We start from the raw sequence: 140372 nt of genomic DNA, 5'->3' as shown, positions 1-140372 counted from the left end.
AATTAGCCAAATCAGCTGCCGTACCGCCGCGCATAGTTTGCCCCATGGATGCTTTTAAGCGTGCCTCGTTGCCATCCGCTTGTCGGCGTGATGACGCCTTCCCAACGACCTTGCTGGTGGCAACCGCGTGCGTGCGTGCGTGCGTGCGTGTCTTAGCTTTTAGCATCGGGCGGGCAACTTAAGCAGCCCACTTGTCTTGCGGAGATGCAATTTGACCTTCAGCTCTCCTCATTAGGATCTCTTTGCTCAACATTAGGGCACTAAGTGCCTTTAATTGCCGCTCGTTTCTCAGCGGCGACTTTGCGGCTAAACGCTGACGAGAAGTCGCACTTGTTAGCTGGGCTGCTGCCTTCGCTCGTGCACCTTCGGAGCCCCGAAACGGATTGCCGCGCTGATTGAAGCGCCTTTCTCAGCCGTCGCGGTGGGAGTTGATTTTTCTTCACGATGCTGCCGGCGTCAACTCTGATTGGGCCCAAATTGTTTGGAAGCTCAATCAAATGAGATGATCGTGAGTGACGCATTCCAGCGGGTGACCTCATCTTGTTTTTGGACCGTTGTCCCTCCCTCATCGACAAATAGATGGATGGATGGATGGATAGATTTGGGTAGATGGATGGGTGGATGGATGGATGGACTTGCCTTCAGGAAATTCGGAGCTGCGACCACCAGGCCATCCTGTATTTTTCCCTTTCGTATCTTGAAATTAATGTTCTATTTTGCTGCGGAGGCGTTTTGCAAGTTGCTAAACAAAGAGAGGTCGCGCTGTCTGTCATCCACGGACGTGGAAAATGAAATCGTCAAGTGCGAAAAAGTCTTCCAATTAAAAACATTCAAGTGGGACACGCCCCTGATGACATTGTGATGATCTTTGGCAAACTCTGGGAGAGGTTTTCCCAGAAGACCGACAGCCCTCATGCAAAATATGTTTTGCGGCTTTGTGGCTTGACGAACGCTGCAACTTTTTCACTGGGGGGTCACGGCAGATTGTTGCCGAATGCGTTTGCATCCAAGCGAGCGCGGCCGCTGTTGTTTTGGCAGCCCGCGTCGCTTCCCTTTCCCCGCTGCAACATTCATTTCACGATTGGCGATGCGCGAGCTTCTTGGAGCAAATCCAGAAATCCCGCCGTGCAACTTGGACTCCGACTCGCTGTCTTGCTCTCGTGACCTCTTGCAGCAAAAATCCATTGAGAGGCGTCCGCGGTCGCCGTTTCCAAGAACGTGGCCCACAACTGGAATGTCAAATATGCTCGGCAAACAAAGACGCTCGAGAAAACCATTTGGCCAAGATTGCTCCATCTCTTCTTTCTATTTAGAAATGTAATTATTATTTATTTTATTATTTATTTATTATTATTGTAGTATGTACGCTTGTCTGTGACTGAAGTGTCCTTGAGAGCTTTGAAAGGTGCTTAAAATAAAATGTATTATTATTGCTATTATTATTATTATTATTGCTATTAATATTACTATCGTTTCGCTGGCTAGGTAGTATCTGTTAGCGATTGTACTGTAAAGTGACCTTGAGAGTTACTGTATCTATCAGCTAGCTAGCTAGCTAGCTAGGGACCTAGCTTACTATCGATTTGAGTTACTTCCAGGTTGAGTGAACACTGGCGCGTGTGACTGCCGCTACTCACCCACAGAAAAGCTTCTCCTGTGACTGTAAAGTGACCTTGAGAGTTTTGAAAGGCGCTTAGAAATGAAAATTCTTCTTCTTCTTCTTCTTCTTATTATTATTATTGCGGTCACGCTCAAATGTTTATGGTAATACAGAAGAAGACTGTACTGGATGGCGTTGTGACATCCAGCGGCCCTCGGCCACGACACCTGCCAGAGACTCCCCACTCGGCGCACTCGGCGCACTCGCCTCCCCTTTTCCTCCCCCGTTCGTCCCCCCTTTCCGGCAGCCAGTAATTAATTGGCAGATTTTAAGCGCGAGGCAAAACGGCGGCGTGGTGGGAGCGTTCCACATGCCGCCAGCTTGCTCTCTGGATTCCGGGGATGAGGCTAATTAGCCCCCGGAAGAGGAGCCCGACAGATGGAGAAGAAGGGATGGCGACACCCCTCGCTCATGGAGACTGTGGGTGTTGGTTGGGGTCGGAGGGCGGGGGGGGGGACGCCACTCTTTTCTCCACAAGTTTAAAGGACAACCTGTCAGGGTTTGCAAGGCGGTGGTGATGGTTGTGGATCCCAAATGAGCAGTGGGTCGGATTTGACAAATTGGATTAAAATAAAGTCAGCAGGAACCACATCAAAGTCACCCCAACTGAAAAGTACAAAGTATCAAAGAAAACCACGAGTAAAAAAAATTTGGGTCAACTTACACCTTCCCTATGCGTGTTACCGCAATTGCCAATTCACCATCACGTTATTTATAATAATAATAATCATCCATTTCATTTCTAAGCGCCTTTCAAAACCCTCAAGGTCACTTTACAGTCGCACGACAAGCTTTTCTGTGAGTGAGTCACGGCAGCCACACGCGCCAGCGTTCACTCAACCTGGAAGTAAGATAAATCTGAATAAAACCAAGTCAATAAGTTGATGGACAAATAATTAAATAAATAGTAAATACATAAAAATTAATGAAAATAAATGAACAAACATAAAAACAAATGAATAAATGGATACAATAAAGGAAAAATAAATGAAAATAAACAAATCATTAAATGAATGGAGAAATAAATACAAATACATAAACTAATGGACAAATTAATAAATAAACAAATAAATAAATAAATAGTAAATAAATACATAAACATAATGAATCAAGACAATGCAATGCAGAGATGAAAATAGAGTTGTATGTATTATGTCATTTTCCTATCCTAATTTGGCCATCAACACGGTGTCTTCAGATGAAGAAAGTACCCAAAATGCATTGTGTGTCGCTTTGTCGGCCAGGGGCGTTCCCTCCGTGACGTCGCTCCCGTTCTTCCACATGGGATTTATTTGGCTAATTTGTTGCCCGAACAAACGCAGCGTGACTGTTTATGCGCACCAACCTGCTGGGGAAAAAAAGCAGCGAGCAACTCGGGCGTCCCTGCGCCGGCGTCCGCCACTTGATGAAAAAGAGCGTCGAGGCGTCGCAGGTCAAGCAGCGCAGAAGCGAGAGGAACTCCACTGGGGTCCAATCTGGTCCTGAGGCGGCTGACGGATGGATGCCGGGCGGCCCTCGCCAAACATTCCATTTGATGCTCGGCTCAATTGTCAAGCCAGCAGGGGGCCTCGCTTTTCAGGAGTCCACTCCCTCTTGGTCTTTTCTTTTTTTCTTTTCTTTTCTGACAAACACTTTGTTGCATTTGTTGCATTTTCAGATTTCCAAGGATAAGCCCAACAATGACAACACACCCCGCAGGTATTTGATGACATTAGATTAGATGCGCCTTTATTTGTTTCGCTGTGGAAAAATTTCACAGCGGCAAAAACAAAATACAGGAGCTGCTGTAAAGGCAGCCACTCTCGCGGCAGCCATCTTAAAGTCAAAACAACAAATGTGACACGACACAAAACTTCAGTCTGCAGCACCACCCGAGTCGCTCTCGAGGACTTGCACACTGCAAGAATGGAAACAAGGGCGCAGAAAATCCTACTGGACCCTCCGCACCCCGCCCACCACTTTTTCCTGCAGAAAATCTCACTGGACCCTCCGCACCCCGCCCACCACTTTTTCCTGCAGAAAATCCTACCGGACCCTCCGCACCCCGCCCACCACTTTTTCCTGCAGAAAATCCTACTGGACCCTCCGCACCCCGCCCACCACTTTTTCCTGCAGAAAATCCTACCGGACCCTCCGCACTCTGCCCACCGCTTCTTCCAGGAGAAAATCCTACTGATGAATAGTCAGCTAATAGATAGCTATCTAGATAGCCAGCTAACAGCTATTTAATAGCTAGCTAGCTAATAGCCAGCTAATAGATAGATAGCTAGCAGACGCGCAACACACTCATGAACATGAATCACCATATACAAAATGCAGTCGACACTCCTTCCTAAAATACGACCCCCTTCCAATAATCAGTCTGTCAAAAACCTTTTTTTTCCCCAGTGTACTGGTGTAAAATGTGATTTTGCGCGATCCTTTCTTATCACGGCTTGACAAGACTAATGTCACGCGGCTCCCGGCACGCGTCCACTTTTATGACGACTGACGCAGGCCCAAATGTCGCCTCTCCGAAGGGAGCTTCCTTCCATGCGGCGGCAAGCTGGAGCGCCGCCGCGTGCTACGCGTCTTAGCCCGCCATCCGACCGAGCGCAACATGCGGCCCTCCGGTCGTGAGTAGTCTTGACGGGTGAAGGCGGTTGCGTGGGCAAAGGGGGGGACGACGACATAATAACCATCTTTGACAGTTGTACGCTTGACGAGAAGAGACAGCGCTAGCCTGGAAGCTTCGTTCGACCCTGCTAATTTGCACTTAACCCTTCTGACATGTTCTTCCCGTTGTATTTGGCAACGTTTAAAGCAGGGCTGGGGAAGCCATATGTGGCTCGCCGATAAAACGAAATACAGTGATACCTTGGCTTACGAACTTAATTGGTTCCCAGACAGTGTGTAGCCCAAAAAATAATTTCCCATAGGAAACCATTAAAATGACAATAATCCGTTCCCAGGTCCCCATAAAACATCATTTTCTACTTTCTAATTTTCTAAGCCATAAAACTACCCAAAATATGCATTAGTTTATCTATAATACATGTGCGATGGTATTATAATTAAAGAAATTATAATACGAATGGTTTACATACGCGGAGTAACTGCTAGCTAGCCTGCGCACTGCTCATTAGCTTGCACGCTTGCTTTCTGCTGCCTCTCGCAGTAGTATATTGATGCTAACGTTAGCATGGAGCTTGTCAAAGTGCTTCATGCATGGGATTGTTTCATTGCAAATTAGCTGTTTTAGCTTGTTTACCCGTTTCGACACCCAAGTCAAGATCATCCGATTAAAAGCTGAAACAGGAAATGAACAGTGAAAAAAAGCCAGAATACATATTTAGTTTGATCTGGTCATTTTGGTCTGAAAAAGCAGGAAATGCGCCGATCGGCGGAAACTTCTCATCCCTGTGCCCATTCCCGTCGTTCCGTTGTCAGCCAGGCGAGGAAGCTTGAAAGAGAAATAATGAGGTCCAAATTAGCCGGTAAGCAATCATTTAATTGTCGCCGTCACGTTGAATAAGGATTCATTGGCCGGCAAAATATTGCAGCATGAATTATTGAAGAAGTCATTTCCCCCGCCAAATGAATCTGAGGCTCAAGGGCGGCGACGGAACCTGCGAGAAGCGGCAACATATTTCACCGGCGTTCCTCAGCCCGACGTGTGATGGACTCCACGCCGCCCCCGGAGACCCGCCGTGATGTCAAACTCGATGACGACAACGAGAAAGGGGCTTTTTATTGAGCGGTCGCAAGCGCGCGCCAGGCGGATGGGCGCCGTCGCTACTAGTGGTGGGAAATGCGGCTCTTTTCAGAGAGCCGCTTCTTTTGCCTTGGCTCACCTAAAAGATCCGACTGATGGTTTATCAGTAGGTTTGGTTTTTTTGCTTCAATTAATTAACGAACAAAAATTGTGTAAAATGATGTGAAAAACGAATTACTCACGTAAAAAATACACTCTATCGAATATTTGTATTGATGAGTCAGTGGATGCTAACTTTGACTTTCCCTGTGGTGACTCTGGTCTTGTCACGATCTGGTTGGCGACCAACGGGGGGCGCTGTCGTCCCCGCCTACACCTGCACAGGTGCTGGTCGTCCCGATCAGATTGGCGACCAGCGGGTAGCGACGTCAGCCCTGCCTGCAGCCTCGCAGGTGTTGGTCGTTTAATCATTGACATTTAAAAGAACACCCGGCACGACCATCCGGGGCCGGTTCATTGTTTGTTTGCTGCTTGTTTGCTGCATGCATCGTGTACGTGTTTGTTTAACCTTGGCGGACTTTTACACTTGGTTTTCTTTTGCTACTTTGTATTTTTTCCATTCAGATCATTTTGATGTTTTACATTTTGTTCCTGCTGACCTTTATTTTAATACAATTTGTCAAACAACCTCCTGCTCCCTCCTGCCTGCTTCTGGGGATCCGCACCCGCCATCACCACCTCGCAAACCGTGACAGGTCTGAGGATCAGCTGTTACTAATTTGCTTTTCATATTAATAATGCTAGCATACTAACTAGTAAAAAATATCATAACAGCTTCATGTGATAACGGTATATTTTGTATAGTTTTAAGGCTGATTTAGTAGAAAATGAGGTTTTATGGTGCCCTGGAAACAGATTATTCCCATTTGTAATGGTTTCCTATGGGAAATTAATGTTTGGAAGACACACTTGCACACTTTCTGGGAACCAATGAAGTTTGCCAACTGAGGTATGACTGTATTAGCTAGCTTTCTACCTCTCTAACTGTCTTTGTTCACTTCAGAGATCCGGCTCTAAGAACCGGCTCGTTCACAAACGATACATCACCCGGAAATGACGTGATTTGATTGACGGTTATAATGTACGGATGGCGCGAGCGTTAGCATCGCAAGGCATTGAGCGGTCGCCTTTGTGCCCCGTTACGCAATTTCAAGGCGTTGGCCCCACGTGGCGAAAAACGGGGAGGGCCGGCTTGCCTTTCGGGGTGAAGAAGCGGCCACGTGGTTTCCCAAGTATGCTCAAGCGTCGACTTTCAAATCAAATAGTCGGCAAAGTGCGCCTGGAGACGGCCCCTTCTTTTTTATTCCCACTTTTAATTGGATGAGCGGCGGCCACAGAGGTTAGAGGCGCCCGCCCGGCAAGCGCTTCTCATTTGGCAATTCTTTCTAATCATTCCCAAGGCCCAGCGCCCCGCCATCAAAGGGCATATTTGATGCCAAAAGCAAGAGTGGGTGCGGGAGGGGCGCTTAGCCACCACAGCGCGGGAGAACGAGGCCAGATTTGAAAGCGCCACCTTTGGAGTTGACGCCGGGGCGGTCGAAGGGACCGACAGGACTGAAGTACGGTGATACCTCATCTTACAAACTTAATTGGTTCCCGGATCGAGTGTGTATGGCGAAAAGTGTGTATCCCAAACATTCATTTCCCATAAGAAACCATTAAAATGAAAATTCCACAGGCTGATAAATTCTTTATATGGAGCTTGGTCTCCCTCTTGTGGCTCTTTTTGGCGCAAGACGACGTTTTCAGCCCAAACAAGCATCGCAAAATGCATTGACGTGATGGAAGGACTGCTACAATGTGTCCTTTTTTCGCTCATTCGGTAATTAAAGAAATAAAGTGTACTGAATAATAGTGGTTGGAAAGGCTGTAAAAGCGCTACATCAATAAATATGGATTGTATTGTATTGTCATGGTGATGGTGGTGGGAGGCGGGGTCATTTGCTCATTAGCATGAAACGCTATTCTGACTTAGCCGACGAGTTTCTTTGAACGGGCTTTTATGATCTGAATGGCTGGTATGGGGGGGGGGGGCTGATGGAGTCGGGATTGCCGATTGGTTGATTGAGCGCTTCTTTCAGCAAGTGAGTCCAAAGCTTCGGCTGCTGTCAAAACAACTTGCCTTGTTTGGCCTCAAACAGTCGTTGGCGTCGGAAAAACCAAAGCAAGCAAATAAAAGCTTGACATTTCTGGCAAGAACAAATCAAGGCCTGCGCTAAAATCAATTGGCTGCAAGTTGGGCTTTGATTGCAGCTTCTGTCGACTCGTATTTGTTGGCAAATGCTGGCAAAAAGCACGCGTTTGTTCCAACGGCCCCACGTGGAAGCTCAGCTGCCGTGTTGCGCCCTTTGGACCAACTCTTGATGTCAACGGTTGGCGAACGGCAGGCCAGAAAAATCCGTCTTCCGTTTCGTTTTGTTGCGTTTGGAAAATTGGACGGCAAATGGGAACGGCGTCTCCGGCCTTGCCGCGGGATTTCCGCTCAGCGGCGGGAAAAGCAGAACAATCGTCGGCAAGCTGTCATATCCTGGCCTAGCGTAACGCGTGACGGTGACTCGCTTTATTCAAGTCGAGTCAAGCGTAGTTGTTGAAAGCGAGCACCTCTGCCTGTCGACAAAGCGCCGCACGCCAAGCTAAAAACAATCCACACATCAACAAACAAACAAACAAATCAAACGAGCGCCAAAACGGTCCGACAGAGCTGACGCCGAGTCCAAAGGCAAAGAATAAAAGCTAACACGCTCTTTATTTATGTGTTTGTTTATTTAGCTAATAGCTATCTATTCGCTAGCTATTAGCTATTTAATGCGGTATTAGAAAATGTGTGATGAATTATGATTGAAAAATGTTGCGACATCCCTAAATGTTTTCATGGATCAGCTTCAGTCTACTTTTATATTTAGAAAAACTCATCCAATTGAGAAAGCGGATTCAACCGAATACACAGACCTGTGTGAAAAAATACGCTATATTTTGTGTAGTTTTAAGGTGGCCGCTTTCATCAGCATGAAACACTTGATGAGGAACGTATCTTTCTTCTTCCGCCATCTTGAGGAATGATTCCTTGTACGCTTTTGCAGCTTTATGGTCAGAAGTGGCTACCTCACCATGACGAATGACACTATGAATCCCTGTACGACGCTTCAAGTTCTCGAAGCATCCGTGGCTAGCCTTGAAATCATCACCTTCCTTCCATTTCCTTTCATCACTTTGCTGCTGTGAAATGTAAATTTCTTCACTGTGAGACTAATAAAGGCAAATCCAATCCAATCAATGGATGACGAGCTTGCCACTTGACAATATATGAGTAAAGTTGCTGTGCTTTCTCTGTGTCTGCGATCATTTTACCTAGTTCCTCATCAATTGTGTTCTGTTTAGCTGGATTGATAGCTTTTTGCATCAAGTGTACAGACGGCTTGTGCGGGTTATTTGTGGAGCCGGATTGATGGGATATTTTAACCTTGCAGTCTACACTCTGCCTTTGAACTATCAAACGAGTCCAAATTTCCCTTTGTTTTCTATCCTTTTCGTGGCTTCCCCTCTGGGACACCCCTCAAGGCAAATAATCTCCCCACTCGCGCCAGCATAAAGTCGGAGGAAGAGATTGGTCGCCTTTGGCCATGTTCTTTGGAAACGCTGTTCCGCCTCCCGTCCCAGAAAGAAGCTGGAGGTGTCCCGAACGGTCCGATGCACCCCCCCCCCCCTCATTTGTCTACGTACATGCGCTAAGTGGGCTCCATGAGAAGAGTAAGTAGGGCAGATTCCTATTTAGCAGCCGCCGCCTTTGACTTTGGACAAAAGAAAAATGGCAAGGTCGCTCCAACGATCGGACATCTGCGGGCGGCACGGCTCAGTGCTAGCGCGCTGGTTTCTGAGCCCGGAGGTTGGCGGTCCCAGGCTCGGCCCCCGCGACCGCGTCCTTGAGCAAGAGACAAGAGTAGACGGCGCGCAGCGCTTATAAAAGCGCCATTCAGGTGACGGCCCATTCGTCATTTATTTCCCTCCGCTTCCATTCGTTACGAGACGCTTATTATGGGCTGGCCGCAATTGGTGCCACGGCGCTCGGGGTGACCGGCGGTCGGGCTCATTCCAAGACGACAGAATAGCCGGCGCGGCGCCGACAACAACGGCGAGACCTTTGCGCTTGGGCGGTGAACGGCTCGGCGTAATGATGTCGCGCCACGGAGACGTGACTCTTTGCCAACTTGCGCCATTGAAAAAGAACAATTGCGCCATGGCTTACGGCCAATGGTGGGCGTCGTGAGCACATCTACCGTCCGCTCATTAAATATAGCTAGCTAGCTATCTATTAGCTGTCTAGTTATCGATTAGCTAGCTTTCTATATCATTTTGAGTTATTGCGGGATGAGTGAACGCTGGCGCGTGTGGCTGCCACTGCTCACCCACAGAAAAACTTCCTGTGACTGTAAAGTGACCTTGAGTTTTGAAAGGCGCTTAGAAATGAAATGGGTTATTATTATTATTATTATTATTATTATTATTATTATCATCATTTGCTAGATATTTGCTATCTATTATCTGGGTAGCTATCTCGCTAGCTAGCTATTCACTATCTAGCTGGCTGGCGTTCTAGCTGGGTATCTTTTGGCCATCGATTGGCGAGCTAGCTAGCTAGCTTTCTATTGATTTGAGTGACTTCCGGGTTGAGTGAACCCGCTGGCGCGTGTGGCTGCCGCTGCTCACCCACAGAAAAACGGATCCTGTGACTGTAAAGTGACCTTGAGAGTTTTGAAAGGCGCTTAGAAATGAAATGGATTATTATTATTAGTAGTAGTAGTAGTAGTATTAGTAATAGTGATGTGTTGTTCTCAAATGAACCGGCTCTTATAGTCGTCTCTTGGAAGTGAATGACTGGTACCGATTCTTAATAAGGAGTCATATCAATAAAACATGATATATTTTACATTAGAAATTCGTTGTAATTTACATATTTTTTGGTGGTAAATTAATTGTGCCGGAATTGCCATGACGAAGGGGTGTGCGGGCCGAGACTCGGTTTCCATGGGTGCTTTCCGCGGACGCAACAAATTGCCGAAGCGGAAGCGTTTGAGCATTAAATGAGATTTTGCAAAGGCGTTGTTACACGACACCACGGCGGAGCTGCGGCGACACGGTCGGCCGCGCCGATGAGCGCTACCGAGGCGCCTCTCTCCGCCTCGGACGGGAAGGCGCCGTCAAAGGTAATTAAAAGCGCCAGCCCCCGTCTGCCATTTACATGTTAATAAATGGCGGCCGTCCACGGAAGCAAAAACAATCTGCGCAACAACAAACGAGCAAACAATCCATGAATAACATTGACGGTGAAAAGCGGCCAAAACAGTCACGCTGAAAAAGCGCTTGTTGAGTCGAAAACCCAAGAATGAAGAGGAATCCCAAGATCTCTTGTGCTGAGGTGTGCTGAGGAAGCGGCCGGGCAGGTCCCCGACGGGAAAATTGTCTCGGTTTGATGGTGGCGGATCCCCAAAAAGCAGGCAGGAGGGAGCAGCAGGGTGCAATTGACAAATTGGATTCAATAAAGTCAGCAGGAACAAAATCTGACAGTTCGAGATGAAAAAGGAGAGGATCCAAGCATCCATTTCAGCAGTGGATCGGGGAAGTGTGGCCATGCTGGCAAAATTCTGGGGATCAAGAAGGTCTTCCAAGCCCTTTTGCCAGCGGCAGGAGAAGTAGAGCCAATAAAAATGGTCCGACTTGATGAACAGTGTTTTTTAATTTCCCTTTCGCGATAGCCATCGTCAATTTAGGCGAACAAATTGAGTCCCGCGGGGCTGCCCGGATAATTGTTATTGTGTCGTTATTCATAATTATGGACGACTGCATTCGGGCTGAAATCGGCTGTAAACATCGGACCGCTTTGCGCTTGCCGCTTTTTTGTGTCTGACGATGCTTTCATTCATCCATGGCGAGCTCGCGAGACAAAGAGACGTCGGTAGTAGGCAGGTAGGTGGGTTAGTTAACCCATTGACTGATCGACCGATTGACCGAGTGGCTGATTGATTGATTGAGTGATCGCTTACTCGCTTGCTCGATAGATAGATAGATTAGATTAATAAAGGCAAATCCAATACGCGTGTGTATACTTACAGTTATACGTTGAAGTGTATATGTGCATGTGAAAAATGTTCGGTGTGCCACCTACTTAAGTCAAATGAGAGGACAAAAACACAAATTTTGAAGGCAAATGCGTCGGCAACCTGAAAGGGAAAAGAAAACAACCTGAGGCGCGCTTGCGTTTTGGCACGCCGTCATTCCATCCGTCACGCACTTCTCTGGCGCTCTGTGGCTGAGCGGAGTCGGTCGCTGCATGTTCAAAAGAAGCCTTTTCATGGGTACCCAGAGCCACGGAGAGCCAGTCGACTTAAGCTAGCTGGCGGGCACAATGGCAGAGCGCGCCCGTCTTCCTTCCTTCCTTCCTTCCTTCCTTCCTTCCTTCCTTCCTTCCTTCCTTCCTTCCTTCCTTCCTTCATTCCACACGTGGCCGCATTTGTCCCGTTGTTTATTTCCAACATTATCTGGAGCGACGGCGCCACTTTTGGACGTCAAACCGCGTGTCATTGTTGGTCCCTTGAGGGCCTGCGCACATCACTTGCCGCAGTGCGCGGGGGTTTACAGAAACACAGAGCTGCAAAAAAAATAGATAGGCAGACGACAGAGAGAGAGAGAAAACGGTTAGAAAACACAGTGAAATTAGGAATCGATTCAACTTGATCAATAGTTCAAAGGCAGAGTGTAGAGTGCAAGGTTAAAATATCCCATCAAGCAGGCTCCAAAAATAACCCGCTCAAGCCATCTGTACACTTGATGCAAAAGCTATCAACCCAGCTAAACAGAACTCAGTCAAATTATCGTCAAGAAAGCAGGGCAACTTCACTCGGATATCGTCAAGAGGCAACCGGGAAGTTCGTCATCCATTGATGATTTCAAGGCTAGCCACGGATGCTTCGAGAACTTGAAGCGTCGTACAGGGATTCATAGTGTCATTCATCATGGTGAGGCAGCCACTTCTGGAGGAATCTTTCCTGAGGATGTCCACTCCATTCCATCCAGACATTAACAACCATCACAAAGGTAAGTAAAACGACTTTATCAGACAGTACAGTTTCCATAGCACACTTATTATACATAAAATAAGGTATATTTTGTGTAGTTTTAAGGCTTATTTAGTAGAAAATCATGTTTTATGGGGACCTGGGAACGAATTATTCTCATTTCAATGGTTTCCTATGAGAAATTAATGTTTGGGATACACACATTTTGCCTTGCACACCCTGTCTGAGAACCAATTGAGTTTGTAAGCCAAGGTGTCACTGTACATCTTATTGGTGGGGCGCACACGAAACAAAACGAAAGAAAGCCATTGACTTTTGCCGCCTGCCCATCGCTGATGTCAACGCCGCCGTGGTGGATGCACTCGGCTTTACAACAGCAATTTGTTTCGGGGTCACTTGGGGACATGTTCAATTCGACACCCGCGTCCGACGATGAAAAGGATGAAGCGAGGGCAAGAGTCACCCGGCAAGCAATCTCGCCGCTGAAGACGTTTGCGCGCCGCCTGGCCCTGCGTAACGTCCGAGTGAATTAACAGCGGCGTTTTTGTTTGTCCAGGCGGCATTTTCGAGCAAACGGACGGCGCCGTCTCCCTCGTCAGCGCCGAGGAGCTGGCCTTCAAATTTGCCGTCAACAACATCAACCGAAACCGGACCCTGCTGCCCAACACCACGCTGACCTATGACATTCAGAGGATAAACATCTACGACAGCTTCGAGGCCTCCAGGAAAGGTGAGGCCACGGGCGCTAAAGGTCTAAACGGTAGCGACCGCGAGGCCAAACAAGAAAAATAAAATGGCAACCCCAATGGGTCAAATTGGAGCCGAGTAAAACCAAACCGGTGGGGTCCCGAGCCAAACCTCTCTCTGTCGGTCTCCGTCTGCGGGGCAGCCTGCGACCAGCTGTCCCTGGGCGTGGTGGCCATCTTCGGCCCGTCGCACAGTTCGTCGTCCAACGCCGTGCAGTCCATCTGCAACGCGCTGGAGGTGCCGCACGTGCAGGTGCGCTGGAAGCACCACCCCGCCGACAACAGGGACACCTTCTACGCCAACTTGTACCCGGACTACTCGTCGCTGAGCTACGCCATCCTGGACCTGGTGCAGTTCCTCAAGTGGAAAACCGCCACCGTGGTCTACGACGACAGCACAGGTAGGCGGGCGAAACGTCACCGTCGTACGTCGGCGCGATGGCCGCTGAGCGTCCCGGCTGAGGTCCGGGCGATGTCATCGCCGTGTCTCTTTCAGGGCTCATCAGACTGCAGGAGCTGATCATGGCGCCGTCCAGGTACAACATCCGGCTGAAGATCCGCCAGCTCCCGGTGGACACGCAGGACGCTCGGCCGCTCCTGAAAGAGATGAAGAGGAGCCGCGAGTTCCGCCTCATCTTCGACTGCAGCCACCACATGGCCGCGCAGATCCTCAAGCAGGTCGGCCTCACCGCCTCGCCCGCTTCAAGCGCCGAGGCGCCATCGCCGCTAGTATTTTCACTCACAAAGGGCGCGCTAAAACACGATGACGTAGCCACTAAAGTCAAAGCGGTATGATAAACAGGTGATGAGTCGGGAGCGGTCGGCATGCGCGGCGAAAGAAAAGGCGGCAACTGGAAGCGATGGAAGGGGGAGGGCCAACAACCTACGACTGAGAGAAGCCCCCCAAAAAGTCAAAGGCAGAATCCAAAATGGGGCTGAGACGAGGCGGCACCAGGAATTGGCAGATACAGTGATACCTCACTCACCTCGCTTACGAACGCCTCAAGGACACTTTACAGTCACTGGATTTTTTTCAATCAGGCTCCACAAATAACCCACACAAGCCATCTGTACAAGTGATGCAAAAAGCAATCAGCCCAGCTAAACATAAAACAATTGATGAGGAACTAGGTAAAATTATCTCTGAACGTTACTCGGATATCGTCAAGAGTCAACCTGGAAGTTCGTCATCCATTGATGATTTCAAGGCTAGCCACGGATGTTTTGAGAACTTTTAGCGTCGTACAGGGATTCATAGTGTCATTCGGCATGGTGGGGCAGCCACTTCTGACCATAAAGCTGCCGAAGCTTACAAGGAATCATTCCTCAAGATGGCCATTCCATTCCATTCCATTCCATCAAACCATCAACGACCATCACAAAGGTAAATAAAATGACTTTATTATATAGTACCGTTTATTTATTTAATTACAATATCACAGCACATTTATTATACTTAAAATAAGGTATATTGTGAGTAGTTTTAAGGCTTAGAAAATTATGTTTTATGGGGACCTGGGAACGGATTATTCTCATTTTAATGGTTTCCTATGGGAAATTAATGTTTGGGATACACACTTTTTGCCTTACGCACACACTTTCTGGGAACCAATTGAGTTTGTAAGCCAAGGTATCACTGTATATCCAAGGAACATATCCAGTAAACTGAGACAAAGCAATTCCAACTTGACATCAAAGGAGATCTGGCAAACCGGGCCAAGACCCAAAAAGCGGTTCCACTTTCCTCATGACCTTTTAGGGGGAGAATTGGAGCTTTTTTTTCCCCACTGAAAACGCCCCTTCCGAGAATCCAGTCAACCACGCCAAGCGCAACCTGCAACCGACTCGGCTTGCGGGATTTGGAAACACCAAGACGGAGCCCAGCCGAACGGCAAGCTAACATCGCGCCGTGTTGTCGAGAGGCTTTCTGCTTGGCAACACGAGCGGCTTTTCGAGGGAGTCAAAAACGGGTTGCCATTCCCGCAAAAACCTGCCAGCACGCAGGCAGGCAGGCAGGCAGGCAGGCACGGCGCTTCCGTCGGGACGGAGGAAGACATTGGCCTTGATGTTGACATTCCTTTAAAGCGTGTCACCTTGACGTTAGCTGACAGCGCCGCCGCGCCCCCACGAGACTACGGCGCCTCTCCGCGTCAAAACAAGTGGCAACGACGGGGGATGAACAGACAAACTGAAAGAAAATCCACAACAAGACCAAAAGGCGACCATTTGCTTGAGTGACTCGCTCCGTTGGGTCAAGGAAACTGGGTTGGGGTTGGGTTTAGGTTTAGGTTTAGGGTTAGGGTTGGGGTTGGGTTAGGGTTAGGATTAGGGTTAGGGTTAGGGTTAGGGGTTAGGGTTTAGGGTTTAGGGTTTTGGGTTTAGGGTTTTGGGTTTGGGTTTGGGTTTGGGGTTTAGGGTTAGGGTTAGGGTTAGGGTTTAGGGGTTAGAGTTAGGGTTAAGGGGTTAGGGTTAGGGTTAGGGTTAGGGGTTATGCGTTATGGGTTTAGGGTTAGGGAAACTCTAGAAAGAGCGGCCTGCTCTCCTTTTTGTCCTCAGTTGCGAAGATGGCAAGCGCAAATTGGCCCGGACGGCCTCTGAGTCAGATCTTCAGGACGTGCACGCCAAATTCACTTCTTCAGCCGACATCCCGTCAAGCTTATTGTTGATTTGTTGAGCAACTGCTTGTTGTTTTGTGTGTTTTGTGTGTTTGTGCAGGCCCAGACCATGGGGATGATGACCGAGTACTACCACTACATCTTCACCACTCTGGTAATGCCGCCCGCACCCTCCGCAACGTTCCTGATCAATGGCGCCGCCTAGTTTGTGCAATATTCCAAACTGCCGCTTGGCATCGGCGCGCAGTCTTGACTCCATTTTGTGGATTTTTGAGTCTGGCGCCTTACCTCCATTTTGTGGATTTTTGAGCGAGTTCTTTTCACCATGGTCCAAAGGCGCCACAACGGGAGGCACTTTACCTTCCGCCGCCACCTCCCCCGACAACAAGCGCCAGCTGCAAGCAATGGCTGCCTTGCCGACGCCGTTGCTTCCCCCCCTCTCACACAAACACACTCAGAGATCCAGTTTGCCTGTCTCTGCGGACCGGGCCCGTCGGCGGCGATAATGCGTTGTGACATGGAGGCCCGGCCCTGACGTGTGTCATCTTTGGTGCTCCGAAGCGTGGCCTGAATCATTGTTTTGACACGCTTCGTGTCTTTGGAGCGTATGCGCTACTTTCGTTGGTGGTGGTACTGCAACAGCAGCCCTGTACAGAAGAGCATTAGGGCCAGGTTGAAATATAGAATTTTTTTTTTAGAGATGGGGTATTATTCGGAAAAAAAAGTTGTACATTTGCCAGTTTCAAACTCGCATATTAGCTAGATTTAAAGTCACAAATTTGCTAGATTCAAACTTGCAAATTGGCTAGATTTAAAGTCACAAATTCGCTAGATTCAAAGTCACAAATTAGCTTGATTCAAACCAAAAAAATTGCTAGATTTAAAGTTTGAATCTAGCAAATGTGTGACTTGAAATTTGCTAGGACGCTGGATGCCGTCAATCGAATCGATATCGGCGCAGTTTCTGGGCAGGGGTGTGCAAATTGTGTCATTTGGATCAAGGTGGAAATTTCATTGCATGACGAGCGGCGGGCTAACGGGAAGGCCTTGGACAAAAATACATCAATGGACACGCCAGCTGCCGTTAAATCATTTCTCCACTTGTCGCCGTCTTTTGACGAGCGCAAATCAAAGAACGTGACGATTGTTCGGCGTGACACTCCGAAATGCTCGCTAAAGTAGGTGGGGTCGCTTTCCGAGCTTTTCAAGCTAAGAATACAAAGCGAGTGCGACGGGAACGTTGGCAGACGTTTCTTGCGACACCCTCCTTTAGATTTGAGCCTTTTGAGGGTGTCACCAAAGAATCTTGTTGCGATTAGCAGTTGGTTTGGGCCACGTCGCACAAAATCCAAACCGTCTTCCAAGTGGGGCGGGATCCAACTTCAAAGAAACGCCATCCGTCATAAATCCCATTTGATGAAAACGCTATCCAAGGGCTACGGGAGAGCATTAGGGCCAGGTTGAAATATGGGTTTTTTTAGAGATGGGGTAATATTCCGAGAAAAAAAGTTGCACATTTGCGAAATTTAAAGTCAAAAATTTGCTAGCTTTAAAGTCACAAATTTGCTATATTTAAAGTCGCAAATTTGCTCGATTCAAACTTGCAAATTTGTTAGATTTAAAGTCATAAATTTGCAAGATTCAAACGTGCAAATTTTCTGGATTTAAGCTCATAAATTTGCTACATTCAAACTCGCAAATGTGCTAGATTTAAAATCACAAATTTGCTTAATTCAAACTAAAAAAAATGCTAGATTTAAAGTTTGAATCTAGCTAATTTGCGACTTTAAATCTAGCAAATTTGCGAGTTTGAATCCAGCCAGCAATGGCGCCGATATCGCTTAGATTGACCAGACAAAAACCAGAATGAGACAATGAAACTCTGACCCCAACCCCCACGCGTCTCCCGAAGGACCTGATGGCCATTGATTTGGAGCCGTACCGCTTTTGCGGCGTCAACATGACCGGCTTCCGCATCCTCAACGTGGACAACCCGCTGGTCTCCTCCATTGTGGACAAGTGGTCCACAGAAAGGCAGAAACCCCCCAAACCGGACTCGGGCCTTCTGGAGGGCATCATGACGGTAAGTCTCATCGCATCATCTCCGCGTTCGGGCTCAAAACGAGCGCAATCTGCGCTAAGGTGACCTCGGCAAGGAGCAAGTAATTGCTACGGCGCCGGCCTCCTTACAAGCGACCCGTCATTGGTGGAAAAACGACTTGTTCTGGACTCCCGCCTTGACCGGGGCGCAGAAAGTGAGTCGCGCAAAGATGACCCCCGCCACCAACTCTGCCATTTCAGACGGACGCCGCTCTGACCTACGACGCCGTCCACATCGTGTCCGTCTCCTACCAGCATGCGCCGCAGATGACCGTCAACTCGCTGCAGTGCCACCGCCACAAGCCCTGGCGTTTCGGAGCTCGCTTCATGAGTTTCATCAAAGAGGTAACGATGCACCGCCGTGGCAAAAAAAGGGGGGCAGGGAGGCAGAGCGGTGTGGAGTCTGTGTTTACCCAGCAAATCAATCACAGGCCCAAACAAAGCGTCTTGATGGACACAGCAAAGCTGCGTTGTCGTCTGCGGTGTAAAATTCCCCTCAAACCTTATTTTATCTTGGGAACGTCGCGACCTTTTCAAAGGACAATTTGTCATACTTGCCATACTTGCCTTCGGTGTATCAACCACCGGGCTGCCTTGTCGCCAGAGGCCGGCCCGGATGCTAATATTCAGACCTCCAGATAAGTTGTCGGTTGTTTGATAGCTAGCCACCCCCTTCCCCTCCATCACCTACCCGATAGCGAAGGTCATTTCCGTTGACTAAGACGGCGGCTTTGACCCTGGACTTTTCATCCCGAGTGAAACCCCCCCAGATCTGGCACCGCACCGCCGAACGCTTTTGCCGACCGGCGAGGAAGCACATCCTGAACGCGACTTGCGTCCACGCCTGGTTCGGATCCGATTGGAAACGGAGAAAATTGGGAGTGGGAAATTGCCGGCAATCCGTCTGGGGTTATCTCGTCCTTCAGACTTGGTGTCGTCACACGGACCTACCAGACGCAAGAGCGCTTCGGGCTTCGCCGGAGGTCAGGCGCCCGCTGGATCGCTCAGCCGCGCCTGAGCTCTGATGTAACGCTGAGAAATATGGCCAGACGTCTGACGCAGGGGGAGTCGGGATCCTCCGAGGCTCCCGTTAGCATCTCTTAGAGAGGATCAGCACCTTCCACGACTTTTCGATTTTCAGTTCTTTCTCTAACGCACTGGCTCTTAGCCTGGGTTCGATCGTACCCTTGGGGTTTGGTGAGTCGATCTCAGGGTTTGGCAGAGCCTCCGCCGACACACTTAATTAATTAATTAATTAATTACAGAAACGGAGCATTTCGTCCGGCCCCAGAGGTCGTTTCATCCGTTGTTAGCAATCGGAAGAGCTCCGGACGAATCGGAGAAATACCACAGGAAATCGTGGGGGCAGTAGAGAGAAGAAGCGTACCAAACGGGAAAAATGAATCCAGAGAGAAGAAGAGAGGCCAGGTAGACTGCTGCTGCTTCTCCCATTCACAACCAATGAAGAGGCTAGCCAGTAGCTAGCAGTAATCAACGCGTGACTGTCGTTGTAGTATGTCGTTTTTATATTACTAATACTATACTCATACTAATTATGTCGGGCAAAAGAAGAAAGTGGTCGGATGAATATGTACAAGATGGATTTTCATGTATCACGAAACGTGATGAGAGTGAGCGTCCTATTGGCATGATTTGCAAGGCCAAGTTGAGCAAGTGCCGTCTAGCACCAGCAAAACCAAAGGAACACACGTCTTCAAGCTGCATGAAGACGGACGGAGAATGCAGGAACACAACACTTGCTGAATTCAAGGTGAAGAGAGCTGGATTCCATGAAAGGGCCACTCGGCCTACTCTTGTATTTGGACCTGTTAGCAAAGTTTATGCATTGTGTTGGTATTGTTCTTTGTTCACGCACGGCTGGCTCATTTTGTGTAGCAGTAAGAAACGGTTCTATGTCTTCAATTTGAAAATTGTTATTTTTCAATCAAGAGGGGTTCGGTCAATGCATCTATGAAACTGCTGGGGTTCGGCACCTCCAACAAGTTTTAGAACCACAGCTCTAGTGACTGAAAGTAAAAATGGCCGCCAGGCTTATTTTGTTGAGGTTTCTCGCAAGTCCTCAGAAAGCCTGCCGGTCTTACTTGATGGACTTTCAAAACCTGTCAGGAGGCGTTTGGGAGCCACAGGATTGTCTTTCCAGTGTGTTGCACAAAACCCAGCAAGGAATCGACAGCCTGGCGAGGCGCGATGGAGTCTCATGTTTTTTTTATTTTTCTGTGTCTTTTCTCATCACACCATCCGCTGAAGCGCCTTCGCTTGATCAATCTGCCGAGACAGCTCGCACATTGCAACTATCACAGCGGGCGAGGCGCTCGTTGCCAGTCGCTCACACAGGCTTGGGAAATACACTGGGATGTGTTATTACCTTCCAAAATATCACCATTGTTAATACCGACAACCGCTAAAAGGGCTTAGCTTTGCAAATGTATTCGGAAGGGTTTCTTTCAGCTAGGATGAAAGGAAAGGTCTGTCAAACTGCGGTGGGAGCAGCCATGATGTTTAGACTGGAGACAGTGCCACTGAAGAAAAGAAAAGACAGCAAGCAGAGCTGGAGGTGGCACAGGTGAAGATGTTGAGGTGACCAGGTTGGATAAGATCAGTGACCAGGAGTGACCAGGTTGGATAAGATCAGTGACCAGGAGTGACCAGGTTGGATAGGATCAGGAATGAGTATACCAGAGGCCGCTCCACTTGTTGGAATGGGGGCCTTTCTCCCGTGTGTGCGATACCCCACGTCAATGCAACGGTTGACATCTCAAAGGTTTGGCGTCCCTTCCAGATCAAATAGCAGCCGTTATTTATATTCGTGCTCGCGTCCGAGGTCTGCGCACTTGTGTCGTCACGGGCAAATGATTGAAACGTCCTTCGGTCTGCCAAACGTCACCTCCAGAGGACCCGACGGCATTGTCTTTTTACCGTCTCCTATCGGGAAGCGGCCGTCGGGGTCTCCGGTGACGATCAAGACCAAAGCCAATGAAATATTATTGCATTGTTGTCCTCATGCCGGTTAAGGACAACACGGCGCCGCTCGCTTGTAAAAACATCCACGCCGGTTTGATTTACACGCAGCCCGAAGACAAAGCGGCAGACGGGGCTTGAAGGTCGAAGAGGCCGAGGGAGGCCTTCAACGCTTGGAGGAAATCACTTCGGATTCAAGCTTGAACAATCTACGGAAGGGCATTAGGGCCACGTTGAAATAGTTTTCATTTTTAGATTGGGGTATGATTGTGAGAAAGAAAGTCACAAATTTGCTCCATTCAAACTGGAAAATTTGCTAGATTTCAAGTCACACATTTGATAGATTCAAACTTGCAAATTTGCCAGATTTCAAGTCACAAATCTGCTCGATTCAAACTTGCAAATTTGCTAGATATGAAGTCACAAATTTGCTAGATTTCAAGTCATTAATTTGAGAGTTTTAAAGTCACAAATTTGCTAGATTCAAACTTGCAAATGTCGCGAAAGCACAAGTTGACATCTGCAAGACTCAAACTGAGTCACAAAATTGCAAGCAAGGCGAAAACGTGGAAGAATATATGGAATCTTGGAAGCTCTTTCTTCAATACAAAGCTGATTATGATGGGCAGCGTGTGTGCCGCCTGGAGGGAAGACCGTCCTCTGCCACCCGCTGAGAACGCACATTCTGGTGGGTAGTTTGGTAATTGATTGATTGATTTTGTTTCTTCCAGTCCCAATGGGACGGACTGACCGGGAGACTCTCGTTTAACAAGACAACTGGATTGCGGACAGACTTTGACCTGGACATCATCAGCCTGAAGGAGGAGGGACTAGAAAAGGTAATCAGAGCCACCACACTCAAATCTTTCTGCTGTCGCTTGTTTTTCCCTACCATAAAAAAAAATGATCCTGTGACTGTAGAGTGACCTTGAGAGCTTTGAAAGGCGCTTAGAAATGACATGTTTTTCTTATTATAATTATTACAGTAAAGTTTTGTTATATGGATAGTACTGCTTATTACGATACTATTTCTATGAACGCAAGGAGAAAATTTCCATGCCGCAGGATCGGATATATCGATAGTCCCGTTATATCGATATTTTTTCCCACTCCCGAAAAAATCGATATAACGAGTTTGCACGTGGTGGAGATCGGCTGCGGCACTTTTCTCCCCCAACTTTATGCTGCGCCCTCAACTGGGGCTTCCGCAGTCAGAGACCATTTGCTTTTCCCCCAGAAAATGTCACAGGAGTCCATTTTCCTCCTCTGTGCGCAACAAATAACAGCAAACAGACGAGTGTAATTCAGCTTCCTAAAAAGGAAGCAAATTGGCAATTCCTTGAAATGCGAATGGATCATAAAGCAAATTGGATCCCGGAACACGTTTGCTCCTTAATTGGCGTCTTTCCTAATGATGATTTCAGGTGATACCCAAAAGGCACTTTGCTTCGAATGGGCTCAATAAGCAAGAAATACAGTGATACCTCAGCTTACGACCGCTTTAGCTAACCAACTTTTCGCCTTACGAACGGTAAATTCACAAGAATATCATCTTGGCAGACGAACTACTTTTCGGGAAAGAGACGGCGCACCACAATGAGTTTTCGCTTAAAGCCGCACGTGATTGGTCAATGGAGGGAGGGGACACACACAGCAGTGAGCGGGGGGGGGGTTACAGAAACAGAAACACACACACGAAAGGGAGACGACAGAGCTTGAAACAAAAAACAAAAGTGAAAAAAAAAACAGAAAGCAAAAGTGAAATGGTGAAAAAAAACGGATAGAAAACTGTAAAATTTGGACTCGTTTCAACTTTATTGAGGCGAGTTCAAAGGCAGAGTGTCAAGGCATTTCGCAATACGAACACATTTCAAATATCTTTTCTATTTCCTTTCGCATGGTTTTGTTTTCTTGCACTTCCTGTTATGTCACTGTCTGCCCGCCTTGACATGACGTCACATCCTGTCAGTCTTTATAAAAGCTCTCCCAACAAGCCCCATCTCTCTCTTTCCTCTTGACTCTTTCCCCCTGGCCGCCCCGAGGGGTGGCCAGGCACAATTTGGACCGTCCCTAAATTAAAGAATCTTTTTGTTTTTACTTTTGATTCCTGCTTCATTCATAATGACTTTAACACAGAGTGTAGACTGCAAGGATAAAATACCCCATCAATCAGGCTCCACAAATAACCCGCACAAGCCATCTGTACAATTTGAAGAGAACCAGCTATTCATGAAGTTTCTAGTGTGTCTACCTGCGTCTGTTGCTCTTGCAATATCGCAGAACTCCTTGAGACACTCTATGTAAAAAGCTATCCATTCCATCAAGCCATCAAAGACCATCACAAAGGTCAATAAAATGACTTTATTATATAGTACCATGTATTTCTTTCATTACAATACAATAGCACATTGATTATACATAAAACAAGGTATATAGTTTATATAGTTTTAAGGCTTATTTAGTAGATAATGATGTTTTATGGGGACCTGGTAACAGATTATTCTCATTTTAATGGTTTCCTATGGGAAATTAATTTTTGGAATACATTTTTCGCTTTACAAACTCTGTCTGGGAACCAATTAAGTTCGTAAGCCAAGGTATCACTGGACGTCGGGTGGTTGGGGGATTACGTGAGCAGGAGTGAGCGCTTCCTTCCTTCCTTACCCGCCGCCACCCGCAATGATGCTGCGGTGGCGGCCATTGCTCACAAACGCTGTAAAGCAAAGACGTGGGACTCTGGCAGAGAAATGGAAATGCTTTCTAATTGTGCCCAAACCCAATGTGGTCATTTTCCCCGATTAGACGGCGTTCCCGAGCTTCCCTTGCCGAAAATCCGCTCCTGAATGACAATGACGAGGCGGCGGCGCCGCTAAGAACCCGATCGTCATTCCAAACGGGGGCTAATATTCAATTACAAGGGATTAGCAGCGAAAAGTCCACAGCCTAACAGGCTAGCGTTGATTCCGGCGCACGCCCAAGATGGAAGGGGAATCTGAAAACGCGCCCTCGGAGATGCTAATGCGCCGTCAAATTGCGATGACGCCATTTTTTTTTTCCGCCTCCCCTGCCGCCGTCCTCCGACACGAGATGAAAAGCTGCAGCTATTATATCATCTGGAGCCTTTCGGGACTCCTTGAGCAAGTCATAATGGGACTTATGCCCATTTGATAGATTCAGAATGCGTAAAAAGCCCATCGAGGACTGAGAGGCTGTTAGAGTCCAGAGGGTCCTTGGAAGACCTCCACTGGATTAGCAACCTTTTACACTAACACGCACTAGCGTGCATTATTTATGCACTTGATGCATTTGTGTGCATGCGTGGGTTCAATGTACAGTGATACCTTGGCTTACCAGAAAGGGGGTGTAAAGCAAAAGGTGTGCCTTCCAAACATTAATTTACCATAGGAAACCATTAAAATGAGAATAATCTGTTCCCAAGTCCCCATAAAACATCATTTTCTACTAAACGAGCCTTAAAACTACACAAAATGGACCTTATGTTTATGCATAATAAATGTGCTATTGTATTGTAATGAAAGAAATACACTGTACTGTGTAATAAAGTCATATTATTGACCTTTGTGATGGTCGTTGATGGCTTGATGGAATGGTGTGAGCGGTTTCATCAGCATGAAACACTTGATGAGGAACTTAGCCTTCTTCTTTCACCATCTTGAGCAATGATCCCTTGTAGCCTTCGGCAGCTTTATGGTCACAACTGGCTGTCTCACCATGACGAATGACACTATGAATCCCTGTACGACGCTTAAAGTTGTCGAACCATCCAGCAGCAATGGCGGACTTAGCATACTGGCACTGGGCCGCTAAGTCACACAAACGCATCCCTGGTAAACCAAAAATTTCGTATGCCAAGGTTGAATTTTCATAAATTTAGCGTTTGTAAAGCAAAAATTTTGTAAGCCAAGTGGTTGGTAAAGCGAGGTATCGCTGGATTTCATCTCTGGCAGGTCGGCAAGTGGAGTGCGTCCGAAGGTCTCAACATCTCAGAAGTGCCCAAGCGAAAAGGGCTCAACGTCACCGATTCGCTGGCCAACCGCTCGCTTCTCATCACCACCATCTTGGTAAGTCGCACTTGGGGCAAAAATGTGCTCTTCTTCATCGGCCGACAAAGCCTTTTTCAAGCTCGCATCGCGCCGGATAGCTTAGCATTTACGCGTCCAAAGCATGCGCGTGTCCGATTTCCCCTTGACCCCGTTGACCTCTTGCCTTTTTCAAGCCGATGAGTCGTCAAGACGAACCGAGATCAAGTGAACGGCAGCCCAGGTAGAAACATGAGTAAAGCCACGGCTAGCTCGGTTAGCTTCGCTAGCCGCCATCATCGGTGAATCTTTCTCACTGCATAATAACAACAACAATTAGATTCATTCAACTCTTCTGAATTCAGTCACCATCTATTTCTATCTATTTGAGTTACTTCTGCGTTGAGTGAAGGCTGGCACATGTTGCTATCTGTTAGCTATCAAGCTAGCTAGCTATTAGTTATCTATTAGCTCGCTATCTATCTATTTGAGTTGCTTCTGGCTTGAGTGAACGCTGGCACGTGTGGCTGCCGCTGCTCACCCACAGAGAAACTGATCCTGTGACTGTAAAGTGACCTTGAGAGTTTTGAAAGGCGCTTAGAAATGAAATGTATTATTATTATTATCATCATTTGCTAGCTGTTTGCTATCTATTCACTATCTAGCTGGCTGGCGATCTAGCTAGCTATCTGTTTGCCATTGATTTGCTAGCTAGCTAGCTTCCTATCTATTTGAGTTACTTCCAGCTTGAGTGAACGCTGGCGCGTGTGGCTGTCGCTGCTCACCCACAGAAAAACTGATCGTGTGACTGTACGCATTTCAACGAACATGAGGAACAACAACAATAAGCAGCACTTGAATGAAAAAAGTGGCAAATTATCCAAAGTACATCAAATCGGAACATGTCACAGTTGGTTGTGGAGGAAGATGATGCGCCCCCCGCCCCCCATTAACCCCCTCCGAACCCCGTTTAGCGCGCCCACCTTCCCCAAATGTGCAATTCCAAGTCGTCATTAGTTCAAGGTGATAAAACAATCCATTTTCAATTTGGGAAGGCAAATGTTCAACTTTAATATCAATGTCCTCATCTTGGCATCATAACATGGCCGTCGAGCGGCGACGCTGATGCGCGAACGACGGCTTGCTAGCCATAATGTGCACCACGAGACGCAGCCGCCGTTGCCTTTTCTCCCCCTCTGCCAGTAGTTGTTTGCAGGCCATTGGCCGTAATGCCTCCGCAGGGTCCTCCAGCCCACCCCTTCTCGCCGCTACCGCCACCAGCGCTTCGACGGCTTCCCTCACCACGCGCAAACTTGCTAGCGTCCGCTCGGTTAGCAAGTTGACGGCGAATTGTCTCTATTCAACATTTTAAATTGATTTCGACTTGCAACCATTTTGACTTACGACCGTTGGGTTGGAACGGAACCCGGTTGTAAGTTGGAGGTTGGCTGTCGTGGTTGTTTTTTATGGACCAACGCCCTCCCGCCCCCCGTGGCGTCCGAATCAGATCGCTTGCAAATCATTTAGCACCGAGTCTCTATTCAACATTCTCAATTGATTTCGACTTCCGACCGTTTGGTTGGAACGGAACCCGTTGTCGTGGTCGTTTTTTCTGTGTCATTTGCCCCCCCCCCCCTCGCCGCAGGAGGAGCCGTACGTGATGCTGAAAAAGTCGGACAAGGCTCTAGCGGGCAACGAGCGCTTCGAAGGCTTCTGCGTGGACTTGCTGAAGGAGCTGGCGGCCGTGCTGGGCTTCGCCTACGAGATCCGCCCGGTGGCCGACGGCAAGTACGGCTCCCAGGACGACAAGGGCCAGTGGAACGGGATGATCCGGGAGCTCGTCGAGCACGTGAGCGCCGCCGCTCGCCGCCGCACGCCGCCGCACGCCGCTCAACTTTCATATTCCAAAGACGCCGGTATTGCTGACAACTAGCGATGTGTTGTTTGCGAAAGAGCCGCTCCCTAACAAGGAGCCGGAATTGGGAGCCCACTTTTTTTCTCCTCTATTGCCCGCCCCCGGTCTTCCGTTAAAGCAGCACGTGATTGGTCGATATCCGTGGTAGAGGAGGGAGGGGACACCCGCAGTAGTGAGCGGGGGGAGGGGTTAAGGTGAGCACACAACACGGGAAAGGCAGATGACAGAGCTTGAAACAAAAACAAAAACAAACGTGAAATGGTGAGAAAATGGATAGAAAACACAGTGAAATTTGGACCCGTTTCAACTTTATTCATAGTTCAAAGGCCAGAGTGTAGACTGCAAGGTTAAAATATCCCATCAATCAGGCTCCACAAATAACCCGCACAAGCCATCTGTACAATTTGAAGAGAAAAGACAAGCAAGGAAACCGGCTATTCATGACGTTTCGAGTGTGTCAACCTTTTTTGTCCTCTATTCCCCGTCCCCAGTCTTCGGCTAAAGCCACACGTGATTGGTCGATATCCGCGATAGAGGAGGGTGGGGAGAATTACAGACACACGCAGCAGTGAGGAGAAGGGGGAGGGAAGGGTAGACAGATGGACAAATGTTGTCACATTATGCTGTTATGATTATTCAATGATGATATTTTTACTAGTTGTTATGAAAGCATTATGAATATGAAAAGCAAATGAGTGACAGCTGATCATCAGACCAGAGTCACCACAGGGAAAGTCAAAGTTAGCATCCGCTAGCTCTGTGCACATAGAAATCAAGCCATATCAAGACAAATATTGGATATAGTGTATTTTTTACACGAGTAATTCATTTTTCACATAAGTTTACATGATTTTTTGGTAGTTAATTCATTTAAGCAACAAAAAAAAACAAGCAAACTGAGGAGCCATTTGGGAGCCATAAGAGCCAAATCTTTTTCGCGAGCCGAGCCAAAAGAAGCGGCTCTCTGAAAAGAGTCGCAATTGCCATCACGACCGAAAAGTGCTCATCGCTTCAATGGCATTTTGAGCGGCGCAAGGTATGAGGGGGAGTGGGGGGGGAGTTGGATGGGGGACGGGGGGGAGTGGAGTGGAGTGGAGCGGAGTCAATGGCCCCAAAGGTTGGAACCAAAGGTGGGCAAGCGCCGCGGCACTTTTTCTCCATTTGGGCTCTTTGGTTTGTATTTGGCGCCGTCTCGCGGGGCCATGCGGAGAACAATCGCCTTGAAGGGGAGCAAACGCAGGATCGAAGAGGACACACAAACACAAACACAAGATTGCCAGGGAATCGAGCCGCACAACCTCATCATTTGCACTTTTTTTTAACTGGCGGACCACGTGCAAGAATGGCTCCACTCCAGAAGTCACTCAAATAGATAGGAAGATCGCTAGCTAGCTCATAGAGAGCCAATAGATAGCTAACTTCCCAATTAAATAAATATTGATTCTGATTCTGATATTTTTTTCATAAAAATGTCCGTACACATGATGCTCGAAGGAGGATCATCCGACGTGGACGTCCAAATGCAAATTGTGGTCGCTGCGGTGATGAATTGAAGCAAAGCCCGAAAGAAAAGAGGCATAAAGCGTGTTTAGCTAGCCGCTGCTTCCAAATGTTCAACCGTTTGACTTTGGAGGTGGAAAAAGTGTCTGAAAAGCAAACGGCGGGGAGCTTTGTTCACGTTTGACTCAGAAGGTCACGCCGTTGCCGCCGGCACCCCGCGCGCCGCCCTTTTGATCCTCATCGGGGGCGGCGGCGTGTTGGAGCGGCTTAGCGGCTAAGAGCTACCCATCCCCGTTGCCGCTGCGATGGGGTCAAAAGGTCATTTTGACCCCAGCCAAAGTGGGAATGGCCGACGCTGAGCGGGGCCGTAATGCCGCTTTTCAAGCTCCTCCGGTGCCGGCGTGTCGCCATGACGATGGCCATTCCCGCAAACGGGATCCAAACGCGCATACACACACACAAACACCCTTTAAGGTCAGCCGCTTTTCAAGTTGTTTCATATTCACATAAAAGGCCTGGAGGTACAGCAAATTGGAGGCCCAGATTGACTTTGAGGGGCGGGGCTTAACACTTCAAGGGGGGAAATGAGAAAGGATGAAAACAACCTTCATCCGAAAATCTCCCCATTTATGCTTTCTGAAACTAAAATGTATGAGCTGGCTACTTAGCTCGCTATCTATCTATCTAGTTATCTAGCTAGCGATCTGGCTAGCTATTTCGCTATGTAGCTATCTAGCTAGCTATCTGGCCAGCTATCAGGCTAGCTATCTAGGTATCTGGCTAGCGATCTGGCTAGCTATCTGGCCAGCTAGCTGCAAGATGAAATAATAATAATAATAATACGTCTGTGTAAGATCTCAGTCGTACAGGAGTGGTCCATCCATCGATGAGAAGGTTTCTTCAGCCGTCATCTGTACAAAAGTGAAGGTTTCGGACGTTTCGCCTCCTATCCAAGAGGCTTCGTCTCTTGGAAATGAATGTGTGGAAGTGAATGTTTGGAAGACACACTTTTGGCCTTACACACACGCACACAAACAGTCTGGGAAGCGATGAAGTTTGTAAGCCGAGGTATCACTGTCCATATTTGACTGGCTAATGCGGCGAGTGTGCGTTTTTTGCAGAGGGCCGACCTGGCGGTGGCCCCGCTGACCATCACGTACATGCGGGAGAAGGCGGTGGACTTCAGCAAGCCCTTCCTGAGCGTGGGCATCAGCATCCTCTACCGCAAGCCCAACGTCACCAACAACGGCTTCTTCTCCTTCCTGAGCCCCATGACGCCCGACATTTGGATCTACATCCTGCTGGCCTACTTGGCCGTCAGCTGCGTCCTCTTTGTCATTGCCAGGCAAGTACAGAATCCCCCTCCTCCGTCCGTCCTTTTGGCTATCTGTCCGGCTAGCTGGCTAGCTGTTTGCTATCTATTAGCTGGCCAGTTGGCTGGATATCTATTAGCTATGTATTAGCTATCTGGCTGGCTGGCTATCTGTTAGCTATCTATCCAGCAAGCTATCTGGCTGGCTGGCTATCTGTTAGCTATCTATCCAGCAAGCTATCTGGCTGTCTATTAGCTATCTAATAGCTAGCTAGCTAGTTAGCTGTCTATCTATTAGCTATCTACTGGCTAGCTATCTGGCTGTATATTAGCTATCAAATAGCGAGCTGGCTATCTAGTTAGATGGTTATCTGTTGGCTATCTATTGGCTAGGTGGCTAGTTAGCTGGCTATCTATTAGCTATCTGTTGGCTGGTTAGCTGGCTGTTGGCGTCAAACGGCGTCCAACGGGGGAAATGTTGAACGCAGCCGCTCCAGAGGTCTTCCCGCTCAGACTTCCCGGCGCAACTATTTGGCGGCGCGTGTGCACGAGTACAAATCGGCCGCGAGTGTCTGTGAAGAACGAAAACAAACCCACCCTGCCGCTTTCCCGACTTCAGGTTCAGCCCCTACGAATGGTACGACGCCCACCCCTGCAACCCGGGATCCGACGTGGTGGAGAACAACTTCACCTTGCTCAACAGCTTCTGGTTCGGAGTGGGCTCATTGATGCAACAAGGTACCGCATCTCGCACGCCTTCGCCTTCGCCCTCTCTTCGCTTTCTCTTCCGCATGCCGCCTCTTCTTTACGTGACATGTCGGGGGATTTTGTTTTTCCCTTTCTTCCCGCCGTGGATTTTTCTGTGAGATGTTCACCCGTCAGGAACGAGCGGTGCGCCGCGAAGTCTTAGACGACAGAGCGGCTTGCTCGTCACCCACCTGCTGGTTCCCCCCCCCCCCTCGTAAAAGAGAAAAACAGACGGCAGGGGGCACCTTGTCAGGCGTTGTCGGCGTTTGTTTGGCGCCGTCAAAGCCGCCGCCGACCCTGAGAAAGCGTCTTCCGAGCGGTTGCTGTCAGGCGCGCCGCCGCCTGCCGCTGTGATGAGTCGCAGAGGCTTCGTTCGTTTGGCGACGTCGCGCCGTCTTTGGGAATAGCCGCACGCTCGCTAACTTATGCTAAAATGTCCGACTGTTGCGGTGAACCTGGATGGAGGTGCGCTTGGTTAAAGTCTGCAACACGATCTTCTTCTCCGGCAACAAAGTACCACCTCGATTCACTGCGAGTTACGCTTGGTTAAAGTCTGCAATCGCACCTTAACCAAGCGCACCAAATAGCGTCGCAATTGGCCGCAAGGTGCGCTCGGTTAAGGTCTTCAATACGAGCTTCTACTCTGATGAGAAAGTAGCGCCATAATCAGCCCAGTGACAGCGGCGGAGACGGAAGGCAGCCATTTCTTGGACGCCTTTAAAATGCTAATGACAGTGTTTAAGTGGAGGGAGAAAATGAGCAGCTTGTCCGTGGGAGTGACGCGCCGCAGGCGGCACAAAGACGACACCGGACGACGAGGCGCAAAAGCAACAAAGCGCTCCAAATGGGGCCGACGCTCCGCAATAAACATATGTGTGATCATTTCCCGCTACCTTGACTGCGCGTCGGAAATGCTTATTCCGCCCCCTCCTTGAGCTCAATGCCGCAAACGTGAGGAATGTCGATTTACGGCCTTCGGAGAAAATGAGCTGACGACGGCGGCAAAAAGGCCGCTTACCACCGTGTAGCCGCGGAAAAATGGCCCCGTTCTCAGTTGTAAACGAGAGAGACTTTTGCCTTTTTTGTTTCAAGCTCTGTCGTCTCCCTTTCGTGTGTGCGTGTTTGTTTCTGTAACCCCTCCCCCCGCTCACTGCTGGTTGTGCCCCTCCCTCCTCTACCACGGATCTTGACCAATCATTTGCGGCTTTAACCGAAGACCCCCAGTCTTTCCACAAGAGGCAGGGGGGGACACACGGAGCAGTGAGAGGGGAGGAGTTACAGAAACAGAAACACACACAAAAGGGAGACGACAGAGCTTGAAACAAAAAACTAAAGTGAATAAAAACAAACAAAAAAGAGAAATGGTGAGAAAATGGATAGAAAACGCAGTGAAATTTGGACTCCTTTCAACTTTATTGATAGTTCAAAGGCAGAGTGTAGACTGCAAGGTTAAAATATCCCATCAATCAGGCTCCAAAAATAACCCGCTCGAGCCATCTGTCCAATTTAAAGAACGTACAAGCAAGGGAAGCAGCTATGAATGAAGTTTCTCATGTGTCTGCCTGTATCACCACTTCCAAGATGGACAACCCAGAATTCCTTGATGCAAAAAGCTATCCATTCCATCATGTTTTATGGGGACCTGGGAGCAGATTACTCTCATTTTAATGGTTTCCTATGGGGAATTAATGTTTAGAATACACACTTTTCGCCTTACACACTCTTTCTGGGAACCGATTAATATGGTAAGACAAGGTATCAGTGTAAATGTGTTTGTTAGCTTCGACCTTTCCAAAAGCGAGCAGTCATTCATTGCAGAGCCGACACGTCGAGGCTTCCGTTGTCATGGCGCCTCGCAATTTTTGGGGAGCAAATTGCCAAACTTCAATGTGGACTTGCTCAGCGAGGAACACCTTGTCAGACTGCTTGCTGAGATTTGCAGCCTTTCCCTTTTCCGTCAGGGAGGACAAATGAGAAAAAACTGTCTGAAAAAAGAAGGCGGGGGAAGAGGATAGATAGATAGATAAAATGGATGAGTTTTACTGTGTGTGAGCAGCGGCGGCCACATGCGCCAGCGTTCACTCAACCCGGAAGTAACTCAAATACATAGAAAGCTAACTAATATATTAGCTAATATCTAGCCTGCTACATCGCTAGCCAGATACATAGCTAATAGCTAGCTAGCTAATAGCTATCTATTAGATAATAATAATAGCAAATAGATAGCTAGGTAGCTAGATAGCCAGATAGCCAGGTTGAGCAGCGGCAGACACACGCGGAAGTAACTCTAATAGATAGCTAATAGCTAGCGAATAGGTTTTGTAGCCCGCTAACCGTTTTTTTTTTTTTTTTGTGTGTCTCATTCGCAAATATGTCTTAAATATGTGAACCCTGCGATTGACTTCTCGGCCAGAGGCTGAAAGATACAGTGAGACCTGTACAGTGGCTTACAAACTTAATTGGTTCCCAGAAAGTGTGTGTGAGGCAAATAGTGTGTATTCCAAGCATTCATTTCCCATCGGAAACCATTAAAATGAGAATAATCTGTTCCCAAGTCCCCGTAAAAGATAATTTTCTACTAAGTAAACCTTAAAACTACACAAAATATCCCTTCTTTTACGTACAATAAATGTGCATATGGGCGGCAAACCCCAGCGCGACCCCCGCGGAGCCATCAGGCTTCACCGGCGGCCCACTGACTGATGCTCCAGTTACTTGATATCGCATCTCTGACAACCTTTAAAATACCCTTGTGCATCGTGTTACTTTCCCGAGAAGATTTACGACAGCAATTCTGAAAAGTAACAAGCCGGCGTGGGAGGCAAGCGGGGGGGGGGGGTAGGGATGGGGTGAAGGGGGTGGGCCGGCGCCGCGCCCGGCGCTGCGCTCGCTAACCTCTTTCGTCAAATGTGATTGCATTCGTCCTTCGTGGCTTGACGGAGCCTCCGCGTGGTTACAAACGAGGGAGGCCCGCGCCATCGCTTAATTGGCTGTCACCGCGGGGAGGGGTGAGCGCTAGCGCACCGCAAGAAGCGCCGGATTAAACTCCACGGTGTAAAAAGACGCTGTCAGTGGCGGCCGGGATGAGAAAGGCGGGTGGCGACTCCGGAGTCAACGCTAAAAGTGAAAGGACAAGCGACACCTCCGGACAAGTTGCGTCCAGAAATTGTCAAGTCACTTCTACTGAGCGTATTTGACAAAGATTCCACCGCATAGCCATCCAGCTACCTTTCACCTTTTAAGACTCGCGCTGAATATTCATGAAGTCTTGTTTTCGAGTTGACGTCGATGCCGGAAGTGACGTCACGGAGGGAACGCCCCTGACCGACAAAGCGACACATAATGCATTTTGGGTACTTTTTTTTCATCTGAAAACACCATATTGATGGCGAAATTAGAAGGAAAATAAGATCAATAACGCCATGGGGAATCGTTGTGTGTCCCAGCCAATTGCGCTAACACGCAAAAAGAAGGTGTAAGTTGACACAAATTCCCAGCGGAGAAATCAGTCCATTTCATGTACTGGACGAAAGGCAGCTTGTGCGCCCTCTTGTGCATTTTCTGGGCGCTACATCGGAGTCCAGATCTTCACCGGTTTCACCGCTTGCAGACGGCTCAAATTGATACGGAAGGACTTCTTTAATCGATGGCAAACATTTATGCTTTCCTCTTCACAACTATTTGAATCCTATTCATAAGTGGATGAGTAACAAGAAAGCATCTTCTCCCAATCTGAAGCCATTGTTTTGATTCTGGAGCGAGGCAGTTTGTGAAGGAGTGACGTCACCAACTGGGGGCGGGACTTTCTCAATCTCTCCAGTTGTGAGCTCATTTGCGGCCGTTTTGGGCCACTTGAAGTCCTTTTTAATGGTTTGACTCAAAATATCAGCCTGCGTGTTTTAGGTGTCTTAGATGCTATCAAACGTTTTTCTGATGTCAGTTAGGAAAGACAAAAATGGTGTGGGTTGTCCTTTAAGGGGCAATGCGATTTTCGGAGACGAAAAGGCTCGATGGGCATCTGGCTTGCGCGCAGGCTCCGAGCTGATGCCCAAGGCCCTGTCGACCAGGATCATCGGTGGTATCTGGTGGTTCTTCACGCTCATCGTCATATCGTCCTACACGGCCAACCTGGCGGCGATCCTCACCGTGGAGAGGATGGACTCGCCGGTGGACTCGGCCGACGACATCGCCAAGCAGACCAAAATCGAGTACGGCGTGGTCCGCGACGGCGCCACCATGACTTTCTTCAAGGTACGACGTGATCGATTTTCTCGCTATCAAGCTGGCTATCTAGATAGCTATCTAGCTGGCTACCTTGCTACATATCTATTTGATATGATCTATTTGCTAATTAGTCATCTAGCTGGCTACCTAACTAGCTATCTATTAGCTATATAGCTGGCTAGTTATTAGCTAGCTAGCTATTAGCTATTATCTATCTAACTGGCTATTAGCCAGCTAGCTAACTTTCTATCTATTTGAGTTATTCCAGATTGAGTGAACGTTGGCGCATGTGGCTGCCGCTGCTCACCCACAGAAGAACTGATCCTGTGACTGCAAAGTGACCTCGAGAGTTTTGAAAGGCGCTTTAAAATGAAATGTATTATTATTAAAAAGTCATTAAAGTTTGCGCTTCGGCTGCCGCTTGGCATGGCTCGCCGTTCGTTATCATGAAAGGGTCACGCTTGCGCCCAAATATCCACATTGTGGTCTTGGGCAAACAGGAGGTGTGGTTTTAACCACCATCTCTCCCCCATTTGAATCGGCTCTCAGTCGTTAAGGCGGCAATTATCCCGGATTGGACACGACCCCAACGTGACCCTGCTACAAAACGGCGTGAAATACGGCAGCCCGGCCGAGACTAATGGAGAGGCCGTTTATACGAGCTGGAGTCGCACTCACGGGGAAAAGCGCGGCGCTGTGGTCTTCTTCTTCTTACAAAGCCAACTGAATGGCGTTCAGCGGTGGCTTCGGCCAACACTTGAAAATAGGCGCAATGTCCGAAATAACCTCTGCAACTTTTACGTCCGGTGTACAACTTACAAAAATGTCTCCGCCTGGGTGGCCGACAACTTTTTCAAGAAAAAAAAGAACCTTTTTTTTTTTCAAATCAAAAGTTTGCTTTATTCAATAAAGCCAACGTTTGAACAAAGATTTTGAAGTCGGAATAATGTATTCCGATTTCAAAAGCGCCTTTCAAAACTCTAGGTCACTTTACAGTCGCAGGATCTGTTTTTCTGTGGGTGAGCAGCGGCAGCCACATGCGCTAGCGTTCACTTAACCCTGAAGTAACTCAAGTCGGTAGAAAGCTAGCTAACTAACTAGCTAGTCGAGAGCTAATAGATAGCAAGCTAGATAACCAGCTAAATAGCTAAGTAGATAGCTAGCAATATTCTTATTTGGCTAAGTATGTAAAACACACAAGGAAATTGTTTATGGTAGTCCATGCTAAGCTAATATAGTCAAGAACAAGCAACTACGATAAACGGGGCGATGGCAAATAAGTATCGAAAATCGACAATGATAGCTGTGAGACAATGGGAGAAAACACGATGACAGTAGTGCAGTTAATGCCGATATTCCTTGAACGGCATAGAGCAAAATAATAATCAAGAATATCGTCCAACGAAAGAATTCAAATCAAGCGTTTAACATCCAAAATAAGTCGAACACTGATTTTTATGACCGGTATCTTCTGCTATTTTTTGAGCCCTGTCCGGCTACTTTTGCACCATTCGTTATTTTTAATATTTAAAACCATAAAAAAGTTAAACACAAGCTACATTATCACATGAAAAAAATCATTTGTTGTTCAAGATTGATTTAAAAAGCAGGAAACAAAACATTTGCTCTGACCACGTCCGAGATAGTGATAGTGAATCCCCGGTTGCGCAGGCGAAGACGGTAGAAACGCCTTCGCCGAGGTCTGGAAGCGCCGTACTAGCGTTTACTGTTTCTTGACCGCACCAGAAGTCCAAAGTTTCCACATTTGAGAAGATGTGGGCCTTCATGAGCAGCAAGCCCAGCACGTCGCTGGTCAAGTCCATCGAGGACGGCATCCAGCGGGTACTCAAGTCCGACTACGCCCTCATTATGGAGTCCACCACCATCGACTACGTCACCAGGCGCAACTGCAACCTGACGCGAGTGGGAGGCCTCATCGACAGCAAAGGCTACGGAATCGGCACGCCCCTCGGTAAGAAATTGTCCCGCTCCGGTAAATGCCTCAACATTTTGTTCTGCAAACGCTTTGTTATGAGCGCCGGAAGAGTTCAGGATGATAGTACGGCGTGTAGCGTGTACCCAGAGTTCGGTGAGTGTGGCAGCGGGAAGGGGCAGGAGGGCAGGGCCGTGAGGGAGTTGAGATGACTGCAATGTGGCCGTGGCAGTTTGGCCTTTTTAATAACGGCTTACCCGTAAATTTGCCCGGAGTCCAGTCCACGTAGCTGGAGTCCAAGTCACGTCCGAGTCACAAAGATCCGAGTCCAGATGAGATCAAGAGTAAACCTGAAGAAAAATACGGTTTTCAGGGCAATTACGAGGGAAATTTGTCAATGCTTAACACTCCTCTTCGATAACCCGAGGTCGACGAACCGGGTCTGCCGATAACGACCCAAAACCGTGTTGCGATATTAGCGGCAGACCGCAAAACTGCGCGGATCTCTAAGCTAACGAATGAACATTGACGCTTCGCTGCGGTGGGCGGGCTTTGCCATTGCGCCTTCCGTCGCTGTCTGGTCTACCGTCCTTTCTTTGAAAGGAGGATGCCCCTTTGCAGGAGTAAAAACGAGGACTTGGACTCGGCATAAACTCATGTAACCAGTTCAACAGAGGAGTCCGGAACGGGCCAGAGTCAAATGCCAAGGACTTGGAGTCTGGAGTCACTCAGACCAGAAAAAAAAAAGCGTGGCCAGTTGTCGGAAAGTCTCTCTGAAGACTTTTCATTGGAAAATGGTGTTTGGTGCTTGCAGGCTCGCCGTACAGGGACAAGATCTCGGTGGCCATCCTCAACATCGTGGAGGACGGTCGCCTCCACATGCTGAAGGAAAAGTGGTGGAGGGGCGACAGCTGCTCGCAAGACGAGCGCGGCGAGACGGGCCCCATGGGAATTCAGAAGCTGGGCGGCATATTCATCGTGCTGGCGTGCGGCCTGGTGCTGTCCGTCACGGTGGCTGTCGCCGAGTTTGTCTACAAACTGAGGAAGACGGCGCAACGCCAGCAGGTATGCTTCCACCGCCGGCCACCGCTGACTACCGCCATCCACCGTCATCCACCACCGACCACCGTTGTCCACCGCCGCCTCCTCTGCAAAAAGGAGGCGGCGGCGGCCGAGTGCTCATCACGGCAATCGCTAAAAACGTATCGGCGTGCCCGCGGCTGATCTGATTCGTCCTCTGCCATCGTCTATACTTGGCCCAGATGCAAATTGGAGCAAAGAGATCAAGTGATGACTGGATGACCCCTTTTTCACGCATTTCTCGAGTCGTCCCAGGCGTGGCTTCTCGCCAATTTTGGGCACGTCCATTGGCCATCGCGTTTTCTGTGGCGGTCATTGGGGACGCTGGGGGGCACGCACGGGCAAGATGGCTCACCCAGGCCAGCTGGCGCCGCACAAATTGCCAACGTGACGTTTGAATGCATTTCGCGGACGGCGTCGGAACAAATTCAAGCTAAGGCCTTTACCCGCTCGTCCCGCCCCCTGTCCCTCCCCCCCCCCTCGCGCTCCTCCTCCCTTTTTGCCCAGAGGTCGTTGTGCGGCGCCGTGGCGGACGAGATCAGACTGTCATTCACCTGCGAGAGGCGGGCCAAACACCAGGCGCAGCCCCCGGCCAAGACAGAGGCGGCGACCAACGTGCGCTCCTACAACGACCGCCGTCTCCCCGGAAAGGACAACCCGAGCCGCGGCGCTGGGACCAGCCCCGTTTTCCCCTGAGCCTCCGTCCCACGCGGGGCGAGACCCTCCCGAGCGACGCGGAGAACGCAGACGACGGCGTCGACGGGATCTTGCGTTACGCCTTGAACCACGCCGACACGGGGACGCTGACCAAACACGGAGCCCTCAAAATACCGGCGTCGGCCACGCAGGTATGACGGCGCCCACAAAATTGAACACAACAGACGCCATGCCCAAGAAATCGTCTTTTAATTTCGCTTCCTGGAAAGGTCGCCGGTGGCAAATCAGCCCAAAGGCTGGACTGACAGATAACCAAGGCAATAATACCAGACGTAGGATCACCTACGCTTGTTGTAAGGTGACCTTGGACAGACTCCGGTGGGGACGCCCGCAGTTGCCAACCCGCGGCTTTTCATCACCGGACCACATTCCATGCGACGAAATCAACGGGACTTCCGTCCGTGTTCTGGGCCTCACGCGAGGACGACTTTGGACTGTTTATCTGTCCAAAACAACAAAACAAGCATTTCTTGCCAAAGATATGACCTATCAACGGACGACCGGCGCAAAATCTTGGGCTCTGTGCCAAACGATTCTGCATCTGCAGCTCATGACGAGAACAGAGCAAACTGCGCCGCCGCCTTAAACGCTTGGATTTAGGTTGCAGGTCCAAGTGACCAATTTCAATTTGGTGCCCTGATGACTTCTTAGTTTCCATCGATGCGCTTTTTGTCACGACGGTGGTCTCGACTGGTTACCGAGACTGACCAAGCACCCCCGGACAATTTTGCGTCATCTGCGGTACAGGTCAGATTCTAGTTTCCATATCATGGAGGTTCACCGACCGGCAAGGAGGAAAAATGGCGTCACTGGACCGGTGTGGTGTCAATCCAGTTTCTGATTTGATTTTTCAGCGGTGACACAGAGGCCAAGTCCAGAACCAACTCAGACTAGGGTCTCATTGATCAAACAGCAGAGCATCACGACCACACACCCGTCTGGCAGCTACGATTGTCAGTTCGGCGAACTCGCACGATTGGCCGTGGACAGCAGTCAAGGCGGATCAGGACTTGGTGGGTCCGAATGGACCAATAGACTGGTGGTTGGGCCCGTGAACGCCAGCGAACCTCCGTGAGGTTCCACGTCGACCTTAGAGAGCAAATTTATCTTCACAATGTGTGTATAAGCTTAGCGGTGGGTGGTAGAGTTAGAGAATCCTCGTCTCATGGTTTGTCCAAGTCCTCCTGCAAAGTAGAGCCCGTGTAGATACGTCCAGCAGGAGGACTAGCGTATTTTGCCACTCACCGGTATCGTGATCAAGACAGTGCCGTCCGTCCATGCCACCGTATTTATTTCGCACTTCAAACCCAGTTTCGGATGTAGGAGTGAAAAGAAAAAGGATTCGACTCACTCGGCTTCTTGCGAGGTACAACCAGTGTCTGAAATGACGTCTGCCCGGATGCCCGGGGCGTGCAACTTTTACGTCGTGCGTACAACTTACAAAACGTCTCCGCCTGGGTGGCTGACAACTTTTTTCAAATCAAATCTTTGCTTTATTCAAACGTTTGAATGAAGATTTTGAATCTGAAGAAATTATTCCTATTACGAAATCTTCATTTGGTTTGAAAATTTCAGAATTTCAGTTCGTTTGTCAATTTGCATACTCGGCACGGCAGCCAATCAGAAGCCTGCTTCCTGCTTCCGGGCTTTCCCGAGCGTTATAGGGTCGTGCAGTTTTCCAAAGTAGATGCACAGAACATCAGCCCCAGAAGAAAGATTCCAAAGAAGCTAACAAAATTTATGACGCTACAAAACGTAAATGTACATTATCCTGTGACTGAAAAGTGTCCTTGAGAGTTTTGAAAGGCGCTTAGAAATTAATGTATCATTATTATTATTAAAAGCATCGTGGAAAGAAGAGTTCACGTGGCTTGTAGCAGACGACGCAACGCAAACATTGCATTGTGCAACATGCCGAACAATGTATAGACAAACGATCATCGGCGAGGGATATTTACGATAAATTAAGTAAGGGAGCATTTGTGCTAGGTACATCCTTAATAAAAAAATCCTTAATACTTTGCAAAAATGGGTTTTTATTGTGTTTCAATTGTGTAAAATGGGGCAGGCAACTTTATGGCCGGGAAGGAAACTTCAGAGTTGTCTGCTCTGGTCTCCGCTAACTTTTTCTCATGACTTTCAGACACTGGGTACAACCATGGGCATTTTTGGTTTTTTAGGCACAGGCCGCTTGGGATTTTTGGCAGATGGCATTCCCGCTCACCGTCCAAATGAGTGTCCCAAAAATGTTGAATCGTGATTTGACGCTCCATTCATGCTTACATTGAACTCTTGTACAAACCCTTGTCGTTGAATATTTGTGACGAGCGAAGTGGGCAAAGATCGAGCGTTTTTTTTTATTTTTATGGTGGGGTGGAAACATCGCCATCTTCGGCCGGATTTCAAAGAGCGAAGATGGGCTCCACGGGCCGACCCGTCGATCGGTCACCATCGTCGCAGGGGATCCTTCACGACTGCATTTCCCTGTGAAGGTGGAGCCCATCGCCTCCGACGAGACCAGATACTTTCCAGGGTTGACGTCCACCAAGGAACGTTTGGTTGGCATCTGTTCCTTGGTGGAGGCCATTCGAGCGTTGGGCGGACTTCCATTGGGGTTGGTCGGGTGGTAGGAGTTTTTTGTCGCAATGTCTGCTTTATTTTGGGTCATCTTTGAGTCGTGATGCGTCTCACAGTCGTCAGAACCAAAAGAAGAAAAAAAGGTTTTGGTGCCAAGCAGGGTTTGTCTTTGTGAAATTGCTCTAAATCTACTTTTTGTAAGGTTTTGTACCAATAAAAATGATGAACACTAAGGGATTTACTAGTTCATGTTTGAAAGAGTGTTTAGAAGAAGCAAACCAACCCCAACCCTAACCCTAACCAAAACCCCAACCTTAACCATAACCCCAAACCTAACCCCAACACTAACCCCTAACCCTAACCCCTCACCCTGGCCCTAACTCTAACCTAATCCTCAACCTCTCCTAAATTAACCCGAACCCGAACTTGAATATTTCTCCCAACCCTAACCGTAAACTTAACCCTAACCCCAGACCTAAACCTTAAGCCCAACCATAACCCAAACCCCTAAGCCTAAACCAAACCCTAACCCCCTAACCACCTCACACCCTCACGCCCTAACCCTAACCATAACTCTAAAACTTATCCCAACCCTCACCGTAAACCTAACGGCTAAACCCTAACATCCAACCCTAGCCCTAAACCCTAACCCAAAACACGGACATGGCGTCCAAATCAAGAAGCGAGTGAAGTCTTTTCTTTTCAACACACTGTGAATGATCCAATTGTACACTTGGTTGTTACTCCAACTTTGACATTAAAAAGAAGAATCGGAATCTTCCCGGCTGACTGGATGCTGTTGTTAGCACTGGATTCTTTTCTTCTGCTTTGTTGGTGCGATTCTTTTGGCACTTTGAAGGGGCTTTGCAAATACAGTGATACCTCAGCTTACGAACGCCTTGGCTAACGAACTTTTTGGCTCACGAATGTTAAATTCACGAGAATTTAATCTTGGCATACGAACCATTTTTCGAGATACACACGGAGCGCCACAATGTGTTGTTTGCGAACGAGCCCGTTCTCCTAACAAGGAAATAGCAGCCGACTTTTTTTGTCCTCTATTCCCCGCCCCCAGCCTTCGGTTAAAGCCGCACGTGATTGGTTAAGAACGCAGCAGTGAGGCGGATGTGGGTTACAGAAACACAGAGCTGCAAATAAAAAGGCAGACGACAGAGAGAGAGTGTGTCGTACAGGGATTCATAGTGACATTCGTCATGGCAGCCAGTTCTGACCATAAAAAACCTAAAAGCTATCTGCCCAGCTAAACAGAACACAATTGATGAGAAACTAGGTCAAATTACGTTTTAATTATTATTTAATTACAAAAATACCCTCCCCCCCCCAAAAAAAAACAACAACCCTGAAGCAGCGCATGGGTGAGCCGCTTTGCAACAAAGCATCTTTGTGTGATGTAAACTGGCGTCCGCCGCGTCCTCCGAAGGGAACGCCGCCTGGTGTTTTGGTGCTCGGCTCATGTTTACGTACGCGCCATCCGACCGCGGCGCACGCTCGACCTTTCCAAACACGGCGCGCGACGTGACACGCCGGCGTCTTGACTCGAAAGCATGCCAGGAAGCCAAATCCGCATCTCACGGGAGCGCCGCTGGTTCCAAACTTTAGAACGCAAGGGCGAGCGGCCCCTTCTGCTTCTCGTCATTGGCCATCGCCGGGAAATCAGTTCCCACGCCGTTTTCCGACTTGGGCCTCCGGTGCAAAGGTCCGCAGCCCCGGCGGTTTTCTGACTTTTCACCTCTTGGAGCGGAACCTCCTGTTGACCCGGGTCCATTTGGCTCCGGTCGAAGGAGCGGCGGCCCGTCTTTTCCAATCGATCGGAAGTGCGCCAACGAAATGCGTTTCCTGGCTGGTGGCGGAGCCTCTTGGCGCAACTTTCCGGGGCGTCCGAGAATCCAAAAAGCTGACGTGGCGTTTTTGTCCAAAGCGCTTTTAGGATGGCGTTTTCCATCCCGCTTCAGTGAGTGACTCACCCGAACCATTTCACGCCGCCCTCACTTTGTCTTGTCCGAATCAGTCGATGGGGGAGGGGGGGTCTCCGGTTCCCTGCTAGCTTCGCCCGAGTTTAGAGAAGCGGTCCACAGGCCGGATGAGGGCACCCCGACAAACCGCCACCATTCAGCGTAGGAGAAAGTTGTTGAAAAGGCAGCAGGGGGGCCGTGGGCTGCGTTCCAATGAGGTCATCAATAACCGCCGAGCGAGGAAAGAGAGCTCATCTGTTGAGCCGCGGTCCAGCCATAATGCTGCTAACCGCGGCGATGGTTGCGGCGGCGACGGTGGCGGCTGCCTCGCCCAAACATTGACCGCTTTTCGAGTGGAAACAAACATGACCTGACAGCTGCTCAGAAGGATTCTTTTCTTCCTTCTTCAAGAAGTCAACGGACATTTAGGACGGCGGGAAAAAAAAATCATTGGCACCGCCCTCGCCACTCTCGAGGACTTACACAGTGCAAGAATCCAAACAAGGGCGCGGAAAATCCTACCGGACCCTCTGCACCCTGGCCACCACCTTTTCCAGCAGAAAATCCTGCTGGTCCCTCCGCACCCTATCCACCACTGTTTCCAGCAGAAAATCATACTCGACCCTCCGCACCCTGCCCACCACTTTTTTTCCTCATCATTTGCTATCTATTAGCTATCTGGCTGGCTGGTGATCTAGCGAGGTATCTGTTGGCCATCGATTGGCTAGCTAAGTAGCTAGCTTTTCTATCTATTTGAGTTACTTCCGGCATGAGTGAACGCTAGTGCGTGTGGATGCCGCTGCTCACCCACGGAAAAACGGATCCTGTGACTGTGAAGTGACCTTGAGAGTTTTGAAAGGCGCTTTGAAATGAAATGAAATCAAATGGCGACTTTCCCCGAAACGCCGAGGGGGCAGGTGTCAACGTGATGAAACCCGCAGATAAGCCGCTTTTTTTCCCCTTTGTAGCGCGGCCAAGATGGCCGACGCCCAGCAAGCCGTGCTGAAAGAAAACAAAGAAACTGCAGCTCTGCTTGCCTCTCATCACGGATTGCAAAAATGTGGCTGACAAACTATTGATGATGCAACAAAGACGGTGGGGGGGATGTTTTTTTTTTTTTTTTTTTTGGGGGGGGGGGGCTTTTTTTCTTTCTGCCACAAAAAAAGTCAATGAGTTCTCCAAGCTAACGTGTGGCGACAAGAAATTTTCCACGCAGACACGAAGCGGTGGGCAAATCAATAGTGCCATATTGCCTGATTTAACGGTGGGTGCGTCATCAATAGCGCCAATATCATCATGGCACGCGTGCCACGAATGCCAGGGTGTCAAACTCGGGTCCTTGGGGGCCGCCGTCTTGCATGTTGCAACGCGCCCGATTCAAATGATCGGCGCCATTGAAGCCGTTGATTCCAATCGGGCGTGTCGAGACTTGGAAAAGGTGCGTTTCTGCCCAGCCTCGCGGCCTTCTCGCGCAGGAGAGGCAGACGCTGCTGCGGGTGAGAGCGACATAAAGTTTCTCCCCGTAAACACCCGCGTGGGAGCGCGGTACGGTTCTGCCTCCCAATTCCACCCCTCCCGGTTCCGCCTCTTCCTCTGAATCGATGTTCTGCGGCCTAATCAGAACACTGAATCTGACACGCTCGCTGACCTGCCGGAGCGGGATGCGGCAAATGAGCCTCATTAGCCGTGGGGGAGGGGCCAGCCGCCTCCGACCCCGGCGGCGTGCCGCTCGCCTTGGATGCGTGGGGATGTCGTGGTGGCAAGGCTGCAAAAGCCCCATCGGGCCTCCCGCCTTGACGGGAATGTGTGGAGTGCGGGATCGCTCCGGGGGTGAGTCGCAGCTGGGAAAGGGGGGGTGCCTCCGGCCGCTAAAGATGGCCGACAGCCCCGTCTCGTACCTGCGTCAGTCTGGTCCAGCCCCAGTTAGCGTCAAATTGTCCGATGTCAAATTGACACGAGCGACACAGCCACAATCGTTCATTCGTTCCATCGTTCCTTCGTTTGTTTGGTCGTTCGATCCTTCGTTCGGTCGGTCGGTTGTTCGTCCGTTCGTTCGTTTGATCGTTTGTTCGTTCATTCGTTTTTTCGGTCGTTCGTTCGGTCGTTCGTTAGATCGGTTGTCTGTCGTTCGGTCATTCGTTTGTTCAGTAAGCTGTTCGTCCGTTCGGTCATTTGGTCGGTCGTTTGTTCGTTCGGTCGTTCTTTTGTTCGTTCAGTCATTCGGTCGTTCGGTTATTTGGTTGGTCGTTCGTTCGATCGGTCGTTCGTTTATTTGGTCGGTCGTTCGTTCGATCGGTCGTTCGTTCGGTCGGTCGTTTGTTTCGTCATTCGTTCGCTTGTTTGTTCGTTCGTTCATTCAGAATCAGAATCATCTTTATTGCCAAGTATGTAGGACACACAAGGAATTTGTCCCCAGTAGAACCCGCTGCACTCGTATCATCGGTCGGTCGTTCATGCGTTCAATCCGTTGGTTGTTTTTTTCATTGGTTCGTTCATTAATTCATTAATTCATTCATCCATCCATTCCAAATTCCACAAAAAGATTGCTGCGAATGTTCTTAGAACGGGGACGCCGTGGTGTCAGAAAGTCCAATGCTGATGCAGCGTTGCTGTGCATAAATACGAGCAGCAGGTTGCGAGGTGCCGTCAAAAGCTACATCTGGAACGTACGGACGGACGTCGGGACGGAGGGACGGAAGCTGCTGTCGTTTACAGTCATCACCCAAAAAAAAGGCACAAGAAAAAAGCAAAGAGAAGCAGCAGATGGCGCTTCATGGTGGAGTCCCCCCCCCCCCCCCCCTCCGGCTGGCTAGGATTGAAGACGCCATATGTTGGCGTCCCCCCATTTTCCCTTTTTAAAGTCCGCATTTCAATGGGCGCTTGCAGTTGCCTCCTGGTTTTTGCCTTTCGGACGAGAAAATGCCATTTTAAATGTGTGGCTTTTGAGATGGGATTTGAAGGTGGGAAGAGAATCCATGTTAGCAATGTTGGGAGGAAGTGACTTCCAGAGTTTGGGGGCCGAGCAGCTGAAAGCTCTGTCCCCCATCGTGCTAAGACGGGCACACAGAGATGGAGGGAGGAAGAGGATCTGAGGGTGGAGACGGAAACCAGATTGGAACGGTTCGTAGAGATCATTCTGGGAGAGGTGAGAGTGTAGCTGGGACGAACGATGAGAAGGTTTCTTCAGCCGTCATCTGTACAAAAGTGAAGGTTTCGGACGTTTCGCCTCCTATCCAAGAGGCTTCGTCAGCGAACTAAAGTCTGACTGGTCGTATCGGCCCCATTTATATATCCCTAATGTCCAGACATGGTGGCGCCGGACACAGCTATGATAGGTCCCTACTCTCAGGTTGGGGGGGGCAGGGGACCCCTCCCTGTGGCCCCACTGATTGTTCCTACATTCCTGACTAACGACTGGCCTATTACCCCCACTCCCCCCGGTATCACCTCATCAGCATAACGACCCTCATCAGCATTGCGAAAGTTGCCTAACCTGTTTTGCCTAAGCAGGCTATCGTATGAACGATCCAAATTGAACCTCACCCCACCAGACCGCTTTAATGAAGGATTTTGTTGTTTTATAGTGTGTATGTGTTATTCACTTTTGTACAGATGACGGCTGAAGAAACCTTCTCATCGATGGACCACTCCTGTACGACTGAGAGCTTACACAGACGTATAGCTGGGACGAAACAACTTTTTCGAGGATTTTGGAAATAAAAGGAAGGTAAGAAATGGGGCCAAGGTTTTTCAAGTCATTGGGATCAGATCCAGGCTTTTGCGAAACTCCCTCGTATCGACGTCTATCTGCGTCTCGGTTCCGCTTCCGTGTTTGACCGCTGGGTCTCGTCGTCCTTTTGTTGGATTCGCCTCGGCGTGTCGGAACGGTGCTGCCACCGCCAGTCTTGGGCAATGGCGTTGGCGGGGCTAATGAAGTGGAAAATAAGAAGTGGGCGACGGCTTTCGACCAAGGGCCCGCGGACTAAAAGGTTAATGGCTGCCATTTGCGGGTGGCGTTTCTTCATTATTCAAATGCCAAACGGGCCGACTTTAATCGGCACTTTTGCTGCTCCGCCACCTTTCGGAACATGATTGGTCACATTCTTCGTGTTGTTTTTAACGGCGGCGCTCTTGTCGCGAGTGGCGACTTTGATCCGCGAGGCCAACGCCGAGCAGCGGAGTTGATTTGGAATTCTGGAGCCTCCATTTTGGAAGCCATTCGGTCAAGATTTAGTTTGGCGTGGCGTACTCACCTCACTCCATCTTCGTGTTTGACCTTGAAATCACCTTCCGCGCTCGTTGACAATGAAAATAAAAGCTGCGTGCTAACGTGGGATCCAAAACAACTACAATTTTGCCTGTAGCCGTGGTGCTGTGAGGTTTAATTTGGATCGTGCTTACAACAGACTTCTTGGATCATTACCACATACATTTAGTTATGCTGATGAGGCGATACCAGAGCAAATGGGGCAATCAGGCCAGTCGTAGACCGCATAATTAGTCAGGACAATAGAGGTAATCCGTGTAGCCTCAGGGAATGGTCCTCTGCTGCCCCCAACCTGAGAGCAGGGACCTATCATTGCAGAGGTCCGCCTCTGGACAGTAGGGATATATATCGGCCGAAAACTACCAGCAAAATTTTAGTTGGCTGGATAAGAAGCGCAACGTCCGACACCTTCAAATTTGTACCGATGACGGCTGAAGAAACCTTCTCGTCGATGGACCACTCCTGTACCACTGAGAGCTTCCGCACTCCCGTCGACTCGCCGCCCGATCTGGACCGGGTAAGGCATCGACTGATGGACTCCGTCCTTTGCAAACGCGGCAGTAAAATGGCGGGCGAGGCGCTGGGAAGGAGCAACGTCGTCAAGGCGGGCGGGGGCCCATTATGCGCTCGGCGCGGCGCTGATAAGATTCCGGCAAAATGGCAGCTGTTGGAAGTCACGCAATTCATTTGGTGTTCCTGCGGAGACGCGGCGAGATGCGGCGAGAAACGGCGCCCTCCCGCCGCCAGCCCGAATGAAGCATGTCTTCCATTAGCGCCCTAAAGAAAGAAAGTAATGGCCCCGCAAAGACTCTCCATTTCCAATATAACAATAATTCCGATGATTCATTAGGCAGGAGGCGAAAATGATAGTGTACTCTGATTAGAAGGCTCCTCCGGGGAAACGTTGATGATAATTTATTCGCAACGCTCTCGTTGACTAAGAAACTTGTCGGGCTAGCGTGCGGAATAAATGAACTCCCCGCCTCGCCCGTCCTGCGCTGTTGTCGGCGGTGTCGACGCGTGTTGTCGCAAAATAATCACGCCATCCCTCATTTTTATTCCTTCATTATCTATTCCATCGCGTCTGCGCTCAAAGACATCGCCAGTCGTCGGTTCGGCTATGGACGCTGAAGGATTATTTCTGATTATAATTTCTTTAGTTAACCCTCTGCCGTGGTACACTGACACCTTGGCTTACAAACTTAATTGGCAAAAAAAGTGTGTATCCCAAACATTAATTTCCCATAGGAAACCATTAAAATGAGAATAATTCGTTCCCAGGTCCCCATAGAACATCATTTTCTTCTAAATAAGCTGTAAAACCACACAAAATATACCTAATGTTATGTATGATAAATGTGCTATTGGATTGTAATGAAAGAAATAATAAAGTCATTTTATTTACCTTCTTGTTTCACCATCTTGAGGAATGATCCCATGTAGGTGCTTTCTCTGCGATAATTTTACCAAGTTCCTCATCAATTGTGTTCTGTTTAGCTGGGTTGATCGCTTTTTGCATCAAGTGTACAGATGGCTTATGCAGGTTATTTGTGGAGCCTTATTGATGGGATATTTTAACCTTGCAATCTACACTTTGAACTATCAAAGTTGAAAACAAGTCCAAATTTCACTGTTTTCTATCCATTTTCTCACTCTGTCGTCTGCCTGTCTCTTTAATGTTTAACCCCCCCCCCCCTCCACTGCTGGGTTCTTGTCCAATCACGCGGCTTTAACCGAAGACTGGGGGCAGGGAATAGAGGACAAAAACAAGTCGACTGCCATTTTGTTGTCAGGAGACCAGGCTCGTTTGCGAACGACACATCACTCGTTGTGGCGCTCCGTGTGTATCCTGAAAAATAGATTGTATGCCAAGGTTAAATTTTCATACATTTAATATTCGTAAAGAGAAAAGTTCGTAAGCCAAGGGGTTCGTAAGCCGCGGTATCACTGTATTTTGCTTTCCTCAAAGATATGTCATGATGTGCATCTTCAATAATGCCACGATGTTCGTCTTCTGCCATGTTTACTTGAGCCTGTATAACCTTCTGATACGCAGAGTGAACTAAGTTTACTCTTAGCCATCAATTAACCTTGATCGACTAGCCTAGATAGCTAACTGGAGACTTTGTGGAGACAGATGGAAAAAAGCTAAGAATTCTTTTGGAAGAGTGCCGTCCATGATGTGGACACACTCATGATCATGCAGTAATTGTCTGTAAATCATGTGTTTTGGGAAGAGTCTGCAAATAAACCCTTCTTCTGATTCCAAGGTACCGTTCGTCGACTCCAGCCTTTATTTGGATTACCCAAACCTTCATCACCCGATATGAACGCGGAGGAAAGAAGGCCACTCTCCTCCAACAAATGGTGAGCCCGATGTGATATCGGACGGAGGTTTTTGTAAACAGACAGAACATCGGACGCGCAACACATTTGACAAGGTAAGAAGACAATTATCCTCCAAATTGATCTTCTGTCTGTTGGCTGAAATCAAGGTAAGATTTACGTCTTGAATTGAGCTTGTAAAAAGATAGATTTTGGCTGGATGAACAGTGAAATTCGTTCTGTCAAAGAATCATAGAAAATAATTCATACTGAAGAGTAAAAAGGATCGGGTGTTTTCACAAAAAGAGTCAAACACTTTTGAAGTAAAGATTCGAGTACGCTGGTCTACGATCGGAGCCAGGTACTTTTGGAATAAGGATCCAGTGCTTTTGCTCAATTAAGGATCGAGTACTTTAGGATTGATTGTTTTCTTTTGAGTACGTTTGATGAAATATTCCTTCCCGCCCGCCCGCGTGGCCGCCCTCATTCTCCTGTTGAGTAAAGCTTGGCTTGGTCATTGTGAAATTTCTCTTGCACTCCCGAGTCTCGATGAGGCTGCGATGCCAGCGTCGAAACGTCCAAACAGATTTGCCCTTATGAAACTATACAAAGTCACACGCTAACGTTAGCTCGGTGGCAGCTATGTTGGCCTAGACCAGGGGTCGGGAACCTTTTTGACTAAGAGAGCCATCAACGCAAAATATTTAGAAATGTTTTTCAGTGAGAGCGCCCACATACAACGTACGTCAACAACATACGTCAACTTGTCGGGTCCAGAGGCGAAGTTACTGCTAGCTAGCCTGCACACGGCTCATTAGCTTCCACACTTGCTATCTGAAATATATGTCTCGCAGAAGTATATTAACATGGGGCTTGTTAAAATATCACTGACATTCGACTGTTTCATCGATGCTATTGTTTCATTGCAAATTAGAATGGCGAATGCTCCGGTGCATTCAAGCTGAAGCGTACTCGTCATTTTTTTGTACTCATTTAAAGGGCCGTTAACCTGTTTCAACATGACGGCCAGGATCAACCAATCAACATTGCGCTTTCCGCCAACTGCAGACCCAACGGGAAATGAACGGCGAAAAAGCCAGAATATGTATTTAGTTTTATCGGCGAGCCAGACGCAATCATCAAAAGAGCCAGATATGGCTCGCGAGCCATAGGTTCCCGACCCCTGGCCTAGAGATTACCGCCGTATTGTATTAGCTGCTGTACATTGACGACTTTTTGCCCTGGATCGGCAGGAGGGGCAGGATTGCACCGGATGGTCTTTACCGCGGGAAATTGTTGTGATGAATGGGGGTGGGAGGGTCATATTCATCAAAGTTGCCGTCATGAGCAAACAAAGCTATGATGCGGGCGAACGCGGACTTGATGACCACGCATTAACTTCCTGCATCCCCGCGGGCCTCCGGGGAGATGAATGAACTGCCATACTGCTGCCAGGTGGACGGCACCAGAGGGCATCGCCCTACCACCACCAAAAAACAGAAATAAACCCCCCCGCTCACACAGACTTGCCAACGGACACACGATTTCTGCGCTAGCTCGAGGGCCGGGAACTCTGTCTTTGTCAAAAAGGTTCCCGACCCCTGCGCTAGTGACTGCTTCAACGCCGCCTCTAGCCCAAAGGCAGCTGGGAGAAGCGGACTTGATGATGGATGGATGAATTTGGATGGATGGACGGACGGATGGACGGATGGATGGCCGTAGGGTCCAGAAACACACAATGGACAATGAACAATGGATGAGCTGCAAAGTGTGTCCTGGTGTGTCGGTTGAAATCAAAGCGGCGGGCCCACTTATGACATGCGACGCTCCGCCCGGACAATTTTTACTCAATTAAACTTAATAGAGTTCAATTAAACTTAATAGAGTAAAAATTGGATGTTCGAAACCTTCCAAATTGTACAGATGACGGCTGAAGAAACCTTCTCACCGATGGACCACTCCTGTACGACTGAGAGCTTACACAGACGTATTTGAATCGTATTCATAAGTGGATGAGTAACAAAAAAGCATCTTCTCCGAATCTGAACTCTCTGAAGCCATTGTTTTGATTCTGCAGCAAGGCAGTTTGTGAAGGAGTCACAAACAAGGGGGCGGGACTTTCTGAATCTGCCCAGGTCCAAGATCATTTTGTGGCAGTTTTGGGACACTTGAAGTCATTTTGATTGCTGTTTTGCATTTGACTCAAAATATCAGCCTGCGTTTTTTTGGGCTATTTTCGATCACGTCACTTAGGAAACAAAAAAATGCTGTCGCTTGTCCTTTCAACTTACTATATGATTGTTTATCTTGAGCAATATTTAATCTGGCTAAATAAATGCATCTATTTCCTGAATGCAAACGTGTGGTGGGAGCGGCCATGTTGGAACCGTCACGTCTCGCTTCATTGGCAAATCGTGGGGGGGGGTCAAAAGTTTCTTTTGTCGGTGTAAAAGCTGCACATTTGTCATCTCCCATTCATTTCACAAAAATGGGGGGGGGTCTTGGAGGGCAATCAGCGGATTTGATTACCCCCCCCCCCCCCCCCCCCCCCCCCACCGGTTTTCCGGCTTCCTCTCACAAGAGCACCTTGATTCTTAATCAGCCTCCTTTTGGTAATTGAGAGTGGCGGCGTTGTTCCGCTCGGTTGGACTCCTGGCTCCGTCGTCATGGCAACCGGAAGGCGAAAGCTTCGGGATGGCGCCGGAATCGTTTGGGAAGCCCCCCCCCCCGACACCCGCGTCTCTTTTGCTTCGGTTTTGAGTCGTTTTTGCTCTTTAGCTCAACTGGAATTAGCTCAACTGCAACAAAACAAATTGAAATATGAGACAAAAGTCGTTACTTTTAAAGAATTTTGAACGGTTTTATCTCTGTAGTCATGTTTGGAAGACGAACCTTTCGCCTTACACACACTTTTGTGTAAGGCGTTGTGAATCGATTAAGTTCATAAATTGAAGTATCACTGTATTTTGTGTAGTTTTAAAGCTTATTTTGTAGAAAATGATGTTTTATGGTGACCTGGGAATGGATTATTCTCATTTTAATAGTGTCTTATGGAAAATAAATGTTTGGAATACACACTTTTCACCCTACACACACTTTCTGGAAACCAATTAAGTTCATAAGCCGAGGTATCTCTGAATTTGCCATCTTGATTCCAAAGAACAGAGAACAAGATGCCCCCCCCCCCCCTCCCAGCCTATTTTTTGGTTTAGCCCGGCATGGAGGTCAAACCATCGGCGGGGCGGTGAGATCGCCGATCCGCACGCGGAGACCGCAGAGTCCTCTGGCACCATAAAAGATGACCGCCATTTGGCGACGCGCTGTCGTAAATGACGCGCGGCCGATAAAAGCGCTCATTAGCGCAAAGAACATTGGGCGGTGAGTTCTTTTCGGGGCGGGTCGGCGCGGCGGAACGGAACGGAACGGAACGGAACGGAACGGCGGGCGGCGCAGGACCTGAACGGCAACGATTACGGGAGGCCCCGTAAATGTCCAAGCCAAGTCGGTCGGGTGACTTACTCACTCGCGAGGCTGCCGGACTCGTATCAACGCGTACCCCCCTCAGCCCAGAAGTCCTCATTTTGTCGCAAGCGACCAATGAGGAAGTCGCACAATATCACTAGCGTCGCGGCGCTTTTCATCGCCACGTTGAAGAAAAAAGAAAGAGTGTGGAAAAACGGGCACAAGGAGAGATAGGGTCAGAAAAGTAGTAGAAAATTATGTTTTACGGGAACCTGGGAATGGATTATTCTAATTTTAATGGTTTTCTATGGGAAATAGCTATTAGCTACCTAGCTTGCGATCTATTTGCTATCTATTAGCTATCTGGCTGGCTCGCTGGCTATATAGCTCGCTAGCTATTAGTTATAGAGCTATCTAGCTGGCTAGCTATTAGCTATCTAGCTGGCTAGCTATGAGCTATCTATTGGATAGCGATTAGCTAGCTAGCTCTCTATCCATTTGAGTATTATACTTTGTCAGTGTACGTTTGGGCCATGTTAATTGGGTCGTACGTGAAATACGGCGGCGGCGGGACTTGCGGCGCTGAGAGCCCGGTGCCCTCCCGAGAGAGCGTGCTGGATTGCGATAAGCCGCTCGGCCATCTTATCTGGAGCCGCCAGATTGAATCATTCGGGAGGAGGTCGAGGAGCAATAGCTCAGGTATGCGCTGAAACCTTCGTTTAGCGCAAGAGGAGGGAAGGGGGGGGGGGGGTACGTTGGGCAAGAAAAAAAAAACACGATAGGCAAAAGTGTGAAGCCGCCGAGTGAAAAGTTAGCATGGACCCGACTGAAGGCCTGAATTGGAGCCAGTCTCGAGCAGTGTCAAGCAGGCAACGTTTCAGAGTCGTTTGCCCTGGTGTCCGCTAACTTTTTGTCTGGAGTTTCAGACACAGGCTTTAGCCTGTAGCTGCTAGCTCACTGGCTTACCAGAAGGCTGGCTAATAAAAGGTGCCCCCCAACCTTGTACAGGTCGGGTTTTTAACCCCCCCCCCCCACTCTGACCTGCACAAACATATCTTTGGACGACAGACGAGGCAATTAAAGGTCCATCCTGGACGTCTGAAATCAGCAGGAGGCGCCAGGACACTTTACTCGAGCACGGAAGGAATCTTTTGTTTTCGTTTGCTCGTCCGCTCGGACCACCCGCGGTCAAATCGGATTCTGGTCGGGGGGGGGGGCATATTTCCTCGCCAAGATGCCCTGGCGGAGTTCGCCGCGCGCTTTTGTCAGCAAGTTGGCTGCCAATCTAAACGGGTTGTCATTTGCTAGCGTAGCTATTGATTTAGCGCAGTCGGGTTCCTGTCAGGGAGTAGGGGGGGGGGGGGGGGTAATCAAACGTGATCGAGAAAGAGGCCCCCGACCAAACCGGCAGGAAACTCCCCTGCACAAGACTGGCACCAACTGGAGTGAGATAACACGGCCATGAAAGGAAACCTTCTATGTAGCATTTGTGGGATTGTCTTTGAAAGCGGGACCAAACAGGTCCTATCATCAAAGTGTTGGTTGGGGCCTTGATGGAATGGAGTGGCCATCTTGACGAATGATTCCTTGTAAGCTTTGGCACCTTTACGGTGCCTCATCATGACGAATGACACTATGAATCCCTGTACGACGCTTCAAGTTCTCCAACCATCCGTGGCTCGCCTTGAAATCATCAATGGATGACGAACTCCAGGTTGCCTCTTGACGATATCCGAGTGAAGTTGGCGTGCTTTCTCTGCGATTATTTTTTCTCATCAATTGTGTTCCGTTTAGCAGGGTTGATAGTTTTTTGTCATCAAGTGTACAAATGGCTTGTTATTTGTGGAGCCCCATTGATGGGACATTTTAACCTTGCAGTCTACACTCTACATTTGAACTATCAATGAAGTTGAAAGGAGTCACTGTTTTCTATCCATTTTCTCACTGTCTCTCTGTCATCCGCCTATCTATTTTTATTTGCAGCTCTGTGTTTCTGTAGCCCCATCCGCCCTCCTGCTGCATTCTTGACCAATCACATGCGGCTTTAACCAAAGACTGGGGGGGGGGGGAGTAGGGGACAAAAAATATTCGTCTGCCATTTCCTTGTTAGCAGAACGGGCTCGTTCGGGAACGACACATCACTCGATGTTGCCCTCCGTGCGTATCCCGAAAAATAGTTTGTATGCCCCGCGTTGGTGGCGTTTTGATGTTCGGGCAGGCTTTCCCTTTCGTCTCTCTCTCTGTCGGTCATTGTTTCGTTGATTGTTTTGTGAATGTATCTCCAAGTGAATGTGGAGGCTCTGTACTGTCTGATAAATGCCATTCTGCGTCACCATCTGTCCATTTGGAAGAGAGTCGCTCCAAATTCCCAAAAGATGGACGATGGGCAATGTATGCTAACTCGCTTAGCAGTAACAGTAAATGTGACGCGTTCTTTACAAATGTTGACCAATACGCGTCTCGAGTAGCAATTCATTGTGATTGATAACAGGAGCAAGGCTAACATTTCCTGAGCGATGCTAATTAGGGACGGTAAAAAGCGGCGGCGCGGTCCTTCGTCAGGCGTCCGCACGGGACCGTTTGTAGCCGTCTCCTTTCCTAAATCATTTTGAACGCCTTCCATCTTAATCAGGAGGGGAAAATGGAAGACGGCGCTAAGGCGCTTCCCGTTGCTTCCTTCAGTCACCTCCATCCAACCAGTGCCAAGACGCCGACGTCATCATCATCAATTCATGCGCTAATTGTCCTGCGGGCCTCTGCTACGCGTCCTCGCCATCTGCCCGCACGCCCTCCGCTCCGGAGTTCCATTTGACAGTCAAAGTGCCAATGTCTTTCACACGTAAACCAGTGGCCTTTTTGGCGCCATCAAATTCCATTTGCTTTAGTTGCGATTTGAACGACCAAAAGCTAGCGTTTCACACAGTTTAGAACTATTTTAGCCTTTGTTTCGTTTATACACTGATACCTCGGCTCACAAACTTAAATGGTTCCCAAAAAGTGGGTGTAAGATGAAAAATGTGTCTTCCAAACATTAATTTCCCATAGGAAACCATTAAAACTGAGAATAATCCGTTCCCAAGTCCCCAGCAAACATAATTTTCTACTAAATAAGCCTTAAACATACACAAAATACAGTGATACCTCAGCTTAGGAACTTAATTGGTTCCCAGAAAGTGTGTGTAACATGAAAAATGTGTCTTCCAAACATTAATTTCCCACAGGAAACCATTGAAAGGAGAATAATCCGTTCCCAGGTCCCCACAAAACAAAGTTTTCTACTAAATAAGCCTTAAAATGACACAAAATACTGTGATACCTCAGTTTATAAACTTAATTGTTTCCCAGACAGTGTGTGTAAGGCGAAAAGTTTGTCTTCCAAACATTTATTTTCCATAAAAAACCATTCAAAAGGGGAATAATGCGTTCCCAGTTCCCCAAAAAACATAATTTGTAAGCCGAGGTATCACTGTATCTATTTTTGATAATGCAGGTCTCCGGGCACTAAACGCCCCCCATTTTCCGCCTTGTTCCCATCAGAGCGCCGCCGGCTAATTGCGCGAGGTTTGCAGTGGAACAAGTAAACCAAAACAGAATTGTAGTTGAAGCGAAGGAGGGGGAGCGGCGTGACCTCCTCGGCGCTACGGCGGCGAGCTTTATATGCTCATGATGTATTATTAAGTAGTGTGAAAGATACGGCCTATGAGTCGGAGTGCGCGCAACGTTAGCGAGAGGAGACGGCTGATAAAAGCGGACATTAAAAAGCCCCCCACCCCCGACGCCCCGAACCCCACTCGGACTCGGGTGACAAGCATTAGAGCAATAAGCGGCAACGTCTAAAAGGATAATGCCAACATTAGGACTTGATTCATTCACTGTCCCTATTCATAGCCGGCGGCCATAAATGAGGCTAGCGCTGGTCCGCATTACGTCCGCCCTGGCGGAAAGCCTTTCTGGAGCATGCATTAGCATACATCACCGCACACGCTAAGATGCAACAAAAAATGGGGGGGGGGGGGGGGGGGGCGGAGAAATGGGGGTCTTGGGTAATAATAATAATAATAATAATAATATATTTCATTTTTAAGCGCCTTTCAAAACTCTCAAGGTCACTTTACAGTCAATTTTTCTGTGGATGGGCAGCGGCAGCCACATGCGCCGGCGTTCACTCAAGCTGGAAGTAACTCAAATAGATAGAAAGCTAGCTAGCTATCCAATCGACGGCCAACAGATACTGTACCGAGCTAGATAGCCAGCCAGCTAGATAGCTAATAGATAGGTAGATCATCCAGATTTTTTTTTTTTTCTGTTAGCGACGGTGCTCTTAAGTGTAGCTCCGAATGGTTTCCGGAGCGTTGGACGTCATGAATAAAAGCAAGAATAGCGCGGCCTCGGCGTCGGGTGAGCGAAGGGCGCGATGCTCTCGGATCGATTTGGCGGCCACAGACAACCGACGCGGCGCTCAAAGACAATTACGGGCGCGAACTTAAGGGGGAGCGCAGGCTAATCCTTTTAGCGGCCTCCCTCTGGGTCCTTGCTCGCAGATATTGACTCCCGCTACTCGTTGCTGGCCCCAAAATTACCTATCGATTTGGCCTTTTGACAGTTGTTTGCGGGAAAGGCTCGCGCGCTCCTCCGGAATCACATGCACTTTCCTTGTTTCCGTCCATCCCGACGCAACGTCGACATAAAACGTTTGCCTTTAAGCCAAAGTGGAAACATAGGCTGCACTTATTTTGACAGCAAAAAAAAGCCAATTTCACGACTGCTTGCTAGCTCTCTAGCTAGCTGTCTCTCTATCACTCTAGCTAGCTATCTCTGTAGCTCTCTAACTAGCTATCTCTCTACCAGGCTATTTCTCCATCTCTCTAGCTAGCTCGCTAGCTGTCTCTCCATCTCTCTAGCTAGCTATCTCTGTAACTCTCTAACTAGTTATCTCTCTACCTAGCTATCACTCTATCTCTCTAACTAGCTAGCTCTCTAGCTAACTGTCTATATCTCTCTAACTAGCTATTGCCAGTGTTTATTCTACAAAAGGAACTAGCCAAAAATAATCTTATATTCATATTCTCCATATAAATAACCAACGGATAAATGTCAATATAGCATAATCACTATTAGCTGTCGCTAGCTAGCTATTAGCGATCTATTAGCTCAGGCTATATATCCATTAGCCATATATTAGCTCTAACTAGCTATGTGTTAGCTATCTAGCTAGCTTTCTGTCTGTTTGAGCTACTTTCGGGTTGAGTGAATGCTGGCGCGTGTGGCTGCCGCTGCTCACCCACAGAAAAACTGTGACCTTGAGAGTTTTGAAAGGCGCTTATAAATGGAATGTATTATTATTATTATTATTATTATAGATCAATATGTATGTATTGCATTGTATTTTGTACATCTGCCCCATTTCAAGTTCCTATAACTCCAGACCCATATAACTTGGGAATTAACTCTTTTTTCTGATGAGTCTACGATTTGTTACGCTGCATTGAATGTTTATGCAGTCCTAAAAGTCAATCTTCTGTGGAATATCCTGGAATTTGAGTGACAATGACAATAACCCTGGCACTGGAGCGGACACATTTTTGCACATCGTCTGGCAGTCAATGAGTTAAAGGTTATGATTAAGTGCAATTGACGCCCCACTTAATCACTGATATCGGCATCCGAGCAGAGCGCGCTCAGACTCCGCCGGGAATTATTTTTATTGATTAAGCGATCGGATAAATCATCTCCCTTAAAAAGTGAGCAAAGTCCTTGACTGGCGCGCCGCAAAGTAGGAAGGTGTCATCAAGATGACTGCCGCTGGCCCACCCACAGAAAAACTGATCCTGTGACTGTAAATTGACCTTGAGATTATTATTATTATTATTATTATGCTTATTATGCTTATTATTATTAAAACCAGGGTGCATCTCGCAATGGATCCAGTCCCAAAAAGGCTCCATTGGACATCCTAGGTGTTGTTTTTGTCTCTTAATCTCCGTCCATCGGACAAGCAATGTTGTTGTTGGCGGCGGCCATTTTCTTTCTTGAATCCGCCATCTCCTTGCGGCCGCCGTAAGCCTCGTCGGCAGCCGTTGCGCACCTGTCGTCGGGACTGTAATCTCTTCGTTTGGAGCCGGACAGATAGCATCTCCAAAGCCGCTTTTCATTACTGCGCGCCGCCGCCGCCGCATCGGTACTTCCAAATAAGCCAAAGTCGCCCCCCACGGCCCCCCTGGAGGCCGATGGGAATCTTTTTCATTGCATTGGAGAATCTCCAACTGGCTTGTTTTGTTCCAGCGGCCATTCCACACTTTCTTCGTAGCCCGTAACTCAAATAGCTACAAACCTAGCTAGCTAATAGATAGTTAGCCAGATAGCTAACTATATAGCCAGTCAGCTAATAGATAGCGAATAGAAAGCTAATAGATAGCGAGCTAGCATATGAGCAAAATTGAAAACAAAGGCAGTGTAAATAAATAAGGATATTTCCTTGTCACCCCCCCCCCCCCCCAAGCTAGCAAATAGATTGCTAGCATTGCACGCTGCGTCTTTGGCGCCCGGCTTGAAAGAGAAGGACTTATCGGCGTTCCGCAGCTTCTCCGCCTTCACTGGAGCGGGGGAGGGGGCGGAGGAAGCTAAAAACCGGACAACCAAAGCAAAAGGAACACGGAGTGCGAAGGGCGAGATAACGTAGCGCTCTAAAATGGAAACCAAGGCTGTCAGTCTTGGATTGCGCCAATGAAGTTGCTATCACTGCATCATGTTTTGTGCGGAGGCGGCGACGGGGCCGCGAAGGGGCCGCCCGCCACGCCAGCTCATTGTCATTCATGACACCGGGTGGAGCTGTCGCGGCGCCACGGAAGGCTGCCATGCGCCGCCGCCGTTCGCTCGCTCGCTCGCTCGCTCCGCTCAACATTTGTATCATCAACGGAAATTGGATGGCGGCTAATTGCGTCACCGTCAAGCGGCGCATTGGACTGAAATGGGAATTTGCTAGCAAAGGTGCTGGCGTGGAGCTCTCAAAGACATCCAGACGCTCGCCTCGGTGACGCGCTTCCCCGCAGCAGCCGACGCTGAATTTTGCTCTTCAGAAAAACGCTTTCCCCTTGTTTTGTTTTGCTTCCTTCAATCGATCGATCGGTCGGTCCGTCGGTCTGTTTATCTATCTATCTCGCTATCTATCTAGGTAGCTAACTAGCAGTCTCTGTAGCTAGCTAGCGCTCTAGGTAGCTAGCTATCTAGCCAGCTAGCTCCATATATTCTTCTTCTCTGCCCCTCAAAATGACAGAAAGGGGTCAAAGATGGCGGAAAAAGAGGTAAACGGGGGCAGTAAAAACACAAATTAGAAGCCGAGGCGTTCACTGAAGCGGCAAACGAAGACGAGCCGCACGCCAAGCGCAGCCACGCGCCGGTTGTCGTGCAGGTTTCTCGGCACGTGAAAAGGCCCGGCGGGGTTTTTGCCTGAATGAAAAAGAGAATGCGCTTGGCTGTTGGCGACGCCTCTCGGGGCGCAAATTACCAAGCGCGCCCCCACGACGGCGACACCTTCTGCTCCGGAATGAAAAAAATCACGTTTCCGCGTCGGTTGCAGAGCGATACGCTAACACGCTGGGACTCAATCTACTTTGGTGCGAGCGGCGGAAATAGATGGGGAGCCGAAGGGGGGGGGGGAGGGGCGACGCGCCGATCCGCAACATCGGGACCTTGGCTCCGCCTCTAATCGGAACTAGGCGAGTCTACGTCATTCGCGGACGGACGACATTTTGTCAAGGTCGCTGAAATGTTTCCGGAAGAGTTGAGGACCATCGGGGAGCTACCAGAGATCCTCACCCAAATAAAATCCACCCAATGGTGGGGTGCGCGGATCCGCTTCCGAGCTAACTATGATCTCCAAAGAATTTTCCCCATCCAACGCGACAACATTGCGCCATCGGGTCGATTTTAATGGCTGGACGGAAAATGGAGCGCGGGCTCGCTGGCGCGGCGCGGCGGGTCACGCGGGGATTTGTTGGGTTATTACGCCGTCTGGAGCTAGGCCCTTATCGACACCCTGCTGCCATTGCGGTGACCCCGCCGGAGGTCATGGATTTTACAAAGACCAGGCGGGAGGGGGCGGACAGATGGGCAACGGAGCGCGGCGAAGGAGGCGAGACGGGAGAAAGGCCACTGCAAGGACACCGCTCGCCACGGATCTTTCCCAATTTTCCCAAGGGAGCCAGATAGCAAATACATTGCAAATAGCTAGCTAGCGAGATAGCTGGATTGCTAGATAAATAAATCAAGAAGCCCAAATCCAAAGCAAACATCAGCGCTCGCCCCATCGCGGTGTTTTCGCTCTTGTGCTAATTCGCCGTGACATTCGGCGGAAGAAGCGTCCGAGAGGGAAGGCGGGACATGCGGGCTAGTATAGCGCCGGGAGACGAGCGTTTCCTCATCCAGCGCGACGTTTTAATGCGGCTTCCGTCACCTCGCGGCCGTTAGCTTGCCACGCCAGACGCTACAAGCTAACCCCACAACGATCACTTGTCGACATCACGCTTGGGCTCAGGCTGGCGTTCGGGGGGGGTGGCGTAAAGCTCGTTGACACGTTGTAGATAAAGCAAAGTGGAAAAGTTAGCTAGCGCTAACTCGATGATAAAGCGCCCAATGGAGGAGCCTTATCGCTTGGAAACAAGAAGGAGGCCACTTGCTTGTCGGCCGTGTCGGCTTTTAATTAAAAAGCCGCGGCTGCGTGTGGCTGCCTTCTCACACACACACAAAAAATAAGTCACGCTTATTTTGGGTATGCGTCGACTATTATTTTCACACAATTATTTTCTGCGTGAAGTCACCATATTCGATTGAGCATGACACTTTTTTAAGGGACAGTCATACATCGGTTTTCAAACACAATCTGTTCCAAAACCAAAACAGCACTTCCCATTATAATCAATGTCAATATGTTTAAACCGTTCCAAGAAGTGCCGTGTACGAAGTGACATATGCAAAATGACGTATACAAAGTACGAAGTACAAAGAGACGTATTGGGAAGCGCAGGGCAGTCAGTTTGGTTTGAGAACCGAATTTTGATTGTCTACCGGGGTATAAAAAACCCGAAATTTTTGTTTGAAAACCGAATTGTATGACGCACGGGGTCCGGCGGGCATCCGGAGGGCCGCCGTCTCGCCCGTTTTGCGTCTCACCACACCCGATTCCGACGAGCAGCTCCGAGGCAGCATCCGGACCATCCCGGTGATTTAAAGAGACGGAAAACAGGCTAGACGGCGGCCCCCAATTTCGACAACCCTGCGGTACGCCCCTCCCCCCCACCCACCTGTCATGTGACATTTGCAAGCTGAGCCCCGATTGGTCGTCAACCTTCAGGAATGTCAAAATGACTCCAATTCAACGGGGGCAAAATGGAAGCGTCCAGCCGCCTTACGCTGACAGCGTTGCGTAACGTGTCTCCTTTCGGCCATTTTGAAGAGAACAAAAAATACACTTTCAAAATAAAAGCAGTGTGCAAACCACTCATTCAAAATGTAAATCAAATCCATTACTTAAAAAGCCTGTTAAACCTACCAAAATAAAAGTACAGAAAATAGTCTCACGACCTATCTTTCTCGCTATCAAGTAAGCTATCTATTTATCTATTAGCTACCTAGCTGGCTATCTATTTATTAGCTATGTAGCAATCTGGCTAGCTATCTATTAGCTATGTCCTTGAGAGCAAATCAGAAAGACGAGAGATTTGTGCGCCGGCTGCAAGGCGCGTTTATCTGGGGTCGCCGCGAGCAAACATCTCCAACGGAAGCTGGCGTATTTGGAGCCGTCGAGGTTGAATTCCCTCGCCGGCGATCGTATCGCTCACCGATGGAATTGGCTTCCCATGTCGAGAATGCGCGCCCGCCAACGGGAGCCGCGCAAATGTCAGCAAATCCTTTTGATCATAATCATAATACGTTTCATTTTCAAAACTCTCAAGGTCACTTTATAGTCACAGGATCGGTTTTTCTGCGGGTGAGCGGCGGTAGCCACACGCGCCAGCGTTCACTCAACCCGGAAGTAACTCGGATAGAAAGCTAATAAATCGTCAGCTATATAGCTAGCAGAAAGCTAATGGATAGCAAATAGATAGCCAGTCAAGGTACATCCAATCCAAATAAAACTTTTTTGTAATTTAGTTGACTTCAAGAAGGCGCCGCGAGAGTGGAAGCTCCTGTATTTTGTTGTTCTACTTCTTTCTTTCCTTTCCATCTTTCCTTCATCACTTTCACCGCATGTTTGATTTCAACATTTAGCTTATAGTAGACGTGCACATTCCACCTTGACGTCCCTGATCCACTGCTGAAAAGGATACTTTGATACTCCTCTTTCATCTAGAACTGCTTCATGTCACAAAGCGGGTACGGCAAGTGCTGAAGAATGAAGGACTCTGTGTTTTTTTATTGTCCTTCAAGATGGCGCCCTGAGAGTGGCAGCAGCTCCCGTATTTTGTTTTTCTACTTCTTCCTTTCCTTTCCTGTGATCCCTTTGCTGCTGTGAAATGTCCATGTCTCCACCGCGAGATGGATAAAGGAACATGCAGTCCAATCCAATTCCGCCGAGGCTGTCGGGCATCCGCAAATACCAAGAGTGAAGCGAGCGCTAAGCTAACGGGGATATAAAGGCTACGGCCCAAAATGAGCTTGCGGGTCCCGCCGAGGCGGTTTTGCCATCCGCGCTGTCGTCTTGGCATTGATGAGCGAGGCTGTCGCGGACTCCCGCCTTCATTTGTTTTGGATCGCGCGCCGCTTATTGTGTTTGCGCAGCTCTCCGGTTAGCCGCCGCTGCCGTCCGCGCGGCAACGCCACTGTTTGCCCGCGTGCGCCGTCGGGACATTTCATCAAGTGTCGCGGGCGGAATTCATCCACGTGTTGGTGCCGCCAAATGGGATTTTCCCGCTCCAATTTGGATGCGGCCAAGGAAGGCGGCGCAGCTGCAGGGCCGCGCGGTAACGGAGGAGGAAAAAATATCGGAGACAAGGACGCTGAGAGCTCGAGATTCAGCGAGACGGCCTCCTTCCTCCCGCGATATTTCACAAGAGACGAGGGGGGAGGTAGAAGGTTGGGGGGCGGGGGGGGGGCACGAGAGCCAAGTGGGGGAAGAGAGAAAGGGGGGGCACGGAAAAGAGATGGGGGAGGGAAGAAGAATCGAAGGGGGGGAGAAGGAGAGAGGGCGGGGGAGGGCAGCGAGGGAGATGAGAGAGGCAAGAGCCAAGAGGGAGGGGGGGGGGCGTATAGAGAGAGAGAGAGAGAGAGAGAGAGTGTGTTCCCAGCTGAAGGTGAAGCGTCCAGGTGTGCCTCATGGTTGATGATTGCCCTGATTGGCAGTTGCAGAGGGAAAGCGGCACCTCGCCGCGGCAGGCGAACAAAGGGTCAAGGGTCAAATTCAGCCAGAAAATCACCCGCCCAAGCCAAGCTGCAGTCACGTGGCAACCGGAAGGCGACCAACAGGTGGCGCTGTCGGCCACGCCTGCAGCCGCACAGGTGTCCCTCGTTTCAAAGGACTCATTGTTTGCGTCACCCTGTCAGGTTGGTGTCATCTTGTTCTACTTATCATCATCATCATCATCATTCATAATAAAGTAACTCAAATAGATAGAAAGCTGGCTAGCTAAGAGATAGCTAATAATCACTCAACCTGGAAGTAATTCAAATCAATATAAAGCTACCTAGCTAGCTAAGAGATAGCTAATAATCATTCAAGCTGGAAATCACTCAAATCGATAGAAAGCTAGCTCACTAGCTTCAAGATTGGATTGGTTTGCATTTGCCTTTATTAGTCTCGCAGTGGAGAAATTTGACAAAATGTCATAGCTCGCATTTTCCACCCAAGTGGATTTCCATATGGATCCGCTTGGAGCTTTGGAACGTTGTGACTGTAAAGGAAGGCTTTCCAAATGACGCCTCCGAGCTAAAGTGTCTGAAGCGCATCCAGCCACCAAAACACGTTGACCGCAAAGACTTTTACTTTGCCTTGGAAATGCTGATAGAGTGATACCTCAGCTTACGAACGCTTTAGCTCACGAACCTTTCGCCTCATGAACATTACATTCGCGAGCATATAGTCTCGGCTCACGAGCTACTTTTCGGGAAACACACGGAGCGCCGCAATGGCTGGCGGACTAGTTTTCCACACCCCCTTTCTGTCAATGCAGACGTGGTTTGTTATCGAGTGGAGTACTTTTTGCTATTATGTGACCAAAAAAGAACCCGCCGCAGCCCAAGAGGACAGAAAAGAAAATTACAGTTGAACAAAAGAAGGAGATCATTGAAAAACACCGACGAGGTGTGCGTTTGTGTGACTTAGCGTCGATATTGCTACGTGTGGCTAAGGGCGGTTCTGTGTGGTCTAAGCAACGCTCTCAGGCAATAGAAGGTTGATTTGCATTAATGAAAAGCAGCTAGCAGGGGACACTGTGAGTGAGGGTATTATCGCGGACCAAGCACGGCAACTTCACTTGAATAATAATAATAATAATAATAATACATTTAATTTGTAAGCGCCTTTCAAAACTCTCAAGGTCATTTTATAGTCACGGGATTACATTTTTCGGTGGGTGAGCAGTGGCGGCCACACGCACCAACGTTCACTCAACCCGGAAGTAACTCAAATAGAATAGTAAGACAAATAATAATAATACACTTAATGTATTATTATTATTACTGGATCTATTAGCAAGCTAGCAAGCTAGCTAGCTTTGTATCTATTTGAGTACTCTTGCGGGTTGAGTGAACGCTGGTACGTGTGGCTGCCGCTGCTCACCCACAGAAAAACTGATCCTGTGACTGTAAAGTGACCTTGAGAGTGTTCAAAGGTGCTTAGAAATTAAATGTATTATTATTATTATTCTTTTATTTTATGTTTTTAGACCTCTTTTATCCGCCTAGCTAAACATGCTAAGGAAAGCATGCTAAGCCTTAAAGGCGTTGAACAATGGATGAGGTTAGCCTCAGACTAAGACAGGGATTTCTTTGGCTTTGGTTTTTGTATTTTTAGCGATGCGAACGGGGCAACACTTGTTTGTCTTGACTCTTCTGGCTGTTCTGTTGGCAGATGTTCGCCGTTGCGCGTCTTTTCTTCTCATGCCGCGGCGCCTCATCCCCCAAAGTTGTACACGACGGCCCCCAAGCCCTCCCTCCTTCTTCATCTCAATCTAAAAGTGAAGTTGCTTTCCTTGCGCTATCTCGCTTCATACTTTCAGTCCCCGCTCACCCGAAAAAAACACCAGTTGACATTTGAAAGCGGCACAGGGAGCTTTGAAACTATTTAGCAAAGTAATTCTTTGAGAGGAGCGAGCGAGTGAGCGAGCGAGGCGCAGGCGCAGGCGCCGGCGCCGTTTCAAAGTGGCGATAAGACGTGACGGCCGATCAAGCCTCGGCGAGGCTTTTGATGCCGCTCATCTACGCCGCCGTTATCCATCCGCCTGCCATTTTGCCGCCCGCGTAACACAGAATCAATTAGGTGTACACAAATAGGGGAAAGATTTACGCGTCTGAAGACCACAGGTGGGCCGTACATGTCACTCCTCGGCCTTCAGTAGTGCTATGTCTGAATCAATCCGCAGCTGCGCTGTAAAAAAAAATTAATGGCGGTGTTATTTATGACACGTCCTGTACTGGACTCGAGGGCACACTTAGCCAGGAAATAGCGACATTGTAGCAGTTGGAAAAACACATGTCTATAATCAGTGCTCCTGACGTGATATGAACACGCAACCTCTGACTCCAGATCAGTTATGTGCTCCTTCCTCAACAGCTACACTGGTGACCCTGACGCGATAACCTAGCTAGAAGCTAGCTATGTAGCTGGCTATTTATGAGCTATAGGGCTATCTAGCTGTAGCTTTCTATCTGAGTTACTTCCGGGTTGAGTGAACGCTGGCACATCTTTTGCTATCTATTAGCTAGCTAGCTGGCTATCTATTTGTTATCAATTAGCTAGATAGCTGGCTAGATAGCTAGCTATATATTTGCTATCTATAAGATATCTACAAGCTACCTTGAGAGTTTTGAAAGGCGCTTAGAAATAAAATGTATTATTATTCTTCTTATTATTATTATTATTATTATTCTTATTATTCTTATTATGACTATGACAGCAAGGAGATTTATTTGTGTGGCGTGATGGCCAAAGCTTCAACCAGATCCAACATTGTCGGCCCCTCGACGGGTTTTCGTGTTCAAAAGCGTATCGGCTAATGAGATCAGCGATTAGCGAGAGCGCAAGGAAGCTTTTCTTCACCTCAAGAAAATGGAATGATTTTGCCCAACAAACGCGGAATTGCACTATTCTTTTGCGCCTCTTTTGTCCCGGAAATCCCTTCTTTGAAAAGGTCTTATCCCCGATTCCATATGTTCACAAAGGCATCTCACAGGAATACGTTTGTGTTCCACGACCCTCAAATTAATTCTTCTGCCACTGACTCACGACATTCGCCACGTCGCTGCTGCTCGGTGTGTGTGTGTGTGTTTGTATGACTGGTCTTGTGAGGACCACGGCCATTTCATACCAGACGTAGTGAGGACATTTTTGACAAGAGAGGACCTTTTGGCCTTTTGGTGTTTCGTTCTAAGGGCTTCTAGAGCCTCGATATATGCATCTGTTTCACAGAGGTACTCTGAAATTCACCCCAAATGATTTTTTGGGTGTGTATTTTCATTTGGATACACACTTTTTGCTCACTGTGTGTGTTTATGTGTGTGTGTGTGTGTGTGTGTGTGTGTGTGTGTATTTGTATGTGAATGTCTATCTGCATGCGTGTATGTGTGTGTGTGTGTGTGTGTGTGTACGTGCGTGTGTGTGTATGTGTGTGTGCGTTTGTGTGTGTGTATTTGTATGTGAATGTCTATCTGCATGCGTGTATGTGTGTGTGTGTATGTGTGTACGTGCGTGTGTGTGTATGTGTGTGTGCGTTTGTGTGTGTGTATTTGTATGTGAATGTCTATCTGCATGCGTGTATGTGTGTGTGTGTATGTGGCGCTTAGAAATGAACTGGATTACTGTATTATTTTTATTATTATTATTATTATTATTATTATTATTATTATTATTATTATTATAAGAGAGATGCTCGCAGCCCCCGCCCCCCCCCTACGAGAGGGGAGAAACTCGCTAGGAGGTGAATTCTCCAGAATAAAAGGACACCTGGCACTCAGGCTGGAGAAGACCGACTTGGCTTCTGGCATAGGAAGGCGCGAGGGGGGGGCAAGCGGGGGCGCTTTTGGGAGCATGTCGGCAAGATAAGCCACTCGCAAGATGCGTGTTTGCATTCCTTATCGGACCACACCAGGATAGCATTTAGCCTCCCCCTCTACCCCCCTCGACACCCCGCCACAATAAAACAAGCTCGAGCGGCAAGGTGCAATTTGGACGTGATTGCAGGCTTTGCCAGAGACGACAACTCAAGTGCAGATTGAATCACGTGCTGGACCACAAAACGCTCACGTCGCCGTCGCCGAATGCCACAAAAATGGTTGTCAGGAGACGAAAAACCATGAAAGCCAGTCAAAGGCCAAAGACTGAAAAAAAAGAGCGTGGCCGCCATCTTGAAAGACGCAACATGCGAGCCTCAACTCGGAACACGCTCGCTTGCTCGTAGGTCGGACCGCCCTGGACCACCATTAGATTAGATTGCAGTTGAAAAACTGATCACGTGACTGTAAATAATAATAATAATAAAAATAATCAAAGTCACTTTCTGGCTGGCTGTCTAGCGATCAATCTGGCTCGCTATTAGCTATCTATTGGATAGCTATTAGCTATCTAGCTTTCTATCTATTATCTATCCATTTACTCTCTATTAGCTATCTGACTGGCTCGCTGGCTATCTATTAGTTATACAGCTATCTATCTGGCTCGCTATTAGCTATCTATTGGATAGCTATTCGCTATCTAGCGTTCTATTGATTTCAATTACTTGCGGATTGAGTGAATGCTGGTGCGCGTGGCTGCCGCCGCTCACCCCCAGAAAACCCGATCCTGTGACTGTAAAGTGACCTTGAGAGTCTTGAAAAGCGCTTACAAATGAAATGGATTATGATTAGTGCTTGATTGGCTTTATATTGGAACAAAAAGTGTGTATGTCAACATAAACACGGTTGTCATTTCGGAAGCCTCGCAAAGTGCGTCTAGCGTGAAATTAAAACAAGTTGAACAAGTATTAAAAGGGGGAGGCAGAGGGGGGAGTCATGGTCGCACGAGAGCCGTTTTGTCATCAGGCGACAACGACAGCGCGGGAGCGACGGCGGACGTGGCGCAAGGATGCAATCTTACCCAATGATTTGGGAGGAACGGAGGGGTGGGGCTTGCGAAGCGACTCGGGGGCGACCATGTGGGGGAGGGGCTGAATCTAACCGTCAAACTTGATTTGTCCGCCTTAAAAGAGGACCCCGTCCCCCCCACAACCCGACAATATAAACACCGCCACTAGCATACACGCACATATACAAGGCCAAGATGGCGCAGAGGAGGCAGCCATTTTTGTGGCTATTATTGTGTCTTCTTTTAATAATAATAATAATAATACATTTCATTTATAAGCGCCTTTCAAAACTCTCAAGGTCACGTAACAGTCACAGGATAAGTTTTTTTCTGTGGGTGAGCAGCGGCAGACACACGCACCAGCGTTCACTCAACCCGGAAGTAACTCAAATAGATAGCAAGCTAGCAAATACATAGCTAATAGCGAGTGAATAGATAGCTTATTAGCTAGAGAATACATAGCTATTGGCTACAAAAGTAAATAAAATGACTTTATAACATAGTACACAGTTTATTTCGGTTATTACAATACCATAGCACGTTCATTACGCATAAATAAGGCCTATTTTTTGTAGTTTTAAGGCTTATTTAAATGAAAATTATGTTTTATGGGAACCTGGGAACGCATTATTCTCATTTTAATGGCTTCTTATGGGAAAGAAATGTTTGGCAGACAAACTTTTCGTCTCACACACACTTTCTGGGAACCAATTGAGTTTGTAAGCCGAGGTATCACTGTATATACATTATTTTTGGGGAGGAAGCTGCTATTTTGACTTTGCAGAAGTGTGCGCTTGCTTGTCTTGTCACGCTTGGCTTGAGCGCCACCGTGGAAGGATTGTCTGTAATCGGATTGCTGCACCACGCAGAGGCGGCTGGAGAAGACGGACGGCGGGCAAGACGAGATCCCGCTTTCCAAACGCGTATCCAAATGTCATCGGGTGACATTTCGAAGAAAAAAAAAATGGAGTCCGGGGCGTTTGTCTCGCTTGCTCAGTGACTTGCGGCGCGTGCCCAGGAAACGACGGGCGTCGGCCTCGCCACGTCGCTCCGGAACGCTTCCTTTGGTGGGAAAGGCTGACATCTCTGACGCGGAGTACCCGCATCCCATAAAGCGGGCCAAGTTTCTCTCCGTGGGTTTCCAATGTGGTGGAAAGTGCAAGCCGCACGTCAATCATTTCATCACTTTGCTGCTGTGAAATGTAAATTTCTCCACTGTGAGACTAATAAAGGCATATCCAATCCAATCCAATCCAATCCAATCACTCCAAATCGCAGCCCCTTTTCCTCCCTGGCGATCCAAATCGGAAAAGGAACAATTAGCTCGAGCGGCGCTAATCCCGCGGTGCGGGAGATTTGCCCTCCCTGATCTGCGGGTGTGCCGCAGGCGCAATCAGCGACGTCGGCGGCTCTGCCACCCCCCACCCCGCCAACCTTGTGAGGAGGAAGCGGATGAGAATACGCCCGGATGGATAAACGTGGCGTTCAATTCTTTGGCCTTTGCCCGTTGAGAGGCGAGCGGCGGCATTGCGGACCCGCCGGAGACGGCCGGTGGAGGACCGGCCCGCTCCAAAGTCCGTCAAGCTTTGGCCACAAAGATGTGGCCAAAGCTTCTTTTTAAAAATGTCGGCCAGAGCAAGAAGGGCGTCGACTTGAGCCAAGCGCCTCGGATGACAAAAGGGGGGTCGGCGGGAGGGGGCGCGGGCGAGCGAAGATGGACGTTGAAAACCAGAAAATGTGTCTGCCACTTTACTACGACAAAGTCGTCGTGTCCTTGCTCGGCATTATAGCTTCCGCTAAGTGATTATCCCCCGCCACCTCCAGCCCCGCCCCCAGGTGGTGAAATGCACTCCGGCCAAGCACACCTGCCGAGCTCTGTCCCAAAAGACACCGTCGCTGATCTGGACAAGTCGTCGCACGGAGAAAAACACCCTCCCCCCCTCCGGCTCCACGGAACGGGCTAAAAGCCTTTTTTTTTCCAGCGGCTCCCGCTTTGCGTGGCAAGTGGTACGCGTTTCCCCCTCGGGGGCGGCACTATCGACGTCGCCCGTTTATTCTTGTCGGTTTTCTGGACCCCGAGGTGAAAGCCCCAGGCTCTCAAATGCAATTTTTCTTTGCGCCACAAAGCAAACAAAATGGCAAGTTGACGTAGCACTTTACGATTGTCAGTCTTTCTAATTCTAACAAACAAAAAGCGAAGCTCCCACGTTGAAGCTAATTCATGCGAATACAAGCGGCTCTGCGGCGGCGACTGCGGGCAAAGTCGTTCTCGCGTGACCTTGACAAGGTCAGCCGTGTTCGCATGGCTTCCAAACAAGCATCGCACCAAAAGAGGTCAGGCTTTCGGCCTATCGCGCTGCTTCTCGCGGACAATGGCCACCGTCTCCAGATGAAATCCGTCACCTGGATTTCGGCTCACCTGTCGCAATGAAATGTTTCGTCCTTGAAAGCGAGCAGCGGGACAAACACTTGACGAGCATCCCTGCCCAAATTCCACCGGGAGGCATTTGTCGAGCCCTTGGTGGACGTGGAACAAACAAACAAACAAACAAACAACCAATGAAAATAATGAAAACAACGACAAGAGAAAGCACAAAAAGAGCAGCAAGAAAATCAAGTCGCCTGCCGAGTCAAAAGCCGAAGAATCAAAATGGCGACTTTCAAGGATGGGGGCTTTCCCTACGTCCGGTGGCGGTCGGCGAAGGCCCGCCGTGAAAAGACAATGACAAGCAGAAAGGGCCCCGAAACGGAACCCTGCGGAACACCAAATGACGCTTGGGAAGCAACCAAACGCTGTGGGATTTCAACCAGCCGGTGGTCCGCCGGGTGCCGCAAAACAGGCCGCTGCCGTCCAACATTTCAAACGATCAATGACAATCAGCCATTATTGTGTGGCTGCCGCTGCTCACCCGCATACAAACCTATCCTGTGACTGTAAGGTGACCTTGAGAGTTTTGAAAGTGCATTTCAAACCTCAGCTGCAGCTGCAAGCGCATTTCAAAACTCTCAAGGACACTTTACAGTCACAGGATAAATTTTTCTGCGGGTGAGCAGCGGCAGGCACACGCGAACCCAGAAGTAACTCAAATAGATAGAAAGCTAGCTAGCTAATAGATAGCTAATAAATAGACAGCTACTGAGGTAGCTAGATAGCCCTATAACTAATAGATAGCCAGCTTGATAGCTAGCAAGCCAGCCACATAGCTAATAGATAGCAAATTGATAGCCAGCTAGCTAGGTAGCTATATTATTGTTATTATTGGTTGGGAAGATTTTTTTTCTGGTGCGTGGTGACATTTCAACTGAGCTCGGAACCCAACCGCAAAAGTCCCGCTTCTCCACGGCGCACGGATGGCGTGTTCCCAACCGCAATCACGCAAACAAACAACGGCGACGGGAAAACAGGAAACGGAGCTCGCTCGCTCGCTCGCTCGCTCGCTCGCTTGCGCGGTCGCAGCAAAAAATGGCAAATGTTGAGATTGAGCCCAATCGATGCGTGCGTTTTGTGCAACTAATTGCTTTTGGGGCGGCGGGGCAGCGCTGAAGCCGTCTGCTTGATCAGAACCGATGAGCCGGCCGTTATCGCTAGCCGGCTAAGCCGTTTTCTAATTAACGGCGGGGGAGATAGCGGGCGACACGCGCACAAATCTTCTTTTACGGGGTAAGCGACAAGGCGCCATCCAGGTCCATTTCAACCCACATCGCGGCCAGCGCGTTAGCATGGCGAACGTCACCGACGCGTTGACCGCCGTGGAAGACGGGCAACCCCTTTTTCTCTCCACAGCCTTGATCGCATCGGCGGCGATCGGGACGGGGCGCAAAAAGACAATTGGCGATTGGGGGCGGGAAGCGAAAGGCCAAAGGTCGCCCCACCAATCCGCCGCCGTTATTTGCTCCGGCCTCGCTGTCCAATCTGAGCGTGGACAACAAGTTGGATTGACCTAACGCGCCCGCCTCGTTGGGATGCGCGACGACAACTAATTGAGGCCGGACCTCCGCTCACGCACCCCCCAAAAATGAATCCGTTTCGTTGGCGACCATTCGTGCAGCGCCGCGTGATTGCATAAGCGGACCATTCCGCGGTTATCGACACAGATTTCTGCTTTTGTTGTTGTTGTCCTCAGTGAGTCACGCGACCAAAAAGCCGCTCCGTTTTTGCCACGTTCCGGTTGGCGACCAACGGGTGGCGCTGTCGCCCCCACTTGCAGCTGCACAGGTGTTGCTCGTTTCAATCAGGGGCAGTTAAAAGGACTCCAGGCACGACCATTCGGTGTCGGCCCTTTCTTTGCTTCACCCTATCACGTTGGTTTTGTCTTATGTTTTCTCCTAATAATAATAATACATTTTATTTCAAAACACCCAAGGACACTTTACAATAAAAACAATAAAACAAAGCACATAACAATAAAACCATAAGTAAAATGATACATAATAAAATAGCAGATATACATATATATAAATACAGATATACATACATATGCATACTATACATTGAAAGCAATTTTAAACAAGTGGGTTTTGAGGTGAGCCTTGAAAATCGGGAGGGAGTCAATCTTGCGGATGTTGGCTGGAAGAGAATTCCAGAGTTTGGGAGGGTTTTGTTTGCTATTTTTGACCTTTCTGTTCTGATGACTTGATGTTCGAGATTTTGTCCCTGATGACTTTTGCTGACTAGCACGACCATTTGGGGTCGGCTCATTGTGTTTGAGCTAGCGAGCTAGAGAGCGATCGAGGTAGCTAGCGATCGAACTAGCTAGCAATCGAGCTGGCGATTGAGCTAGCTAGCGATCAAACTAGCTAGCGATCGAGCTGGTGATTGAGCTAGCGAGCGATCGAACTAGCTCTGTTTCTAATCAGATTGCTGTCTAATCCCTTATATCCCAGGTGTCCAAGTCAAGGCTCGGGGGCCAAATTTGGCCCGCCGCATCATTTTACTCGGCCCGTGGAAGGAATCAGCCTTGAAATTGTCATATGCGAACCACCATAAGAGTCATTTTTCTTGACTTGAAATTGTCAAACTAGTTATTGATCAATTTGTTGTGGTCCAAAGTATGGATCAAACGGAATTGAACGGGAAGGTCCGACGTCAACGCGTTGCTATCGTGTCGCAGTGATGCGAGCGAGGCGCCGAAAACGAGGGTTCCCTTCAAATGAGTCTCGCACGTGGAATCGGCAGATGGGATCGGTTGTCATGGTGATGCAATGTGGGGCGTTGCCATGACGACTGAAAGCACTCCGTCCATCCGCCGGTGTTTTTGGCCCGCCTCGCCCGGCGACAACGTCTACCGCCGTCCGTTGGCCGCTTTTCGGCCGGCGGACGTCGGTGGACGTTCTCTCCCGCCCCCTCACACCGTCTCGCCCCAAACGGCGCGGGTGAGGGGCCGCCCCTAGACTCAAAGCCGGTACGTCGCCCTCCGTTGGACGGAGGCGTTGACCACGCGGCACGCGCCAAATCCTTCCAAGGCGCTTGACTTGCTTGCCCTCCATTTCACTTTTTCTTTGCCCTCTTTGTATTTTTACACGTGACTTGCCCCCCGGGCCCCTCCCGGCCCCCTCCCGGCCCCTCTCGGCCCCCTCCCGGCCCCTCCATTTTCTTTGCTTAAGTGACATTTACAAATGAGGGTAAAATCAGGAAGGCAGGGCCTCTGAAATTGGCAAAAAAGCACCCGAGTGAAGATAATGCCGCCGCCTGATATCAAAGCAAAACGATATGAAATGTCAAAAGATGGGACGTCTTTGCACGCCTCAATTGGATGCGCCCGCCCTCGGCAAAGAAACTTTTTGTATGTATGTATTTTTTTTTTAGAAATCCACCCTCAGGACTTGTGATTGTGATTTGCAAGGCGCTTCATTGGAAGCCAAAAGAGGGAAGGGGGGTTGAACGGTCATCTTGGGCTCCGTTTCCACATACGCCAGCATTCACTCAACCCGGAAGTCAATCGAGTAGATAGAAAGCTAACTAGCTAGCTGATAGATTATTGCGCTCGACAATTTGGGTTGGGACTTTAGCAAGCATCATGGCACTTGGCGGGCCGAATGAAATGTGGTGGCGAGCCAGATTTGGCCCCCGAGCCTTGACTTGGACACGCCTGCCGCGCAGCCATGAAAAAAACAAAAAGAACCTTGTGCCTTTTCCGCAGCGTCCGTCTGCCGGCAGCGTTTTTGATTGGGAGGAAAATGGCTGGCATTTGTCAGGTCGATTGAAAGCGTCCGGATTGTGATCAAGCGCCCGCACAACTTGCTGATGGTGAAAAATGACACCTGTGCTAAGGCTAAGAGATAGCCGTCATCTCGCCACGGAGCGATTTCAAGCCCTCCTCGTTTGTCCTTTCAACCCAAAAGCCCAAAGAGATGGCGGTCCCAAAGATGCCGTGGAGGATTTTGGCCAGACCAGACGCAAGATTAGCTCACACGCACGCACACACACACACACACACACACACACACACAAATGTGATGCGGCCTAAATGTTTTGAGCGGGGCTCAGAAGGGCAAATGTAGGAGTGGGAGTTGATTTTATTGGATGTGTTTTTTGGCGGCAAGGAAGGTTGCCATGTCAGCTTCCCTTTCTTTCGTTTTATTTCTTTTTTTGTGCTTACGGCGCCAGAATTGCCGAGCGGGTGGTTCCGCGGGGGCTGGCGGCTCGCGCCAAGGTGGCTGTCGGATGGCAAAGGGGCCGCTTTCAATGACATTCGGGTGCTCCTTTTTGTTTTTTTTTTTTGGAAAGGAGGTTTGTCAACTTTGACCCTTGACATTCAAGGTGCTCCAGGTAACCGTGGTGCTTTCAATTCGTTATAAGAGCAGATAAAAAAGGTTGCGTCAGGCTATTCGCAACGACTCCCGATCGATCGGCCATCACGACTGCGGTGACTGCGTTTGTTGCCGTTCTGTTTATGACCAACAGGTGGCACTGCAGGGCTGGGCTGCAGCTGCGCACCCGTTAATCGTTGTCTCCTTAAAACGTGGGCGTCATTTAAATGTTTCAGATAGCTAGCTAGATAGCTAATAGATAGCTAGCTAGATAGCCATCCAGCCAGATTGATAGCTAATAGACAGCAAATAGATAGCCAGTAATGACTAACTCCTTTTCAAATTTAAAGTAAAAAATGTAAAGTGTCCTTGAGAGTTTTGAAAGGCGCTTTGAAATTAAATGGATTATTATTATTATTATTATTATTATTATTATTATTATTATTATTATTATTATTTAGATAGGACAATTTGAAATTTTGGATCGGACTTGAGGAATTGAATCAGTTTTAAAAGCTTTAGCGTTCCGGATAAAATGATGTGACGGTCCATATGCCTTTACTTTAAAAGTACTTCCGGTTCGCCATTCGGGTTCGTGTCGTCATCATTTGTTTTTGCCGCTGTTCCTGCTGCCGTTGGATTTATTTGCTTCAACCCTGGATTTTATTTGTTACGTTTTAACTTTTTGTTTTGGGTACTTTGGATTTGTTTTTATGGGGGACTTCAACCACCACGTATCGTCACAGCGTTGCAGGTAAGGTTTGTTTCTTTTCGGATCGCGGCCGCCATTCTTGTTTGTTGCGCAACCCTTTCTGCTACCTGCGATGCGTTTAGTAATGATGTGTCATTCGCGAAGGAGCTGGTTCGTAGAGCCGGATCTCTGAAGTGACTCCTAACACGGAGCCGGAAATGGGAGCCGACCTTTTTTTGTCCTCTATTCCCCGCCCCCAGTCTTCGGTTAAAACCGCACGTGATTGGTCAAGATCTGTGTTAAGGAGGGAGGGGCGAATTACAGACACACGCAGCAGTGAGGATTTTTTTGGGGGGGGGGGGGGGTATTAGGGTAGACAGGTGGACAAATGTTATCACATTATGCTGTTATTATGATTCAATTATTTTATTTTTTTACTAATTGGTATGATAGAATTATTAATATGAAAAGCAAATGAGTGACAGCTGATCCTCAGACCAGAGTCACCACAGGGAAAGTCAAAGTTAGCATCCACTAACTCCGTGCACATATAAATCAAGCCATATAAAGAAAACATTTGATATAGTGTGTTTTTTTACATGAGTAATTCGTTTTTTCACATAAATTTTACATGATTTTTGGTAGTTAATTTAAGCAACAAAAAAAATCAGGAGCCATTTAGGAGCCAAAAAGCCGGATCTCTTTAGTGAGCCGAGCCAAAAGAACCGGCTCTCTGAAAAGAGCCGGAATTCCCATCACTAGTTTCTACGACCTGCGATGCGTTTAGGGACATCTCGTAAATAAGAGCGGCTATGGTTTTCCTTTTTTCCCCCACCGAGTTTTGACTGCCGCGTTGGGCTCGTTGCCATTTAAATGGAGGCCATTTCAGGTGGACACTTTGTGCATTTGTACCAATTCCATTTCCATTGTCAGTGATTAATTTCCAGATGATTTAAAACCCCAAAAGAAAGGCTGCAAAGCCTGGTTGACGCAGCTGCTGGAGACAATAATTGCCACCTCGTTCGCTCGTTATCATTTAAAAACAGATTTAAGAGAAAAATCTGCAATTGACATAACAAATAATAAGTTGTGGGAGATGAAAGCAGCCGAGCATGCCTTCCTTTTTTTTTTCCTTTTCCCCGATACAATTACATCGAGACAACAGCTATTATGGCCCCTTGTACTTTATGATTGTTTTTTTTTTTTTCTTTTCAATACGCCGCCACTTGTTAATAAGTGCGCCGAGGGCATCGGAAGGACGCCCGCTCGCTCTCGTCAGCGTCGCTGTCGACGAATGTCGCTCCCCACGGCCACGAGAGGAAAGATGGCGGGCTCGGGGGGTTTGTGCTGCATTGGACAAGGCCGGGCAACACGAGTACAGTCATACCGCGGCTTACGAACGCTTTAGCTAACCAACCTTTCACCTTTCGAGCTAGCTAGCGACCCAGCTAGTTAGTGACCAAGCTACATAGCGACAAAAGAAAGCTAGCGACTGAACCAGTTAACGATGGAGCTAGATAGCGACAAAGCTACCTGACGACCGAGCTAGATAGCGACAAAGCTAGCTCGTGACAAAGCTAGCTAGCGACCTCTTTCAATTCTATTCAGCTAGCTGGCGAATCCTTTATATGTCAGATGTCGCCTCCCACATCATTTTAATCAGCCCACGCAAGCTAATCAAATGTGAAATTCAATGCTCATCTATCGAGCTACAGAGCGACCGAGCTAACTAGCGACCGAGCTAACTAGCGACCGAGCTAACTAGCGACAAAGCCAGCTGGCGGACTAGACAACTAGTCTGCCAGCCATTGTGGCGCTCCGTGTGTTTCCCAAAAACTAGTTGGCATGCCAAGATGATATTCTTGCGAATCAACGACTATCACAAAGGTCAATAAAAAAAACTTTATTAAACAGTACAGTTTATTTCTTTAACAGTACAGTTTATTTCTTTAATTACAATACAATAGCACATTTATTAAACATAAAATACGGTATATTTTGTGTAGTTTTTAAAGGACAACCGACGTCGCCGAACAAGTTGCGTCCATAATTTGCAAAATGGCTTCAAATGACTTCGACTGAGCATATTTGATAAGATTCCAACGCATGTAGCTACATTTTACCTTTTAAGACTCGCGCTGAATATTCCTGAAGTCTTGTTGGTGACGAGTCCTCACCCTACGTCACTGAAGGAACGCCCCTGACCAAAAAAAGGACACATTGAAGCAGTCCTTCCATCACATCAATGCATTTGGCTGGTCTGAAAACTTCGTGTAGCACCAAGAAAGTGGCAGAAGAGGGCGACAAAGCTCCGTGTAAGGAATTAATCAGCCTGTGGAAACGGGCTGATTAATTCCTGACAGGAGCTTTGTCGCCATTTTCTGCCTCTTTTTGTGCTACATTTCCCGCCCCCAGATACCTCAAAATGGCATGGAATAAATTCTTTAATCAATTGCAAACATGTATGCTTTCCTCTTCAGAACTATTTGAATCATATTCATAACTGGATGAGTAACAAGAAATCATATTCTCCGAATCTGAAGCCATTGTTTTGATTCACCGGCAAGGCATGACGTCTTGGGGTGACGTCACGAACAAGGGGGCGGGACCTTCTGAAACTGGCTACTTCCGGGTTCATTTTTTTTGGGGTGCAGATTTTGGGCACTTTAAGTCATTTTTATTGGTGTTTTGCATTTGAATAAAAATATCATACTGCGTTATTTGGGTATTTTAGATGCTACAAAACGTTTTTCTGATCGGTTGGTTGTCCTTTAAAGGCTTATTTGGCAGAAAATGATGTTTTATGGGGACCTGGCAACGGATTATTCTCATTTTAATGGTTTCCAATGTTTGGAAGACAAACTTTTGGCCTTACACACACTTTCTGGGACCAATTAAGTTCGTAAACTGAGGTGTCACTGTATTTTGTGTAGTTTTAAGGCTTATTTAGTAAAAAATGACGTTTTATGGGGAGCTGGGAACGGATTATTCTCATTTTAATGGTTTCTTACGGGAAATTAATGTTTGGATGACACACTTTTGGCCTTACACACGTTCTGGGACCCAATTAAGATTTGGGTTTCGGTTCAAGAGCAAAACGCTAATTATCGTCAGACATTCTTCAAAGTGTCATTTGGTGAAACGTCCGCAAAATAAGCATCTTGATGTCGTTTGGCGTCCGTTTGGCGTTGGCGCCCGACGCCAGGTGGAGGAAAGCAACTCTATAAATAAAGAAAGGCAAGTGTCGGCGGCGCTTTTGAGCCTGGAGCTGGCGGGCCACTTTATTGATCGCCCTCTCGTCTAATCAGCGGCCTTGTCACATGATAACAAAGGGGAGTCGGGGTCCAAATGAAAGCAATTTATTTCAGATCAGCCCACATTGCGCCCCGCTTGGGGTACGGGGGTGGGGGGCTTCGTCCAAACAACGCCGCGGCTTATTCGGACTGACGGCGAGAGCAAATAAACTCCGCCCTCGTTGTGGCCGCACGCATTGATTTGCTTTCGTGGGACCACTCAAATGATGTAGCGGGCCACATTTGGCCCCTGACCCTTGACTTTGACACCATTGATACCATGGATTAGCCAGCTAGCGGAATAGAATTAAAAAGTGGTCGCTAGCTAGCTTTGTCGCTAGTTAGCTGACTTTGTCGCAAGTTGGCTGGATTTGTCGCTAGTTAGATAGCTTTCTTGATAGATAAATAGCTAGATTTGTCACTATCCAGCTAGGTCGCTAGCTAGCTTTGTCGCTATCTAATGATTGCTAACTAGCTCAGTCACTAGACAGCTTTCTCACTATTTAGCTCGGTCGCTAACTAGCGCGGTCGCTAACTAGCGCGGTCGCTATCTCGCTCGATAGATGAGCATTAAATTTATATAAGGGATTAGCTGAACTGAATTGAAAGAGGTCGCTAGCTAGTTTTGTCGCTAGCTAGCTTTGTTGCTATCTAGCTCGTTCGCTAGCTAGCTTTGTCGCTATCTAGCTCGGTCACTAACTCTCTCGATCACTAACTAGCTCGGTTGCTAGCTAGTTGTGTCACTATCTAGCTCGGTCACTAACTAGCTCAGTCGCTATCTAGCTTGATAGATGAGCACTGAATTTATTTCAGAGATTAGCTGAATAGAATTGAAAGAGGTCGCTAGCTAGTTTTGTCGCTATCTAGCGCGATCGCTAACTAACTCGATCGCTAACTAGCTCAGTTGCTAGCTAGTTTTGTCACTATCAAGCTCGATTGCTAACTAGCTTGATCGATAACTAGCTCGTTCGCTAGGTAGCTTTGTCACTATCGAGCTATGTCGCTAACTAGCTCGGTCGCTCTCTAGCTCTAATGGATGAGCATGGAATCTCGGCAGTTTGATTTGCTTTGGCGGGCCGAATAGAATGAGTTGACGGACCACATTTGGCCCCCGGGCCTTGACTTGGACACCGGTGAGTCGCGGTGTGCGCGTGGCATGGCGACAGATCTTTTTTTGGCGCGCCGATATTTGTTTGGAGGCGGGAAAAGGCGGTTGGCGCAGGATCTGGCCTGAGCCTCGTGGATTTTGCTATTTAGCATGTTAGCCGCTAGCAACCAGAGACGATTGGCTTGGCTGTGAAGAGGCAAAAGAAGCCAGGGTGGAGAATAATGGGGGGATTGAACCCCATCACGGCTGCACAGTGCCATCTAGAGGCGCTTAAGAAATTGAGGGCGGCCACGCTCTTGCTTTTTCTCTCCGTGTTTTATTTTTTATTTTGATGACGTTTGATGTGGTACGTGTAGCGCCTGCAGATCGGACCCCCCACCCGACCCCTCCACCGCTCTTAGTGCCTGCGCTGAAGCCACTCTGCACGTGCTTTGTTTGGATGGGTGCTTGTCGCTGCCATTTTTTTTGTTTGTCCTTCTGTCATGGGGGGGCGGAGCCAAAAAGCAGGAAGTCGCGACCCAAAATCCACGACCCGAAAGGGGGAAAAATGTCTGACAAAAGCACAGCAATTCAACCACCGAGTAGGGACAGTATTTTTTTAACATGATGGGAAGCAGGTGCGGTGCTGGAGGAGAAGCCCTTTGCTGCCACCTGTTGGTCACAAACGCATCATTTGCTGCCATTCCCCAATTGAAAAGCATGATGTGAATTTGGTATGAAATCAGCATTTTTTGTAAATATTTCTTGATTTATTTATCTAGCTATCCAGGTATCTAGCTAGCTATCTCTCTAGCTAGCTATTTGCTATCTAGCTTCCTGGCCAGCTATCTAACTAGCTAGCTATTAGCTATAGTGCTATCTATCTGACTGGCTAGGTATCTAACCGGCTAGCTACAGAGCTGCAAACAAAAATTGATAGGCAGACGACAGAGAAAGAGTGAGACAATGGATAGAAAATAGTGAAATTTGGACTCGTTTCAACTTTATTGATAATTCAAAGGCAGAGTGCAGACTGCAAGATTAAAATATTCCATCAATCAGGCTCTACAAATAACCCGCGCAAGCCATCTGTACACTTGATTCAAAAAGCTATCAACCCAGCTGAACAGAACACAATTGATGAGGAACTAGGTAAAATTATCGCAAATAAAGCACGGCAACGTTACTCGGATATTGTCAAGAGGCAACCTGGAAGTTTGTCATCCATTGATGATTTCAAGGCTAGCCACGGATACTTTGAGAACTTGAAGCGTCGTACAGGGATTCATAGTGTCATTCGTCATGGTGAGGCAGCCACTTCTGACGTAAAGCTGCCAAAGCTTACAAGGAATCATTCCTCAAGATGGCGGAAGAAGAAAAAAAAGGAACAAAACTGACAAGGTCTATTTTGTGTAGTTTTAAGGCTTAGAAAATGGGAAAGTAAAAAAGAATGTTTTATGCGCACCTGGGAACAGATTATTTTCATTTTAATGGTTTCCTATGGAAACTTAATATTTGGGATACACACTTTTCACCTTACACACTCTGTCTGGGAACCAATTAAGTTTGTAAGCCGAGGTATCACTGTATAGGGCCAGAGCTACCAGCAAAATTTTACTTTGCTGACGAAGCCTCTTGGATGAGAAGCGAAACGGCCAAAGCGTGTTCTACCGGAAACAAATTCCTTGTGTGTTCTACTGAGAGCTTACACGGACGTATGGCGCAATATGTTGTTTGCTACCACTACCCACCCCCAAAAATAAAAAGAAGAAGAAGAAGAAGAAGAAGAAAAGCCACCTTGGGCAATTCTCTGCGTTGGGACGTGTTGGAGGGAGAAGCGAAAGCGAGCGTTCGACAGATGTTTCCTCTGGAAATGGACGTGAAGGCCCACCGAGCTTGTCGTTGGATGACAACGCCGATGGGCGGGGCTCCATTTTTAGTGCTGTCTTGCTGTGTTCGGGTCTTTTGGCTATTTTCGATGCGTTAAAACGTTTTTGTGATGTCAGTCAGGAAAGAAAAAAAGTGGTGTCGGTTGTCCTTTAAGTCCGCCGCCTCATGACTATTGATGCCGGTCTGCATCTTCATTCTGACGGGGTCAAACGGAATTTGCGTCTCATCAACCTGGTTCTGGTTCTGGTTCTGGTTCCGGTTGTTTATTTGTTGCCGCTTGAACTCGCATTGAATGCAAAGCGAGCGCTTTTCTTGACAAAATTGTTGCTTGGCAAAGTTGGCGCAAAGGAGGCCGAGCCAGTCCACAATCTTGTTGAAATGAAAAAGAAAGAAAAGAAAAGAAAAGAAAAGAAAAGAAGCCATTTTGAACAAAGAAGGCGCTGGATTTTGGCTGTCGTTGGGCTCGGCGGGAAAGCAAACGACGCCACAGCGCAAACGGAAACAAAAGCAACAAAAGCGGCCATCTTGTCCAAATGGCAAATTGAAAGGCAGTTTGTCGGGCGGCAATATTGGTCTTTTTCTTTCATGCCGCGAGCACCTTGAAATTGGCTTTGTCGACGCCGTATTTCAAGCAAGTCCCCCTCCGCCACCTTTTAAAAGGCACGGTTTTCAAACCAGCCGCTCGTTAAAAAGTCCAAGACAAACAAAGGTGTCCAGCGTTCTTTTCTTTTTTTTCAGCCACAGGCAGCCGCCATTTTGCCCAACGTGTGGCTTTCATAATAATAATAATAATAATAATACATTTCTTTCTTTGTCAACAAATAAACACAGCGCCGCATAAAGCGTCAGCAAATAAGAAAGATGATCCGCGGTTTGTTGCTCCCCACGCGGCCAATGAATATTGCGCATTTGCGGGCCGCCGGGCCTCACCGCTGAGCGCCGCGCCAATTACGCCGCCCAAAATGGCTTCTTGGCTAAAGGCAAATTGGAGGCTTCGGACTGCCGCGAGGCGGCACGCTGGGAGGAGACGCGCAAAAAAAAAAAAAAACAAGACTTTCCTTTTGTCTCTCTTGAAATTGGCACCGAGCCGGCCGGACGACACAGTCCAATGTGCTGTCTGCCATTTTGTGACCAATCCAAGCTTTACTCCACAGGAGACTGAAGGAGTACATCTTGAAAAGTACTAACAGACAAATCTATCCTAAAGTACAGGATCATTAAAGGACAACCGACGTCTCCGGACAAGGTGCGTCCATCATTTGTAAAAGGTCTTCAAATAACTTTTTTCCACCGCATATAGCGATCTATGTTTTACCTTTTAACACTCGCGCTGAGTATTCCGGAAGTCTTGTTTTTTCCGGAAGTCTTGGGTATTTTAGATGCTATAAAACATTGTTCTGATGTCAGTTAGGAAAGGAAAAAGTGATGTCGGTTGTCCTTTAAGAATATGTACAGAATGGTATAACGAAACACATGTACAATGTTAAACTACATAAATAAACACGTTGACGAGAAAAAAAAGAAATCTGGTGTACGATGATTTTGTATTTGGTCAGGGAAAATACGGCAGTTTGTAAGGTCATGGAGCCGTGGAGGTTGACAGGTATACATTCGCGCATGTCACTGTTCATCCACCTTTTTACAAGCTCAATTCAAGACGTAAATCTTACCTTGATTTCAGCCAACAGACAGAAGATCCATTTGGAGGATAATTGCGGTGTTTGAAATAACGTCTGCCCGAATATAACTTTTACGTCCAACTTTGAAAAGGTCTCAGCCCGGTAGAGTCCATGAACTTCCTTCCAAGGGTTTATTTGCAGAATATTCCCCACACACATGGTTTACAAAAGCAACGGCAAATCTTTTTGATGTGTGTGTATTTGTAGCATTTTCCCAATGGCGCGACTCGACTCAACCTGCTGAGAAATGCCGACTCGGGTCACCCCCCCCCCCCCTTCCGACTCAATTGATGGAACGGCGCCGTGCAAAAGTGAAGATTGGTAACCGCCATCTTCCACGCGTGCCGAAAGGAGAACCACGGGAGGCGTGCGTGACCTTCATTTTTCTGGCCTTGCTCCCGCCTGCGCATCAGATCAAGATGGAAAAAAAAGCTTTGATTGGCTGCCTTTTTCAGTTCAGCTATTTGTCAACCGGCAAAAATAGTCCTAAATCCCGCTGCACGGGCAGATGCGCGCCATTATTTGCCAGGAACCTGCAGACGAGAGCCGGCTTATTGGCAGGGGGTCAAAGCCTCAAGCCGGTGAAGGTTGTTGAGTTTGGGCATCGGTGAACATTATAATAATAATAATAATAATAATAAAAAATACATTGCATTGGTAAACGCCTTTCAAAACTCTCAAGGACACTTTACTCATTCTAGCAACATTAAAACAATCGAGGTAACATCCGACTTCCGACCAAGTTGCGACCAAATGGTCGTAAGTCAAAATGGTTGTAAGTCGAAATCCATTCAAATTGTTGAATAGAGACTCGGAGGCTAAATGACACGCAAACTCCTCCCTCTGGTGCCATCACACGGTCGATTGCTGTGCGAGAGTGACATGCTGGCTGGCTGGCTAGCTAGCCAAAATTGTCATTGACGTTGCTGGTCTGCTAGCGCGTTGCGGTGCAAGGCGTGGAATTAAATTTTTTTTTAAATAGGTCTGGAGGTCGCGGTCATATGTACGGGTGGTCGTAAGTCGAGCCGGTCGTAAGATGTTACCTGTACTGTGAAGCCATTTGGGAGCCGAAAGAATCGGCTCTTTTTCATGAGCCGAGCCAAAATCAGAATCAGAATCAGAAAACCTTTATTCGTCCCACAATGGGGACATTTGCAGTCCACGGCAGCAATTGAAAAGGGATGAAAGGATAGAAAACAAGATATTCTAAGCATAACAAAATAAAAATGTCAACTGTAAACTGTGTAATAAATAAATAAGCGCCTCTCTAAATAGAGCTGGAAATCCATCAGTAGAAAAGAGAAAAACAACAACTTCTAAGAGACTCGGGAGAAGCGAGGGCAAAAAAAAGAGCCTAAGAATTTTCACGCAATTTTGCGGGCAACATTTCAAATTGTACCGCAGTAGATTTTTGCCTGCATTGCAAAAAATAAGAAGAAGAAGAAGAAGAAGATTTTGCGCCACATCATTGTTGATTCATCATGACGTTATTTTCAATGTGGCTAATGGAAGTGGCTAATTAGCGTGCGCGGGGAAACATAGGCGGCGTGAAAAATGTCGGGAGGGGTCCTGAAGGGGGCCTGACGGGCGCCGCCCACAATACTTGCTGACTTCCCTTCCCGCTAATTGGCGCGCAATTAAAAAGCAACACATTGATGGCGCCAACGGAAATGAGACTGCGGTTTCGCTTTGTCGTCTTTTTCACCAACAGCCGGACGGGAGGGAGGCGGGGGTCTTGCTTTTTGGCGGAGGGAGGCGGGGGTCTTGCTCTGCTTTTGACGACAAAGCGGCGCTCCACCAAATGGACGCTCGGTCTCAGCGGCATCGCAAAGGGAACGCTTGCTGACGGACAAACAAGTGGCCCTCTTCCTCAGTCGGACACCCGCAAAAAAGCCACTTTGCCCAAAAGTGGCAAAATGCAGCCGGCGCAATTGCCTCATCACCACCTTGCAAACCGTGAAATCGGTGGCCGTTCGGTGACCCTTCGGAGGCCCCGACCCCCCCGAAAGTTGCCGACTACTTCCCGTGGCTCCGCCCACGTTGGTGTCTTCGCCTCCAGCTGTTGGCGGAGGCCCGTCAAGCCACGTCAACTCCTCTTTCTAAGCGCCTTTGAAAACTCTCAAGTAAGTCCGGAAGCACAAAGCAGGCTTCTGGTTGGCTGCCGTGCAGAGTACGCGGCGGTCGCGTCTTCCGTGACCAACGATTGGTCGGCCCGACTGCCATGAACGCTGCTGCGTGATGACAGCCCAAAACTTCACACTCCCAGGAAAATGTAGGCTGAAAAGATACATACGGTGATACCTCAGCTTATAGAACTCCCAGAAAATGTGTGTAAGGCAAAAAGTTTGTCTTCCGAACATTCATTTCCCATAGGAAACCATTAAAATGAAAATAATCTGTTCCAGGGTCCACATAAAACATAATTTTGGACGAAATAAGCCTTACAACCACACAAAATACGGTGATACCTCGGCTTACGAACTTAATTGGTCCCCAGAAAGTGTTTGGTAGACAAAAAGCTTGTCTACCAAACATTATTTTCCCATATGAAACCATTCAAATGAGAAAAATTCCGTTCCAAGGTCCCCATAAAACATCATTTTCAACTAAATAAGCCTTAAAACTACACACAATAGACCTTATTTTATGCATAATGAACATGCTATTGTATTGTAATGAAAGAAATTAACTGTACTGTATAATAAAGTTGTTTTATTACCAAGAGGAAGACCAAAGAGGAGCTTAATGGATGTTGTCAAAGAGGACATGAATGTGGCTGGTGTGAGAGAAGAGGACGCGCACGATGGAGAACACTGATTCGCTGAAGGGAAAAGCCCAAAGGAAAAGAAGAAGTCAACGTCTGTTGTGGGGAAAGATCAAGTTTGGTGGCCGGCGTCGCAGACGGGGCGGCCGACTTCCCCTTGCAACTGCTTTTGTTTTGGCGTCAGCCGGGAGGACCTCCCTTGCGAAGCGCCTCTTCCTGGAAGCTTGCACTCCACTTTCAAAATAAGGAACTTTCTCGTCACACGCGACGCCGACGGAGCGCTTCGGAGCCTCGGCTAGCCGTCATCTCTTCGTCCGAGGTGAGGCGACGCTCTCGTGGCAGCCCAACTTCACCGTCAGGGTCCCCGTATCAGTCCTCCGATCATTCGGACTGACCGTGGTCCCCGTAAGGCCGTTTCATCAAGATGGGGTGTGTGTGTGTGTGTGTGTGTGTGTGTGTGTGTGTGTGTGTGTGTGTGTGTGTGTGTGTGTGTGCGTGCGTGCGTGCGCCTTTTTTGCACATGTTGTGGGGACATTCACCTGAATACTGTACATGGATAGCATATATAAAAGATATTTGTTGATTTTAGCTTTTAGGATTGTTTTCATCAGCGTATTGTCACAGTATTGATTGACACAACATTTTCCATCTGTGATGAAAAAGAAAAATGGCCGCATGATAAAAGTATGATGATGAAAGAGCATTTTGCTTGGATTTTGGTCCCCATAAGACTGTTTCATCAAGACAGTGTTTGCGTGTGACTATCACAAAGGTCAATAAAACGACTTTATGATACAGTACAGTTTATTTCTTTAATGACAATCCAATAGCACATTTATTAGATGTACAATTAGGTCTATTTAGTGGTGTAGTTTTAAGGCTTATTTGGTTGAAAATGATGTTTGATGGGGACCCGGGAACGGATTATTCTCATTTTAATGGTTTCCTATGGGAAGTTAATGTTTGGAAGACAACCTTTTGTCCTTACACGCACTTTCTGGGAAGCGATGAAGTTGGTAATCTGAGGTATGACTGTATGCCTGTTGTTGCCATGTGAATTCGACTTTGGGGAAACGTTCTGCTTGTCGCCACAGATTTGGCTTTTGCGCTGCCATTCGGTGGACATATTTGCCACTTTGCATCCGCTTTGTCAAAAATGGATGCGGAGCCACCGGCGTTCTTTGTGATGAAATGACGGACTGACGTCAAGGGTGTCGCTTCTCAACTCGGACAATTACGGGATGGCGTCGCTCGCGATTGGCCGATTGGCAAGGTCATGCGCCATCCGAAAAGCTCGCTGGCATCCAAATAGCCAAAGATTCCAGCTGGACGTTATTTTCTGAGCGAATCGTCGTCAATCCGCAGCGGCCTTGTGGCGAGGATGACGCCCGTCCGTCCGTCCGTCCGTCCGTCCGTCCGCTCGCCCGCCAAAATGGGGAAGTGCTGCTGAGCGTGTCATTGCGTGGCCTGTCAGGGACGTTGCGAAAGGGACCAAAGTGGCGCCATAAAGGCCACCGTTTGTGTCCTCGACCAGCGGCAGCGACGGAGGAAACAGATGCTGGTGGCCCCAATGGCGTCCTTGCCACACCCAAGCCTTCGCCTCACTTAAACACCCACACATTTTCCGCTACGACGGTTTAACCTGCCGTGCTCTTGCTATGTGTGTGTGTGTGTGTTTGTTGGTTGGTTTTGGGGGGAGAAACGGCTTTTTTCATGTGAAACATACGTTTGTTGTCTTTTTTGACAAATTGGTTTGTTCCTAAAACTGGTTTATTTGGAGAGGGGGGGGGTAAGATGACATCTGAAGGAAAAAACAACTTGTATTTTCAAAATAAAAAACTGGCATTCACCGTTGAAAAATACCCCCAAAAACGTAGAGTTGTTTTCTTCGATTTTATTCCAAAAAGTCGAACAAGACTGAGTTTATTGTTTGGACAAAAAAAGAATGTTTCTGGAGGGGGTCGAGAAGAAAAAAAAAAAGTCACTCTCACAAGGCCAAAGTGGGAAAGTGGACTTTTTTTTTTTTTTTTTTTTTCAGGCGCCAATCAATTGCACTTGCATTTTTCCACAAGAATGCCATTTTTTGTTTTTTTCTTTTCAACTAAAAAAAAAGAGATTGAAATTTCCTCCCCCGAAGGAAAAAAAAATAACTGCGTAAATCACAACCTCCCCCCCCCCTCCCCTCGCTTAAGTGGTCGTCTTCATCAGCGTAATTTGCTTGCGAGCCAAACGCAAATCGACTTTTTGGAGCCTGCGGCGGCAAAGCACCTGCTGGGACTAATCGGACGTGGGCCAAATGGAAAACGCCAAAGAGATTCGGAGCTGACGGGGGGGGGGGGGGGCGGGGGGGGGGGTCTTTCTGTCAGCCGCCGATAAGAAATGAAAATTTCTCGTCATCTTTTCAACAAAAACCAATCGGAACACAAACAAACAAACGACTTGAACGACTTTGCCGTGGCGGCAGTTGAATGACAGTACGGTGAGACCTTGGCTTACGAACTTCATTGCTTCCCAGACAGAGTGTGTCAGGCGAAAAGTGTGTATCCCAAAAATTCGTTTCCCATAGGAAACCATTAAAATGAAAATTATCCGTTCCCAGGTCCCCATAAAAAAATAATTTTCTACTAAATAAGCCGTAAAACTACACAAAATACAGCCATACCTCAGTTTATGGACTTGATTGGTTCCCAGAAAGTGTGTGGAAGGCGAAAAGTGTGTATCGCAAACATTCATTTCCCATAGGAAACCATTAAGATGAGAATAATCCGTTCCCAGGTCCACTTAAAACATTTTCTACGAAACCCGTAAAACTACACCAAATATACCTTATTTTATGTATAATAAATGTGTTATGGTATTGAAATTAAGGAAATAAACTGTACTGTATAATAAAGTGGCTTTATTGACCTTTGTGATGGTCGCTGATGGCTTGATGGTATGCTGTGGTCGGTTTCATCAGCATGAAACACTTGATGAGGAAGGTAGCCTTCTTCTTCCACCATCTTGAGCAATGATTCCTTGTAAGCTTTGGCAGCTTTGTCGTCATTGGCTGCCTCACCGTGACGAATGACACTATGAATCCCTGTACGACGCTTAAAAATAAGTCACACATCTCCTTCTTCTGCTCGATCGTCTTCTTCTTTCTTTTGTGTCCTCTTCGGCTTAACGCTAGCATGTGGTGGAGGCATTTTCGCTCCCACAATAGCAAAAGTACTCCACTTGATAACAAACCATGTCTGCACGCAAAGAAAGTGGGTGTGAAAACTAGTCCGCCAGCCACCGTGGTGCCGTGTGGTTCGGTTCGTCCGCCGAAAACTAGTTGGTATGCCAAGATTATATTCATAAAGCGAAAAGTTGGTCAACTAAAGTATTCGTAAGCTGAGGTATCATCGTATTTTTCTTTGGAAGAAACACAACTTTGTGACGAATGGTTTGTTTCTTTTTCATTTTAGCGCAGAGCAGAGTGACCGATTCCTGACTTGTGGCGCACGTTCGCACCCATGGAATGGTAAGTGGCTTACAATACATCCCGATTTATTGATCGCTGGGAGAGGCGACGCCCCTTATTTGTCAATCCAAGACGTGGCGGCTTGTTGATGACGCCATGTTACAAGGTGCAACGTGGTAGACAATCACCTCCATTTGCCTTTATTATAATAATAATAATAATAATAAATAATAATAATAATAATGACCGTTTTGTGTTTGGGAGCCTTTTACTGAGCGAGTTGCTTGTTCTGTAGCCACAAAGGGACATAAGTCTTCTTGTGCCGGTCCCAAGCCCGGATAAATACAGATGGTTGTGTCAGGAAGGGAATCCGACGTAAGCCGAAAGGAAAAGAAGAGGAGGAGAATATTAATAATAATAATAATAATAATAATATATTTCCTTTGTAAGCGCCTTTCAAAACTCTCAAGAACACTTGACAGGATATTTTTTTCTGCGGGTGAGCAGCGGCAGCCACACGCGCCAGCGTTCACTCAACCATATACAGTAAAGTCTCGTTATATCGATATTCAAGGGAGTCCGAAAAAATATCGATATAACCGGGACTATCGATATATCCGACCCTGTTTGCATGTAATTTTCTCCGTGCGTTCATAGAAATAGTATCGATATAACCGGGACTATCGATATATCTGAAATCGATATAACGAGACTTTACTGTAGTTATACATTTATTTATATTTGTAACGTATTTTTATATGGTTGTTTTTTTGTTAGTTTGTTTATTCATTTATTTATATATGTATTTGTTTATGTATTTAATCTATGTGTTTTTATTTGTTTGTTTATTAATTTTTTAATGTAAATTTACATGATTTATTTGGATATTTCTATATGTATTTTAATTTATTCAGGTATTCATGTATTTATTTTTATTTTCTTCATTTACTTATTTTTTATGTATTTTATGTGGTTATTAATTTATTTACGTATTTCATGTATGTATGTTTTCATTTGATTAATGTAATAAATACAACAATAAATAAAAACAAATAAAATAATCTTCTAGCAGGCTAGCTGCCTTACTATTAGCTATCTATCCAGCTAGATAGCTATCTGTTAGATATCTCTAAGCTATCTGGAAGCTAGCTAGCTCATTGGCTGGCTATCTATTGGCTATCTATCTAGCTGGCTGGCTATGTATTAGCTAACTATCCAGCTAGCTGCCTATCTGTTAGCTAGCTTGCTGCTCAGTGTATTAGCTAACTGACTATCGGGCTAGCTAGCTGGCTATTAGCTATATGACTATCTAGGTGGCTAGCTGTCTAGCTAGCTATCTGTTGACTATCTATTAGCTATCTACTAGCCAGTTAGCTATCTATCTATTTTCTTCCAGGTTGAGTGAACGGTGGCGCGTTTGGCTGCCGCTGCTCACCCACAGAAAAGCTTATCCTATGACTGAAGTAAAGTGACCTTGTGAGTTTTGAAAGGCACTTAGAAATGAAATGGATTCTTATTATTTGTTGTTGTTTTTGTTATTTTCCCATGGTCCGATCTTTGGATCCCGTGATTGACTGATCTCGTGTTTGTGTTTGGGCTGTCCAGCAGGTGGCGCCGCCATGGCAGCGGCGTGGATGTCAGTGCTTGTCATGATAGCGGTTGTCGCCTCAGCGGAAGACGGTAATAATGATAATCCATTTCATTTCTAAGCCACTTTCAAAACTCTCAAGGGCACTTTACAGTTTTTTTGTGGGTGAGCAGCGGCAGCCACACGTGCCAGCGTTCACTCAACCCGGAATAATTCAAAAAGATAGAAAGCTAGCTAGCTAGCTAATAGAATGATAGACAGCTAGCTAATAAATAGCTAGTTAACTGGATAGCTAATATTTTTCCTGACTCAAATAGCTTGCTGGCTGCATTGCTAATAGCTAGCTCTCTAGCTAGCTAGATAACTAATAGATAGCTTGCTAGCTAGATAGCTAATATGTTTCCTGACCCGGCAGAAGACGGTAAGTGCCGCCGGGTCAGGAGACATGTTAGCTATCACTAGCTAATATGTTTCACAGCTATTTCAGCAAGTTTTGGGCCTCGCGGGAAAGACAAAATCATTTTGGACGAAAACAAGATGGACCCCTGGGAAGAGTGTCCTATTTCTTCTCAAAGATGAAGGCGTCGCCTTTTATTATTCCAATGGAATCCGAGGGGGGGGCGGAGTTATCTTGACAAAGAGGCGAAACGCCGCAAGGCCCAAGTGTAGTACGTTGCATTGAAAATTCATTTCATATAATTCGCTTTGAGGATCCTTAGAAAAAAAGTTTTTGGTATTTACAGATTCAAGTTGCTATTTTTTACGCTAGGTTAAAGTGGAGGCTGCTTAGATATTCATACAGTCATACCTCGGCTAACGAACGCTTTAGCTAACCAACTTTTTGTCTTTCAAACGTTAAATTTGCGAGAATATACTAAGTAGGCATACTAAGTAGTTTTCTGGAAACACGCGGAGCGCCACAATTGCTGGCGGACTAGTTTTCGGCGGATGAACACCAAACCGCATGGTCGAACAGCGCCACGGTGGCTGCCGGACTACTTTTCCACATACCCTTTCTCTGAGTGCAGACGTGGTTTGTTATCGAGTGGAGTAATTTTGCTATTATGGGAGCGAAAAAGACCCCACCACAGGCTAGTGTTAAGCCGAAGAGGACACCAAAAAAATTGTGGTCGAGCAGAAAAAGGAGATCATCAAAAAACACCAACGAGTTGTGCGTTTATGTGACTTAGCGTCCCAGTACCAGTGTGCTAATTGGACCATTGCAATAGCACATTTATTATACATCAAATAAGGTCTATTTTGTGTAGTTGTAAGGCTTATTTAGCAGAAAAGTATGTTTTATGGGGACCTGGGAACGGATTAGTCTCATTTTAATGGTTTCCTGTGGGAAATTAATGTTTGGAAGACACACTTCTCGCCTTACACACACTTTCTGGGAACCAATTAAGTTTGTCAACTGAGGTATGACTGTATTTTGTGTAGTGTTAAGGCTTATTTAGTAGAAAATGAGGTTTATGGTTACTTGGGAACGGATTATTCTCATTTTAATGATTTCTTATGGGAAATAAATGTTTGGAAGACACATTTTTCACACAAATTAAGTTGGTAAGCTGAGGTATGACTGTCCAACGAAAAAGCTGACTTGATTCCCGGCTTGGAATCTGGGTTTTTGACCACAATCCGTTCCAGAAAGCTCTTTGAAAACGCATTTGCGACTCTCCGGTGAGAGTGGAGCCTGCGCCAGGGTCCTGGCGTCCAGTTCCGTGGTGGTCTTGGGCTCGCCCGTCACGGTCACCTGCGTGATCGACGACGCCTGCCCGGCGCTGACCGGACGCCAAGTCCAACTGCGCCTGGGCGAGCGCCTCCTTCCCGACGTGATTCCCGTGGTTGCCGGGAGCACCAGAGCCTTCCACCACCTGATCCCGGCCTTCAACCACACCCGGGCCACCCTCACCTGCTGCCTGCAAAGCCACATCATCGCCGGCCTGGAAATACGAGCTGGACGTAAGCAAATAATAATAATCATCATCCATTTCGTTTCGTGAGCAGCGGCAGCCACACGCGCCAGCGATCACTCAACCCGGAATAACTCAAATAGATAGAAAGTTAGCTAGCTAGCTAATAGATAACTCATAGATAGCTAGCTTATAGATAGCTTATAAATAGCAAATCTATAGCTAGCTAGATATCCAGGTAGCTAGCTAGGTATCCAGCTAGATCGCTAGCTAGATAGCCACCTAGCTAGCTAATAGATAGCAAATAAATGCTAGCTAGGTAGCCAGCTAGATAGCCAGATAAATATACATAAGAGAGTAACACAGCATGCGCGGTGCCGTTGTGGCTAATATTCGTCGCACCTCTTTGTCTCCAATTGAGATCCTCCTCCGGCGCCCCAAAACCTGAGCTGCCAGGCCAACTTGTCCGCCCAGGAAAGCCTGACGTGCCGGTGGGATGCCAGCCTGCCTGACCCCCACCTGCCCACCAAGTACACCCTGCACACGTACATCGGGTGAATGCTCCGACGCCGACCGCACTTGACCTTTGACCCGACGGGGGGGGAAGCGTCACGGAGACTGTCGTGGATTTCAGGGATTTGAAGTGGAGCCACGCCTACGAGCTTGCGCCGGGGCTCCGCGGCTACAGCATCCCTCGCGCCGGCTTTGTTTTCTTCTCGGAAATGGAAATCTACGTCAAGGCGGCGAATGCGCTAGGAGAGGCTAGCTCGCCGCGGCTAACTTTGGAACCTGTCGGCTCAGGTAATTGGCCCAGGCGGAAGGGGGCGGGGTGAGTCTGCGCGCTAAGTTTGGATCGAAAGCTAGCTTGATAGCTAATAGATAACTCATAGCTAGCTATCTAGTTTGTAGATAGCTTATAGATAGCAAATATGTAGCTAACCAGCTAGCTAGCGAGGTAGCCAACTAGATCGCGAGCTAGATAGCCAGATAGCTTATAGATAGCAAATATATAGCAATAAAGATGATTTAGATTGTGATTGTGATTGTGATTGTGATTGTGATTGTGATTGTGATGGTACTGAAGTTCCCGTTTGGCCTCTCTTGCTCCAGCTAAGTTTGACCCGCCAAAGATTGCGAAGGTGCAAGCGTGGCGTCCCGGCTGCCTGCGGCTGAAATGGCAGTTTTCCCACTTCCAGGACTGGATGAAGGACTTTGTCAGTCTTCAAGTGCGTCTCAAGACCGAGGCCAGCAGCCGGTGGGCCGAGCGAGCGGTAAGTCCGCCGGACCGTTTGCCGTGGATTTGTTCCGCGGTGAGCGAGCTCGGGTCCGCCTCCCTTTCAGATCCTGGACCGGGCCGTGCCCCGGAGGTACGTGTTCCAGTGCGGTCTGCTGCACGGGTCGCCGTACGTGGCCCAGATCCGAGTCCGATACCAGCAAAGCCCCTGGAGCGAATGGAGCGCCGGCCGGTCCGCAGTCACCCCGGAGACCGGTAGGCCAACTCGGGAGCGAGCGTCCGTCCGCGTATCGTGATTTGTTAGCGGCTGGCTCGGGCTAACGAACGGTCCCCGTCCCGGTTCTCAACTACGGTGGCCTTGACGGCGGTGGTTTTCCTTCTTGTCGCAAATTTGCAGCTCCCTCCGGAACCCTCCATACGTGGATGAAGCTTAGCGGCCATCGCTCGCGCAATCGACTCCAAATGCTTTTATTTTGGAAGGTCTGCGCCGAATCGCTCGCTGTTTCCGCTACGTAGCGATTGGTCCTAGCGCCGCCGTGTTGTTGACTTTTCCAGCCGTCGGCACGATTCCGCGCCAACGGCCGCAACCTGTCCTACGTGGTTTCTGCGCCGAGGACGCCCTTCCGTAAGAGGGCGGCGACGCTGTGCGCCACGGCCGGCAGCCACTGCGCCTTCCGTGTACCGAAGAAGGCCAGGAAAGTCTACCTGGCGGCAGTGAACGCTGCCGGAAGGTCCAAGCTCACGCCGCTCTCCATTTACCGGCCCATTGGTACGACTGCAACCGTGTCCCCCTCGTATGGCCCAAAAATGACTGAGAGTTTTGAAAGGCGCTGATAAATGAAATGTATGATGATGATGATGATGATGATGATGATGATGATGATGATGATGATGATGATGATGACGATGACGATGATGAAAACTCCTGATTGATGGGAGCGTCCTTTCTCGGTACCCCGCAGGTGGTCAGACCATCACCAAAGTTAGCGCCAACGCCGCCGGCAACGGGTCCGCCATGTTAGTGAGGTGGGAAGACGTGCCGTCGCCAACTCTGATGGACTACATCGTGGAATGGAGACCTTTGCTAAACGACGACCTGTCCCTTCTTCGCTTTGAGATCGCAAGACGGAACCTCTCGACTCTTGTCCTTTCAGGTATTTCTCTCTCTCTCTCTCTCTCCCTCCTTCTCCTCGTCTTAACATGACATGAACATTTATTGATTTATTAAGCTAGCTATCTAGCTGGCCATCCTGCTAGCTACCTATTTGCTACTGTCTGACACGCCGTTTGCGGTGCCAGGCGTAGAATTTTAATTTAAAAAATAGGGTCTAGAGGTCGTGGTCGTAAGTACGGGTGGTTGTATGTCGAGCCGGTCGTAAGTCGGATGTTACCTGTACTTGAATGTTTCTCATTACATCATGTGTATGCTAAATTTCTAGCTGTCTAGCTGGCTATCTAGCTGGCTACCTATATAGGTATCTATTTGCTATCTATTTTCTGTCTATTAGCTATGTATCTAGCTAGCTGGCTATCTGGCTATCGATTAGCTAGCTAGCTATTAGCTATCTACCAAGCTAGCTATCTGGCTGGCTATCTATTAGCTAGCTTTCTATCTATTTGAGTTTCTTCCGGGTTGAGTGAAAGCTGGCACATGTGGCTGCCGCTGCTCACCCACAGAAAAATTTATCCTGTGACTGTAGTGACCTTGAGAGTTTTGAAAGGCGCTTATAAATTAAATGTATTATTATTATTCTCAGCCCTCTCTCTTCATTTGTGACACCGTGTGGGTGCGGATCAGGCTCATTAGTTTGCGTGAGCTCAAATCGATCCTATCAGAGATGGTCTAGGACCCTCCGCATCCTGGTCACCACCTCAGTTCTGCGCGATTGCACGGTACCCACAAAAAAAGTCAATAGCTTCATATTGTCATTGAAGTGAATTTTTTTTTCTCCCTCTGAATAGAAAAAAATATTGCCTACGAATTGGCTGACCTCTGACCTTACTTGGTAGTTCCTCGCTGTCACCCGCAGGAACTTTGGAGCCCTACAAGCCCTACCAGGTCTCCGTCTATCCCAGGTTGAAGGAGGGCGTCGGCCCACCTCGGAGCGTTTGTGCTTACTCGCTGCAAAAGGGTGAGTGAGCGCGTTGCTTTTGTCAGGTTACACTGACATCTTGTGGCCGGAAGAGGAACTGCCGCTCCAAACACTTGCAAGCGGAGAAATGGGAGTGCAATCATTGGATTTGTTTTTTTTTTTTGCAAATTTGTGACTTTAACTCCAGCAAATTTGCGACTTTAAATTTGGCAAATTTGCAACTTTGAATTTGGCAAATTTGTGACTTTAAATCTAGCAAATTGTGAGTTTGAATTGAGCAAATTTGCGATTTTAAATCCAGCAAATTTGCGACTTTAAATCTAGCAAATTTGTGACTTAAAATCTAGCACATTTGCGACTTTAAATCTAGCACATTTGTGACTTTAAATGTAGCAAATTTGCGAGTTTGAATCCAGCAAATTTATGACTTTAAATCTCGCAGATTTGCGACTTTGAATCTAGCGAATGTGTGACTTTAAATCTCGCAAATTTGCGACTTTGAATCTCGCAAATGTGCGACTTTTTTGACTGAAATGTCCGTAAGATTGTTTTTGCCTGCGATGTTTTCGGTCAGCTCCTTCGGAGGTCCCAAAGATCCGAATGAAGAAGAACTGGCAGTACCACGTGGAACTGGCCTGGGACGAAATCCCCTTGGAACGGCGCAACGGGATCATTCAAAGCTACAAATTGTTCTACTGGGACGAGAGCGGAAGGGTGCGCGGTAGGCGCCTTTCAGTTTCCATAGCAACATCCTCCGGTCCGAGTGTCAATGGAAAGGGGGCGGGGCGTCGTTGTCATTCCAGTGGCCACGGGAGAGCCTGCGGAGCGCAAAGTGGTCCTGACGGGCCTCAACTCGCGCTCTGTTTACGACGCCGTGTTGATGGTCAGCACGCAAGGCGGAAGTCGCAACGGCTCCACCGTCCACTTTGACATCAAAGAAATGGGTTGGTCTCCCTTGGCGACGGCGCCGTGCTAAAAACTCACGCTAGCATCACTTAGCTTTCACCTCAAAACCATTCAAGTACGTACAATGATACCTTGGCTTACCAACGCTTTAGCTAACCAACTTTTCACCGTGCGAGAATATACAAATAATAGCGCCGGCGTTCACTCAACCTGGAAGTAACACAAATAGATAGAAAGCTAGCTAGCTAGCTAATAGAAGATAGCTAATGATAATACTAATACATGTATGCGTAGCATAATGGAAAAAGGTAAATAAAATGACTTGATGATATAGTACAGTTTATTTCTTTCATTACAATACAATAGCACATTTATTATACATAAAATTAGGTATATTTTGTAAGACTTATTTTGTAGAAAATGATGTTTTAGGGGGACCTTGGAGTGGATTATTCTCATTTTAATGGTTTCCTATGGGAAATTAATGTTTGGAAGACACACTTTTCGCCTTACACACACTTTCTGGGAACTTTGTAAGCCAAGGCATCACTGTATTCCAAAAAAAACTTTTGGGGTGAGGATGAGGCTCAAGTGGGCGGAGCGTCTCCGTTGCGAGCACAACCCTCACGCGAGGTTTGTGCTTGATCTCAGATCCCGTCACTTGGGTGATCATCGTGGTGGCTACGTGTGCTTGTTTGTGTCTGCTGATCCCTTTTCTGGTCAAGACTTGCTCCTCCGAGAATCATCGGTGAGTAAGACGCCAGATCGTCCGTCCCGCCGTCGCTCGCTAACACTAGCTGGCTTTTCACAGGCTGAAGGTGCGATTTTGGCCCGACGTTCCCGATCCCGCCAACAGCAGCATCAAAAGTTGGACCTCGGAGTCCACGCAGGTGGGACGCCGTCGCGGGAGGCTTGCTGTCCTTTCCCCCATCGATGAAAAGGTTTCTTCAGCCGTCATCTGGACTTCTTTGAAGGTCAATCTGGATCTGGATCGTTCCTACGATAGACTTCTTAGGCAACATGGGCTTAGTTATGCTGATGAGATGATACCAGTGCAAATGGGGCAACCAGGCCAGTCGTACGAAAAAAAAAAAAAACTTTAGTTTGCTGACGAAGCTTCTTGGATGAGAAGCGAAAGGTCCGACACCTTGAAAGAAGTCCAGATGACGGCTGAAGAAACCTTCTCATGGATGGATGGACCGCTCCTGTAGCACTGAGAGCTTCCACGGACCTTTCCCGCCATTGTCCTCAAGGTCCGTTTGTTTTGTTCCAGGACATCGGATCTTCGTGGGACTTTGAGGATCCAAATGCGGTCGATCTCTCCCAGCTGAGCTTCCTGCAGCTTCCCGGCAAACCCGGCGAGGAAGAAGACGTCGGCGCTTGGTTGCCGGACGCCGAGGACACCAGCGACTTGGGGGAGTCCGTCTGCGGCTCCCCTTCCCTCCCTGTCTCGGCCTCTTGCAACGGCGACTCGGTGCCTTACGCCACCGTCCTGTTCGCCGGTCCGCACCCTCACGAGTACCTGCGCTGCGAGTCCACGCAGCCTCTGTTAGCCTCGGACAGGAGTCCCAAGTGTTACCAGAACGTCGACGGGTCCGAAGGCTCGGCGCCGTGCTTTTTTGGACCCTGCGGGCCCGAGAAGGAGGAAGAGGAGGACAACGCCGCCGCCATCCAGTGGGAAGACTTTCCTTTTCTCCGAGCGTTAGCCATGAATGACGCTCAGTGATTTCCACTGAAAGATTGCCTGTGCCTTGACTTCCAAGTACGGGTAACGTCCGACTTACGACCGAGTTCCGTTCCGACCAAACGGTCGTAAGTCCAAGTGTTCCTAAGTCGAAACCCATTCAAAATGTTGAAGAGAGACTCGGAGGCTATAAATGACACGCAAACTTCCCCCTCTGGTGCCATCACACGGTCGATTTCTGTGCGAGTGTGTGACACGCCGGCCGGCTGGCCAAAATTGACGTACGCGTTGCCGGCCTGCTAGCGCGTTGCGGTGCCAAGCGTAGAGTTACAATTTTAAAAATAGGGTCTGGAGGTCGTGGTCGTAAGTCGAGACGGTCGTAAGTCGGATGTTACCTGTACAGTGATACCTCAGCTTCCAAACACTTTAGCTCACGAGCTTTTTGTCATCAAGTGTAGTACTTTTGCTATGATGGGAGTGAAAAAGACCCCACCGCAGGCTAGTGTGAAGCCGAAGAGGACACAAAAGAAAATGACGGTCGAGCAGAAGAAGGAGATCATCGAAAAACACCAACGAGGTGTGCGTTTGTTTGTCTTAGCGTCCCAGTACCAGTACGCTACGTGTGGCTAAGGTGTTTCAGTGGCATTAGAAGAGGTTGAAAAACTTGTGTTGATTTGGATGAACGAAAAGCAGCTAGCAGGAGACATTGTGAGTGAGGGTATTATCGCAGAGAAAGCACGGCAACTTTACTCGCATATCATCAAGAGGCAACTACATCAACGACCGACACAAAGGTCAATAAAACCACTTGATTATATAGTATGACAATACCATAGCACATTTATTATCCATAAAATAAGGCACATTTGGTGTAGTTTTCAGGCTTATTTAGTAGAAAATGATGATTTATGGGGACCTGGAAACGGATTATTCTCATTTTTAATGGTTTCCTTATGGGAATTTGTACAGATGACGGCTGAAGAAACCTTCTCATCGATGGACCACTCCTGTACGTCTGAGAGCTTACACAGACGTTTTTCTCCAGGTAGTCGGGTTTCCTCCCACATTCCCCAAATATGCATGCTAATGGCATGATGTTCGTCTGTGGCTGGATTACAAAATGAACGGATGAATTCAACATTTTGAAAGGCGCTTCGAAATGAAATGGATCGTTCTTATTTTGTGCATGGTGATATCATGCGCCTCCGTGCCACCGGGGGGCGGTGTCATACAGGCGGAGAAATTTCGGGCAAACACGGAAGTTGACCCCCGCGGCTGGGCTTCAATCATAATAATAATAATAATAATAATAATCCATTTCATTTATAAGTGCCTTTCAAAACTCTCGAGGTCACTTTACAGTCACGGGATAACAATATTTGTCGTTTTGTTTTGGGTTTGCAGGGGATGAAACAAATAAATGCCCGTGACTATCGTAGGCCCCCACCTGATTGTATTTCTACCGGTTGCCCGATTAAAAATAAGTCTGTTCAATGTAAAACAACGATACACGTTTTTGAAACCTGAAAAGAATATATGGTGTCCATATTCCATGTTTGAAGGTAATAAATATGTTATATTTTAATGCCGACATTTGCCCGGTGGTTTTTCCGAAGACGTTCCAGGGAGCGGCGTTGAACCGGCCCGTCCTCATCGACGTGGTCTGCCTTCGTTTGGAATTCCTTGATCGCGGAACTACGACCGGCCACCAAAATGGCGTCGCGCACGTAGCAGTCGAGTGCGTCTCTCCTATTTGCGTCGGTCGGCTTCGCTTCGGGCTCGTTTGTTCCGAATTTTGCAACAACGTCATGTTGTCGAATATCGCCCTGAGGAGCGTCTTCAGGTGTTCGGCGGTCGTCTTGCGGGAAGGCCCCGCACCCCCTCGGACGTGCTGCTCGGCGTTGCTGTCGCCGCACAAAGTCAACGGCGGTAAGAAGTCGAAGCGAAAACGGCGCCGGCACTCATAAATATCAGACATATATTTATTGTGTACATATAAAACGTCGCCGACTATGCCTTTTGTGCAGCACGGGAGCTCACGAGTAGTATCGTTAGCTCATGACGCGATGATGCTAAAAGACTAGTAAATTTGTGACTTTAAAGCTAGGAAATTTATCGCAAATATATATCACAAATGTGCAAAAATACCCCATAAAAAAATCTATATTTCAACCTGGCCTCATGCTCTTCCGTACTACCTAGCTAGCTGTTGGTTATCTGTTAGCTAGCTAGCTAACTTTTTAGAGTTTTGAAAGTGAAACGTATTATTATGATGATAATAAATGTGTTTGAATTCTCTGTCCAGCGCCAGGAAGCGTTGCCCCTCCAGCCTCGGTGCGCCTTTACGCTCGCCTTTCGAAGCGAAAGGAGCCGGGTATGTGTTGGCCAAGGCGATGGCGAGCGCTCACGCCCGAAAGCCCGGCTTCCTTCCAACCGCTTGCTCTTGGCTTTGTTTTGCAGGCGCCGCCAGCCAAGTGGCCGACCTGCCCCTCACCTCGCTCAAGACGGAATACGCCGCCGTACCACTCGCTCAAACGTAAAGAAAGGCAACACGCAACCACCGCATTTAAGGCTAAATCATCATCATCATCATCCATTTCACTTCGAAGTTCAAAGCTATCTAGCTATTAGCTATGTTCTTGAGAGTTTTGAAAGGCACTTTTAAATACAATGTATTATTATTATCATTAGTGTTATTAGCTATCAAACTGGCTAGCTATCTATTAGCTATGTTCATGTGAGGCGCTTCTAAATGAAATGGTTTCTTATTATGATTGTCACCGAAAGGCGTCCTTCTTTCTGCGAGGCAGGACGGACGACGTTGTGAAAAGACTTCTTTCGCTGGAGTTGGCCAATCACGTAAGTTGCTTGGATGCATCGACGTCGCGACTGCGCCGGATTGGCCGACCGACCGATGCGATGCGTCGCGTCCTCAGAGTGAAAAGCTGGCGCTGAAAAAGGAGCAGCTGATCGCCAAGGTGCAACGAGAGCCAAACGACCGCACGTCCGTGGAAGTTCGAGGCCAGTTTGCCTTCGCCGCCACGCATGCATTTGCACACTCTTCACCTGTGTGTGTGTGTGTGTGTGTATGTGAACTTGTGTGTGTACGTGTATATACTGTGTATGTGTGGGTTTGTGCATTTGTATGTGTGTGCATGTATTGTGTGTGTGTGTAGATACTGTTGTGTGTGTATATGTAGATACTGTTTGTGTTTGTATGACTAGTCTTGTGAGGACCACTCACATTTTCTACCATACATAGTGAGGCCGTTCTGGCCGGTCCTCACAAGTTTTTCATTCTAAAGGCTTCTAGAGGGTCCATAGATGCATCTGTTAAAGTTTCAGAGAGGTCCTCACAAATTCACCCAAAAAGATTTTTGGGGTGTATTTTCATTTCACTCGGATACACACACTTTTTACTCACTGTGTGTATTCGTGAGTGTGTGTGCGTGCGTGGTTAATGAGAGGAAAAAGTTCATTCCACAAAAAGTCAAAGGATATTTCATCCAAATGTGTGTGCGTGTGTTGCAGTGGCCATTTTGACGACGAGGATCCGCAACCTTCAGGAACATTTGCAGACGCATCACAAGGTGAGCCGAGAGCGTTCAGGAGGCGCTCAAAAGGTTGGCCGGAACTAGAAGGCATCGGCGCGTTTCCTTCCTGTCGCGTCCCCGCGCCACATCCTGTGACGATCTCGCCACACCCGAGACGCTCGCTCGCTCGCTCGTCATCGCAACTGCGACACTTTTTCAACATCCTTGCCCTCTTTTTTATCATTTCAAAATAATAATCATGACAATCATAATAATTTCATTCATTTCTAGCGCCTTTCAAAACTCTCAAGGTCACTTTACAGTCACAGGATACGTTTTTTTTTTCTGTGGGTGAGCAGCAGCATTCACTCAACCCGGAAGTAACTCAAATAGATAGAAAGCTAGTTAGCTATCCAATAGCGAGCTAATAAATAGCCAGCTAGATAGCTAGCCAGATCGTCAGAAAGCTAGCTATCTAGCTAATTGCTATTTACTACAGAGCTATTAGCTAGATAGCCAACTAGATAGCTAGCCAGATAGTCAGAAAGCTAGCTAACTAATAGATAGGCAGCTAGATAGCCAGCCAGCCAGTGAGCGAGCTAGCTACCCATATCGCTAGCCATCCAGATATCCAGCCAGCTAGCCAGTCAGGTAGGTAGTTAGATAGATAGATAGCCAAGCTAGATAGCCAGCCAGATAAGTAGCTAGATAGCTAGCTAGCCAATAGTCAGAAAGCTAGCTAGCTAATAGATACCCAGTGAGATAGCTAGCCAGCCAGATATGTATGCTAGCGGGATTGGATTGGATATGCCTTTATTAGTCTCACAGTGGAGAAATTTACATTTCACAGCAGCAAAGTGATAGATAGCAAACTAGATAGCTAATAGATAGCTGGCTAAACAGCCAGCTAATAGATAGCCAGCCAGCTAGATAACTAGCTAACTAGCCAGATAGCTAGCCAGCCTGGTAGGGAGCTAGGTAAATAGATAGCCATCTAGCTAGCTAATAGATTGCTATCCAGATAGTCAGAAAGCTAGCTAGCTAATAGATAGCCAGCCAGCCAGCGAGGTAGCGAGCAAGTCATATAGCCAGCTGGCCAGCCAGATAGCTAACTAAATGGATAGCTACTAGATAACTAGATAGCCAGCCCGCGAGCTATCTAGCTAGCTAATAGACTTGATGATGACACGCTTGTCAGTCTTTGCACAACTGGAATGCGTCTGCGTGTTCCAGGACAAGTCCAACAAGAGACGCATGCTAATGGCGATGGACAAGAGGAAGAAATTGCTGAAGGCTCTGCGGCTGGAGCGCTACGACGCCTTTGAGAAGGTGTGCGAGCGCCTGGGCATCACCTACACCTTCCCGCCGGAGTACTACAGGCGGGCTACGCGACGCTGGCTGGCCAAAAAGGCCTTCTGCATCAAGGTAGCTTTATCTGGTTGGCCGCCTAGCTAGCTCTCTATTAGCTATATGGCTGGCTAACTATCTATTTGCTATGTATTGACTGTCTGGCTCGCTAGCACTTGATTAGCTATATGGCTGTCTCGCTGGCTGGCTATCTATTAGCTATCTCTCTAGCTCTCTATTAGCTACATGGCTGTCTCGCTGGCTGGCTATCTAGCTACTTGCTCTCTATTTGCTATGTATTGGCTGGCTGGCTAGCTCGGTAGCTATCTATTAGCTATATGGCTGTAGTTGGTTGACTATCTAGCTAGCTATCTACTTGCACTCTATTTGCTATGTATTGGCTATCTGGCTGGCTTTTTCGCTCCCAAAAAAGCAAGAGTACTCCACTCGATAACAAACCACATCTGCACTCGAAGAAAGGGGCTGTGCAAAAGTAGTTTGTCAACCGAGACTATACTCTCACCAATGTAAAGTTTGTAAAGCGAAAAGTTGGTTAGCTAAAGCGTTGGAAAGCCGAGGTATCACCGTGCCTAAAATATCAAAAGGGACGCTTGTCTACGCCAGTCACAAGATGAGGGCAAAAAGAGCACTTTGGCTGCCAAATAAGACGTTTGCGTCAACTTTGTTGCAGGTCTTCAATGAGGTGCAGAAGCTCAAACTGCAGCAAAGCGCCCAAGCGGCCGCCGCGCCGACTGCCAGGCAGTAATGCCGGACGACGCCAGCTTTTTCGATATTTTTATTTAGTTAGTTTGTTTGTTTGTTCTATGTTTCTTCCGGGACGCCCGCCCACACCCACGCCCACCCGTCGGTTCCACACCCAACGTGTCCAGCCTCGCAATTCCGGTGCAACAATCGTGGGCGCTAGCTATCTACTTGCCATCTATTTGCTATATGGCTATCTTGCTGGGTAGCTATCTAGCGGGCTATCTCACTTTCTATCTTTTTGAGTTACTTCTGGGTTGAGTGAACGCTGGCGCGCGTGGCTGCCGCTGCTCACCCACCCACAGAAAAACTGTAAAGTGTCTTTATAATTGAAATAAATGAAATGTATTCTTCTTCTTGTTATTATTATGATCATCCGTTTTCTCCTCAGACATTAAATAAAATGAATCGTGGGCATAAAATGTTTGTGTGCCGACTTGTCTTTGGTGACTTGACACCACGCCGTCTGATATCAATTTTGTTCACACGAAAGCTAGCTATTTGCTATTGATTAGCTAACTGGCTAGATGGCTGGCTATCTAGCTAGCTAGCTATTAGCTCTCTACTAGCTATCTATTAGATACCTATCCGGCTGGCGAGCTATCTATTAGATACCTATTAGCTAGCTAGTTTGCGGGCTATCTAGCTATCCATTATATCTGGCTGGCTATCTAGTTAGCTATGTACTATTACAGTACTATTAGCTATCTAACTAATTAGCTAGTTATCTGTTAGCTATCTATTATTACCTAGCTAGCTTTCTATCTAATTGAGTTATTCCGGTTTGAGTGAACGCTGGCGCATGTGACTGCCGCTGCTCACCCACAGAAAAATTGATCCTGTGACTGTAAAGTGAGCTTGAGAGTTTTGAAAGGCGCTAATAAATCAAATTATTATTCAGGCCGGCAACGCGTACAATAATTTCGGCCAGCCGGCATGTCACACTCTCGCAAAGCAATCGATTGTGTGATGGCACCACAGGGGGGCGTGTTTGCCAGTCATTTAGCCTCTGAGTCTCTATTCAATATTTTGAATGGATTTCCACTTAACGACCGTTTGGTCGGAACGGAACTCTGCTGCCAGTCAGATGTTACCTCTATGTGTGTATATATATATATATATATTTTTTTTTTTTTTGTGTCACTCCCTGGTGATGCAAGAAAAGCGTAAAAACAAATTGGTTTTGGTTTAGAAAATCACCGCAAAGATCTCGTCATCGTCCTCGGCCGTTTTGGTTTGAGCAAGAAGCATTTCTCAGCTTCCTGTGTGGCGTCAAACTCGGAGGTTTGATCGAGATCCGTTTGCGCCCAGACGTCCGCCTGCTCGTCTTCTGGTAAGTCGCTTAGCGTTTTTACCAACATGAACTGCTTCATGTCACAAAGAGGGTACAGCAAGTGCTGAAGAATGAATGACTCTGTCTTTGTGTTGCCATATTATTTATTTTGTTTTTTACTTCAAGATGTATTTTGTTTTTCTACTTCTTTCTTTCATCGCTTTGCTGCTGTGTTACTGCCTGTGACTATAAAGTGACCTTGAGAGTTTTGAAAGGCGCTTAGAAATGTACTGGATTATAACCTGTTAGGGTATGCGTGTGTGTGTGTGTGTGTAATTATAGTACATTTGATTTCTAAGCGCCTTTCAAAACTCTCAAGGTGACTTTACAGTCACAGGATCAGTTTTTCTGTGGGTGAGCAGGGGCAGCCGCACGTGCCAGCGTTCACTCAACCCGGATGTAATTCAAATAGAAAGCAAGCTCACTAGCAAGCGAATAGATAGCTAATAGCTAGCCAGCTAGATAGCTAGTCTTGTCATATTATTTGTTATTTAGTTCTTTTGTTCTTTTGTTTATGTAGACATTAGTAAGAAATATTGTCGTCAAAGTCTTTTCTCTTTGCCATTTATTATTATAATAATAATCCATGTCATTTCTCAGCGCCTTTCAAAACTTTCAAGGTCACTTTAGATTAAAGTTCTTTGATTTTGCACCATCCAATCTCTTCCCCCCCAAAGAACGTATTTATACATAAAAAGAAGTAGAAAAACAAAGTACAGGAGCTGCTGGAAAGGCAGCCACTCTCGCGGCGCCATCTTCAAGTCAAAAGAGCAAAAAAAGTAAAATACAAATATGACAACACAGACACAGAGAGTCATTCATTCTTCAGCACTTGCTGTACCCTCTTTGTGACATGAAGCAGTCGTAGATGAAAGAGGAGAGGATCAAAAATTCAGATCCGCTCCTCCTTCTTCCCCCTATCAATAGGAATGACTACGTGGTTTTGTGACAAGCAAAGAACTTTTGTTCTGTGTTGCCAACGTGAACAGAAGCTGCAACCTCGGCCCCCCCTTCCTTGATGTCCAACCCGGTGGTGAGCGGCCAGCCCGGCCACGGCGGCTACGGCACCAACGTACAAACCGGAGAGTGGAGCACGGGCCTCTGCTCCTGCTGCAGCGATTTGTTGATTTGTGAGCGCAGCCATTCCTTTGCGTCATTGTTTGAAGCCAGAAAATTGGTCACTTTCAAGCCAGCAAATTTGACACTTTGAATCCAGCTAATTTGTGACCTTCAATCGAGCAAATTGGTGACTTTAAAGTTAGCAAATTTTGAGTTTGAATCTCGCAAATGTGTTGATTTGTGAGCGTAACGATTCGTTTGCGCGATGGCGTCCTCATCAACCGCCCCCCCCCCTTCCTCCCCTCGCAGGTGCTTTTGGCTGCCTCTGCCCGTCCATCCTGGCGTGCTACACGGCCGACAAGTACGGCGAGCACTGCTGCTTGGGCTGCGTGCCGGGAGGCTTGACGGCTTTGAGGACCCACATGAGGCTCACGTACGGCATTCAGGTACGAGCCAGCGACCAATCCGAATCAGAAAACCTTTATTCGTCCCACAATGGGGAAATTTGCAACGAGAGGAACTAACGCTTTTCCTTGCACCAGAAAGGAAACGTTGCTCAAGCGGGTGCAACTTGCAAACTTAGTGACGGTTACAAGCCACAAAACATCCTGGACGGAAGAGCATGAGGGCTAAATTTGCTAGACTTAAATGTTTAAAAAAAAAAACTAAATCGGAGTTTGAGATTCAGGTAACATCCGACTTATGACCAAGTTCCGTTCTGTCCAAACGGTCGTAAGTCGAAATCCATTCGAAATGTTGAATCGCTAAATGACTGGCAAACTCCCCCCCTCCGGTGCCATCACACAGTCGATTGCTGCGCAAGAGTGACATGCTAGCTGGCTAAGCAAAATTGTCATGCGCGTTGCCGGCCTGCTAGCGCGTTGCGGTGCCAGGCGTTGAATTCAAATTTTTAAAATCGGGTCTGGAGCTCCAGGTCGTAAGTACAGGTGGTCGTAAGTCAAGCTGGTCATAAATCGCCAATCGAGAGCTAATAGATAGACAGCTAGCGAGGTAGCTGGATAGCCGTATAACTAATAGATAGCCAGGTAGATAGCTAATAGATGGCCAGCTAGGTATCTAGCTAGATAGCTAGCCAGGTAGTAATCATAATAATATAATAATTTCATAACTAAAGACAAAAAAAGTGCCCGAAGAGCAACGGTGACCTCTGACACTGCGATCCCAGAAAAGTTGTGGTTTGCACAATGTGTTTGCGTGGTTTTCCCAGGGGACGGTTTGCAACGACGCGCTCCTGTCGTTTTTCTGCGGCCTCTGCGACTTGTGCCGAATGGCCCGAGAGATTCGCATCCGCAGCGGAGAAACTTCAGCCTAACTGCAAAGGATTATTGCGTCATCTGATTGATTGACGGAAGAAGCCTTTCAATCAAACGCATTGAAATGTAATCGTTCACATTGGCAATGTGAGCATAATAAAAGTACTTGGATACTTGAATGCACTCAATTTGTCCTCATAATCATCTGATCATGTTATCAAGCTAGCTACCAAGCTATCTACAAGCTATCTATTAGCTGTCTAGCTATCTATCTAATAGTTATCTATTAGCTATTTACTAGCTGGCTAGCTAGCTTTCTATCTATTTACTTTCAGGTTGAGTCAACACTGGCGCGTGTGGCTGCCACTGCTCACCCACAGAAAAAAAACTTATCCTGTGACTGTAAAGTGACCTTGAGAGTTTTGAAAGGCGCCTATAAATGAAATGTATTATTATTATTACTATTATTAAATATCAAAGTGCGTATGTTCATATTGAATTCTATATTTTATAATAATTACATAGTGTCAAATCATTTTCTCGTAATGCAATAGAGGTTTACGTTACATTTTAACAACAATGATTTTAGTTCAATTGAATTCATTTGCATGACATTTTCACATCAGAATAATTCTACTCGTCATTTTGTTCAACACTAATTTCACACTGCCGAAAAAAAAATCAGCGAAACAATTTTTAGACGTTTTAAGAAGATTGTAAATCAAACAAAAACGTCTCAGAAGTGCTCGCGTTCCAACTTCCTGTTTTGATGACGTAGATCGCTCTGATTGGCTACTTTCTCCGCGGCCCGGCAAACGGCGGAGAGGCAATGAGAGAGAAAACGGACATTTTCGCATCATAATTCTACTTGTTCAACACTAATATCAGACTGCAAAAAAATTACCGAAACAATTTTTAGACATGTTAAGAAGTTTGTAAATCACACAAAAGCGTCTCAGAAATGGTCGCGTTCCTACTTCCTGTTTCGCCGTCGTCTCTCGCCCCGATTGGCTACTTTCTGCGTGGGCCGGCAAAAGGCGAAGGAGCGACGAGAGAGAAAACGGACATTTTCACATCATGCGTAATTCGACTTTTTGTTCAACACTAATTTCACACTGCCGAAAAAAATCTGCGAAACAAGTTGTATACGTTTTAATTAGAGTGTAAAGCAAACCAAAACGTAAACAGAAATGGTGGCATCAAACTTCCTGTTTTGAAGACGTCTCTCGCTCTGATTGGCTAGTTCCTCCGTGGCCCGGCAACCGGCGTCGAGGCAAAGAGAGAGAAAACGGATCTCCTTTGGCGTCGTGAGCTGGCCCCAATCCTGACCTCTCGTCCGTTTCGGTTTGTTGTTGCACGTTTTTCCTGGTTCCGACATGTCGTCGAGGACTCTCCCGTTGCTCTTCATCAACCTGGGCGGAGAAATGCTTTACATTCTGGACCAGCGGCTTCGAGCTCAAAACATCCCCGGCGACAAAGCAAAGAAAGGTGCTGAACACAAACGACCGACCGCCGAAAGAATCCTACCAAACTCGACGCGCCGAGTCGTATCGCTTGCCCGTCTTGCCGTTCTTGTGGGGACGACGGATTTGTCAGCCATCATCTGTACTTCTCTGAATGTGTCGGATGTTTCGCTTCTCATCCGAGAAGCTTCGTCAGCGAACTAAAATTTTGCTGGTAGCTTTGGCCCAATATATATATATATATGGCCCAGAGATGGCGGTGCATGTGCATATGCAGCTAAAAGCTAGCAAGCACTCAATTGACGACAATGAGGTTAAAATCTTATCGAAAGAAAATAGATAGTTTGAAGGAAGCTATTTTGATTCAGCACTTTGCCCACCCCAGTGACAATGTAGACCCGATGGCGACACTCCCCCCTCGCCGCGTCGCCCGTTGTCGGTGTACGGTAGCTCCCTTAACTAACTCCCTTATCTAGCTATCCAGCTTGCTATCTGGCTGCCTATCTAGCTGGCTACATAGCTGGGTATCTATCTGCTATCTATTAGCCTGCTGGCTCGCTCTCTAGCTGGCTATCTATTAGTTATTTGTTAGCTGGCTAATCTCGCTATCTAGCTGGCTACCTAGCAGGCTATCTATTTGCTGTCTGCTGGCTAGCTCTCTAGCTGGCTATCTATTTGCGAGCTGGCTAGCTCTCTAGCTGGCTATCTATTAGTTATTAGCTAGCTACCACTCGCTATCTAGCTGACTATCTAGCTAGCTATCTAGCTTGCTACCCAGATGGCTATCTATTTGCTATCTATTACCTTGTTGGCTAGCTCTCTAGCTGGCTATCTATTAGTTATTTATTAGCTAGCTAATCTCGCTATCTAGCTGGCTATCTATTTGCTGTCTGGTGGCTAGCTCTCTAGCTGGCTATCTATTAGTTATTTATTAGCTAGCTAATCTTGCTATCTAGCTAGCTATCGAGCTGGCTACCTTGCTACATATCTATTTGATATCTATTTGCTAACTAGCTATCTAGCTGGCTACCTAACTAGCTATCTATTTGCTATCTTTTATTCATCTATCTATCTAGCTAGCTATCTATTAGTTATCTATTAGCCAGATAGCTAACTTTCTATCTATTTAAGTTATTCCAGGTTGAGTGAGCGCTGGCCCGTGCGACTGCCCCTGCTCACCCACAGAAAAACTGATCCTGTGACTGTAAAGTGACCTTGAGAGTTTTGAAAGGCCCTTAGAAATGAAATGGATGATTATGATGATTAACCTCGTTTGCCTTCATTTCCCGGCTAGTCATGAACGACATCATCACCACCATGTTTAACAAGAAGTTCCTGGAGGAGCTTTTCAAGCCGCAGGAGCTTTATTCCAAGAAGGCGCTACGCACCGTCTTCGACCGGCTAGCCCACGCTTCCATCATGAGGCTAAATCAAGCTAGCATGGACAAGGTACGCCGCGTTACGCCGCCTCATTGCTTTTTGGTTGTTGGTTTGCTTTTTGAGGGGATATGGGGTCAATCAAAATACAGGGAACATCCGACTTACGACCGAGTTCCGTTCCGAACAAGTGGTCGTAAGTCGAAATGGTCGTAAGTCGATATCGATTCAAAATGTTGACTAATAATAATACATTTCATTTATCAGCCAGCGCCTTTCAAAACTCTCAAGGTCACTTTGTAGTCGCAGGATCAGTTTTTCTGCGGGTGAGCAGCGGCAGCCACACGCGCCAGCGGTCACTCAACCGGGAATAACTCAAATAGATCAAGTTAGCTAGCTAGCTAATAAAAACTAATAGCTAGCTAGCTATTAGTTAGACAGCTAATAGATAGCAAATAGATAGCCAGATAGGTAGCCAGCAACGGTGACCCCGTTCAACCAGGAATAACTCAAATAGATCAAGTTAGCTAGCTAGCTAATAGATGACTAATAGATAGAGACTGGGAGGCTAACTCCCAGTCTGACTGGCAAACTCCCCCCTCTGGTGCCGTCACACGGTCGATTGCTGTGCGAGAGTGTGACATGCTGGCTGGTTGAGGTGCCAGGCGTAGAATTAAAATGTTGAAAAATAGGATCAGGAGGTCGTAAGTACGGGTGGTCATAAGTCGAGCTGGTCGTAAGTCGGATGCCACCAGTACTGTGTAGCTGGTGAGGTTTTGCTGTTGTTGCAGCTGTACGACTTGATGACCATGGCCTTCAAGTACCAAGTTCTGCTGTGTCCTCGTCCGCGGGACCTTCTCCTGGTTTCCTTCAACCACATGGACGCCATCAAGGACTTTGTCAAGGATACGGCTTGCATTCTGGCTCAGGTGGACCACACCTATCGGCAGCTGCTGGAGGTACATTTCATTTCCAAGCGCCTTTCAAAACTGCCAAAGTTTTTGTGTGGGTGAGCAGCGGCAGCCGCACGCACCAGCGTTCACTCAACCCGGAAGTTACTCAAAAAGATAGAAAGAGAGCTAGCTAGCTAATAGATAGCTAGCCAGCGAGAGAGCCGGCCAGCGAGATAGCAAATAGATATCAAGTAGATAGCTAGATAGATAGCTTGCCAGCTAGACACCCATATAGCTAATAGAGAGATAGGCAGTTAGATAGCTAGCCAGCTAGTAAGCCATATAGCTAATAGAGAGCTAGAGAGATAGCGAATAATAATAATAATAATAATAATAATAATAATCCATTTCAGAATCAGAAAACCTTTATTCGTCCCACAAGGGGCCTTTCAAAACTGTCAAGGACACTTTACAGTCACAGGATATTTCTTCTGTAGGTGAGCAGCGGCAGCCACACGTGCCAGCGCCAGCGTTCACTCAACCTGAAAGTAACAAAGTAAAAAAAAACTAATAAAAATAATAATGCTTAGAATGCTAATGATAATAGACATCCAGCTAGATAGGTAGCCAGCTAGATAGCAGATAGCTAATAGATAGCTAGCTAGATAGCTAACAGAGAGCTAGGGAGATAGCTAGCCAGCCAACCAGATAGCCATCTAGATTAGCTGGATGGCGAGATAAATAAAAAGAAGTGAAGAGATAAGAAATGATAGTGCGCCACCGCCACCACTTATGACTGTTTCAATGCATCGCAGAAACGGAAGCTGACTTTGGTTCTTCCTCTCAGATGTATACGCCGTTGGCGAGCGGAGAGTTCCAGCTGATTCGACAAACTCTGCTGATCTTCTTTCAGGACATGCACATCAGGGTAAGTGGACATTTGTTGTCCAATTTCAAAATGGCTGTCCGGCGTGAGATTCGAGTTGGAGAAAAGGTCGTGACCCCCCTTGTGTCAATCAAGCCGGCCTTCTCACTTCAATAGAGTTCCTGGGCCTCCCCTGACCCAGGAAGCAAAAACAATGCTAACAAAAGCAGACGCTAATTGTCATTTATAATAATAATAATCCCTTAAATTTCTAAGCACCTTTCAAAACTATCAAGGTCACTTTACAGGCACAGGATTCGTTTTTCTGTGGATGAGCAGCGGCAGCCACACGCGCCAGTGTTCACTCAAACCGGAAGTAACTCAGGTAGAAAGCTGGCTAATAGATGGCTAACAGATAGCTAATTAGGCCTTCACTCAACCTGGAAGTAACTCAGATCGAAAGCTAGCTAGCTAATAGATAGCTAAGTAACTCAGATAGAAAGCTAGGTAACTAATTGATAGCAAATAGATAGCTTACGAGGCCTTCACTCAACCTGGAAGTAACTCAGATCGAAAGCTAACTAGCTAATAGACAGCTAATAGCTAGCTAATTAACTCGGATAGAAAGCTACTTAGCTAATAAATAGCCAATGCATAGCCTAGTAACTTGGATAGAAAGCTAGTTAACTAATTGATAGATAATAGATAGCTAACTAGGCCTTCACTGAACGCGGAAGTAACTAAGATCGAAAGCTAGCTAGCTAGCTAGCTAGCTAATAGACAGCTAAGTAACTCGGCTAGAAAGCTAGTGAGCTAATGGTCATATGTGCTGTGTTGTGCGGCAGGTGTCCATTTTCCTGAAAGACCGAGTCCAGAACTCCAATGGGCGATTTGCCCTCCCCACCAGCGGTCCCGTCCCCCACGGGACACAAATTCCCAGCTGCATCAGGTGACCACCGCGCAAAGGTCATCCTGGACGCCTCGACGGATTGGAAGGCGGCCATTTCCGCAAAAGGGATTTTGGGGGCCATCTTTGTTTTTGTCTTTGTTTGCCGCCGAGCCAAAGTACTTCGTGAGCTGACGTGCGGCTAATTGCATTAGCCTCCTTCCTCCTACCTTAGCCTTTGCGTTCTAACTTTAGAGCCGCCGTGCGTGTCGCTCGCGCAGGCGCCAATCATCCTCCAAAGCAAGTTTGAGAAGCAAAAAGTCATCATGATGTCATCATGAAACAAAATCCATATTTCTGATCTGCTGTCAATCGAGCAGGGGTGGCCCGCCCCTTTCAAGCAACCAACTTCCCGCAATCTATTTCAAGATATCTTGTTGACGTGGTGTATTCCACCAAACTGAGGTTGCTAGCTCTTAGCTATCTATCTGGCTAGCTAGCTATCTAGTTCGCTGGCTATCTATTAGCAAGCTATCTAGCTAGCTGGTTATATTTTAGCTATCTGTCCAGATACCTGGCCATTTATTAGATATCTATTCGCTAGCTAGTTAGCTGGCTATTTATTAACTATATATTAGCTAGCTAGCTGGATATCTATTAGCTATCTATCCAGCTAGCTGGTTATCTATTGGATATCAATTACCTAGCTAGTTAGCCGGCTATTTATAAGCTATCTATTAGCTATCTAGCTAGCTGGCTATCTATTCAGCTAGCTGGCTATCTATTAGATATCTATCTACCTAGCTGGCTAGCTATTGTATATCTTAGCTATGTAGCCAGCCAGCTGGCTATTTATTAACTATTTATCAGCCATCTAGCTAGCTGGCTATTATATATATCTATTAGCTATGTAGCTAGCCAACTGGCTATCTATTGTCTATCTATCCATCTAGCTGGCTATCTATTAGATATCTATTAGCTAGCTAGTTATCTGGCTATTTATTAGCTATATAGCTAGCTGGCTCACTATCTATTAGCTATCCAGCTAACTAGCTATCTATTAGCTGGCTGGTTGGGTAGCTGGCTATCAATTAGCTATCTATTAGCTAGCTAGTGAGCTGGTTGGTTATCTATTAGCTATCTATTAGTTAGCTAGCTAGCTTTTTATTTATTTGAGTTATTCCGGGTGCAGTGAGCACTGGTGTGTGTGGCTGCTGCTGAGGATAAATATTAATTGTGAATGTTTTTTTTTTCATATTCTAGGATGTACAGCTGCACTGGCGAAGAGATGAGCAGGCTGCAGTTCAATAACGGCGGAAACTACACGGCCGCACTCTGCCAAGGATCCTTCGAGCTTTTCGGCGACAGGGTCACCAAATTGGGCACAAACATGTAACACACAAATAGCTAGCTGGCTACCAAGCTAGCTATATATTTGCTATCTATGTGCTATTTGCTATCTATAAGCTATCGAGCTAGTTATCTAGCTAGCTATTAGTTATTGATAAGCTAGCCAGCTAACTTTCTATTCGAGTTTATTCCGCGTTGAGTGAACGCTGGCGCATGTGGCTGCCGCTGCTCACCCACAGAAAAACGGATCCTGTGACTATAAAGTGACCTTGAGAGTTTTGAAAGGCGATTAGAAATCAAATGTATTATTATTATTATTATTACTACTATCAAACAGACAACATGATGCTGCTTGCGTGACGGCTGTATGATCAGCCAGCTGTGCTATCTTCCATTATGTTGCTCACTTCTATGCGATCTTGCTAGCAATCTAGCTGGCTACCTAGCTTCTAGCTAATTATTTGCTATCTATTAGCTAGCTAACTGGCTATCTAGCTAGCTACTGTATTTATTTTTTTATTTGTATAAATATTTTTTGTATTTATTTATTTATTTGTATATCTATAAGCTAAATAAAGTTTTTGTTTTCCTAAAGTGATGATCAACAATAATTTAGCTAGCTAACTGACTAGCTATTTGCTCTCTTAGCTAGCTGGCTATGTCGCTAGCTATCTTTTTGCTGTCTATTAGCTATCTAACTATCTGAATTAGCTGGGTATCTAGATAGCTATCCACTATCTGTCTAGCTAGCTGTCTTGATAGCTAGATATTCACTAGCTATTAGCTCGCTAGCTTCCAGGTTGAGTGAACGCTGGTGTGTGTGGCTGCCGCTGCTCACCCACAGAAAAAACTTGCCCTGTGACTGTAAAGTGAGCTTGAGAGTTTTGAAAGGCGCTTAGAAATTTATTATTGTTATTATTATTGTTGTTGTTGTTGTTGTTGTTATCTGTCCTCTGGTGTGGCCTCACAGGTACAGCATTTGCCGACCGGTGGAAACTCACATGGCGGGAACCGCCAAGCGCTCCGCTCAGCACACTAAGGTAAAAAAAAAAAAAAAAAGATCAATAAAATAAATCATCCACACTTCAAGGTTAACAAAAAACAAACACAATCACTCAAAGCAAAATAGTCAACATTTTCAATTCCTTCAAAATGCTGGTAACATCCGACTTGTGACCGAGTTCCGTTCCGACCAAACGGTCGTAAGTCAAAATGGTCGTAAGTCGAAATCCATTCCGATATCCGAGTGAAGTCGCCGTGCTTTCTGGGCGATAATACTCTCACTCACACTGTCCCCTGCGAGCTGCTTTCCGTTCATCCAAATCAACAGAAGTTTTTCAACCTCTTCTAATGAACCAACCTTATCCACACGTAGCAACTTAGCGTACTGGTACCGGGCCGCTTAGTCACACAAACCCACACCTTGTTGGTGTTTTTTGATGATCTTCTTCTTCTGCTCGACCGCCATTTTCTTTTGTGTCCTCTTGGGCTTAACACTAGCCTGTGGTGGGGTTTTTTTTCGCTCCCGTAATAGAAAGCCAAAGTACTCCACTTGATAACAAACCATGTCTGCATCCAAAGAAAGGGCCACCGTGGCGCTGTTCGACCGTGCGGTTTGGTGTTCATCCGCCGAAAAGTAGTTTGTACGCCAAGATGACAGTCTGGCAAATGTAATGTTTGTAAGGGGAAAAGTTTGTGAGCTAAAGCTGAGGTATCACTGTCTCTATTTTTTAATTGATCTTGCACTCAACAAAGCGAGCAGTTCTAGCTAGCTAGCATGGGAACAGAGGCGGCAAGTCTGAATGGTTGCATTGTGTCCAGGTGAACTTGGTTCCCAACCCTCTGGCTAAAGAAGAGCTCAACCTTTTAGCCAAACTGATGGGCGGCTTGGAAATCCCCAAGGCCGCCGACGCCGACAGCGCCTTCCGGGTCAACCTTTTTGCCACCGATGAGGAAGAAGAGTGCGTAGCTTCCAACTCCATCCCATTTCTTGTATTGCAAAGGTAACATCTTGTTGCTGTTGTCGTCGCAGAGAGGCCTTCTTGTCCAGACCGGACGAGCTGTCCTACGGATTCATCAGCATCCAAGCCACGCAGGTCATAACCATAATAATCATCATCATCATAAGAATACATTTCATTTCTAAGCGCCTTTCAACAGTCACAGGATCACTTTTTCTGTGGGTGAGCAGTGGCGGCCACACACGCCAGCGTTCACTCAACACAGAAGTCACTCAATTAGATAGAAAGCTAGCTAGCTAGCCAATCAATGGCCAACAGATACCTAGCTAGATAGCCAGCCAGCTAGATAGTGAATAGATAGCTAGCTAGATTGCTAGCCAACCAGCCAGATAGCTAATAGATAGCAAATAGCTAGCAAAAGATGATGATAATAATATATTTCATTTATAAGCTCCGTTCAAAACACTCAGTCACTTTACAGTCACAGGATCAGTTTTTCTGTGCGTGTACAGTGGCAACCACACGCGCCAGAGCTCACTCAATCTGAAAGTAACTCAAATAGATAGAAAGCTCGCTCGCTAGCTAATAGCTAGCTGGCTAGTTAGCTAGCCAGCTAGATAGCTATTAGAAAGCTAGCTAGCTCGATAGCTAGCCAGATAGATAGCAAATAGAGAGCTAGCTAGATAGCTAGCTAGCCAGCTGGATAGCAAATAGACAGCTTATGTGTTTGTGCTTATAAATGAAACGTATTCTTCTTCTTATTATTATTATTATTATTATTATTATTATACTTCTTCGATAATGTGTGTAATTGTTGTGGGCAACTCCACCCCCACTAGGACCAAAGTGCCAACGCCGAGCTGGCCAAGATCATGGGGGAATTCGGCGAGTCTCTGGAGTCGCCCGATCCGTCCTCCAATGCCGGCAGCAAAGGCGACGACCTCCTGGCCATGATGGACGACCTGTGACCCCACCCCGCATCGTCCCTCCTCTGCAATGCATTGTCTGCACCAGCTCAACCGATGCTGCGACACCCGCGTCTTTTTTCCTTCCCAATGTTGGGATTTCCTGTCCTCTGGGGAACGTTCCGGAAAAATGACTGCGCAGCGATCGACGGGTTAGCTGGCGGCAAACTTTCGATGCATCGTTGTTATCCGTGACAAGTCCACATGAAGCACTAACTAACTAACTAGCTAGCTAGCTAGCTAGCTATTAGCTAAATAGCTATCTAGGTGGCTAGCTAGCTATCTAGCGAGCTATCTGTTGGCTATCTATTAGCTATTTACTAGCTGGCTAGCTAGCTTTCTATGTATTTACTTTTGGGTTGAGTGAACGCTGGCGCTCACCCACAGAAAAACTTATCCAGTGACTGTAAAGTGACCGTGAGAGTTTTGAAGGGCGCTTAGAAATTAAATGTATTATTATTATTATTATTCTCCAGTTTGCGTGAAACGGGCCACACAAACCGTTTGTAAACGTTTTATCCAATGACGTCACCCCATTTTGTTCCATTACGTAAACAGAAGGAAAAAAACCGTCATCGCCGGCGATCCAGACCGTGTTTGGCCGAGCCCTGCTGTCAATCTTGGTAAACGGCGTGCGTCACTTCCGTTGTCAGGTGGCGCTGTCGCTGTGGATGGAAAGATGCGATCAGCCGCTAGCTAGTAGCTAGCTAGCTAGCTAGCAAGCGAGCGAGCTTTTCTTCCCTTGGTCGCTTCTCTTTCGGAGGCTTCGAGCGGCCAAGCGACCCGCGGCGCTCCGTCCGGAGCCGTCGACGAGAAGAGACGTCGCCCCCCGCACGAGAAATGTCGACGTTGTGAGGGCGGAGGACGACGCCAAGATTTTTTTGTCTTCTTTTTTTTCTTTTTGGTGGACCCGGCGGTGTCGGCTCGAGGTGAGCTAGCAAGCTAGCTTTGTGCTAGCCAGCTGTATGTTTGCTATGTTGTTGAAATGGCCTCTCAACTCGATGCTTGTCAATCAGACTTTTGCCGACATTGATAGACGGAATCAAAGTGCTCAATTGTCTGTTGTTTCACGACGACTAAGTAGTTAGTTAGTCAGTCGGCGGTAGCGGCGCGTCTGTCCTCTTTGTGCGTGAGAACTTCCAAGTTCCGACGGGAGATTTTACTGTAAGCGACCCCGGTGGCCTTGCGAAGGGGTTCGGGTGGATTTTTCCTGGGCAACTTTCTTAGGAACGGCCGAAATCCATCAATAATCACCACAGCTCCAAAATACACCCTTGTTCTCTTGATTATTTCACTCAAAGGAAGTAAGTCAAATAGATAGCTAGCTAGCTAGCCAATCGATGGCCAATAGATAGCCAGCTACATAGATAATAGATAGCTCGCCAGCCAGCTAGATAGTGAATAGATAGCTAGCTAGATAGCCAATCGATAGCCAACAGATACCTAGCGAGATAGCCAGCCAGCAAGATAGTGATTATCAGAATCATCGGAATCATCCTTATTGCCAAGTATGTAGAACACACAAGGAATTTGTTTCCGGTCGAACACGCTGCACTAGTATCATCAGCAAAAAAATTGCAAAGAGGCACTATACAATTCCAATTATCTTATTATCTAGCTCGAATAGCCAGCGAGCCAGCCAGATAGGTAATAGATAGTAAATAGCTTGCAAATTATGATGATAACAATAATAACACTAATACTACTACTACTAATAATAATAATACATTTAATTTCTAAGCACCTTTTAAACTCAAGGTAACTTTACAGTCACAAGATAAGTTTTTTCCGTGGGTGAGCAGCGGCAGCCACACGCGCCAGTGTTCACTCAACCTGGAAGTACCTCAAATAGATAGAAAGCTAGCTAATTTGGCAATCAATACCCAACAGATACCTAGCTAGATAGCCAGATAGCTAATAGCTAGCAAATGATGATAATACTACTAATAATAACACATTTCATATACAAGCACCTTTCCAAACTCTTAATCTAATGGTGGCACAGGGTGTTAGCTGTAAAATTCCAAAATGCCGATGTTTCTAAATTTTATAAACATTTCGATGCAATGGCAATTTTCAAAATGTTGCGAAGCCATCTTCCAAAGAGCATTTTGGCTCCAATCCAGTTGGCGTCAACTGCTGGTTGCCAACGACAACGCTGCCGTCGGTCGATCGTTACGATTGTCACAACAAACCAGCAAGTCATCCTCAATCGAAGATATTTTTTACGCTAAAAGCATAACGTGCGCATGCGGGCTGAGCTGTCTGCATTTCCGCTTGTCTTTGCGTTTTTTTTTTACATTTTTATACGGGAATACAGTGATACCTCGGCTTACAAACTTAATTGTTTCACAGAAAGTGCGGAAGGCGAAAAGTGTGTATTCAAACTTTACGTTCCCAGAGGAAGCCATTAAAATGAGAATAAGCCCTTCCCAGGTCCCCATAAAACATCACTTTCTATACTCATATAATCAAGTGGTTTCATTGACCTTTGTGATGGTCGTTGACGTTGTTGCCTCGTGATGATATCCGAGTGAAGTTGCCGTGCTCTCTCTGCGATCATACCCTCACTCACAATGTCTCCTGCTAGCTGCTTTTTGTTAATCCAAATCAACACAAGTTTTTTAACCTCTTCTATTGCCTGAGACCGTTGCTTCAACAACACAGAAACACCCTTAGCCACACGTAGCAACTTAGCGTACTGGTGCTGGGATGCTAAGTGTCACAAACACACACCTCGTTGGTGATGTCCTTCTGCTCGACCGTCATTTTCTTTTGTGTCCTCTTCGTCTTAACACTAGCCTGTTGCGGGTTCATCGACGACCATCACAAAGGTCAATAAAAGCACTTGATTATACAGTACAGTTTATTTCTTTTATTACAATACCATCAGCACATTTATTGTACATAAAATAAGGTCTATTTTGTGTCGTTTTAAGGCTTATTTAGGAGAAAATGATGTTTTATGGGGACCTGGGAACGGATTATTCTCATTTTTAATGGTTTCTTATGGGAAATAAATGTTTGGAAGACAAACGTTTCACCTTACACTTTCTGGGAACCAATTAAGTTTGTAAGCTGAGGTATCACTGTACTTTGTGTAGTCTTAAGGCTTATTTCGTATAAAATGATGTTTTGTGGGGACCTGGGAAGGGATTATTCATATTTTAATGTCTCCGAGTTAGCTAATCTGCTTGGCTGGTTGAATGGGGAAGTGAAATGTTGTCAGTCTTGGCTATGCCCGCCGCCGCCGCCACCCCCCCATCGCAGGTATGCCCCTTTGTCATGCTGTCAAGCTTCCAGGTTTCGGTTTGTGTCGCGCGTCACGCGTTTGGTGTCATCACCCGAGCATTCAAACGGCCGTCTGCGTCCGGCGCCGCCAGTCCAAAGCGGTGAGTCACGGCTCTCCTGACTTCCTCGTTACGGGAAGCCGGCCGGCGTTGTGTCACGGCATCGCGGGAACGCGCTCAACAAAGCATACCTCGCCGCGCGGTGGCGGCGGGCGGGTTTAAGACGGCGTGTTGCCTTGTCGCGCTGTCGCCGGCGCTTTTTTTTTTCTTTTCTCCTGTCACATCATGACAGATGGGCTCGCTGGCTACCTAGCTAGCTATTTGCTATCTATTTGCTGTCTATTAGCTATCTCGCAGGCTGGCTAGCTATCTAACTAGCTGGCTACCTAGCTAGCTCTCTATTAGCTGTCTGGCTGGCTATCTGGCTGGCTAGCTAGCTATCTAGTTAGCTGGATATCTATTAGATCAGCAAAGCAGGGGGATAGAATAAAAAAGGGGGCGGGGTTTGTTTCCTCGTTTGATTGTCAGCAGACACCGCAAGCTCATCCCACTGTGACCCCCCCCCCCCCCCCCCCGACCCCTGACCCCTTTTCCATAGAACTCCAGTATGTCCAAGCGACGTGCGTCGGAGCGAGTGGCCGGAGAGACGTCGGGCAGGACCGGCAAGCTGCAGTGTCCGGTGTACGCCGGCATAGCGGGCAGCAACGCCAAGCGGGCTGGACCCTTCGTCCTGGGTAAGACAATCGACGCGGACAAACAGATTGGACAGATTTGACCCCGGAGCCTCAAGTTTGATGCACGGGATTAGCCAGCTAGCTGAAGAGAAAGAGAGCTAGCTATCTGGCTCGCTAACAAGTGCAATCGCTAGCCAGTTCGATAGATGAGCATGGAATTTGACACCGGAAGAAAGAAAGAATTCCAAATCTCTCTGATTTCACACCGTACACAATTTGTGTACTTTTAAGGCGTATTGAGTAGAAAACTATGTTTTATGGGGTCCTGGGAACGGATTATTCTCATTTTTAATGGTTTCTTATGGAAATAATGGCAGACGAACCTTTCGCCTTACACACACTTTCCGGGAACCAATTAAGTTTGTAAGCTGAGGTATCGCTGTATTTTGGTGTACTTTTAAGGCATATTGAGTAGAAAACTATGTTTTATGGAGTCCTGGGAACGGATTATTCTCATTTTAATGGTTTCTTCTGGGAAATAAATGTTTGGCAGACAAACTTTTTGCCTTATACACACTTTCTGGGGACCAATTAAGTACGGAAACGAGCCACAAAGCTTTTATTTTTCAATCTGGCTAGCGGGAAGAAAATGCGTCACAATCTGCGTCGAAAGTGCATGGACCTTTATTTTGAAGGAGCACGTCGCCGGCCGCTTTTGTTCATTTTTTTGTTTGTTTGTTTGTTTGTTTGTTTATTGTTTTGCTGCAGGTCCTCGTCTGGGCAACTCGCCGGTGCCCAGCATCGTGCAGTGTCTGGCCAGGAAAGATGGCAGCGATGATTTCTACCAGCTCAAAGTAAGTCTGAGATGAGACCCCGTGTTGTTTTTGGGGTCCTTTTGGTTTTTCGGTTTGTGTGAAAGGGCCATTTTTGTTCAGATATTGACGCTGGACGAGCGAGCCGACTCGGCGGGCGAGACGCAGGAGGAGCGTCAGGGCAAGATGCTGCTGCACACCGAGTATTCCCTCCTGTCGCTGCTGCACAGCCAGGACGGCGTCGTCCATCATCACGGCCTCTTCCAGGTGGGGTGGGCGGGGCTGACGAACTAGCTGGCTATCTAGCTAGCTTGCTATTTGCTGTCTATTAGCTATCTGACTAATTAGCTGGCTACCTAGCTGGCTAGCTATTCACTATCTGTCTAGCCAGTTATCTAGATAGCTAGATATTAACTAGCTATTGGCTAGCTAACTTCCAGGTTGAATGAACGCTGGCGCGTGTGGCTGCCGCTGCTCACCCACAGAAAAAACGTCTCCTGTGACCTTGAGAGTTTTGAAAGGCGCTTAGAAATGAAATGTATTGTGATTATAACGTATGGTCCCGGGGCAGGACCGGGCCTACGAATGTGCGTCGGAGGAGGCGGAGCTTAGCAAGCGTCGCAAGCCCAAGAAGCGCATCTGCCTGGTGCTGGACTGCCTGTGCGCGCACGACCTGAGCGACAAGACGGCCGACCTCATCAACCTGCAGCACTACGTCATCAAGGAGAAGCGGCTGGCCGAGCGCCAGGCCATCGTCATCTTCTACGACGTGGTGCGCGTGGTGGAGGCCCTGCACAAGGTGGGTTGGCGCCTCGGCGGGCGCGGCGAACCCCCCCGGGGTCCCCCTTAAGCCCCTTTCTCTTTTTCTCCGCAGAAGAACATTGTGCACCGAGACCTCAAGCTGGGAAACATGGTGCTGAACAAGCGGTAAGACGTTCTCGCTCATACATATATATATATATATATATATATATATATATATATATATATATATATATATGTATATGTATATATATATATGTATATGTATATGTATATATATATATATATATGTATATGTATATATGTGTATGTATATGTGTATGTATATGTGTGTGAGTTTGTGGTTGACCTCCGCCCCTGCCTTTTTTTTCTCATCCCTGCTCCTTTGCTTGTCCTCCTTTGCAGGACGCACAGAATCACGGTGACCAACTTCTGCTTAGGCAAACACCTGGTGAGCGAAGACGACCTGCTGAAAGACCAGAGGGGAAGTCCCGCCTACATCAGCCCGGACGTCCTCAGCGGTCAGCGTCCCCGCCCGTCAAAGGAGGTTTCGGGGGTGTTTTGGTGCGCGTTGACGCCCGCTTGTGCCTTTTGCAGGTCGCCCGTACCGCGGCAAGCCCAGCGACATGTGGGCGCTGGGCGTGGTGCTGTTCACCATGCTCTACGGACAGTTCCCCTTCTACGACAGCGTACCTCAAGAACTCTTCCGCAAAATCAAGGCCGCCGAGTACTCCGTCCCCGAGTGAGTCCAGCGCCCGTCCGCCTTTCCGCTGAAATTCTAGGGTGGCTCGCCCATGATTGGGCCTCTTATTTGATTGCCTTTAATAATAATAATAATAATACATTTTATTTTAAGCACCTTTCAAAGCTCTCAAGGACACTTTTCACAGGCAAGCATAGATACTATAATCAATAAAATCACAGTGGAGAAAGTGATGAAAGGAAAGGAAGAAGTAGAAAAACATCATTAATTAAACCAGTCTTTCTAACTATAGTCGCACGTTGGATTAGATTAGCCTTTATTGTCCTTGAGAGCACTTTATTTGCTAGCTATTTGATATCTATTAGCTATGTAGCTGGCTCGCTAGCTATCTAGCTAGCTATCTGGCTGGCTAGCAAGCTAGCTATTAGCTATGTAGCTGGCTCGCTACCTAGCTAGCTATCTATTAGATATCTGGCCTGCGAGCTATTAGCTGGCTAGTTAGCTTTCTATGAGTGCGTTGAGTGAATGCTGGCGCGTGTGGCCGCCGCTGCTCACCCGCAGAAAAAACTTATCCTCTGACTGTAAAGTGACCTTGAGAGTTTTGAAAGGCGCTTAGAAATGATTTTTTTTATTATTATTTATTAGTTTCACAGTGGAAAAATGGACATTTTGCAGCAGCAAAGTGATGAAAGGAAAGGAAGAAGTATAAAAACAGCATACAGGAGCTGCTTGAAAGGCAACTTGAAATCAATAAATCAATAAATCAATACATAATATGCTGCCTCCCCGGCCGCCATCTTGGACTTGTTTTGATGTCTACCCTGAAATGTCACCCGAAAGCTGCGTCTCTTTCTCTCTCTTCTCATTGGTGGAGCACTGAAAGGAACTCCCCCTAAAGTGCTCCACGTCTTCCAAGGTTGACTTTTCTCACGAGTTGTCTGACCCTTGACCCCTGAACCCCCCCCCCCCCCCCCCCCCCAACCGCAGAGACGGGCGCGTATCGGACAACACGGTGTGTCTGATCCGAAAGCTGCTGGTGCTCGACCCTCAGCAGAGGCTGACCGCCGGCGAGGTGCTGGAGTCGCTCGGTGACATCATCGCCTCTTGGTACGGGCTTTTTTTGTTGCCGTTTGCTTCCTTGCGTGCAAAGTGAAAGGGCACCTCCATTTTGAAAGCAGCTCTGTCATAAATTGAGGACACTAGCGTGTCACCTTTGACCTTGTCACACAACAATAATAATACATTAGATTTTTAAGCACCTTTCAAAACTCTCAAGGTCACTTTACAGTGTTTCTGTGGGCGAGCAGCGGCAGCCGCACGCGCCAGCGTTCACTCAACCTGGAAGTAACTCAAATAGATGGAAAGCTAGCTAGCTAAGAGATAGCTAGAAAGATAGCTAATATGGTTCCTGACTGGATGGATAGCTAATAGCTAGATGGCTAGCTATTAGCTATCCATCCAACCAGCTCGCTAGATAGATAGCTAATATGTTTCCTGACTTGACTTGAAGATTGCAACGGTTGAGCTTTCCTATTTTGAGAAATGAATCCGATGATCAGATTGCGTTTGTGTTAGCATCTTATGGACTGATTCTTTTTATTTGGGAGGAACCGCTGATGAACATAACCCAGGAGTGATGGATGGATGGATGAACTTCATCTCTTGTAAATTTCAGGCAGTCTGTTTCGTCGCTGAGCGGCCCCCTCCAGGTGGTTCCGGACATTGACGATCAGATCAACCATCCGGAGCATCTGCAAGAGGTCAAACAGGGGTCAAGCGCAGACATTCACAAATTGTATTCAATTGCTCCGGGTTTTGCTTTTTCATGCTTGGGTTCGATAAAGCGCCGGTCAGACCTCTGGCAGTGTTTTTTTTTTTCCCCTTTCCACAAGGGGGCAGCATTTGCCTTTTCTCCACGTTAGCGCTTTGTTCCAGCTTCAGCTGTTGTCTTTTAGTGGATTTTGACTTACGACCGCTTTGTCGTAACGGAACCCGGTCGTAACTCGGATGTTACCTGTATATAAAAATATAACTAGCTAGCTAGCTAGCTCGATGTTCTTACACCATCTGGCGGTTGATGAGTTTGAAAAAAGTCCTGACGTCCGCCTTTGCGGCCTCCCGCAGGCCAAAGTGACGGAGGAGTCGTCGCAGTACGAGTTTGAGAACTACATGCGTCAGCAGCTGCTGCTAGCGGAGGAGAAGAACACCTTCCACGAGGCCAAGAGCTTCCTCAAGCGCCACCTGAACGGCCTGCCGCCGGTGCGCCGCCTGGGCCGCGACGCCCAACCCGTCAGCCCGCTGGACGCCGCCATCTTGGCGCAGCGCTTCCCGCGCAAGTAGAGGTGACCCCCCGTCGGTCCGCCTTCCGGTCACTGTGCGAGCGCCCTGCCGCCCCTCTACCGTCACCCCCGTTCTGGAAAACCTCCTTGGAGTCAATCTACCTCTCTTCCTCCGCGTTGGTCGACCGCCACGCTCGCCGCGGGCAAACAAATGACGACCCCCTCCCAACTTGTGGACGGATTTTATTTTTTAGCATTGTGACCTTGGAGTAGCATTTGTAATAGGCTCTCAAAGACGGACAAAATGGGAGCGGGCGTTCTCTTTGCTGGCGTCGGGCAATGTCGGATGGAACCGGTACCCGCCGCCCGGTTGCTATTGGGAACGGCTCCCGGCTCGTCCGACAAAGACCCGATTGGGGGGGGGGGGGTGTTTTTGTTTCCGGTATGAATGTGAACGACGCTTTGACATGTTAGCGTAGCCGCGTCGGCCGCCATTTTTAAGCTATCCTCCAGTTTCCTGACGCTTTTCCGCCGGGCGGTACCGACCGCCCGAACCCTCCGAATCCATTCGGCGTTCAACGCAAATTGAATCTGAGGTGGGCGGCAAAACAGGGCGCTGCATCCAACGGGAGACTGCGGAGTACACATTGTTTATATTTCAAGTTATTTATCGATAAATGGCTCACCTCCGAGAGGGCGGTATTGAAAACAAAAAAAACTGAAGTCCGTGCGCAGCGCACGACGCGCTAACCTTCCGGCTAGCGTTTTTATTTTCTGGAATTTCTATCGGAGACCGCGGAGACCTTTTTTTTCGCCACTTGGCGGCAGGCGGCGTCCTGATTTGCCGTGTCCTCTCTGGAAAGAAAATGGCCCGCCGTTCCTTTGCCCTTGAGGCCTCCGTGTTCTCCGGCCAAACAAAAAGTGCCACGCGGACTGGACCCGGCGGCAAAAGCGGACTTTTGCTATCCGTTAGCGTACGTCTTATCTGTCGGGCCTGGTGTTGAAATTGAAGAGCGCCGTGCGGTGGAAAAGCGGCCGAAAGGTCTTTGTTATCTGGCACACTGTGAAAAGCGGCGCGGAGCGGCGCGGCGCGGCGCCCAGCTAGCCCTTGATTGTGGATTCGCAGACGCCACGATTCCACTTTGTAGGTGTCGGTCATTTCTTTCCCCCTTTTTTTTTTTCACCCCGGTTGCCTGTGAATTAATTGTACGGGAGGAAGAGCATTAGGGCCAGCTTGAAGTATGTTTTTTATTGAAAAAAGAAAAAAAAAGTTGCACATTTGCTAGATTTAAAAATCACAAATGTGCTACTTATTCTATTTGATAGCTTTAAAGTCACAAATTAGCTCGATTCAAACTCCTAAATTTGCTCGATTGAAAGTCGCAAATTTGCTGGATTTGAATGTAGCAAATTGGGGCCTTTTTTTCTCCGACTAATAGCCCATCTGTACAAAATGTTCAAAAGCTTAACAATTTCAAGCTGTCCCTAATGCGCTTCCGTAGAATTGCGCTGGTTATTCACTTACTGGAGGTCCGCTCCTTTTTTTGTGTGTGTTTGTTTTTGAGGCGGAGCTCCTCTCCGGCGACTTTGCCTCAATTCGTCTTTTTCCCGCGACGTGTCTTGAACTTTAGCATCCCAACCTCCTTCTCTCTTGCCATTTCAAGGTGCATTTATTTATTTCTCGTTCTCATGAAAATGTCGCCTGGAAAGCAACAAAACGACTTGCCATCAAAGACGTTTCTTGCCATTTCGCCACCATTTAAGCTACTCGCAACCATTATTATTCCTTCATTGCTTTTATCAACTCAAATTAAAGACAAAATTGCAAAACGGGCGAAAATAATAATAATAATAATAATCCATTAATTTCTTTCAAAACTCTCAAGGTCACTGTGCCGCCACACGCACCGGCGTTTACTCAACCCAGAAGTAATTCAAATGGATAGAAAGCTAGCTAATAGAAGCTAATATATTGCCAGCTAATAGAAGCTACTATATCGCTAGCTAGCTGGAAAGATAGCTAATATAAAGCCAGGTAGATAGCTATTAGATAGCTCATAGATAGCCAGCTAAATAGCTAGCTAGTTAATAGGTAGCTAATCGATATCCAGCTAACTAGCTAGGAAGCTAATAGATAGCCAGATAATTAGCTAGTTAGCTAACAGCTAGCTAATAATAATACATTTGATTTGTAAGCGCCTTTCAAAACTCTCAAGGTCACTTTACAGTCACAGGTTTTCTGTGGGTGAGCAGCGACAGCCACACGCACCGGCTCAACCCGGAAGTAACTCTAATAGATAGAAAGCTAGCTAGCTAATGGATAGCTCATAAATAGCTAAGAAAATTGCTGCTGTGGACTGCAAATGTCCCCATTGTGGGACAATTCAAGGTTTTTCCTGATTCTGATAGCCGACGGCTAGCCAACTAGCTAATGGATAACTAAGTCAGTATTGTAGCAGTGCACAAAATGCTAATGCAAAAAGGCTAATTCCGAAATGCAAGATAAGAAGTCGACGTTGGCACGGCAACGACCCGCCCCGCCCACTTTTGACAGTGGCCAGCCTTGACTTTGATTGGCAGCCTAAAATTCTCCTCCCACCCGCGTGGAAGTCAAATCCACTTTCTTCATTTTGTTTTTATTTTTGTTCCTTTTTCTTTAGTTTTCGCCCAAAAAATGGATCCGTAATTCTCCAAAAAGTTGCTTGTAAGATTTCCGCTGGGTTCCTTCTCACCGATGTTTCCCCCAAAATGCCGCATTAATTTATGAAGACGTGATGAATGGATGGATTATTTTGTCCAATATTGCATCTTTTTCTTTTTTCTCAAATGATTATTTTTGTTGAAAAATTCCCCTCGACTCCAGCAATTGGAATCTTGAAATATGTATTTTTCCCCCCAAAATATGGATTTTTTTTTTTTTGGGGGGGGGGATATCATTTTAGCCATTTTAATTGCATGTTTGCATTGCTTAATTGGATTTTGGGCACAAACACATCAGTGCGACAGCCCCGCCGAGCCCACCCCTCCTAAAGTGTCCACTTGGTTCATTCCACTGATCTTTAACTGGAAAAATTCACCATTTTTCACAATATGTAATGTTTTTTTTTAGTAGCAACCCCCCAAAATGTGTCATTTGCTTTCATTCAATCCGATTGAAAATGTATTTAAATAAAAACAATACAATTGTGTTTATTACCCACACGGATAAAACGAGACAAAATTCTGAGCAAAATTCACCCCAAAAAAAGAAACTTTTTTTCCTGCCGATTAAAGTAGCAAACCTTCATTTGAACAAAAATCTCCCCAAAATCATCTGCATTTTTTCAATGTTTTTTGTTTTGTTTTCCGGCGTTTATTTGGCGGTCGTTGTTAAACTGCTCGCTCCTCTTTGGGGGCGTCTCGGAACGAACGCATTAACCACATTATTGTGCAGTTGAAAAAAAGAAGAAAGAAGCAAAGATATTTTTCTACTTAATCAAAAACTCTCCACGCATGTCAGCAATAAATCAACTTTGATATGGAAAAGAAGTCCTACGCCTTGTTTGCTGATTTCTTATTGACTGTTTTTGACTTCAAGATGGCTGCCGCGAGAGTGGCTGCCTTTCTAGCAGCTCCCGTATTTTGTTTTTCTACTTCTTTCTTTCCTTTCCTCTTCCTTTACATCACTTTGCTGCTGTGATTTCATCACTTTGCTGCGAGACGAATGAAGGTACAGTGATACCTCGCAAACGAGACGGTTCTCGCAGCTCCTGAAATGGCGGCCGACTTTTTTTTTCCTCTATTCCCCGCCCGCCCCCAGTCTTCGGTTAAAGCCGCACGTGATTGGTCAAGATCCATGGTAGAGGAGGAAGGGGACACACGTAGCAGTGAGCGGGGGCAGGGGTTACAGAAAGGGAGATGACAGAGCTTGAAACAAAAAAAACAAAAGTAAAATGATGAGAAAATGGATAGAGTGGACTCGTTTCAACTTTAGTGATAGTTCAGGGGCAGAGTGTAGACTGCAAGGTTAAAATATCCCATCAATCAGGCTCTACAAATAACCCGCACAAGCCATCTGTACAATTTGAAGAGAATATACAAGCAAGGGAAGCAGCTATCAATGAGGTTTCCAGTGTGTCCGCCTGCATCTGTTGCAATATCAAAACTTCCAAGATGGACAACCCAGAGCTCCTTCAGACACTATCCATTCCGTCAAGACATCAACGACCATCACAAAGGTCAATAAAACCGCTTTATTATACGCTAGTTTATTTCTTTCATTACAATACCATATCACATTTATTAGATATAAAATAAGCTATATGGGGTGTCATTTTATGGCTTATTTAGTAGAAAATGATGTTTTATGGGGACCTGGGAACGGATTCTTCTCATTTGAATGGTTTCCTATGGGAAATTAATGTTTGGAATACACACACTTTCTGGGAAGCAATTACGTTCGTAAGCCAAGGTATGACTGTACATGTAATTGCAAGTGTGTGGCAAAGTTGTTTACTCGAGCTCTTAAATTCTGTGATTCGGATTTACGTCGTTGGAAAGTGATTGGGGGGAAAGTGGAAACTCCCCGGATGAAAGTGGAAAGTCCCCAAACCGACATGAACTTGATGGAACTTCATCAGAGCATTCGGCGCAATCCTCCAATGGAACAGCAGGGGGCACTATATGCCCAACAACGCGACTGGAACTGGCGGCTCTCTTTTTGTTGTCATGGCAACCAATGGCAATATACCCGCCATTTTTCAGAATTCTGACTTTTGTGACGTTCGTGGAGATCGAGTTAGAACTCTACAAAGTGAGAATTCCTACTTTAATCTCAAAATTAGTACTCTGAGACTAAAGTGAGCCTCTTGCTGAGCTTCTTTTTTTTCTTGAGTGTCCCTAATCGTCTTCCGTACGGACGTTCTTTTCTGGCAACAAATATGGTCGAAGAGGAAAGCGTTGTTGACGTTTCAAGGAAACAGTTTTGGAGCCTTGGCCTTGGCAATGAAGATGATGCTGGAGACGGCGAGCCGGGGCCTTCTTCCACACACCATTTTCGTTGGGGTTTTTTTTCCCCCCAGAAGGTGAATTAACACTTAAAAAACAAACAAACTCACAATGCTTCCCGTCACTCTGGATTGTTGTGGCTGATTGGCGCTTGTTAAAGCCAATTGAGCTCAATTTAGCTTAGCTTAGTTTAGCTTTTCGCCTCGGTTTTTGCTTAGCTTTTTGCTTTGCTTTTCTTGTAGCTTTCTGCTTAGCTAATAGATAGCAAATAGCTAACAAATAAATAAACATCGAAGCAAATAAATCAAATAATGCATGCTTGTATGCTATATGTATTGCAATTTATTTTGGACAGCCGCCCCCATTTCAAGCGCATATAACTCCAGACCCATATCACTTAGGAATGAACTCCTTTTTTTGATGACAGAAGAGAGTGTAAGGTTTTGAAATGGATTCAGCCAGTCTGAGCACCAAAGCAGACGCGTCGATGAGCTCAGCGCCGGTGTTGGATTCCCATTTTTGGTTTTTCCTGCCCCGACTTTGAGATTGGAGCTTCTCCAAGCAGGCTCCGGGCAGGCAGGCCCCAAGCAGACCCCAAGCAGACCCCATTTGGTCTCCAGAATCAGAATCATCTTTATTGCCAAGTATGTAGAACACACAAGGAATTTGTTTCCGGTAGAACACGCTGCACTAGTATCGTCGTCCAAAAAAACTGCTAAGTGGCATTTTGGCTACTGTTGAAAGAGTTCAAAAAGTTAATGGCTTGGGGGAAGAAGTTGTTTAAATATCTGCTGGATTTGGTGCGCATGGATTGGTATTTTGTAGAAAATGATGATTTAAGGGGACCTGGGAACGGATTATTCTCATTTTAATGGTTTCTTATGGGAAATAAATGTTTGGCAGACAAACTTTTGGCCTTACACACACTTTCGAGGAACCAATTAAGTTCGTAAATTGAGGTGTCACTGTATTACATTGTATTTTGTATAGGCACCCTCATTTCAAGCTCAGATAACTCCAGACCCATATAATTTGGGCATGAACTATTATTTTTACTGATGAAAGAAGAGTGTAAGGTTCCTAACGCTGTGTTGAATGTTGATGTTGTCCTAAAAGTCAATATTGTGCGGGTCCTGCAATTGGAGTGACAATGACAAAAACCCTGGCACTGGAGTGAGTGCGCTCATTTTTGTCAGTCAGAGAAAGAGTTAATGGCAGGCAACCTTTGTCGCCATCTTTTGGGGCCTTGTCAATCGGCGCGCGTCTTTCATGGCCGCTGCTCTTTGCTCCATCCAAGTGGGTCGCTGCTTGTTTGTTTTTTGTCGCATAGAAGCAGCAAATATCCCGCGGCGGAGCCGTCCACACCCCCACGCTTGACCATTTTAGGCCCTTCCTGGTTTTTTTTCCCCCTTTTGCAGGAGTAACGTCGGCTGGGGGGGGGCGCGGCGGCTCGGGATGGGGGGTTTTCTCGGACGTCTTTTCCTGCTCAGCCGCCACCGGAGCCAAGAAAGGGGAGGAGAGACAACTGTGCAACTCTTGGGAGTCCGCCTCCAACTCGCACAGGAAGTTGCCAGTCCGCCGGCAGACTTTTCAGGTCGGGGGAGGACGTCTTGTTTGCGATGCTTTCTACCCGCTTTGGCGAGGGAAGGAGGCGCCGGTGCGGCCTTTTCTGGAGCGTTTGACCGGGACGTCGTCGGTGAGTCGTCTAACCCCCTTAACCGTCGCCCCCCCACCCCCTTTTGCACTTTGACTGAGGGATCCAAAAGAGCTGAGCGCAATCGGCGCTGTCAAAACAAGCGCTTGGCTTCAACGCCGAACAAAAGGTGCTTTAGCGACGCGACCCCGCCTCAATGTCTGCTCAGCGCAAAATTGCTGCGGTGAGCACGCCTGCAGGGCGTTTAGGGGGGGGGGGGGGGCGTTGACGTTCGGAGCGAGCCCGCCACTTTCTCTCGGGCGGCTGCAGGCAAAGCGCCTGGCGCTGGCCGACTCGCCGCTCGGAATGCAAACAAAGCGGCAAAAAGTCAAAAACGGGAGGGACGCTTTTGCAGTGCGGCTGGCGACGTGCTTCGTTCGGAGAGCTGAGAGTGTAGCTGGGAAGAAACCATTTTTTCAAGGATTTTGGGAAGAAAAGGAAGGTGAGAAATGGGGTTTTTGAAGTCGTTGGCATCAGATCAAGGCTTTTTAAGGATTGCTGTTTTGAGGGCGTAGGTACGATTCCTGACGAGTCAATGATGGCTGAAGTGAATGGAAGGAGAGATGGCAAGCACGATTTGACCACAACTGTTGGGACAGGAAGAATTGTTGGATTTAGTTCTGAGGTTCAAGATTGGAGAGGGATGATGGAGATCAAAAGAAGAGAAGAGTTGAGAGGCTGTAGGAAGGCTGCCGGGGGGGACAGAGGAGCCAAGATGCGGCTGGATTTTGGTGACTCCTTCACAAAAGAATAGGAGACAATTGCAAGCGTAGCATAACATGCTAATCACACGTGATGCTACACCCCATGAGACGTACACCAGGTTTCTCACTTGAGCTATCTAGCTGGCTAGCTAGCTAGCTATTTACTATCTATTCTCTATCTAACTAGCTAGCTTGCTATCAGTCATCTATTAGCTAGCTAGCCAACGTTCTATCCATTTGAGTTATTCTGGGTTGAGTGAACGCTGGCGCATGTGGCTGCCACTGCTCACCTGCAGATAAACTGATCCTGTGACTGTAAAATGACCTTGAGAGTTTTGAAAGGCTGGCTAGCTAGCTAATTCTGTCTATTTGCTATCTAACTACCTAGCTGGCTACCTAGCTAGCTATCTAACTAGCTAGCTGGTTATCTATTTGCTATCTATTCACTATCTAACTAGCTAGCTTGCTACCTAGCTAGTTATTTATATGCTATCTATTTGCTATCTTACGAGCTAGCTGGCTACCTAGCTAGTCATCTATTTGCTATCTATTCGCTATCTAGCTAGCTATCTGTTAGTTATCTATTATCCGCGGTTTGCAACGCGGACGCTTCCATGACCTGATCCAACGCGCGTGTGTTTGCTTTGGCGTCAGGTTGGCCCAATGACGTCCGCCACCTGAGGACCAAACATCAGCTGACGCCAAAAAAACAACAACTGGGACGACGGCCGCCATGAGCCGCCGCTGAAAAGCCGCCTGGAGGTAAGACTTTGCTTTGAGCTCTTTGCCAGATGTGGGCCAAATCCCACCCAAACGGTCCAAGATGGCAAATTTGGCAAGGATCTCGTGGGAAGCTTCCTTGTCGCCGATCCCTCAAGACACTCGCGCGTGATCTGTTCCAGCGTTGAAAGAAGGAGGCGACATGGACGTGAAGAAGAAGGAAATGGAGCTCCTGAGCAACAGCATCGCCGCTTATGCGCACATCAAGGGTGAGCGAGTCCGTCCGAGCGCCTTTCAAAACTCTCAAGGACGGGATCATGTTCCTTTACCTTTTGTAGCGGCGTTAATGTTGTTAGCTTCTTTGGACTCTTTCTTGTGGGGCTGAGCTTCCGCGCATCTACTTTGGAAAATGACACGCAAATGCACCACCTTATAATGCTCGGGAAGCGGGCTTCCGATTGGCTGCCGTGCAGAGTAAGCAAATTGACAAACGAACCGAAATTTCCAAACCAAACGAAGATTTCAAAATCGGAATCATTGATTCCGATTTTGAAATCTTTGTTGAAACGTTTGCTTTATTGAAAAAAAGCAAATGTTTCCTTTGACGACAATCTTTCGTTGTTTGTTTTCTTGAAAAAGTTGTCGGCCACCCGGGCGGAGACGTTTTGTAAGTTGTACGCCCCGGGCGTCAGGGCAGGTGTTATTTCAGACACTGACATTAGTAAAAGCTGTTTTTTCTCAATTTGAATAGCACGGCCTCGGACGTCCCAAGCACCAACATCCACAAACCAACAGAACATTGGTTGTCTTTCCATGAAGCGATAGCTTTGTAAGCCGGCCAATGACCTCTCGAGGTGTCCTAACTTATGTCCCGCGAAGGAGTTGACCAAGTCCTAAATCAGTCCAAGGCCAGGTCTACGCCCCGGGCAGACGTTATTTCAGACACTGTCGAACGCCTGAAAAGTGGTCAAAATGGCCGCCCCAAAGTCTCGAGTCAAGCTAACGTTGTCGCCGAGCCGCCGTTTTCCAAAGAGTGATTTTGAAGGTGGTTTTCCCGCCGTGTCCGCAGCCAACCCGGAGAGCTTCGCCCTCTACTTTGTAGTCGGCGTCTGCTTCGGCCTGGTCCTTACGCTCTGCCTGCTGGTCGTGCGCATCTCCTGCAGGCCCGACGGCCATCGAGCCGCCTCGGCGCCCCTCGCCAAAATGGCGCCCGAGCGGGAAAGCGACAACGAGGAAGACGACGACGGCGGCGGCGATGGCGACCGGGTGCCGGCGGTCCAGTTGCCGCTCGTCGTCACCGCCGACGTGGACGTCTTCACGTCGGGCGAGGAGCTGGCGAGGGCGCGGCGGCTGGAGGAACGCGAGCGCATCATCCGCCAAATCTGGAGGAACGGACAGCCGGACCTCCCGGGGAGCGGGACCCTCGGGAGAGTCCACTACTGCTGACGGACCCCCATTGGATTTATTAGACTCGCGGTGGAGAAATGGTGGACAGGAAAGGAAAGAAAGAAGTAGAAAAACAAAACTCGCGGCTGCCGTCTTGAAGGCGACAACAACAAAATAATATGACAACAAAAAGACAGCCATTTAATCTCAAGCACTTTTCTGCGCCCTCTTTGTCATATGAAGCTCTTCTAGATAGCTGGCTAGCTAGGAGCTATATATTAGCCAGCTTTCTATCTATTTGCGTTACTTCCAGGTTGAGTGAACGCTGGCGCGTGTGGCTGCCGCTGCTCACCCACCGAAAAACAGATCCTGTTACTGTAAAGTGACCTTGAGAGTTTTGCGCTTACAAATGAAATGGATTATTATTAAAAAGAGGAGAGGATCAAAGCATCCTTTTCACCAGTGGATCAGGGACGTCACGGTGAAATATGCACGTCTGCTACAAGCTAAAACTGTAGACGCAAACGCCAAGCTGTCGCTAGCGTCCGTTGACCAAAAGAGATTGTCTCCCATCTCCTGCCGCGTGTAAATCCGCTTCAATTCCAAGCAGCGGCGCATTTCCCAACGCCAACATGTGGCTTTGCCCCCCGATTGGGCTTGGCATGAAGCGGAAATGAAAGCATTCCACTCAAATCAATTGCAGATGTCGACTCGAGGGGGTCGGACGCGTTGATTTGTCAACGCAGGTGTCGTCTTTCCTCAAGGGGGGCCTTCTTTGGAATGGAAAAAGAAAATGTCGGGCCTTCGCGGGAGAGAAACATGCTTGAGAAAAGGAAGTAACCTCATCTGGCAGCATGGCTCCAACCGACCTTGATTTTTTTTTTCCTTTGAAATGTCTCAGACGTCCCCCGGCGGTTTTCTCCCGTCACAAGACGACTTGTGCTCAAAGCGGCGCCACTTCACTTTCATAGCCACCAACCATCGGTGAAATGGATGACGTTTCAGCAGAGGAAATGCGCCTCTCGCTTAAAAATAGAACTTTTGTTCCCTGGGCAGTTGGAGAGATGGGAGGCTGTTTGCCAGATGTCTTCATACGCCAGCCGTAACACATTTCAGGACATTAAAAAATGCCTTACTATACATGGTTGGGTTTTTTTTCGGCTAAAAAAAAACGCCTTACTCTCATGGTCGTTTTTTTCCGCTAAAAATGCCTTACGATACTTGGTCGTTTTTTTTTCAGCTAAAAAGGCCTTACTATACATGGTCGTTTTTTTTGGGTAAAAACGCCTTACTATACATAGTCATTTTTTTCTGATAAAAACGCCTTACTATACATGGTCATTTTTTTCAGCTAAAAACGCCTTACTATACATGGTCGTTTTTTTCGGGTAAAAATGCCTTACTATACATGGTCGTTTTTTTTAATAAAAACGCCTTACTATACATTGTCGTTTTTTTTTAATAAAAACGCCTTACTATACATGGTCGTTTTTTTTTAATAAAAACGCCTTACTATACATGGTCATTTTTTTCAGCTAAAAACGCCTTACTATACATGGTCGTTTTTTTCGGGTAAAAATGCCTTACTATACATGGTCGTTTTTTTTTAATAAAAACGCCTTACTATACATGGTCGTTTTTTTTTAATAAAAACGCCTTACTATACATTGTCGTTTTTTTTTTTAATAAAAACGCCTTACTATACATGGTCGTTTTTTTTTAATAAAAACGCCTTACTATACATGGTCATTTTTTTCAGCTAAAAACGCCTTACTATACATGGTCGTTTTTTTCGGGTAAAAATGCCTTACTATACATGGTCGTTTTTTTTTAATAAAAACGCCTTACTATACATGGTCGTTTTTTTTTTAATAAAAACGCCTTACTATACATTGTCGTTTTTTTTTAAATAAAAACGCCTTACTATACATGGTCGTTTTTTGGCGCTAAAAACGCCTTACTATACATGGTCGTTTTTTGGCGCTAAAAACGCCTTACTATACATGGTCGTTTTTTGGCGCTAAAAACGCCTTACGATACTTGGTCGTTTTTTTTTTCAGCTAAAAAGGCCTTACTATACATGGTCGTTTTTTTGGGTAAAAACGCCTTACTATACATAGTCATTTTTTTCTGATAAAAACGCCTTACTATACATGGTCGTTTTTTGGCGCTAAAAACACCTTACTATACATGGTCGTTTTTTTTTTATAAAAACGCCTTACTATACATGGTCGTTTTTTTGGATAAAAACGCCTTACTATACATGGTCGTTTTTTTCGGGTAAAAACGCCTTACTATACATGGTCGTTTTTTGGCGCTAAAAACGCCTTACTATACATGGTCGTTTTTTTTGGATAAAAACGCCTTACTATACATGGTCGTTTTTTGGCGCTAAAAACGCCTTACTATACATGGTCGTTTTTTTTTATAAAAACGCCTTACTATACATGGTCGTTTTTTGGCGCTAAAAACGCCTTACTATTCATGGTCGTTTTTTTTGGATAAAAACGCCTTACTATACATGGTCGTTTCTTCAGCTAAAAACACCTTACTATACATGGTTGTTTTTTCAGGTAAAAACGCCTTACTATACATGGTCGTTTTTTTTTTAATAAAAACGCCTTACTATACATGGTCGTTTTTTGGCGCTAAAAACGCCTTACTATACATGGTCGTTTTATTTGGATAAAAACGCCTTACTATACATGGTCGTTTCTTCAGCTAAAAACGCCTTACTATACATGGTCGTTTTTTTTGGATAAAAATGCCTTACTATACATGGTCGTTTTTTGGCGCTAAAAACGCCTTACTATACATGGTCGTTTTTTTTTATAAAAACGCCTTACTATACATGGTCGTTTTTTGGCGCTAAAAACGCCTTACTATACATGGTCGTTTTTTCGGGTAAAAACGCCTTACTATACATGGTCGTTTTTTTTCGGGTAAAAATGCCTTACTATACATGGTCGTTTTTTGGCGCTAAAAACGCCTTACTATACATGGTGG

At 47.3% G+C, this 140372-nt stretch overlaps 7 protein-coding genes across 17 annotated transcripts in view; all 7 read left to right on the top strand.

Annotated features, from left to right (window-relative positions):
- Positions 1-38510, top strand: part of LOC148897286 (glutamate receptor ionotropic, kainate 3-like) — a 50631-nt gene extending 12121 nt beyond the window's left edge. Inside the window, exons 2-16 of the mRNA XM_088999141.1 lie at positions 13041-13214; positions 13374-13631; positions 13727-13908; positions 15946-15999; positions 17758-17928; positions 18147-18290; positions 21656-21763; positions 24893-25006; positions 26610-26813; positions 29501-29724; positions 30311-30429; positions 34472-34689; positions 36409-36634; positions 37410-37660; positions 38183-38510. Coding sequence (XP_088855267.1) covers positions 13041-13214; positions 13374-13631; positions 13727-13908; positions 15946-15999; positions 17758-17928; positions 18147-18290; positions 21656-21763; positions 24893-25006; positions 26610-26813; positions 29501-29724; positions 30311-30429; positions 34472-34689; positions 36409-36634; positions 37410-37660; positions 38183-38371 — 2636 coding nt within the window. The 3' untranslated portion in view covers positions 38372-38510. The remainder of the gene's footprint in view (positions 1-13040; positions 13215-13373; positions 13632-13726; positions 13909-15945; positions 16000-17757; positions 17929-18146; positions 18291-21655; positions 21764-24892; positions 25007-26609; positions 26814-29500; positions 29725-30310; positions 30430-34471; positions 34690-36408; positions 36635-37409; positions 37661-38182) is intronic.
- An 8044-nt stretch (positions 38511-46554) lies between these two features.
- On the top strand, positions 46555-101111 carry csf3r (colony stimulating factor 3 receptor). Of its 7 annotated transcripts, XM_088999142.1 has the most exons (18): positions 46557-46669; positions 49480-49576; positions 90873-90928; positions 92474-92548; positions 94107-94421; positions 94794-94926; positions 95007-95173; positions 95483-95643; positions 95714-95861; positions 96004-96086; positions 96162-96375; positions 96569-96760; positions 97637-97738; positions 98274-98420; positions 98503-98643; positions 99257-99353; positions 99417-99495; positions 99879-101111. In XM_088999142.1, the coding sequence occupies exons 2-18, from the start codon at positions 49536-49538 to the stop codon at positions 100329-100331; spliced, it is 2604 nt and encodes an 867-aa protein (XP_088855268.1). In that variant the 5' UTR covers positions 46557-46669; positions 49480-49535; the 3' UTR covers positions 100332-101111. The 7 variants fall into 7 exon arrangements, with proteins under 7 accessions (XP_088855270.1, XP_088855276.1, XP_088855268.1 ...); XM_088999144.1 differs by lacking the exon at positions 92474-92548 and having other exon boundaries at positions 46555-46669; XM_088999143.1 differs by lacking the exons at positions 46557-46669; positions 49480-49576 and adding an exon at positions 76731-76770.
- Positions 101112-101968: 857 nt separating this feature from the next.
- mrps15 (mitochondrial ribosomal protein S15) lies at positions 101969-106284 on the top strand. Its single transcript, XM_088999151.1, has 8 exons — positions 101969-102218; positions 102595-102663; positions 102750-102825; positions 103100-103148; positions 103226-103310; positions 103821-103879; positions 105056-105247; positions 105861-106284. The coding sequence occupies exons 1-8, from the start codon at positions 102098-102100 to the stop codon at positions 105933-105935; spliced, it is 726 nt and encodes a 241-aa protein (XP_088855277.1). The 5' UTR covers positions 101969-102097; the 3' UTR covers positions 105936-106284.
- An 830-nt stretch (positions 106285-107114) lies between these two features.
- Positions 107115-109780, top strand: ponzr11 (plac8 onzin related protein 11). Its single transcript, XM_088997711.1, has 4 exons — positions 107115-107264; positions 108254-108394; positions 108633-108769; positions 109552-109780. The coding sequence occupies exons 2-4, from the start codon at positions 108283-108285 to the stop codon at positions 109654-109656; spliced, it is 354 nt and encodes a 117-aa protein (XP_088853837.1). The 5' UTR covers positions 107115-107264; positions 108254-108282; the 3' UTR covers positions 109657-109780.
- Positions 109781-109844: 64 nt separating this feature from the next.
- Positions 109845-119628, top strand: oscp1b (organic solute carrier partner 1b). 2 transcript variants are annotated; one of them, XM_088997705.1, is made up of 10 exons: positions 109845-111085; positions 112355-112509; positions 113229-113396; positions 114178-114258; positions 115041-115144; positions 116345-116473; positions 117402-117471; positions 118253-118392; positions 118464-118527; positions 119232-119628. In XM_088997705.1, exons 1-10 carry the CDS (start codon positions 110974-110976, stop codon positions 119358-119360), a joined length of 1152 nt encoding a protein of 383 aa, XP_088853831.1. In that variant the 5' UTR covers positions 109845-110973; the 3' UTR covers positions 119361-119628. The 2 variants fall into 2 exon arrangements, with proteins under 2 accessions (XP_088853831.1, XP_088853832.1); XM_088997706.1 differs by lacking the exon at positions 109845-111085 and adding an exon at positions 111275-112264.
- Positions 119629-119729: 101 nt separating this feature from the next.
- stk40 (serine/threonine kinase 40) lies at positions 119730-131405 on the top strand. 2 transcript variants are annotated; one of them, XM_088997703.1, is made up of 11 exons: positions 119731-120286; positions 123246-123381; positions 124090-124175; positions 124257-124400; positions 124705-124932; positions 125008-125060; positions 125301-125416; positions 125493-125637; positions 126586-126705; positions 127274-127358; positions 127723-131405. In XM_088997703.1, exons 2-11 carry the CDS (start codon positions 123255-123257, stop codon positions 127936-127938), a joined length of 1320 nt encoding a protein of 439 aa, XP_088853829.1. In that variant the 5' UTR covers positions 119731-120286; positions 123246-123254; the 3' UTR covers positions 127939-131405. The 2 variants fall into 2 exon arrangements, with proteins under 2 accessions (XP_088853830.1, XP_088853829.1); XM_088997704.1 differs by lacking the exon at positions 126586-126705 and having other exon boundaries at positions 119730-120286.
- A 1377-nt stretch (positions 131406-132782) lies between these two features.
- On the top strand, positions 132783-138578 carry eva1ba (eva-1 homolog Ba (C. elegans)). Of its 3 annotated transcripts, XM_088997707.1 has the most exons (5): positions 132787-132940; positions 134282-134559; positions 135915-136022; positions 136163-136249; positions 137050-138578. In XM_088997707.1, exons 4-5 carry the CDS (start codon positions 136183-136185, stop codon positions 137424-137426), a joined length of 444 nt encoding a protein of 147 aa, XP_088853833.1. In that variant the 5' UTR covers positions 132787-132940; positions 134282-134559; positions 135915-136022; positions 136163-136182; the 3' UTR covers positions 137427-138578. The 3 variants fall into 3 exon arrangements, with proteins under 3 accessions (XP_088853834.1, XP_088853833.1, XP_088853836.1); XM_088997708.1 differs by lacking the exon at positions 134282-134559 and having other exon boundaries at positions 132783-132940; XM_088997710.1 differs by lacking the exons at positions 132787-132940; positions 134282-134559 and adding an exon at positions 134636-134998.
- The last annotated feature ends 1794 nt before the right edge of the window (positions 138579-140372 follow it).

This window comes from Hippocampus bargibanti, linkage group LG06 (genome assembly GCF_051943395.1).
Source record: "Hippocampus bargibanti isolate YZ-2025 linkage group LG06, ASM5194339v1, whole genome shotgun sequence".
NCBI classification, from domain to species: Eukaryota; Metazoa; Chordata; class Actinopteri; order Syngnathiformes; family Syngnathidae; genus Hippocampus; species Hippocampus bargibanti.
This window is presented reverse-complemented; position numbering and strand designations above follow the sequence as displayed.

Coding starts and splice junctions, on each gene's coding strand:
- stk40 (XM_088997703.1), top strand. CDS start 123,255: ATGTCCAAGCGACGTGCGTCGGAGCGAGTGGCCGGAGAGACGTCGGGC. Junction 125,061..125,300: donor AACATGGTGCTGAACAAGCG/GTAAGACGTTCT, acceptor CCTCCTTTGCAG/GACGCACAGAATCACGGTGA. Junction 125,638..126,585: donor GCCGAGTACTCCGTCCCCGA/GTGAGTCCAGCG, acceptor CCCCAACCGCAG/AGACGGGCGCGTATCGGACA.
- csf3r (XM_088999142.1), top strand. CDS start 49,536: ATGAACGCGGAGGAAAGAAGGCCACTCTCCTCCAACAAATG. Junction 90,929..92,473: donor ACGTTCGCACCCATGGAATG/GTAAGTGGCTTA, acceptor TGGGCTGTCCAG/CAGGTGGCGCCGCCATGGCA. Junction 96,087..96,161: donor AAATGCTTTTATTTTGGAAG/GTCTGCGCCGAA, acceptor TGACTTTTCCAG/CCGTCGGCACGATTCCGCGC.
- mrps15 (XM_088999151.1), top strand. CDS start 102,098: ATGTTGTCGAATATCGCCCTGAGGAGCGTCTTCAGGTGTTCGGCGGTC. Junction 103,311..103,820: donor CACGTCCGTGGAAGTTCGAG/GCCAGTTTGCCT, acceptor CGTGTGTTGCAG/TGGCCATTTTGACGACGAGG. Junction 103,880..105,055: donor ATTTGCAGACGCATCACAAG/GTGAGCCGAGAG, acceptor TGCGTGTTCCAG/GACAAGTCCAACAAGAGACG.
- oscp1b (XM_088997705.1), top strand. CDS start 110,974: ATGTCGTCGAGGACTCTCCCGTTGCTCTTCATCAACCTGGGCGGAGAA. Junction 113,397..114,177: donor CCTATCGGCAGCTGCTGGAG/GTACATTTCATT, acceptor TCTTCCTCTCAG/ATGTATACGCCGTTGGCGAG. Junction 115,145..116,344: donor CAAATTCCCAGCTGCATCAG/GTGACCACCGCG, acceptor TTCATATTCTAG/GATGTACAGCTGCACTGGCG.
- ponzr11 (XM_088997711.1), top strand. CDS start 108,283: ATGTCCAACCCGGTGGTGAGCGGCCAGCCCGGCCACGGCGGCTACGGC. Junction 108,395..108,632: donor CTGCAGCGATTTGTTGATTT/GTGAGCGCAGCC, acceptor CTCCCCTCGCAG/GTGCTTTTGGCTGCCTCTGC. Junction 108,770..109,551: donor GGCTCACGTACGGCATTCAG/GTACGAGCCAGC, acceptor TGGTTTTCCCAG/GGGACGGTTTGCAACGACGC.
- eva1ba (XM_088997708.1), top strand. CDS start 136,183: ATGGACGTGAAGAAGAAGGAAATGGAGCTCCTGAGCAACAGCATCGCC. Junction 136,250..137,049: donor CGCTTATGCGCACATCAAGG/GTGAGCGAGTCC, acceptor CCGTGTCCGCAG/CCAACCCGGAGAGCTTCGCC.